The sequence below is a fragment of the Meles meles genome, chromosome 19 (genome assembly GCF_922984935.1).
Source record: "Meles meles chromosome 19, mMelMel3.1 paternal haplotype, whole genome shotgun sequence".
In the NCBI taxonomy this organism is placed as follows: domain Eukaryota; kingdom Metazoa; phylum Chordata; class Mammalia; order Carnivora; family Mustelidae; genus Meles; species Meles meles.
Window position 1 is genome coordinate 3,920,071 of NC_060084.1, and position 119,055 is coordinate 4,039,125.

General features: G+C 53.1%; 3 protein-coding genes across 10 annotated transcripts; 2 read left to right on the forward strand and 1 right to left on the reverse strand.

The window, feature by feature from the left end:
• Window positions 1–10,637: 10,637 nt before the first annotated feature.
• On the reverse strand, window positions 10,638–38,252 carry KLHL36 (kelch like family member 36). Of its 8 annotated transcripts, none has more exons than XR_006816221.1 (5): window positions 22,550–23,081; window positions 19,686–20,759; window positions 17,969–18,126; window positions 15,415–16,047; window positions 10,638–14,680 (listed from the first exon to the last, which is right to left on the reverse strand). XR_006816221.1 is itself a non-coding variant. In XM_045987894.1 (5 exons), exons 2-5 carry the CDS (start codon window positions 25,993–25,995, stop codon window positions 15,492–15,494), a joined length of 1,851 nt encoding a protein of 616 aa, XP_045843850.1. In that variant the 5' UTR covers window positions 25,996–26,011; window positions 38,235–38,252; the 3' UTR covers window positions 15,320–15,491. The 8 variants fall into 8 exon arrangements, 7 of the variants coding, with proteins under 7 accessions (XP_045843850.1, XP_045843854.1, XP_045843851.1 ...); XM_045987894.1 differs by lacking the exons at window positions 10,638–14,680; window positions 22,550–23,081 and adding exons at window positions 25,933–26,011; window positions 38,235–38,252 and having other exon boundaries at window positions 15,320–16,047; XM_045987898.1 differs by lacking the exons at window positions 10,638–14,680; window positions 22,550–23,081 and adding exons at window positions 25,933–26,011; window positions 30,440–30,457 and having other exon boundaries at window positions 15,320–16,047.
• LOC123931113 (translation initiation factor IF-2-like) lies at window positions 28,905–30,331 on the forward strand. Its single transcript, XM_045987900.1, has 2 exons — window positions 28,905–29,425; window positions 29,565–30,331. The coding sequence occupies exons 1-2, from the start codon at window positions 29,017–29,019 to the stop codon at window positions 29,642–29,644; spliced, it is 489 nt and encodes a 162-aa protein (XP_045843856.1). The 5' UTR covers window positions 28,905–29,016; the 3' UTR covers window positions 29,645–30,331.
• Window positions 38,253–57,318: 19,066 nt separating the features above from the next.
• On the forward strand, window positions 57,319–95,783 carry COTL1 (coactosin like F-actin binding protein 1). Its single transcript, XM_045988622.1, has 4 exons — window positions 57,319–57,577; window positions 57,835–57,917; window positions 80,029–80,186; window positions 94,500–95,783. Exons 1-4 carry the CDS (start codon window positions 57,501–57,503, stop codon window positions 94,608–94,610), a joined length of 429 nt encoding a protein of 142 aa, XP_045844578.1. The 5' UTR covers window positions 57,319–57,500; the 3' UTR covers window positions 94,611–95,783.
• The last annotated feature ends 23,272 nt before the right edge of the window (window positions 95,784–119,055 follow it).

Consider the following 119,055-nt stretch of genomic DNA (forward strand, 5'->3'; position numbering starts at 1 on the left):
CTCGGTGAGTCGAGCCACAGACTCTTGCTTTCTACTCAGGTCATGATCTCAGGGTCGTGTGATCGAGCCCCCAGAAGGTCTCTGAGCTCAACGCGGAGTCTGCTTGAGACTCCCTGCCCCGTTCACGCTTCTACTGTCTCTCTCAAATAAATTAATTAATTAAATCTTAAACAAAACAAAGCAGGCACCTGGTGCCTCAGTCAGTCAAGATCCCAACATCTGATTTTGGCTCAGGTCATGGTCTCGGGGTGCTGGGATGGAGCCCCGCCTCAGGCTCTGGGCTCAGTGGGGGGGTCTGCTGCTCTTCTTCTCCCTCTGCCCCTCCCCCACTCACAGGCACGTGCCCTCGCCTGCCCTCTCTCTCCCTCCAAATAAAATGAATAAAATCTTTTTTTAAAAACTCCTGAGAGGGTCCTGGGATCGAGCCCCGCGTCGGGCTCTCTGCTCCTCAGGGAGCCTGCTTCCTCCTCTCTCTCTGCCTGCCTCTCTGCCTGGTTGTGATTTCTCTCTGTTAAATAAATAAAATTAAAAAAAAAAAACTCCTGAGAAAAATAATAAAAAATAATGGCAATGATGATGATGGTAAATAAGCATAACCCCCTGAGTTTTTGCCTTTTGTTTTTACTTAAATTTTTAAAACACTGACGTCAGACCCAATCCTAGACCAGTCAGCTGAAGGCAAAATCTCCGGATGTGGGCCTGGGCACAGGTATTTTCTGAACCTCCCCCTGCCCCATGCCCCACACTGTGCTAACAGGCAGCCTGGACAGAGAACCCCCACCGGAGCCCTCTGGCCTTGCCCCGGTGTGTACAGGCTGGCTGGCCACTAGAGGCAACAAGAACTCTCACAGCTCCATAGCTCCGCAATGCCCTTTCCTCTGTCTAAAAAGCCCTTTCTGGGGCGCCTGGGTGGTTCAGTGGGTTAAGCCTCTGCCTTCAGCTCAGGTCATGATCCCAGGGTCCTGGACTCGAGCCTCACCTCAGGCTCCCTACTCAGCAGGGAGCCTGCTTCCCCTCTCGCTCTGCCTGCCTCTCTGCCTACTTGTGATCTCTCTCTCTCTCTGTCAAATTAAAAAAAAAATCTTAAAAAAAGTCATTAAAAAAATAAATAAATAAAAATAAAACACCCCTCCCTAACGCTCCAGGCTAGCAAACTCCTGCTGATTCATGGTGTACGTCCCAACCCAGCATTCCTGGAAACCACACAAGCTTTGGATTCAGATATTCGTGGGTCACGGTCCTGCCACTGATTTGCCGTGTGAACTTGGGTGAAGTACTTTGCGTTTCCAAACCTCAGTGTCCTCACCTGTGAAATGGAGCTAACACCAGAAGGGGTTGTATAGAGCTGTTTGGGCCAGGCATCTGGCACACTGCTGGGTCCTTTGCATGAACTCACTCAACACGAGAGAGTAGGAGTGGCGGGGAGGAGTGCTTGTGGTTGTAGTAGACACGGTAGTAAAACGAGTAATAGTGTGTAGTGGCCAAAGAGAGGTACTGGTCTGTCCTGCACCTTATTCCCTTTCTGGAATAGTCTGGCTCCTTCCAGCAGGTGGCTTTCCCAGCTAAGCAGAGGTTGTTTCTCAACAGGTGGGCTCAGTGCTTGGTGCATGGAGGTCCCAGGTCCAACTGGTCCATCAAAGCCATCCCGGGAGATACCAGAGCCACCAAGAGAAATGAGCACCATCACAGGGCCACACGCTCAATGCCAAGGCTTCTAGTGTGCTCATGTGAGGTGTCTGCTTCTGATGAAGCCAAGCGGATGTCAGCAGAGGTAAAAGATGGGGAGAGAAAGACAGACAGAAGAGAGAGAGAGAAGGAGAGCAGGAGAGGAGAGGAGGGAGGATGGGGGAGAGACAGAGGGCAGGAGACAAAGACAGAGGCAGAGAGAGGCTTGACAATGTTACTTCTACCCCCGGGGACCCCCAGCCTGAATCTCAACTGAGACCCTCCCACACCCCATCTTTAAACTTCTGCTACTTTGGACTGGGACCCTGTCTCTTGCCACCAAATGAGGGCCATAAATACATGGTTATCACTGAGGTGCAAGCATCATTTTCGGCAAGTTAAAGCTGCGACCTCATGGAAATACATGGCGAGCCACGTCAGGGTCTCACTTAGCTCAGGAGCGAGGAAAGCAGCAGAATGGGAAGAGGGTTCAGGGGAGGACACGGGAGACTGAAGTTGATAAGGTCAATGAAAGGAAGAAAATTGTTGAGGCCGATCCAGAACAGTTAACGCCCCATGAGGCAATAAAATACATTTCGGGCTACATTTTCTTCCAGACGTAACTCATTCTCATCTCTACGGGACAAAAATCATCAGTAACTTACCAGTACTCTACTAGTTAACATCTCACCCATAGAGTCTAGGCCTAATAGTAAGTAGTAAGTCAAACACCAAGACCTTTCCCCAGAGCAGTAAACTTCCATGGCCTACAGGGGCCGAATAACCACCACTTTATGTAAATAAAGTTTTATTAGAACATGGTCATGCCCATGTGTTTACATGCTGTCTGCGCTTGATTTCCTGCGGGAACAGCAGAACTGAGGACCTGCGGCAGAGGCCGTCTGGCCCACCAAGTCCAAAATCATTACTATCAGGTCTTCTCCAGGAAAGTTTCCTAACCCTTGGCGTAGAGCTGTGGTTCTCAAAGTGTGGTCCCTGAACTATGAGCAAGAGCGACGGGGCATTGTCAGAAATGTGAATACTCGAGCTCCCTCTGGATTCAGGTCCCCCAATCAAAAAGTCCAAAGGCAGGCTCTCCAGGGTCCTAATGCCTCAGAGAGTCAGGTGAGTTCTGAGCAGACATGAGGACGTTGCTTGAGTAGTCGGATGAGACATCTGAAGGTCATTCAGTGTTCCAAGTTCAGAATGATTTTTCCCTTTTTTTTTCAAGATTTATTTAATTATTTTAGAGAGAGCGGGAACATGAGCAGTGAAAGGGGCAGAGGGAGAGGGAGAGATAATCTAAGCAGACTCTGTGCTCAGCACGGAGCCCGAGGTAGGGCTTGATCCCCAGACCCTGAGATCATGACTGAGCTGAAACCAGGAATCAGACCCTTAACCAACTGCACCACCCATGCGCCCCTAGAATAATTTTTCTTTAAGTGGCATATGGGAAAAAATGATGGGAGGTAAGAATGGGGAGCTAGGCAGACGGCAGATTGTGCCAAGGCAGGAAGTTAAACTATTATCCTGCATGGAAGGCTTTTGGCATAGGGATGGTGATCAGATTTTCATTTCAGGAAAATATTTCAGGCATCAGCCTGTAAACCAGGGCGGGTAGGGTGGGAAGGTGGTGAGGCTAGAGGGGCACAAAACGATGGGAGGACTTGTAGCTAGTTAAGAGCCTGTAACCAAATCCCAGGCTGGAGACACTTTGTGAACTCCTGGATACAGCCATACCTGAAGCTAGAGAAAATTCATAGACTTCCCAATTAGGCCTGAATAAGGTGCTGGAGAGAAGCTGGGTAACAGGGGACAGAATTGCAAGATCCCGAGGTGATGGAATCCAACAACTGATGTGCGAAGTGAGAGACAGTCCATGTTATCCTAACGGCATATTTTTGATCTGTTGGACTGGGAAGATGGGGCAGCCTGGTGGAGGAGGTGTTTAACTGCATGTAGAACCTCTGGTTGCTTTCAAAATAATGGGAGAGAGAAACATAAGCCAAGGGAATGAGTGTTCCTCTTGAGGCAGTGTGCCTGTCTTGTTGTACCCTTCATTCCCACGAACACCCTAGCAGAAGTTAAGAACATCCTTCTGGTGGCAACAACTTGGTGGCCGAGAGTGCGTCTCTTCTGAGTTCAATGCTCCTAGGCTTAAACTCTAGCTCTGCCCCAGCCCAAGAAGCAGTTTCATCTGACTCGGCCCTGCTTCTTCACCTGCACTCTGGTGATAACAAGATGAAACTCCAGCACAGTGGAATACATATTGAGACATTGATGCAAACTGCTCTGCGAGGTGTCTGTTACGTGTTAAGAGTCTTGTCAGAGGTGGGTGTTACGATGATCATTCTGCGAATGCCAAACAAACACTTTTTGACTAACTGGCTTGTGACATGGATTGTTTCTTTACAATTTAAGATGCTTTTTTTTTTAAATGGAAGTTTAAAAAATAATAAAAACATCATTACCATTTAGTAGGTAATTGCTATGCTGTGCTTGCTCCAGGATTAAATAAAATTGACTTGCATATAAGATAATATGGCTCCTGTTAGCACTACTGATGTGTTAGTTATACAATAATTTTGACTTGAACTTCACGGGTAGATTCTGGTGATGGTGGCCTCCCAGGAGAGGCAGGGGGTGGGCTACCACCTGCCATTGTTGATGCTGTGACATTAGATTAATAGGAAGAAGAATCAGAGGCAGGAGACTGAGGATCCATCCCACTTCTAAAAATCCAGGGTTGGTTTTTTTTTAAGATTTTATTTATTTATTAGACATAGAGAGAGAGAGAGAGAGAGAGCACAAGTAGAGAGAACAGCAGACCAAGGGAGAGGGAGAAGCAGGCTCCCTGTGGAGCTGGAAGCCTGATATGGGACTCGATTCCAGGGCCCCAGGATTAAGACCTGAGCCAAAGGCAGACGCTTAATGACTGAGCCCCCCCCCCCCGGGTGCCCTAAAAATCCAGTTCATTCTGATTCTTTCCAACCATAAAGGCAATTCAAGCTCAAGTGTTAAACAGGGTAAAACCAAGTAAAAAGAAGAAAAATCTCATTTCTCGTCAAAAACAAATGCTGTTAGCTTTTGCCATACAAGCTTCAGATCTTTTTAAAAATATATACTTTTTAACATAACAGTGAGGATTTACGGAGCACGGGGTGGCTCAGTCGTTAGGCGTCTGCCTTCAGGTCATGATCCTGGCATACTGGGGTCGAGCCCTGCATCGGGCTCCCTGCTCGGCGGGAAGCCTGCTTCTCCCTCTCCCACTCCCTGTGCTTGTGTTCCCTCTCTCGTGGTCTCTCTTTTCCTGTCAAATAAATAAATAAAATCTTTAAAAAAAAAAACCAAAAATAATAGTGAGAATTTTACTGAGTTCAATGAGGCATAAAAAACATCTAAGACAATGCCTGGCACTTAGCTCCCGCTCGGGAAATAAGTGTTAACATTCTTATTATTGGTTATCTGATTTTGTATCCTGGCTGTTTCCATGTAACTATTTTTCCATCTTATTAAAAAGGGGGAAAAAAACCTCATAAACATTATTTTAAGTGATTGTACAATATTCTATCCTGCGCACATTTCCTGTATTTAAATTGCATTAATCCTTCATTCTTATGAATGTTAATAAGCATCTCCATGCTTAAGGTGGTCTCCGTCTCAAGTTAGCATGTTGTATTAATCAGGGTTTTCCAGAGAAAAAGAGCCAATAGGGTGTGCATATACAGAGACAGAAATTTCTTTTCTTTTTTCTTTTTCTTCTCTTCCACACCCGGAGATAAGACATTTATTTTAAGGAATCGGTTCATGTGATAATTGAGGCTGGAAGTCCAGAATCTGCAGGATGGCCTGGCAGGCTGGGGACCCTGAGGAGGGGCTCATGTTGTAGTTCCAGCCTAAAGGCAGTCTGCTGGAGAATTCCCTCACGCTCTAGAGAGTTTCACCTTTGTTCTAGTAAAGCCTTCACCTGATTGGATGAGGCCCATCACAACGATAGAGGGCAACCTACTTTACTTCACTGTCCGCCAGTTTAAGTGTTATTCATCTCGCCAAAAAACACTGGCAGAGAAACACCCAGAATAATGTTTGACCAAATACCTAGACACTGCAGCTCAGCCAAGTTTACACATAAAAATTAACCAGCGCAGATGCATTAACTAAATCAAGATTCTAGACCTCCAAAATGGAAAGCCAGATCTTGAAACAGAGTAACCACATCAAACCGCTGCCCTCCCTGGGGGAACAGATCTTACAAAGTCTTCTACAAATATCTCCTTTGATATTACTGTGACATCTTTCCATGTGGGGGACGAAACCAGCCCTCGCTCTTTGACTGCCAGGGTTGATGGGACACAGAAATCTTTCAGCTTTCCATTTCCCAAAGGCTAATGTGCTGAGGCGGTGTCTGCTGTTACTAGCAGAGCACAAAGGGGGAGGGGGCCAGGGGCAAACAAGGTTTGGAAAAGCCTGCTTTAAGCTAAGTTAGATGGGTATCTGATGAGCCTTTTGGAGGCTGCGATATACAAACGTGTACCCTGGTGTGAGTCTCCAAGAGGTGGTATTGTCTCCAGGATTTCCCAAGCCTTTCCGGACCAGAACTATTTAGTTTTTTTTAACTTTCAAAACCAGTGCATGACTCTGGTCACCTACATAGATCCGATCTTCTCAAGGAGGGTCAGCAAAATTGGGCTGTGCCAACAGAGCTCCTTTAGGTGGCTGCTTAGGGGACAAGGGTTCTGCCGGTCACACCAAGGGACACGAGTCGCCTCCAGCCATCTCCTCTCACGGCCCCAGAAGATCTGAGATGAGGTACCTTGTCCAGGGGGTATGGATGGAGCCAAAGCCGAAATCTGCCTTCCTGATGACTCACAGCCCATGCTCTGTGGACATCACAGGGAGGAGATCTAGTCCCGTTCCATAAACGGGAGGTACCGAGCGAAGCCTTGCTCCAGGCTCCCACGTTAGGAACCCTGGATGGGGATCTGGGTCTCTTGAACCTCAGCCTGGAACAGAAAAAAAAGGCCTAGAGCTTAGAAGTTTGGAGCTGCCTGTATTTTTAGTGCCTTTCGATGACTGAAGGAGTAGGACCGCAGCCCCTGGGGAGGATGAGTCACTCCTGTGGCGTGCCTGGTCAAATGACCCGTGGAGCCAGAGGAGGCTGGACATCAGTCAAAGGGCTGGGCCACACGGCAGCTTCCTGCCCACGTCAGCAGGCAGCCCACAGGCGTGGTTGATGTTCTCCGCCATGCAGCAGCAGGTGCGCGGCCCGGCCAAAGTTTGCCCCAAGACCTTTTCCAGTCTTTGAAGCTGGAAGCCGCAGCTACCCCTAGACCCGGTTGTGCTTGACCGGAGAGAAGCCCCGTGGTTCAGGTTTTGGCCAGTGACATTGATTTGGCAGAGACTCACAGCCCGGAAGGACCTGCGGCTGGAGAAGGGAAACAGACACCTCCAGAGGGCAGTGGTCCACAATCGAGCCCGCGGGCTCCCTTTGACTGATGTCCAGCCTCCTCTGGCTCCACGGGTCATTTGACCAGGCACCTGGAGCTATCTGGGACACCAAGCTCCGAACTCAGAGAATGGCTTGAATTATTGCTTAATCCTTTCCCCAGCTCTATCGAGATAGAATTCCCATCAGCAGAGTTGGCCCCACTGAAGCCTACAGTACAAGGATTTTTTCATGGGCGCAGATATGTGCACCCAGAACCACCAATGATTTTAGGATGTTTTCATCACCGCGAGGAGGAAGCTGGTACCCGTCAGCTACTGCTTCCTATCCCCGTCATCCCTCCAGCCTTGAGCAACCCCAGTCTACCTCCTGGCTCTCTAAATTTGTCCGTTCTGGCCCTTGCATTGTAGCCTGGATCACAGCTTCATTCCTGTTCACGGCTGAGTAATATTTCATTGTATGCTTACAGCATACACTTTCGCTTCTCCATTCATCCAGCGCGGGGCTCTAGTTTCTGCAGTCAACTGTACACACAGAGGATACTTTATTGTATGTTCATTTTAATTTTTTTAATTTTTTAGAAGATTTATTTATTTAACAGAGAGAGACATCGAGGGAGGGAGCACAAGCAGGGGGAGTGGGAGAGGGAGAAGCAGGCTTCCTGCTGAGCAGGGAGCTGAAGGCAGGGCTGGATCCCAGGACCCTGGGATCATGACCTCAGCTGAAGGCAGGCATTTAATGACTGGGCCTCCCAAGCACCCCTGTAGGTTAAATTTTAGGAAAAGGACAGAGGCACCTTCCACTTCCTGTCTCGGAACAGGGTTGGCCTGAGCTGCCAGGTAAGAGCTCAGCCGTCTCTGAGACCCCAGGTGGGAAAGGTCAGGTGCACGATGCACAGGGCCAGCAGGGGCCAGCCTCCCCTCCAGAGTGGTGTGAAGTGAGGCCGTGCCCCCCCCACCCCAAGAGGCCCTGGCTAAGCCACCATGGGGAGCAGTAGGACCTCCTAGGTGGGCCCCGGCCACTCCCTGACCCACGGAGCTCTGAGTTACAAGGAAGATGTCATCAGGTCTGTGTCATTTGTTGTCTATTTCAGGGCATTAGGGACAGGGTAGCTGTGGCCCCTCCCCAGGGGGCAGGGTCTCTCAGGGACCGCTCTGGCCATCAGTGTCCAAGTGCAGACAGCCGGCTCCCTCCTCCTACCCTTCCCCCTGCCCCATCCCTGCTCACCACCACAGGCCCAGTCTTTGCTTTGAAAGCAGGGCAGGTTGCATCCCTCTTCTGTCTAAGCCTTCTGTGATTTGTCCCAGCTCCCTCTCAGTGCCTTTGTTTCCCTCACCTGCCATGCACACTCCCAAAGTGCGGCTTTAAAAATGAGAAGATCTAGGGCGACTAGGTGGCTCAGTCTGTTAAGCATCTGCTTTTGGCTCAGGTGGTGGTCCCAAGGTCCTGGGATCAAGCCCCGTATTGGGCTCCCTGCTCAGTGAGAAGCCTGCTTCTCCCGCTCCTTCTGCTGCTGCTCCCCCGCTTGTGTTCTGTGTCAAATAAATAAACTCATAAGAGAAAAAAAATAAACGGCTTTGTTGAGATAGAATTCACATCTCATGAGACTGACCCCTTTAAAGAGTAGAGTTCAATGGGTTTTAGTGCATTCGGATCAGTGTGTCCCTACCTGACCAGCGTTTGTGGGTCCTTGTCTCTCCACTGGGCACCGTGTCCCCAGCCCCCCGCAGTGGTATCTGGCGGGCACAGTGCAGGAGCCTCGTGCCTTGAAGCTGAGCTGTTCAGGCGCTCGGAGAAGGTGATCTCAAGGATGAGAACAGGTCCTTGAGATGATGGCCCAGCCTTGGGTGACGTATGGTGAGGACCTTGTCCGTGTGGGGCTCCAAAGAGATGGGCCTGCGCCCCCACTCTGCCTGCCGCCCAGCCCCAGAAAGACTGCCTTTCTCCCCCCCCACTGCCACCTCTGAGGCCGGGGACAGCTAAGGCCCTCTCTGGTGAGCCCCTGAGGTCACAAGTATGCATTCTGGGGGATCTTGGGACACAAAGCCTCCCACGGAGACCGAATGGTGGTCATTCTCGGCAGCTGGAAGAGTTGCAAGAGGCCAGGCTGGCCGACCGGGGTTAGAGCCCAGCTCCAGCCGTGGCACGTGCCGGCTCCCCCCGCCACGGTGCTTCTGCCTGCACCCGAGGTCTCTCGGACACGGAGGAGCCGGCTCCCACTCTCCTTCCCGGGGTCGACGTGCACGAACACCTCTGCCACGGCAACTCACTGCCACTGTTCCAGCAACGGGTGTCCCCTCTGCTTCGCACCCCCAGACCTGGGCGGGGTGGCCTCGACTGAGCAGCAGAGATGCTCCCTGGCGCCGCAGGCTGTTGCTCCCCACCCCGGGGCCGCGGGCTCTGGGAGCATCCGGCTGCCATGGGACAGAAGTGGGGGAAGGTCACCAAGTGGGGAAACTAGAGAGCAAAGGGGCGGGAGGGGGAGGGGGGCCTGACCGAGGGGGGCTGGAGGAGCCCCGACTTGCAGTGAGCCTCCAGGAGCCCCACCCGACCCCGCCCACACGGGAGCCCAGGGCAGAGCTGTCCCGCGCAGCCCAGTCACCCCTCAGATGGGTCCTCCAGGTAAATGCTTATTACCGTTCCCAGCCACGGCCTGGGAGTGGTTTCCTTGTCGGCTGTAGAGAAAGCTCCTGCCCATCTGCCTTTCCCCCTTCCTGTCTCACACCAGCTTCTGGGGACCACCTCCCCGTGTAACTCAGCGGCCGTGCCGGCAGTTCTGGCTTCCAGAGAACCCAAGACAAGACCGGCACAGAGCAGCTGGGTCCGGAAGGTCATTCAACTTAGGGTTTCGGTTACGTGACCCAAGCCTTGGAGTGCTCACCCGGAAACTGGGAAGAGCGCCAATTCTTATCCAAGATTCTAGAATCCCACTGAATTAGCTTCTGGTGGCCAGGGTCCTGTTTGGGGCAGCTCACTGGCTCAGAGGCAAATTCTGGCCCAGGCCCAGGGGCAAGGGGCGTGCCAGGGACCTCCCTCCGTCCTCCCAATGCTGAGTTACTAAAGGTATAGGGAAAAGGTGTCCCAACTCTGACTGGGCTTGTCCGCTGGGGCGGGGTGGAGGGGGGGGGGCGTGAAACCCCTGGGGCGAAAGCGAGGCCACATTTTCTTCTTGGGCCCCAGCAGACGTGGAGCCAACTCTGTTCTTACAGAAATGTTACGCTATTTTTCCGATAAAGATAATAAACTGCTTGTCATAAGCTAGGTTTCCCTTGGTTTCTGTTTTTCTTCTCTAATCAAATTACCCCAACTGACACAAATTTAAGCAAATAGCTTCATTTCAGGTCACAGGACTTCGTCCTGCAATCAAGGATTTGAATGAAATTCCTGGCAAAATATAGTAATTAGAAGCACAATGAAAGCAGCCTCGAAATGTCCCAGCCTCCCACAGCACTAAAAGGCAGTCTGGTTAATTTCCAAATTATATTTGGGCTTAACATGCAAAGGGTTCTTTTTCGTCCGGGCAGAAAAAACAGGCCTGAAGATCATCACAATAACCACACAAGACTAGGAATGTAATTATAAAATAAACCATACCCTAGCAGGCAAATCATTTTAATGTGTTTTGAGAACTGAATATTCTGTACGGAATTAAAAACAAAGGGAAAAAAAAAACCAACGTGCAGAACATTAATTAAAAAGAGATAAGACACAGAAAACCTTCGCGCGTCATAAAATTATAAATACAAAGGCAACATTAAAACACACGCACACACAAGTACAGAGTTTGGTGACATTAGTAGCCGGAACATACCCAACAAATTGCTTAATTGTCAAATATCTTACTAATTTTGAAAGGGGGGGGCGGCAGGGGCTGGTGGTCATGACTGACTTCAGTTGACCCCAAAGGATTCGAGTCTTCCTTCCATCGCAAGCAAACGTAAGAAGGCGGCATCAAGTCCCTATGAGAAGCGGAGCTCCTTTTCTCAAAGAGAACGGACATGAAGGTTGTTGATGCCCTCTGCCCCGTTCCACCACATTAGTACACTCGTTTACCTCTTAACTAAGGCAACGGAATTTTTTGAGACTCCAACACACCCCCAGAAGCCATAAATTCTATTCCTGTTCAAACAGAGCGGAATTCACTTCCAAGCTGAGGGCAGTCGTTCCGTCAAGTGCAGGATGGTTCGCTGTTACAGAGTTGGCGTTGAAAATGTCTTTAATAGGGGTGGACAGGAACCGATGGGGACCCGGGCAAGCCCGGGGTTGAGCGATGACCCGTATGAGAAAGGTGACACGGGGGTCAGTCCTCAGGGATGGTTTCACCTCTGTGCACACCGCTCGGGAGAAACAAAGAGGACCTTAGGGGAATGAGAGTGCCCTCTTGGCAAACTGGTGCCCTCTTGCTCGCTTGGGGGCCTGAGGCGGTCACGGTCATAGGCCGGGCGGGGCCTGGCAGGGGAGACACGTGACCTTACAAAATTCAAGAGTTGTAGGGATCGCAGCCACAGAGGAGAGGAAGATCCAAGACAAAGCCGCTGGAGGTGGGCGAGGCCCGGGCACGGACCCCAGGGCACCTGTTGTCTAGTGCAAGCTCAGGGGGCTGGGGGCGAGGCGGGGGTAACAGGAAGTGGAAAACCCCGGCAACAACCTACAAAACGGTTATTAGCAAATGGTATCAAAAAGTATCAAAACATTCCAAAAAACTTTAAAAACTGCCAGGCTTGGCAGACGCGTAGGGCAGGATCTCCAAGGGCTGGTGGAGCCGGCCTACACTCCAGGGGTTTCCTCTGGAGGCCAGCACACGGCCCCCTCCCCTCCCCCTCTGAAGATGCCAAGGCTGGAACTGCCCGAGCCTCCGGGAAGCGGAAGGCCCTCGAGCTTCTCCTCCGGCGGGTGCTGGGCTAAGCCACGCGCGAGGCAGCAGGGTAAAGGGCGGCTGGTCAGTCTACCGGGGTGGGGGTGGAGGCCTTCCGTTTCCCACATTGCTGCCAAGCGCCGGAAGGTCCCCTGGCTGAGGGGCCAGCTCCGCTGAACCGCAGCTCAACTCTCCCGAGCTCACAGAGTGGGACCCTGGAGCTCAGGGGAGGACCCCACTCCCTTTGGCATTTGGGTCTCCACCCAAAACTGAACACCCCTAGGGCTGGCCTCTGGGCTTTCTACTAAGTCACCGGGAGGCCCCCTTATCGTGATTGTATTTCAGAACACACTCGCACACCCAGGGGTTCTGCTCACATCAAGATCTGCAAGTCCTACCCTGCAAAATGTGACCACTTAACGACTAAAACGTTAAAAATCCCGAAGATCCAGAGCCGGAAGTGCACGCAAGTCACTAAGACAACTTCTGTCTATTGAAGCCGTAGGGAGACCACGGGCAGGAGCCAGGAACTCTCCTGCCCTCTTTTCCCCTCCCTTCTAATATGACATCTTCGTCTTGGGCAAACAGGGTTCCAGGCCTGGGTAAAGACCAAACTCAAAACAAACAGCTGGCGTGAAGTGGAAACTTCAGTTCTTTAAAAGTGAGAAAACCCCCCAAAAACCTGTAGGAAAGTCCACTATGCTTAACTTGAAAGCTTGAAAGAAACGATTCCGGCCTTCTCCAAAGTCCTCAAAGGCAGCAGACGGTGCGGCTGCGTTTCAAGATGACCGCCGGCGAGAGCCCGACCTCTGTCACCGGGCTTGGAAACCGTGTCACTGATTCTGCTGCTCGAACGGCCACCTGCTGGGCTGCGGCCCCGAGCTGACTGCCCGTCTGGGCCACGCAGCATCGTCCCCCACTCTCTGCTGGACAGCACCGCAGGGCGGCTGCCCCCTTAACAACACAGGACAACCAGCGACCTGTCACGGCTCCCACCACCGAGCAGGTCAGTGTCTGTGCAGCTGCTGCCTCCGGGTCGTGACGCTCCTTTCCACGGCCACCGACAGGCTCGACAACATTCCTCAGCACAGGGAAACCAGCACCGATCATGAGAAGCCAGTCCACGGGAAGAAGCTTCTCAACCTTAACAATACCGGGTTCTAAACCATGCAAATGACAAACTGCCTGCAGGGTGGCAAGAGTGACAGACGAAGGAGGAGATGCGAGACATGGTACGGGGTCCGCAAGGCACAAGAGAACCTGAATAGTGACCAGCACTGCACCCTTGTCCGGGGACACGTCATGGTAGCCAGAAATAAAAGAGCTGGCCTTTGCTAAAAATGGATGGCTCTCCTCTTCCCAAGGTCAAAGCCATCCTGCTCCCCCAAAGCACACACAGAATCTACATGCTCTTCCCCACCTGACCCTGGACGCTGGTTAAACCACCACCTCTTTGTTCATGACTGAGAACAGACCACGGGTTCCATGCCTTCTGTAGGGTCCTCTACTAGCAACATTTTTCCTGGAATAGGAAGGGGGTAAGCTATCCAAAGTTGGCGGAAGTTCTGCAAAACATGTTTGTGGAGGGCTGGACAAGGCAGGAAACAAAAAAGGCTTTCCGGCTCAATGAAGTTTGGCAATGCTGGATTGATGGCAGGTTAACAGCTAACGCGGGACTTCTCAGAGCCTTTTTTTTTTTTTTTTAAAGATTTTATTTATTTATTTGACAGAGATCACAAGTAGGCAGAGAAGCAGGCAGAGAGAGAGGGGGAAGCAGGCTCCCCGCTGAGCAGAGAGCCCGATGCAGGGCTCGATCCCAGGACCCTGAGATCATGACCTGAGCCGAAGGCAGAGGCTTTAACCCACTGAGCCACCCAGGCGCCCCTCTCAGAGCCTTTAATACACTGAAGTATTGTGGCGCTCCAAGAAGAGTGTACAGTTTGTTTTTGGTTTGGTTGTTTGCATGCCTTGCAGAACCTCTCAACAGTTTGTAAGCCTCTAGGGACTTCCACGTGCACAGAACTAGCTAAGTCAGCAGACCGCTCACCCCACTAACAACAGAGGGGACGGGTTTAGGTACTGAAGCTTTCAGTGCCCAAGCCCCTCAAAATCGCAGTAATCCTTCAAGGGGAAGGAAAGCAAGTACAGTAAAGAGATCATTTTTTAAAAAAGTAACTATGTTAATGGAGATTCAGAGTCTAATACCAAGGTCAGCAATAAATCTCGAGGTGTTCTCATCTCGGCAGTGAGATCTTTGCCAAGGCATGGATCGTGAACGCCTCCTTCAGCAAGCCCACTTCTCTTCCCCCATGCTTGTGCCCACAGAAGCTGGGGCGGGAGTCCCCAGCTCTCCTCCAAGAGCACACCCTGGTAGTGAGACCTGCAGGAGTCAGCGCGGGGCGGTCACACGTCCCAGGAGGGGCTCAACGCACATTAACAGCTTATATGGACCGAAGGAGCCAAGCCCTGGGGGGCAGTGATTGTGACCCACCGCGCGATGAATGAGGGAACAGCCAAGACTCGTTACAGAATTTGCCCAGCAGCCAAAACGACCTAGCAGTGGACGGCTGAGTTTTGGGGGTGGGGGGGTACCTGACGTCCTCCTTCAGGGTGAAAGGTGTGCTCGGCTCACTCACGGAGGGGCTGTCGAGGGCTTCTTGGAGCCAAGCCAGAGAAAACAACAGCAAATTCTAGGATGGCCACTTTTTTCTTTCCTGAGAAATGAACAGATTTGGGGGGCTCAGTAATGTGACTTAAGAAGTGGGTTCTGGGGGAAAAAAAGCACAAATTACAGAAAAATGTTTGTAAGAGTTTCATGCTCTTTTTTTTTTAGTTTCTTAATTACCTAGACCCTTTTAGAATTCAGGAAGATTACCCATCAGGGGGACGGGACTACTCAGAAACAAGTCACCAGCTCTGGAAATCCTGGCAGGAACACCTCCCCCGTGAGAAGTCCCAGGTCCTGCCCTGTCGAGGTTTCTGAGTCCCCCACTCATTAACAAGAACGCACTTGACGTTGCCCGTGACCCGGTTATAGTTTCTGGGCACCCCCTTGTGCCCCTACTGCTGGTAGTTTTAGGACGGATAATCCCGAGGCAGGGCCCAGGAATCCGTCTAACAGTTCAGCCAAGCTGAGGGAGGCGTGCACTGGGGGCTCCGAACTGGCCCCACCACGGCCCCCAGCGTCAGAGACCAAGATTTCGCGGCACCCCTGCCGCAGGTACCCTCGGGGGGACGGGGAGGGGCCTCTCAGGGAGACTGCGCGTGAGGGACGTGAGGGAAGAAGCCTACACAGAGATGAGGGGCTGTTTCATGCCTGGGCCCAGGGTTAAGCAGTCAAGCAAGATAATATGTAAAATTATATAGAATATTTAATCGGTTACTGTGATACCATAGAAATACCAGGAATCATAAAAGTAAAAAAAAAAAAAAAAAAAGCTGCTAGTACATCATGGTTCCAAGACACTACGAAGTCACTGCTGGTCTGGACGCTCCGGCGGGGCTGGTGCGGGGTGAGGGGGCCGGTCACTGGCCCCGGTCCTGGTACCTCTTGCCCTTCCCCTTCTTCTTCTTGTCCTCCAGCCGCGGCTTGAGGGCGCACACGCAGGCCGACACGCCGGCGATGGCCTTGGGCAGGTCGGGGCCCTTGCTCCACTTGTCCGCCTCGCGGTCGTACACCTGCACGGTCTTGGAGAAGGCGGTGCTCTCCCAGCTGTAGCCGCCCAGGATGTAGATGCGGCCCTCCCACACCGCCACGCCCGACTCGCTGTTGGCCTGCAGCAGGGGCGCCACGCGGGTCCACTGGTTGCACTGCGGGCTGTAGGCCTCGACGCCCAGCACGTCGAAGCGCTCCATGGACTCCACGCTGTCGTCGCTGCCGCCGATGGAGTAGACGGTGTCGCCCAGGCTACACATGCTGTGCCAGCCGCGCGCCGTGGTCATGGGCCGCCGCTCCTCCCACACGTCCGTCCGGTGGTCGTAACACAGCAGGTTCTTGCGGTACGGGCCGATCTGGTAGTCGTGGCCCCCGGAGATGTACACGAAGTCCTTGTAGATGGTGCCCGCGTGGCCGTAGGTGAACCTGCAGAGGGACGGGGGGGCGGGGGGGGGGCGGGCGGAGACAAGAGGGGGCTCAGCGCTGGGCCCGGGCTGGGCCTCCCGGCGCCGGGCCTGCGCTCTTCTCCTCTGCAAAAGTGGGACGACCCTCTCTCTGGGGAAGAGGGGGGCGGTGGGGGCCTGAGGGGACCACGCGGGGAGCAGGCAGCCCCTGCCCGCCTCACAGATGCTGACTGTCACTGGGCAAGGTGGGGCCAAGCCGGGCGGGGAAACAGGCGTGGGGCTCGGCACCCGGGTGGCTGGGGTTCTGCCTCACGCTCCGCTTCCCCCAGGCAGGAGCAGGGAGAATCACGAGGCTGCTCCTTCCCGAAAACCACGAGGCTGTGCGATCGAGGCACACGCAGGCCCCTGATCAAACGGGAACCAAAGTACGATTCAACTCTGACATTCCGGAAACAACTGCAGGGACAGCGAAAAAAACCGAGGGGCTCGCGGTCAGGGTGGGACAGACGGGCGGAGCACAAGATATTCTCTGTGTGACACGTGTCCCCACGCTTCTGTCCCGAGCCACGGAACGTACAACACAGACCGGACCGTGAGCCCTCACTCGGGGCAGCCCCCCCCAGGTAACGTGGCCCCTCGGGGCTGTGTCAAACGCAGCTCGCTACTTCAGGACGTCACCCGCGGGGGGTGCGCTCCGAGGGGAGGGTCCATGGGAACAATCTGTGCCTTCTGCTCAATTTTCAATTTTCTCGAAAAAATGCAGTTCACGTAAAAACCAAAAAGTAGAGAACAAAACCTAAGTGCAAACACAGGTGACAGAGAAGGGGAGGAGACTGAGGAGAGCGGCTGCGGGGAGGCAGGGGCTGCGGGAGGGGAGCGGCTGGGAGGGCAGCCCCGGGCAGCTCTCGGGACGGGCTGTGGGTTCACGGAGGTCCCGTTACACGCACACACCAACGAGCACGGCATCGCGGGCTACATTTCCTCCAACCTCGTACAGCTCAGGCCCGTTTAGAAAGAAAAACATCGAGTGCTTGTGGCGTTTAGGTACGTAAGTCCCGCCAGCCGGCGCGGAGAAAGGGACGGCAGCAGATGCTCCTAACCACTACTGTGAAGCCTCACTTCTCCATCTGTGAAATCGGGTGATAACAAACAGTACCTAACCTAGGGAGGCCAGAAGTCTTGGTCTGCCTACAACACAGTCGGTATTTGCACCCTTAACCTTCCCCGCTCACTGCCATCTTGGTTTGGATGACGAACTACGCGGGCGCTCGCGTGCCCTTCTAGCTCCCGGGGACCCGTGCAAGGCGGCTGCCCGAGCCCCACGGCAAGGCTGTTCACGGAGCAAGCCTGCAGGCTCAGTGACAAGGAGCGGCTAAGGTCAGCGGCAGGCACCCTCCGCTGGATCCGTGATGAGGACTAGCGCTGCTCCGTGCAGACCTCGGCGCGGGCGATGGAGAAGGAGCCCCAAGCCCCAGGGCACTCCCCGATGGTGGGTGCCATGTGTTGGGGGGTTTCTCGCCCTGACAGCCCTGTGGGGCAGGTGTGAACACGCCCGCTGCACAGATGAAGCAGGAGAGACCCGGGTGAGGACACTGACTCCTGTCACACATCTGTCACCTCCCGGAACCCAAGCCCACACTCGGGGATGTTCCTCGGGAAAGCCCTCGCTATCTGAACTCGATACCCTCTCCCTGAGACTCCGGAAACTAACAGACTCGGACACGGAGGGAGAGTCGTCTGATCGGCAGAGCTGACCCCCGCACCCGAATGGTCAGAAACCAGAGCCCTGACCGGTCGCCGACACGCCCTCTGTCCCCAAGGTCTGCTCGCAGTTATTTACAAGCCTGGAGATTTTTTTCTGGAATCAGAGATCAAAGCATCTAGAAAACGAGGTGGACCAAGTCATCCCCATTTGAGGAGAATGCCACAGAGTCCCCCATCACCTGGGCAAGCCGGCCACGTAGGACCAGGAGTCGGTCTTGGGGCTGTAAGTCTCCACTGAAGAAAGAGCTCCATTCTCGTTCCGGCCACCGACGGCCACCAGCATGTCTTCGATGGAGGCCAGGTAGAAATCCACACGGCGCTGGTTCATGGAGGCCACCTGCGGAGGGGGACACCTGTACCTTCCCTTGCCCAGACCCGGATGACATCAACAGTGAGCACTGAGTTCCCAAACATGTTCTATGGAACACACAGCCCAGGAGGATCAAGTAGTGGCCAAGTGTATTTGGGAGAAGCAGTTGAACTTGGAGAACGGGGGGGCTCTTGAGAGGGACTTCTCAGTGCTCCCAGGACCCCGTAGGCACCGCAAGTCCTCAAGGAGGGTATGGAGAACACAGTTCCCCTAACTCGTCTGGCCACATGGCTGACCTCGTGGACTTGAGTTCCACAGAACACCCAGTTTCATCTTTCCTTTTACTCTTCCCCATATCACACACTTTTCAAATTAATGCTGAGTGCTGCATGTTAACAGCAATCAATGGGAAACTAAAAAGCAGAAGACCCGATTTTTTTTTTTAAATAACGCAGGCACAACACAGAAATGAACACAGTCCCGGAGGAGATCATGCCTTCAGGCCGTCCCCGCTACAAAGCTTCTAAGCAAGGGCTCCAGAGCTGGGAGCCACTTTCTAGCTTGGGACGGGGTGGATTTCAGATTTTTTTTTTTTTTTTTGAGAATAAAACAGAAAGGTCATCGGAGTCCATTCTGAGTTTTGTGCCCAGAAAAAAAAAAACAAAAACAAAAACAAAAAAAACACAACCCACCAAGTTAAATAAAAACACTGAGGTGTGAGTAGAAAGACAGACCGACTTTCCAGCTGTTTGGGAGAGTGTTTGGGAGAGAAGGGTCCATCTCCCCTGTGCCAGGCGCTTGCCAACCGCCCTAAGCACCAGCCAGCCTCGGACCTGAGAAGGACAATGCCCCCCCACCCCGTCTCCAGAGGCAGAAGCAGAAATCCACAAGCCAAGGACCAGTCTGAAATCCATAGCTCTGAATTAGCAAGCCGGGGGGTGAACTCAGGTCTGCGGCCAACGCCCACACGTGCCAGATGTGTCACACCTGCCGACAGGAGTGAACCTTGGTGGCCGCCCTCAGGGCACTCCAAACCCTTCCCAGGAGAGCTCCAGGGAGACTCTGAGACAGGGGAATGGGGTCTGAACTCTGGGTCAAACCTCAGACCGGCACTGCCTGGCACGGCGGCCGCTAGCCTCGTGTGGCCGTTTCCACTCGGACACAAATCAGTTAAAAGGAAATAAACAGAGAACTCGGTGTTTCAGTCCCACTGGCCGCATTCTGAGCGCTTGATCGCCACGTGTGGCTGGGCGCTAGGTTATCGGCTGGCATGGCTGGGAGCGTTTCTGCAGCCCCAGAACATTCTACCAAGCAAGCTCCGCTCCAGACGGCGACCGAGCCTGCAGACGGCGGCCAGCCGGCGCTCATGTGCCCCGTGCGGGGTGCAGGCGTGGGGGAGCACGGGAATCACGGGTGCTTGTCCCTTGATCGTCAGGCCCTGTTCCCAAGCAGGACAGTGGCCCAGGGCGGGGGGGGGGGGGGGGGGGGAGGGGGGGGGGGGAGAGGGGGCGGGGGCGGGCAGTCAAGGCTAGGTTAAGCGACCGAAAGTCGTCAAGAGTAAAGAAGTAATCCGGCTTTAATCTCACCTTGATCCACTGTTTACAGCGGGGGTCATACCTATAAAGAAGATTGGACGCCGCGTCCCCTCCATTGTCCCGGGAGAAGCTGCCGCCGGCGATGAAGATGAACCCCCCCAGCACGGCGACGCAGTGGTGGCTCCGCCGGGCCGGCAGGGGCGTCTCCTTGACCCACTGCTCGCTGGCGGCGTCCAGGTAGCAGGTGTCGTCGCTGAGCTCCAGACAGCGCTCGGACACCTCGCCGCCCACGAACAGCAGCCGCTCCTGGTTGGTGCGCAGCGCGGTGCGCTTGGTCTGCAGCACCGGCTGGGCCGCCAGGCTGTTGTGGTAGCGCACCGCCTCCTCCACGAAGCCCTCGCAGTTGGCCTCCCGCGGCAGCAGCGAGCACACGGCCGGCTTGACGCGGTGCAGCAGGTCGTTCTTGGGGATGAGCGGGAAGTGGATGTTCTCCAGCACCTGGAAGGCGTGGGCCTCGCGCTCCGGCTGCTGCGTGAGCCACTGCAGGGCGGCCTGCAGAAGGTCGTGCTCGCACTCGCGCTGCACCTCGCTGCTGCCCAGGTAGACGCACAGCTTCTGCATGGACACGTTCTGCAGGAAGTCGGGCGTGAAGGACAGCGTGCCGAAGCGGCGCAGGATGAAGCCGTCGATGAAGGCGTCCAGCCGCTTGAGGCTGTAGATGGAGGCCAGCTCCTGCAGGTACAGGTAGTTGTCCTCGCTCACCTCCTGCTCCAGGTACTCGCAGCAGAAGTCCACCGCCGTCCAGATCTGCAGCAGGTGCGCCGTCTCCAGGATGTAGTCGATGTTGCCGCCGTCCAGCGCCAGCTCCCCGCCGTACAGGAAGTCCACCACGGCCTTGAGCCCGATGTACGAGGCGCCGACGAGCTCCACCTCCTTCTGGAAGGCCTCGCGCATGCCGATGGTGAACATGGAGTTGAAGTAGTCACTGCACACGGCCAGCAGGTTGCGGTGGGCCGGCACGCGCTGCTCGTCCGCCACCAGGACAATGTCGCAGAAGAGCCCGCGGAGACGCTGCTCGTTGAGCCGCTGCAGCACCGTGCTCGGGTGCTCGGCCCAGCGGTACACCTGTGGTGGAGGGCACGGCTCAGGGGTCGGCTCACCGCAGAGGGGCGGGGGGAGCACGCCAACCCCTCCACCGCCGCGCCCCTGCTCTCCGCCGCGGGGTCCCGGGGTCCATGGTGCCCCACGACCAGCCCTTACGTACAGCACAGTGAAAGAGAACGGGGAACGGCAGGTCAGAGAGCCTGCAGGGAATAAGGGTGTTTCTGTGTGTGTGTGAGAAATGCAGCTTTCCTTCTTTCTTTTCAAACTCAAGAACTCAAGTCCTAAAGGGGCGGCTCGCTAGCTCAGTTGGAGGAGCAGGAGACTCTTGATCTCAGGGTTGAGGGTTCAAGTCCCATGTTGGGTGTAGAGAGAACTTAAAAATAAAACCTTTAAAAAAAATGTGGTGTATCAAGGCGCCTGAGCGGCTCAGTGGGTTAAAGCCTCTGCCTTCGGCTCAGGTCATGATCCCAGGGTCCTGGGATGGAGCCCCGCATCGGGCTCTCTGCTCGGCAGGGAGCCTGCTTCCTCCTCTCTCTCTGCCTGCCTCTCTGCCTGCTTGTGATCTCCATCTGTCAAATAAATAAATAAAATCTTTTTTTTTTAAATGTGGTATATCAAGTGCAGTTCCTAAAAATTGACTAGCATTCCCTTCCTTCCTACTTTCCTTCATTATAGATACAATTCTGAAAAACTTACTTTCTCTGGTCTCTTATCCTTCCTCTCTTCTTTCTAAATAGAATTCCTGGAACGTTTCTTTCTTCTCTCCCTGCCCCCTTTCTTTCTTACTGTGGGTCCTGAACAAACAGGTGTCAAACCTGCTGTCCTTTAAGGAGGACATGTAATGGAACAGCACCGGGTGTTACGTAAGACTGATAAATCACAGACCTGTGCCTCTGCAACCGAGGCATGTTAATTTAAAAAAGGAAGAAGAAAAAGAAGAAAAAAACCCTGCTGTCCTATCAGAAAGGTGAAGTGGCTCAGGGCAGCCAAGTCTACACTCGGACAGAATCTGGGTTTGAATCCCAGTTCTGCTACTCACTAGCTTGTGGTCTCGGGAAACCACAGTAGCTTCTCAGTTCCCGCTTCCCAGTGTCACGAGTGAGATGAGGGCACTTCGCAGTCAGGAATGGGGAGCTCAGGAGACACACTGTGGCACAGAGCTGCTTCCAGGACAGCTGGAGCGCCCACCAAGGCCTCACACCCAGACGAAGACTGCTCTGTCTGTCTTTATTAAAAAGTGCTCAGCACCCAGCCATGCTTCAGGGACAACCCCCCCGCCCCCCAACCTGCCTCCGCTTCTACTGATGGTCCAGGGATGTGGCGGGTCCCAGAGACTCTGCAGTGCTTCCAGAATAAGGAGCTCTGGGACTCCTCCTTTCAGAAACATGGCCTCACTAGTGGTCACTGAGATTAAAAGAGAGAAATCGTGAAATATCCAGGAGCATGTTCTTCTCCCAGGGCAGGCCTTAGATGTGTCCCACGCTGTGCCCTTGCTCATTCAAGGGTCATGATGGCCCTTCAAGGGAAGGACTGTTATCATGCCCATTTCCCAGATGAGGAAAACTGAGGCTCAAAGAGACTAGGAAACTTGCCCAAAGCCCCAGAGTGACTGAGTGGGACGGCTGGGACTTAAAGCTAGGTCTGCTTCAAAAGCTCAACCTTTTCATCGTCACACAGCGGCAGAATTAACAAAATAATTAATATGAACAATTAAATGGATTAATTCTAGCAATTCCGGTTAGGAGACATGGTCCTGCCATGTGCTCTGGAGGAGGCAAAGACCCGTCAGACCGAGACAGCAGCTCCCCCACCCTTGGAAGACCAGCGAGGCTCCGGGAATTCAGGATCTGCCAGCTGCTTGCTTTGTAGACCTTGGAACGACCACGAAATTCTGCACAGGGAGACCGAGGCCGTCCAAACACATCCGCGAGGTCACTGGCCTGTTTGAGGGTGCTTGAGGCAAGGGCTGGCTGGGCTCGAAGCCTGCAAGGGGAAGTGGGTGCGGGCAAGGGAAGACGGGCTGAGGGCTCCCCGAGGTCCTGCAGGTCCCCTATCAAGCCATGCCCTATCGCATGGGTCTCATCTCCTTCCGCCTCCCGCCTCCCACGCATCTGTGACTGCAGTACTTTCCTTCCCTCCGGTCCCGTCTGGTCCGGCCACTTCCCACACCAACCATTCCATCCAGACCACAGGCGTGGGCCACGTTCTCACACTCCACTGAGGACACCAGACCCATATTGCCCAAAGCTTCTTTCCCTTCCAAGCGCCGAGAGCCAGGCTCTGCGGCTGTTACATTACAGGACGGTTTCTCCGAGGTCCCACACACGGTCTCTCGGTCTATTCTGGTCACTGGCAGACAGAGTGCACCAGGCTGGGCTGGTTTGGGCTTCTTCTTCTTTTTTTTTTTTTAAAGATTTATTTATTTATTTGACAGACAGAGATCACAAGTAGGCAGAGAGGCAGGCAAAGAGAGAGAGAGAGAGGGAGAAGCAGGCTCCCTGCCAAGCAGAGAGCCCAATGTGGGGCTCGAGCCCAGGACCCTGGGATCATGACCTGAGCCAAAGGCAGAGGTTTTAACCCACTGAGCCATCCAGGCGCCCCTGGTTTGGGCTTCTAACGAAGCAGAAAGGGCCTGGGCTCCACCACATCCTGGCTTGGGGGCCCCTCTCGGGCGTGCACTCGAGGAAGGAAGGATAAAGGTACCGTGGCAGCGCAGGCTAACTCGTGACGGCAAAGGCTCCAAATCCCGAGAAGTGAGGAGCATCGAGTGGGCGGGCTGCCCAGGCTCTGAGCTGGTGGGGATGCGGCACCACCACACTTAAATGGGTGTACACAGGACCCCCATCTGCAGTGTAAAAAGAGAAACAGCCCCCCGAGGGGCGGGGGGTGGGGACAGCCCCAGATGACAGCTGCCGAGGGGACCATCTGCTCCCGGGAGCAGGGAGAAGGGCAGCCCCTCTTTCTAAAACTGGGTCTCCATGCTAAGTAGGCGCGCTCCGCTCTTCACCTGGGTCTCAACTACAACCCCCATTTCTGGTCATATTCATGCAGCTGCAGAGATGAAAACATGGGGACAGACAAACGTGACTTCCCTATTTTGAAGGGACATTAGTAACAGTCTCGCGGCGTTTTCTGTAATTTGGAAGGCCCGACCCCTACATTCGTGGATGGTATTTAATCCTGTTCATTCGTTTATTTCCTATTTTAGTGCCGTCATCAGAGGCGGGTGAAGGAACACAGCCCCTCAGCAGCAAACCCAGCCAGAATGCTAGGAAGGGGTATTTCACATTAAAAAAAAAAAAAAAAAAAATCACCATTAAAATGGATGAAGACATTTCAGAGCAGATAAATGAACAGTGGCTGTCACAGAAGGGAAGATGTTAGCGCCCTGGGAAGGAACCACCTCCCAGTACACCACAGCAACGCTCGGAAGCAGACTAACCAGTGAAAGGAGCCAGGTACACGGGCGTACTGACCCCCTGGGTCCCATTTACATTAAGTTCAAGGGCAGACAAAACTCCAGTCCTGGAAGCTGGAGACTGGGACAGGTGCTGGCTACACAGATGTGTTTAACGTCTGAAAAACTGAAGATACACTTACCATTGAGCTCTTTCTCTAATACAAAAAGTTAGAAGCTTAAATACCATCTAACCAAGGGATAGGTTCAGACAGAAACAGACTCAGGATGTGGCTTTAAGAGACAAAGACTTCTAGCCCTATCACACTGAGAAAGCTACCCTGTCTCGGTGGCCAGGGACCAAAACAAAGCCTCTTTGAAACGGCCTTGAGACCGCTCTGGGTTTTCACAGCGGATAAAGCCAGGCTTGGCAAGTGCCTTCCCGGGAACTCGCACGGAAACAGGAGCCCACTTCTCTGAAGAACCAACTTCTCCTGAAAATTACACTCCGGTTTCCTATCATGCACAGCTGCACAAACTCTGCCCCTTTCCCCCCCTTCAAGTCTAAAGGCTGCTCACAACGCCTTTTGTAAAGGGCTGTTCCTTAATCTTTTTTCCAATCTTGTAAGATTATTTTTCCTAACAGTTCCTGTGAAATTTAAAGACCACATATATTTTGCATATCTGTGCATGAACCGTATGCGTAGCTGTGCTCTAATCACACACACAAAAAAGAGTAGGGTTCTTTCTGCACCTCCAAGGACCAATTTTGGCCCCTTGGGAGCAATAGCGGCTGCACTGAAAATGCATGATCTGGGGACACCTGGGGGGCTCAGCTGGTTAAGCATCTGCCTTCAGCTCAGGTCATGATCCCAGGGTTCTGGAATCGAGCCCCGCATGGGGCTCCCCGCTCAGTGGGGGAGGCTGTTTCTCCCTCTGCCCTGCTTGTGTACACTCTCTCACTGTCAAATAAATAAATAAAATCTCTTAAAAAAAAAAAAAAAAGGAAAATGCATGATCTAAGGTAACCATAGCATTTATTAATCTCCAAGAGAGCCACTTTTAAAGAAAACAGGGTGTTGTTAATATTTATAGAGGGACAGGTGTCAACAGAGACTGCCTTGCAAACCGATCCCCCAATCCTCATGTCTAGTAGTGTGGGGGACAGGGGCTGCTCCGAGCCGTCCGAAGAGTCTACTGATGGTATAGATTCCCAGGTCCTACTCTCGGATTTTAATTTAGCCAGTTAGGGATGGAGTGGGACACATGCATTTCTAATTACATACCTTTCCCCTCACTGTCTCCCGGGGTGATCCTGATGTGGCCAGTGCGACACAGCTTGGTAGCCTGGCCCTGGGGAACCCACCCTCACTTGCCCCTAGGGTCCCAGCAAGTCACGACTGGGGGGAAGATTCTGGGCCCTTAACAGCCGGGTAGGCAACGTGTTGCCCCCACCATGAGGTGGGTGACTGGCTTGTCAATGGATGTGTCCTTGGGAGTTTTCTGAGCCCCACGTGGGGACAAACATCCCGCGGCTTTTCTTCCGTCCCATCCACGTCTTCAGGTTGACGCGAAGAACTAATGGGTCAAGGTGTTGCTCTAATGTCCCCCCTACCCCTCTGAGTTTCGGGTATGTTTTCCATTCCGTGTCCCGCTACCTCCCGATTCATCGTTAAGGAGATCACCACCACCCCAAGAAGGAACAGAAAATCAGTCTGTACATTAGGCACGAACTCATCAGAAAAACACCCTACTGCTAAGGCGACCTGCGCACGCGGCCAGCACGCACTCACAGACCTTGGAGGACTCGCTGATCTTGTAGGGCCGTGACACTCGCGTCTGCCGGCTTCCCTCCATCATAAAAGAGACCGCAGCCCTGGAACGAGAACAGGATCTCTGAGCGGCGGAGACCGGACCCTAAGCCATTCATTCATCACAGCTCTGCTGGCGGACCTCAGTGACAGCCAGGGTGCGGCCACAGGAGGAAAGAGGGAGAGGAGACGGTATACTATCAAGAGCTCTCCGACACGGAGTTGGAAAAAATCAGGTTAGAACGAGAATCAGGTGGAACATCTACCCCTGTTCATTTATAAACTAAAACCTGACGTCGCGTCTTTTAGGCCTTGTCCCACGAAGACCTGCTGGATCTTGGGGAAGCCTTCTTCTTGGAAGCCTTGGGCTTATCCAAATTATAATGAAGACAGTCACCATTTCAAAGCCTGGACTGCGACCCAGGAACACGGCTAAGGGATGCATGCGTGTGATCTCATTTGAGCCCAACTACTCGGCCGGGCTAAGGTCACATCCCCGTTCACAGGTGAGGACACTGGGCTCCAGGTCTCAAAGCGGGTCAACAGCAGGGAATCCAACGTAAGCCCGTCCAGCTTCAAAGTGGGCAGACGTGCGCCCTTCACCCACAAGCTCTGCTCACTGTGGCCCAGGGTTCGGGAGTCTCTTTTAAAATATCACAAGGAAGGCCAGGCTGTGACACAGTGACGACAGCAACAAAAGAAATACAGTCACATTCTAGACACAGGAGTTTTCCTACAAGTGCGCTTCACTGATTAAATGCCCCCCAAACCCTCAGGAGGCCAGAACTATTATCCTGTTTATGGAGGAGAAAGCTGATATCGATATGGTCACTTGCCCAACGTCACACAGTCAGGAAGGAGCAGCGGGGTGGGACTACAATGCAGGGAAGCGTCCTTGTTCTCAACCCCAAGCTACACTGCCTGTCCATTAAAAAAAAAAAAAAGTGGGGTGCGTGGGTGGCTCAGCGGGTTAAAGCCTCTGCCTTTAGCTCAGGTCATGGTCCCAGGGTCCTGGGATTGGCATCCGGCCCTCTGCTCGGCGGGGAGCCTGCTTCCCCCTCTCTCTCTGCCTCCTGTGATTTCTCTGTCACATAAATAAATAAAATCTTTTTTTAAATAAATGATTTTATTTATTTATTTCACAGGCAGAGAACACAAGTAAGCAGCGAGGCAGGCAGAGAGGGGAGGGAAGCAGGCCCCCTGCAGAGCAGAGAGCCCAATGCGGGGGCTCGATCCCAGGACTCTGGGATCATGACCCGAGCCGAAGACAGAGGTGTTTTTTTTTTTTTCTTCTTTTTTTTTTTATTTGACAGAGAGAAATCACGAGAGAGGCAGGCAGAGAGAGAGAGGAAGGGAAGCAGGCTCTCCGCTGAGCAGAGAGCCCGATGTGGGACTCGATCCCAGGACCCTGAGATCATGACCTGAGCTGAAGGCAGCGGCTTAACCCACTGAGCCACCCAGGAGCCCCAATAAATAAAATCTTAAAAAAAAAAAAAAATGCCTACAGGCAGTACGTCCTGCCTAGAACGTCCAGTATAAAACTGAACGGTTATATTCACCTCTCTAGATCTCATAATCATCTCTATGGGGTGGGCTGGAGTATCAGGCAACATGGAGTTTCTTCCCGCTTCCAAACGCCAACTAATTCACTACTAATAGCACACAGCCAGGCTTTGGGGGACCTGGGCGGGGGGGGGGGGGGGGGGGGGGGGGGGGGCAAGAGCACAGAGGAAGGACTATGCCAGCTACATGGGCACAAGTTACAGACTGGGTTTAAGGAGGAATTTTTTCCCCTTGTCCTCTGAGTTACCAAGAGTCCGTTTTTTACCTACTGAACAAACAGCCCAGGCTAATAAAGAACAATGTCACAAGAAGCAAGCACTGTGTCAAGATAATGGGGGTCACACCGAGGTGGGGAGGGGGGCTCCAGCGTTCCCACGGGAGTAACCTGGGGCACAGTGCATCCTGTCCAGCTCCCTGGGGAAAGGAAAGGGCAACTAGATTTTTCTTGACAAACTTGCAACTTTGTGACAAAGGCCAGCTGTAGCACCCCGGTCCCTTCTGACCTAACGGCCTGGGGGCAGCCAGGGGGTTCGGGAGGGAAGGGCAGGAAGCCAATATTCCCGCGGTGCCTGCTGCCTGTTCCACCTTCACTCTGAGCCAGGTGCGCGATCACCGCTGACGCCCGCGCTCGGGAGCTAGAGAGGCCCGCCCAAGGTCACACCCCAGAAAGCAGCAGGTCCCTCTCTCCCCACCAGCCCTGCAGCCAGCCAGGGCTCAGGTTCCCTCTCTGCGATGAAAGCTTTCGTGTCTAGGCCAAGATTTCTTGAGAGAGTTTGCCCTGGTGGAGGCTCCCTTTTGTCTCGGGGCAAGCGGTTTGGGGCAACGCGCGCAGGAGCGCTGGGTTCCGCCGCCTCCCGTGCTTCCTGGAGGCAGACGAAGGCGTCCAGGCCATCCACAGGGGCAGGGGCGATCGCGGGTTCCGCGCTGAAAGGTCTCCGAGTAAACACGGGAACAGAGACGACACCCGGACGGAGGGTCCCCGGGGAGCCTGCTCGGCGAGCGGCTCCCCGGCTTCCAGCCTGACCCTGCCGACGCGGCGATCGGGAAACGACTCGGACGCCGCAGCAACTCACCAGCCCGGGTCTCGCGGCGCCCGCGCCCCCGGCCGAACTGCCCGCGCAACGGCCGCCGGGCGGGCTCGAGCCGGCGGCGGAGGGAGGCGGAGTCGGATCGCGGCCCGGCCGGCGCCCGCGGCGGGGCGCGGGGACACTCACCTGGGCCGCGCGGGCCGGGCCGCGCAGGCCGCACCTGTCTCACTGCGGTTCCCCCTCCCGCCGCGCCCCCCGGCACCCAGGGTCGCCCGGAGGGAGAGGGGGCGGCGCGGCCCGGGCTCCCCGCTCGCTAGGGTGGGCGCCCCCGGCCCGGCCCCGGACCCCGACGCGCGCGGAGGCCCACCTGGAGGGCGCGCTACGGCAGCGGCGCGGGGACCCGTGGCGGCGGCGGGACCGGGCGGGCGCGGCGGCGGGGCCGGGGCGCGGGAGTCCCGGGGCCGGCCGGCTGCGCAGCCATGGCTCCGCCAGGAAGTGCGAGGCCGAGGGCGGAGACGGCGCGCGCGGCCAATGGCGGCGGCCGCGAGGAGGTGGGCTCAGGCGGCGGCGAGGCGGGGCCTGCGCCCAGGAAGGGGGGGCGGCGCGCGGGGCCCGGGCTGGGGGCGGTGCGTGGGGGCTGGCGGGAGGGGGTCAGCGCGCGGGGTCCGTGGTGGGGGCGCCCGCCGTCGGCCGCAGGCCCTCGTCTCCGCCCTCGCTCCCGCTCGCACCTGGGAACGCCCGCTGGGGTCCGCCACGGTCCCCGGCGCAGCCCCGAGGGTCATCCTCGGGGTCATCGCGGCGGCCTCTTGGCTCCCGCACTTGCTCCCAGGCTGAGCTCGTCAGTGCGCTGCGCTCACCCCAAGCTGAGGCCCCCGCTGGCCCCTCGAGGTAAGGACACCTTCCCTCCCCACCCCCCAACTCCTGCTCTGGTCACTCCCAGCTTTGCCCTTCACGCAGCTCTCAGCACCGTGGACTATCACAAGCCATTTTCTGATTCACTTGGCGTATTTTCTCTCTTCCCCACCAGAAACCTTCCAGGAAAGAGTTTACTGTCGCTCTTATTCCTGGCCGGGCCCCCAGAGCCGGCACACAGTAGGTGCTCAGTAACCAGTACATGCCTGCGGGACCCGTGAGTTTAAGCATCAATCACCCAGCCATCGTCTGCACAGCATGGATGAATCTGGAAAGCATTAGGCTCCGTGAAAGAAGTCAGACACAAACGGGACCCAGATTGTCGGATTTGAGTTATATGAAGTGTCCGGAACAGGCAAGTCCATGGAGACAAAGTAGGCAGGTGGTTGCGTGGGTCTGAGGAGGTGGGGGGGGGGGTGGGGGGGGGGGGTGGGGGGTGACGCTTAAAGTATAAGGGATTTCTTCTTGGGTGATGCAAATGTCCTGAAATATGCTATTGGTGGTTGCACAACTCGAATGTACCAACCCCCATTGAACCGTACAATTTAAAAGGGCAAACTTATGGTATGTGAATTCTATTCAATAAAGCTGTTACAAAAACAAAAAACAAACAAAATGCCCTCTCTCTCCTTGTTTTTCTACTCCCTGCCTTCCCTGGAAAGGATTCAGGGCTGCAAAGGTGGGCCAAGACAGAAAAGAAAACCAGGGACGGGGATTTAGCATGTCCAGGCAAATACTCAAGGCTTGTCTTTGTCCTTTCTGTGCTACACACAACACTCAACTCAGGCCCCTTCCATCGCCTAATTCCCAGCAAGGAACCATGTGGTCCCTGAGCGGCCTGGGCCTGGACTCAGGGACTCTCACAGAGCACCTGTCCCCAAAGGCTGCCTGCCCTGGGGTGTGGGGTGGGGTGGTGGTGGCTCTCTGTCACCTCTGGTGCAAAATAAGGCCTGCACTGGGGTGGGTAAGCTCGCCTGGGTAAGCTCTCACCTTGTTCAGAGTGACGTCACGTCGAGTCTGTTTCCTCGCCTGCCTGTGAAGGGCGTCCGCTGAGAGCAGAGCCAGCTAGGCCTTCCCTCCTTCGTCGAGCCCACTGCCCATTCACGCCCTGCTTCCTTCTGAAAAGCATTACATTTATGGGACTTTAAAAAATTTCACTTTTGATCATTGGGATTTGTATTAAATATCCTTAATTTGTGGAGAAACGAAAGTATAGAAAGTATCTTTTTAATTCAAAGGGAATTAGGGTAAAAGGAACCCCGGAACCACCCAGAGGGTCCTCTGAACGCTAGTCCCACTCTTCTTTCTCCTCTTTTCCCTTTTCTGTGGGGACAAGCACACGGTCACCCTCCAATACTTTACTCGGGCATCATCTTTACGATAAAGTCTTGCTCGCTCATCTTTGACCCTCCCTTGACCCATCTCCGCTGCAAAACAGCCAATCCCACGTCTCATTTTGTGTCTGTATCTCGACCCATGAGTCTCTGCTCTTACTTGAACGCATTCATTCATTCATTCATTCATTCATTCAGCAGACTTTTAGGGAACTTCTGTTACGTGCCAGGCACTGTGGTATGTGCCAGGGATAGAAAGAAGACATATTCAGGAATTTTAGGGAGGGAGGCAAACACGTAAATGAGCAATTATCTATCATATCATGGTCAGTCTCTTGTTGGGGTTATATTCGGGGGCTGTGGGTGGCAAGTACGCTTTGTAATAGCTTTGGTTAGAGAGTCCCTCTCGCTATATGTACGTATTATATACCAAGTAGATAGAAGCAGAGATATAACACAAGTAGTTACAATATCCGTATGTTTCTCCACGTAGTTACGATATCCGTATGTTTCTCCGCATGGGTATGGATATATATCTGTCTGAGAGCTTTAGCTGCAGTCTTTCATCGTGAGACCCTATCATTTGGCATTAGCATCTGTCCACCAGCTGTTGGATCCTTTATAAATGAGAAGGATACACAATAACGATCGGACGTCTGGAATAAGGGCCGGAGACGAGCTCCAGAATCCATCCTGAACTTGGCCTGAAGAGCATGCAGAGGAGGCTAACCTGACTTCATCCTTAGCACTTAGCACACCACCTTTTCACGTCTTTTTTCTTTAATATTTTCCTTCCCGTTATAAAAGAAGTGCATGCTTAACTTGGGAAAGACAGAAACGTCCAAAAGGAAAAAATAAACCACTCACTTCTGCACCATCCAAAATAATCATCGTTGATATTGTGGCGTTTTCAGATTTTTCTCTTACGTCATTTCTTTATGAAAATAACCCCGCTACATACAGCTTACTATGTGCTGGGCATGGCTGTAGGCTCCCTGCCCTTATAAGAGGTAGGATTACTTTCCCTGTTTATGGATGGGGGAGCTGTGGCCCAGAGACGTGAAATCGCTTGCCCAAGGTCACAGAGCTTGTAGGGAGCTGAGCTGGGGTTTGAACCCAGGCAGTCGGGCCCCACAGTCTGCAGGTCGAGACTCACCTTGCCCTCCGCACCATCGTGCCTCTGGGCCACGGTAAAGGTGAGGTGTACTCCTTGCACGGAAGTTGGAAACACAGACACCCACGAAAGGGAAGAAAAGCGCCCACCCAAGGAGCACAGCTGTCAGTACTTAGGTGTAAATCAGCCCAGTATGTTCCCCAGGCATATACTCCCCACGCAGCTATGCAAATGAGGTCACATGGTACAGGCCCTTTGCTAACTGCCTTTTTTCCTCTTTTGCAAATATCATGAGTTTTTCTCATGCCAGTAAGTTCTCTCCTGCGATACGCTTCCGACAGTGGCATCCGAGCCCTCCACCTTGATCGTGTGCGGGACCCTCCCTCACCGTGGCTGCTTTCACTATTAGAACACGGGTGAACATTCTTACACGCCCATGTGCACGTCTCTAATGGTAACACGGAGTTGCTGGGCCAGAGAAGTACATACTGATAAGACTCTAATTCAACCAGCAAAGCTGTCCTAGTGGCCACCCCCTGACACGTCTGAGATTCGGACACGGGATGGAACCGCGGCCAGCTCCCTTGTTTGCAGAGTCCAGGGCAAAATGAAAATGCGGGGCCGTTGATCAGAAGGCAGGTAAAAGCTACTCCCTTTCTTTACTGTTTCTCTTGATCTGTCCTGGTGCTTTTTATTGGCTGTTTTGTGCCCTGTGCCTTGCGGTGGGGGGAGTGTACTCGAGGGGGACATACAGACCCCCACAGCACCTGCGGCCATGTAATTTTGGGGGGCAGGGCCCAGAGGCTTGGCTCTAAGTCTTTCCGCACCTGTGCCCAGGTCCCCACTGCGTGACAGGGACGGGAACCTCCGAACCAAGCCCACCAGCACACGCTCCATTGTCCCACTCGGCCTCGCTTCCACAACCCAAACCCCCAAAGTAGAATTATTAAGAATTTCAAGACAACCATCTCAGAGTGTTAAACCCCAAGTGCGGGGCCTGAGTGTGGAGCTGTGACACGGCTGGCCAGATGGGGCAGGTGAGACGGTCACCAAAGAGGGACAGGCGAGGCTCATGTCACTTCTCTTCTCCATACTTCAAAACCACGTCACAGCAGAGGGTCCCCTGGCAAAGAACAGGTCATCTGGATCCACAGAAGGTAGAAAAAAAAGGGCAGGGGAAAGGCACAGGCAAGTGAGGCCCAGGTAAATGGCAGGTAACGCACAGGCCCTGTGCCCCACGCCCTCGGTGGCCTGCATCGTCCTCGGGGTAGCCTTCGGGGTCCGTGCTCCTGTTCTCCCCACTTTACAGACGAGGAAGCAGAGGCCCTGAAGGACTGCGTAGCACATCTAGTACCATGCAGATGGCAAGTGCAGGAAGCAGGACAAGGCCCCCTGCCATCGTGGGCCTGCGCCCAGGGTTAACCAGAGCGTTAGAAGTTTCGTTGAAAGGGCGCCAGCTGCTTTCTTTTCGGCCTCCTGAGTTGGCGCTGACCTTCTGGTTGCCAGGAGGTCACCACCCGTAAGAAGGGGAGGCAGGGAAAGGCGTCAGTGAGCTGCCAGCCAGGCTCCCCAAGAGCAGCTGGGCTTGGCAGGGGCGGATGGAGAGAAGGCTCAGCTCAGCCAGCCCCGCACCCCTGCAGGGAGTTTGCAGGCTCCCCAGCCTCCTGGAGGAGGAGGGAGGGCAGAGGAGGTGGGCCTGTTCTCTCCACAGTCTGTTCTTCTCACCACGGGTTTGTCCTCGGCCCAGCTTCCCTCCCCAAGGCTGAGTAATCTAGAAAAATCGCAGCCCGGCATCAAGGCGCAGGCCCGGGGGCCAACCAGGATCCCGAAGTCAAGCGGAATTCTTGGCCGGCTTGCTCTTGTAAGTCTGTAGCTGTTCAGACCTGAGGACAAGAAGCAACAGATGCTTCTGGAGGATCAGGCCAGCAAATGGTAGAGCCGCTGCAGGAGCCCGGCCCCAGCCTCTGGGTCCTCAAACCCTCATCTCAGATTAAAGAAAAAAATGCCTCCCTCCAAGGGGCACTTCCTCCTTCCCTCTCATCTCCAACGCTTTTCTCTGCCGGCTCTCCCCGGGTCTGAGCCCCGGCCAGGCTCCTGCTCCCCAACTGCGAACAGGACTGGCTACTTAGCTTCAGCGTGCCTCAGTTTCCCCATCTCCAAACGGGGTCGCACTTTCTCCCCACACTCTGAGAAGAGTTAAATGTCATCGTGCACGACCAGCGCTTCCCGTGGGGCCCACCATCTACTTCTGCCTGCAATCTGAGCTTTTGCTGAGGCTGACCCTCCCTCTGGGGAGCTGTTCTTGGCCAAAGCCCCTGCTTCCTGTCAAAATAGAAATTGTCGGGAAGTGGACACATCCTATTCGTCATGGACACCTTAGTAGTGTTCATCAGCTTTGGGCACTTTCTCCAGATCCTGCTGTGACTAGAGGGAAGGAAACATATTATCCCCTGGACAGAGGTACGGGCAAGGCGGCAGGGGAAGCAGGTGCCACAGATAAGATGTCCAGGAAGCTCCCTGCAGTCACGGTTTCACCCGGAGCCGACTCTGTCTTGGCTCTTGTCGCTTACCACAGAGGTCCCTAACTCATCCAGCACTGCCCGCAGCCCGACTCCTCCGTGGCATGCCAGATGCTCCATGTGCTTCCCCTTCTGCCATCGGTTAACATGAAATGCTCGGGATTTTGCTATCCTGGTTTGGGTCCAAGGCCAGCGGGTAGCCCCGACGGCACTGCATCCTCCTTTGGAATCGTCACGCTTCCCCGGTGCAAAATTAGACAACACAGACAAAAGCCTCCTCAGAATTGTGGCAGCCGGAAAAGCACGAACGCAGCTGCTGGGAGGTCTGCTCGCTGGTCCCACCCCTGCCCTCCCTGGTGGAACCATCACTGGAAACGTCCCAGTGCATTCACGCGCATCTGCGGAGCTCCTGGACCACGCTCTGAGTCCCGCATAGGGGATCCATCTAGGGGAGGCAAGCCAGCCCTCGGGCTCTAGAACTGCGTTATGCGCAGACGGTCACCAACAGCCCCACGTGGCCATTTCAGTTACAATTAGCTAAGATCACATAAAATTAAAAATTCAGTTTCTGGGCGCCTGGGTGGCTCAGTGGATTAGGCCACTGCCTTCGGCTCAGGTCATGATCTCAGGGTCCTGGGATCGAGCCCCGCATCGGGCTCTCTGCTCCGCGGGGAGCCTGCTTCCTCCTCTCTCTCTGCCTGCTTCTCTGTCTACTTGTGATCTCTGTCTGTCAAATAAATAAAATCTTTAAAAAAAAATTCAGTTTCTTAGTTGCTGGAGCCACGTTTCAAGTGTGCCACATAGCCACACGCTAGTGGCTGTTGAAATGGACGGGGGAGGTTACGGGATATTTCCATCATCTCAGAAAGTTCCACAACAGAGGCCGTCCTACCTGCCGACTTACTAGCTTACCAGCACTTGCTAGCTGTGTGACTTTGGGCGAGTTACTGGCTGCTCTGGGCCTTTGCCTCCTCAGCTGTAAAATGAGTTAATCCACTCAACAGCAAATGCTTAATTGAGTGCCTGCTGGGTACTCTCCCAGTGGCTGGGGATACAGCACTAAACAACACAGATAAATAAAATCACCGCCCTCATGGAACTGACCTTTTTTTTTTTAAGATTTTATTTATTTTTTTGTCGGAGAGAAAGAAAAAGAGAAAGCAATTTTAGGGGAGCGGCAGGCAGAGGAAGAAGCAGGCTTCCCACGGAGCGGGGAGCCCGAAACAGGACTTGGTCCCAGAACCCTGAGATCATGACTTGAGCCTAAGGCAGACACTTCCCCAACTGAGCCACCCAGGCGCCCCTGACCTTTTTTTTTGAGAAAGAGAGAGAGAGAAAGAGAGAGTGGAGGAGGGGCAGAGGGAGAGAGAATCTCAAGCAGGCTCCATGCCCAGCAGCAGAGTCTGGTACAGAAGTGGGGCTCAATCTCATGACCCCAAGATCATGCAGAAACCCAGAGCTGGATGCACAACGGACCGAGCCTCCCAGGTGTCCCATGGAACTGATCTTCTAAAGGAGCGGCAAAAACAGCACTTATCTCCCAGAGCTGGTTTGCAGATCAAGTGAAAAGCACTTTACATCATTTCTGGCACATTCTAAGTGCTTAATAGATGGTAGCTGCTATTATTGCAAGTAATCTGCCCAGCTCCCTTCTCCCACAGCCCTGCTAACTGGGACGATGAACACAGAGCATGCAGGCCTCCATGTCTCATCCTATACCGGTGGCAGACATCGCTAATCGATCACAGCACACTTTCCACTGGAACAGAGCATCTGGTAGCACTCTCAGACACATTCTCTCAGAACCCACATCGCCCTGTTCACAATCACCTCTGCACTCTTCTACGAGCTGTCTGGCCTCCTACAGTCCTGGATGTGGGGACCCCTTAGGTCCTGCAGAAGCTCAGACTCCAGGCCCAGGCCTGCCCCTACTTGGGAGAAGGAGCAAGTGGCTGGTCATTACCTTGTCAGCTGAGCAGCTGGCCTTGCTCTGACCTCCTGCCAGCAACGGGCTTCGTGCCTTGCTGCCTCCTGGAGTGGGGTGTGGCCTTGTTCACACAGGGCTACTGGGGTCTTGAATCCTGTTCCTCTTTTTTAATTCGGGAAAAGTGGATTATTTCTAGTGGGGCAGAGCAGTCCAGGCCAAAAAGGTCTGAGTGAAGCCCAGCCTGGATCTCAAGTGGGAGAGACAGACACGTGAACACGCAGTTGCAATATGGATAAGATAAGGGGAGGGCGGATGTGGCCCCGTATTGTGGGTACCCAGGGGAGGGAGGAACGCTCTGTCCCTGGGAGTCTGCCTCACTGGGTGGGGGCGGAGGCGGGGGATGGGGGGAAGCCCATCATGGACGCAGCCTCCAGCCCGACCCCCTGAGCAACCTGTCCTGGTCGCTCTGTCCTCCACTGCACAGACTGACCCAGATGGCCCTGCGTGACATGGCAGGGCTGTCCTCTCTCCGGATCTTACTTTGGTTTGGTCTTGCTGATCCGTTCAATCATTCATTCAGCACAGCGTGTAGTAATAACACCTGGTGTAAACCTCGGAGTTCAAGTCTTGTATCTACAATTTACCTGCTGTGTGACCTTGCGTGAATTACCAAGACTCTCTGTGCCTTGCTTTTCTCCTCTGCAAAATGGGGTTTCCAACAGAGCCTACCAAGGAGGGTCTGGGTCTCAGGGAGGATTTAACGAGTTATTGCATGCGGAGGGCTTAGCACGGTGCCTGGGGCGCCGGAGTCAGTACGCAATTCGGGCTCACTGCTATTCAGTCACATGCACGTCTCAGGGTCCCCAGAATTTCCTTTTTTACTCTGTTGGCATGGTACATTTCAGGAACTCATTTCTTTTTTTTCGAATACTAAACTTCCCTGGCACACCGCATAAAGCTTACCTGCTCATGACACACAGCGATTGGGGGCTGACATCTGGGCTATTTGCAAGGATAAGCGGGGGACCTGTAGGCAGGTGCAGAAGGAAGGGGAAGGGGAACCCACGCAGAGGAAACAGCGGGTGTACAAAGGCTGGGGAATGAGGCAGCGGGTGAGTCCAGGAAGAACTCCACCTGGCTGGAACAATGGGCCCCTGCAAGGAAATGGGGTGTCCGCGAACACAGAAACCCGTCAGCACCGAGCTGGGTGTCTGGCAATGGGTGATTGAGGTAGCTTTATTTTAAATTCTACAAGTGCAGCATAAACGTTGAGAAGGAAAAGCTCATGTATCATATATACACATACATATATGTGTGTGTGTATGTTTGTGTGTGTGTAATTTTGTTTGGGTCGCACTCTGTATTTATTTGTTGTCTGTGTCAACTTTTAGCAGCTTTGAGGCTCCCTTTTCCTCCAAGCTGCAATCCCCAAGTAGAAGAAGCTGCCCTCCGCCGCCCCCACCCATCCTGCCCCTTGTGAATATCTGAGGCTCCTCCCCTTCACCTGAGTCCAGGTCCCAAGATCTGCCTGTTAGACGCCTGACCTAAGATGCCGCAGAGGACAAGTCAATGAGGGAGCAGGGCTGTAGGTGACAACTGTTGTTTTGTCCCTCTTGTAAATGGATAGCCCCGCCCCTATGCACCCTTCCCCCCTTAGTCTGGGTTTCCCAAGAGGCTGAGATTCAAGTTCAAGCAGCTAATTTGGAAAGTGCAGAAATACTGATTGGGTGGAGGAAGCAAGACAGCAGAGGGAAGGGGTCCCGACGGCACAAACAAAGTCAGCCACTTCCGAGGGTGGCTGGAGCTTTACACAGCGGGACTCTCGGAAGTCGTGGCGAACACACCCTGGAGAGCTTTCCTGCCCAAGGGGTGGGGCAGACACAGTACTTACACAACATTCCTGGCGTGTATTGGCTGACAGCTGCTCACAGGACTCATCAGCCCACACTTCCAGCCTGCTGGGCAGGAGCACAGAACATCCTCTCTCCATCTAAGGCAGAGCCCTCAGACCCAGGGCTGCAGATACTGAGGCCTGAGCAACACGATTGGAACACCACTAGCATTGGCTGCACCTTCCTTTAAGGAAACGGTTCCTGCCCACAATCCTTTCCAGGAGCTTCTGTTGAAGTTGCCAGTCTGAGAAGCCCACCCCCAAGCGTGGGCATATAATCCATATTTAGCCAATCAGAGTGCCGGTTCCTTGGCTCCCGTGATTGGCTGAAAGAGTGGGCGTGTCATCCAAGCAGAGCCAATCAGAATTGTTCCCTGGTATTTTTATACAGTTGCCAGGAGCGAGAAGTCCTCTCGCTTCTTTGTTGCTAACCGGGGGAGGATGTAAGCTCAAAGTTCTTTGCAGGAGTTGGTTACACTGTGCCAGTACATTCCTCTTCTTTTCTCTTCTCCAAGCTATTGGCTTAAAGTCAGTGTGATTTCTGGTTCTCTCACTTGCAACAATTGAGTTCTAACTAGTATGGAGTCCATTCTTATTTTAATCCCTCAGACTCACGAGTGGCAGCATTTCGGGAATAAAGGCATATTTGTTGACGGGGAATCTTGGATTAAGAGTCTGTGTACTCAAGGCCAGGCCGTTCCCATGTGGTTGGTTCCCGGAAGGCTGAGCTCAACTGGAAAGCTTCATATTTTTCTCTTCCAAGTTATGTAATACATGTGATTACAGGAAGTAAGAATGCAGGAGGGGGTGTGGGACAGGGAATCCGAGGGATGTACCCTCAAGTTCACCAACGCAGGGGTGACTGCCATGGTTGATCCCATGGAAACCCTGAGGAGCCCTGTAATGAGTCTAAGAACTGTCCACCCAGGAAACAATAGGGGGACACATTTGTGTGTGGGTTCCTGCACCCCCACTAGTCAAGGACAGCCCAGGGGCATTAACCCCATCACCAGGTTCTGGGTGGAGCCTGTGCAAGTCCCCTAAGGACTCTGCGGTGGAATTCCACACACCAGGGTGTCCGAGAAGTCTGGGGGGTGAAGGCAAAATGTAGGTGGCCTTGGCTGGGTGTCCCCATCCTTTTGCTTTTGACAAAGGCACTAAAGCCTGTGCAGAACAGCCAGAGACATGAGTGAGAGACAGGGGAGAGGATGGGAAGGGTGTGTACCTTTTCAAGTGACCATTTCTCATCTAGCAGATTGAGGGGCACAGTCGCCCCTTGCTTCTTGGGATTTTCTTGAACGTGGGTGAGAGCTGTGGAGTCACGTCTGTCTGCCAAACCTCTTCTCTGCCTTCTTGACCTTCACTCTGGTGCAAAGTCCTTTTTCTGGTCACCTCCTGGGCGTCTAGAGATTTGGCTGGCCTGCTCTGTGTGTCGATTCCCTGTCCCCTGCACACTCCCTCTGACCCCCGTGGTGGGCTGACACCCATCTGTCCTCCTGCCATGTCCTTTTCCCACCCCGCCACTTCCTCTTGCATTCATCTCAGAGATTTCTCAACATCGTAAGGGGAAAACAAGAATTCTGACCCATCAACTATGCCACCCATGGGCAAGGAGGGGGCGCTGGTTACGCCCCATTTGCTCACCCCCTTCCTCCATTCTCTAGGCTCTCCTGATCCCAGAAGTTCGGCATTGGCGGACATCACCTGGGCTCCCTCCCCTAGGACTTCTTGCTGGCTGCAGCCAGTGGGAAGCATGAGGGGACAGGTTGGGTCATTTCTTCCCCCTACACGCTCTGTGCTCTGAGCTGAGGGTCTGTCGGTGGCTGCTCCCTTACAGGACTACAGCTCCTGACAGGTCATCCTATTAAAAAGAAATCATTCTGTCAGGATTATTTTAAGACTATGGCAATAGGAGGGGCACCTGGGTGGCTCAGTCCATTCGGCATCTGACTTGATTTCAGCTCAGGCTGTGATCTCAGGGTCTTGAGCTTGAACCCCGTGTCAGACTCCAGGCTGGCCATGAGAGTCTGCTTAGGATTTTCTCTCTCTGTCCCTCTGCCCCTCCCCTACAGATCTCTCTCTCTCTCTCTAAAAATCAATCAATCAATAAGTAAATAATTATTTTTTAAAAAGCACAATTTTACCCAATGTTTAAAAAAAGGGGGTTTGGCAATAAGAGAGAAACTCTGAGCTGACCTCCGAATACAGTAGAGACAGCGGAGGGTTTACAGCTGGATGGGGCAATGGGTGGAAACCTGCCCAGAGGAGCCATCCAGGTGGAAGCTTCTTGCTGAAGATGTCAAGGTGGGGGATGGGGAATTTGATCAGACACCAAGGGTCAGGGAATTCTCCCGAAATGGACTTAGCAGGATTCTTTGCTAAAACCGGGCTTGGCAGGCCAAAGATAAGATGGAAACTGAGGCCAAGGAAGAGCCTGGCTAATGTCCGGTCAAGGAGGAGCCTTTGCAATGGCCACGCTCCAGCGCCCCAGGCCCTGGGAACACGCCTTCCTGCCCTCGCCTCTCCAGGTTCAGCGGAGGGGGTGACATTCCCTTCTCGTTATCTCCGGGTGCCTCAGTAGCCCTTGCTGGTTCTAACTTGGTTCCCCCTTAATGAAATTCTCTTTAGGATTCCATCTGATGGGGTGCCTGGGTGGCTCAGTGGGTTAAAGCCTCTGCCTTTGGCTCAGGTCATGATCTCAGGGTCCTGGGATCAAGCCCCGCATCGGGCTCTCTGCTCGGCGGTGAGCCTGCTTCCTCCTCTCTCCCTCTCTGCCTGCCTCTCTGCCTACTTGTGATCTCTGTCTGTCAAATACATAAATAAATAAATCTTTATTGAAAAAAAAAGGATTCCATCTGATGTGCCTTCTGCTTGCTGTCAGCAGTCTGGGTCCCTACCCTGGGAGAATATGCCTTTCTGTCCCTTTCTCTGTCATTTTCCAAAGTGGCTTTTAGAGTCGTCTGCTTTCTGCCTCCTACTGTCAGTGTGGAGGGTCTGAACTTCAGGTCGAAGGGGAAGATGGATCCCAGCCCACAGTCTTGCATAGCAGGATGAACGCGAGGACCTGTTTGGAGGCCTGGCACCTTTTCTGGCCGCACGTGTGACAGAAGACGAACGGCTGAGTCCCACCCTCCCCACCAATAGCAAGGACACGGTAATACCGACCGCTGATCAGCTCGTGCTAAGCACTGTGTCTAGTATTATCAGATCAGAGAAGGAACATTCATTGAATGACCAAACAGAATGAGCTAATGCATAAGTCACCCTTAACGGGGCGCTGTGGCTGAGTCGTTAAGCATCTGCCTTCGGTTCAGATCATGATCCCGGGGTCCTGGGATTGAGTCCCGCATTAGGATCCCTGCTCCATGGGAACCTGCTTCTCTCTCTCCCACTTCCCCTACCTGTGTTGCCCCTGTTGCTGTGTCTCTCTCTCTGTCAAATAAATAAATAAAATCTTAGGGGAAAAAAAAGTCACCCTTAACTTCGAATGTCTAACCAAATTTAAATTTTTCTTTTAAGGATTTTATTTATTTGACAGAGAGAGAGATCACAAGTAGGCAGAGAGGCAGGCGGGGGCGGGGGGGGAAGCAGTCTCCCCGCTGAGCAGAGAGCCCGACGCAGGGCTCGATCCCCGGACCCTGAGATCATGACCTGAGCCGAAGGCAGAGGCTTTAACCCACTGAGCCACCCAGGCGCCCCCCAAATTTCAATTTTTAAACATGTATCTTTTAAGATACTCTCCGAGCCAGCTTCCACGTCCTTGACTCAGGAGGTTAGCATTTACATCCTGTCTTATGTGTGGAACACGTGAGCACCCTCCACCCCGCCCCTGTGCCCTCCTTCCCCTACCAACTGGCCTAGACACTTTTCCAGGGACTTCTGGGTTTTTGCCCAGGCTTGGTCCTGGTGGTGGTGTTTATTACTGTCATTAATGGATTCAATTAAGTGTTACATACGCTGTGGAATATGAGGGTAACAAGAAGGGACGAACATGGTCTTCATGAAGTCTGGGAAGGCTCAGAGTCCGAGGCCCGGTGATATGGAATTTAGCTGTTGAACCCGGGAAGGCGAGGTGGGAAGGACTGTGAGCCCCGGGGGAAAGGGGATGATTCTCCATCACGTTGCTCAGAAAACATCCTTAGTTTCTCCAGCTGCACCAAAGAACAGGAAATGGGGAACTGTCACGGATGTGTAGTAATGTGGTCTGTAGGGGAGAACAGGGAGACGACAGTCCTGGGCCACCAGCCCGTGACCGAGGAAAGAATACATCTCAGGTCGTGAGGAACCCACATGGAAGGGATGCATTTCAGGGGACTCCCCGAGACAGCTGACTTGTTGGCCTCGCAATTAGGTGATTGACTGGAGTCTCTCATTTCCAGGGTAAGAAAGTCTCCTTGTCTTTCTGAAATTCCCCGCTCATCTTCCCTTTTTCCTGTTTCCCTTTCTCTTTTCTCTGCTATTTTGTCTGCCTTTTCTTCTGTTTATTAACAGAGTTCCAAAAAGGGAACTGTTTTTTTAAAAAATGTATATAATTGTAATTCTATTTAATATGTAATTTCTGATGTATTGCACTTCTCGAATTAAATGGGATATTCACTGTTAATTAACTTACGCAGTATTTCTCCGCTCGCTGTGAGCTGCTGTTCCAGGCGGCTTCCCGCTGAAGGGATGCTCACTTTAATGGCACGCAGCAGACAATTGTGGCTTTTTATTTGCATATTGTCCACATTAGTTTCTTCCTCCCTGTGAGCCTCCTCAGTGTAATGGTTTCCCTTCTCCAGCCTGAAATTAATGGTTCAGAAAACAATCTTAGCTGAACCTGAAAGTATTCAAAGTTCCAGGGAAAATGACGGCTTGAAAAACTTCTGCGGTAGATTTGTTTTCTTGTTTGTTTTTCATAAAACCAAAAACCGAGAGTTTCATATATTGCATTAGCTTAAAGTCACGTGACTCTAAACATGTTCCTGCCTCCGAGGGACTGATATCCTGAGTCCGGGGAGAGAAGACAGAAAGTGTAGAAATGTAATTGATATGTTGTATTACTGAAACCTCCGTGGCAAAAGCAGAAACCAGTCCAGATGGCAAAAATCACCAGTTGCAGAATGAACACTCGTGATTCTTTTGCTGTGATGGGGAGCTCATTGCCTCACAGAGGAGCCCTTTCCATCACATCAGAAAGAACTTCTTTATACTGACTTCAACTCTGTCTTCCTGTAACTGACTTTGATTTGCTTTCAGGAGGTTCATAAAAGAAGACAATCATCTGGCAAGTTCAGGAGTAGTTCTCACACCCTTCATGAGCCTGCTCTCCGGTAGGATAGAGCACGCTGATGGCTCCTCATGCACTGTCCTGAGCACCAAGCACTAAGCACTGCCCTGTCAGCCAGTGAGATCCCACCTCACACCAGTCAGAATGGCTAAAATTAAGGAGTCAGGAAACGACAGATGCTGGCGAGGATGCGGAGAAAGGGAAACCCTCCTACACTGTGGGTGGGAATGCAAGCTGGTGCATCCACTCTGGAAAACAGCTTGGAGTTTCCTCAAGAAGTTGAAAATAGAGCTACCCTATGACCCAGCAATCTCTCTACTGGGTATCTACCTAAATATACATATGTAGTGATCCGAAGGGGCACGTGCACCCGAATGTTTATAGCAGCAATGTCCACAATAGCCAGACTATGGAAAAAACCTAGATGTCCATCAACAGGTGAATGGATAAAGAAGATGTGGTATGTATATATACACAATGGAATACTATGCAGCCATCAAAAGAAACGAAATCTTGCCATTTGCGACAACGTGGATGGAACTAGAGGGTATTATGCTGAGCGAAGTAAGTCAATCAGAGAAAGACAATTATCATATGATCTCCCTGATATGAGGAATTTGAGAGGCAGGGGTGGGGGTCGTAGGGAGTAGGGAGGGAATAAATGAAACAAGATGGGATCGGGAGGGAGACAAAGCATAGGAGACTCTTAATCTCACAAAACAAACTGAGGGTTGCTGGGGGGTGTGGGGGTAGGGAGAGGGTGGCTGGGTTATGGACACTGGGGAGGGGATGTGTTATGGTGAGTGCTGTGAATTGTGTAAGCCTGACGATTCACAGACCTGTACCCCTGGGGCTATTAATACATTCTATGCTTTAAAAAAAAAGAAGGATTGCAAACAGATGTGGGGGATGACACTTAAAACACCAGCTTCTGTAAATCTCCTTACATGATTTTCTACATGTGACGTTCAGGCAGTTCCTCTGCGGGAGGCACCCGTTTTGCAAGAGGAAACTGAGGCTGGGGAGCGCTATGGCAGAGCCCAGACTGTCCAACTGCAGCTGTACAGACCCTTGACCATGAGAGCACAGTCCTACTCACAGGCAGCTAAGACCCCAGGTCATGTGGACTTTCCAGCATTTTCCCGCTGGATTCCTGGGCCCTGAGTGGAGTTCTCTCCGAGCGACTCCCAGTTCCTGAAAAAGACCATTCAAGTGTTCCGTTTTGCACTCGTCACTGGCTCAGCAACTTTATTTTTCGAACGTTCCTGGGAACCTCTTCTCAGAGATTTGACAATGGGTGAGCTCAGCACACGACTCTATAAATACCATTTTCTATAAATATTCATTCCATGAAGGCACCTGCTTTGGAATGACAACCACCTTGCTGAGAACAGCAAGTTTTGGGGTTATGTTTTATTCCCATCTCTAATTACAGCTGAGGTGAGATTTTCTTTCTTTCTTCCCTTTTGTGTTTGTAGCCCCAAGGAAAGTGCAGAAACCAGGACAACGCTGACCTTACCAAGTCAGTAAGGTTTTCGCAGTGAAAGAAAGAAAACCCGTGCCAAAGTGATGGTCTTAAAAAGCCAGCACAGCCTTTCTGATGGTCTCAAGGCGTGTGTTGCTGATCTACCCCGGGTCAATGCCAAGGTCTCCAAACTGCTTCCTGGTGGGCAGGCTCAGACCCTGAGGTCAGACTGCCTGCATCCAATGAGCATCTCTGCCATGTTCTAGCTGGGTAACCTTGCGGGGGTGGGGTGGGGAATTCAGTTCCCTTGTCCCTATTGGGAGGTTAGTGGTAGTGTCACTCTGGCTGAATGAGAATCAGCTGAGAAAATAGTTGTAAAACACTTAGCACAACCAAGAGGAAGACATCCCTTTTGCTGATATGCATGATACAGTTACTATATCACCTATGTGCTGTGTAACCGCTGGTACTAATACTATGTGGTACTACATTCATATATGGTATAACGCCCCCCCCCCCAATCAGGCACGGTGGGGGGATCCCAAAGAGGCAGTACTATGAAATAGCTAGGGAGCTCACACACCCTAGTTTCTATCCACTGCCAATGTCCAATAACAGATTTAAAAACTTATGTGTGAGCAGCACCTGGGTCGCTCAGTCTGTTGAGTGTCCGACTCTTGATTTTGGTTCAGATCATGATCTCAGGGTCATGAGATCAACCCCTGTGTCTAATCATGTGTGGAGGCCCATGTTGAGCCCCCTGTCAAGCCCAGGGTCAGGCTCTGTGCTGAGCACGGAGCCTGCTTGGGATTTTCTCTCTCCTTCTCCCTCTGCCTCTTTCCTCACCTGGGCTTGCTTTCTCTCTCTCTCTCTCAAAAAATACAATAAAGATAAAAATAAAAAAAATAAATTGGGTTACTTGTCTTTTTTTTTTTTTTGGCTGTAAGAGTTCTTTATATATCCTAGAAAAGGATTCCAGATCCTTTTCAGATATGTGATTTGCAAGTACTTTCTCCCACTCTGTGCATTGTCTTTTCACTTTCTTGCTGGTGCCTCTGAATGATAATTTATTTTTATTTGGCAAGTCCAATGTATCTAATTTTTTTCTTTTGTTGCTTCTGCTTTTTGCAACATAGCTAAGAAATAATTGCTAATCTAAGGTCATGTTTCCTTCTAAGAGCAATTCTTAGAAAATCTATTTGGGTGGCTCAGATGGTTAAGAATCTGCCTTCGGTTCAGGTCATGATCTCAGGGTCCTGGGATCAAGCCCCATATCAGGCTTCTTGCTCAGTGGGGAACCTGCTTCTTCCTCTCCTTCTTCCTCTCTCCTCACTCATGGTCACTCTCTCTCAACTGAATAAATAAAATCTTTTTAAAAAGATCCATTTTGAGGCAATTTTTGTATATGGTGTGAGGTAAGGGTCTGGCTTCATTCTGCATTTCCTATTCAGTCGTTCCAGCACCAGTTGTGAAAAGGGCCATTCTTTCTCTGTGGAATGATGTTGGCACTATCATTGAAAATCAATTGAAGAGGGGCTCCTGGGTGGCTCAGTTGGTTAAGTGACAGACTCCTGATTTCAGCTCAGATCATGATCTCGGGGTCCTGGGATTGAGCCCTACATCTGTGCTCAACAAGGAGTCTGCTTGAGGATTCTCTTCCTCTCCCTCTGCCCCTCCCACTTGCTCTCTCTGTCCCTCTCAAATAAATAAATAAATCTTTCTTTAAAACTTATCTTTATTAATATACAATGTATTATTTGTCCCAGGGGTCAGTCTGTGAACCATCAGGCCCACACATTTTACAGCACTCACCATAGCACATACCCTCCCCAATGTCCATACCCTAACCACCTATCACTACCCTCCTACCTCCCAGAAACCCTCAGTTTGTTTTGTGAGATTTAGAGTCTCTTATACTTTGTCTCCTACCTGATCCCATCTTGTTTCATTTATTCCCTTCCTACCCCCCACACCCTCCCCACCCTGTCTCTCAAATTCCTCATATCAGGGAGATCATATGATAATTGTCTTTCTCTGATTGACTTATTTTGCTCAGCATAATACCCTCTAGTTCCAACCATGTCGTCGCAAATGGCAAGATTTCGTTTCTTTTGATGGCTGCACAGTATTCCATCGTGTATATATACCACATCTTCTTTATCCATTCATCTGTTGATGGACATCTAGGTTCTTTCCATAGTCTGGCTATTGTGGACATTGCTGCTATAAACATTTGGGTGCACGTGCCCCTTTGGATCCCTACATTTGTATCTTTAGGTAGATACCCAGTAGAGAGATTGCTGATGTGTCATAAGGGAGCTCTATTTTCAACTTTTTGAAGAACCTCCTTGCTGTTTTCCAGAGTGGCTGCACCAGCTTGCATTCCCACAAAGAGTGTAAGAGTGTTTCCCTTTCTCCACATCCTTGCCAACATCTTCATTCCTGACTTGCTAATTTTAGCCATTCTGACTGGTGTGAGGTGATATCTCACTGTGGTTTTGATTTGTATTTCCCTGACGCCAAGTGATGTGGAGCAATTTTTCATGTGTCTGTTGGCCATCTGGATGTCTTCTTTGCAGAAATGTCTGTTCATGTCTTCTGCCCATTTCTTGATTGGATTATTTGTTCTTTGGGAGTTGAGTTTGACAAGTTTTGTGGTTTTTTTTTTTTATGGATTTTGGATACTAGTCCTTTATTTGATATGTCATTTTGCAAAAATCTTCTCCCATTCTGTCAGTTGTCTTTTGGTTTTGTTGACTGTTTCTTTTGCTGTGCAAAAGATTTTGATCTTGATGACTTCCCAATAGTTTATTTTTGCCCTTGCTTCTCTTGTCTTTGGTGATGTTTCTAAGAAGAGGTTGCTGCCTGTGTTCTCCTCAAGGATTTTGATGGATTCCTGTCTCACATTGGGGTCTTTCATCCATTTGAATCTATTTTTGTGTGTGGTGAAAGGAAACGGTCCAGTTTCATTTTTCTGCATGTGGCTGTCCAATTTTCCCAACACCATTTGTTGAAGAGACTGTCTTTTTTCCACTGGACATTCTTTCCTGCTTTGTCAAAGATTAGTTGACCATAGGGTTGAGGGTCTATTTCTGGGTTCTCTATTCTGCTCCATTGATCTATGTGTCTGTTTTTGTGCCAGTACCATGTTGTCTTGATGATGACAGCTTCGTAATAGAGCTTGAAGTCCGGAATTGTGATGCCACCAACTTTGGCTTTCTTTTTCAACATTCCTCTGGCTATTTGGGGTCTTTTCTGGTTCCATATAAATTTTAGGATTATTTGTTTCATTTCTTTGGAAAAAAAATGGATGGTATTTTATAGGGATTGCATTAAATGTGTAGATTGGTGTAGGTAGCATGGACATTTTCACAATATTTGTTCTTCCAATCCATGAGCATAGAATGTGTTTCCATTTCATTGTGTCTTCCTCAATTTCTTTCATGAGTACTTTATAGTTTTCTGAGTGTAGGTTCTTTGCCTCTTTGATTAGGTTTATTCCTAGGTATCTTATGGTTTTGGGTGCAATTGTAAATGGGATTGACTCCTTAATTTCTCATTCTTCTGTCTTGTTGTTGGTGTATAGAAATTCAACGGATTTCTGAGCATTGATTTTATATCCTGACACTTTATGAATTCTGGTATGAGTTCTAGCAGTTTGGAGTGGAGTCTTTGGGTTTTCCACATAAAATATCTTATCATCTGCAAAGAGTGAGAGTTTGACTTCTTCTTTGCCAACTTGGATGCCTTTTATTTCTTTTTGTTGTCTGATTGCTGAGGCTAGGACTTGTAGTACTATGTTGAATAGCAGTGGTGGTAGTTGACATCCCTGCCATGTTCCTGACCTTAGGGGTGAAGCTCTAAGTTTTTCCCCATTGAGAATGATACTCACTGTGGGTTTTTCATAGATAGCTTTGATGGTATTGAGGTGTGTTCCCTCTATCCTACACTTTGAAGAGTTTTGATCAAGAAAGGATGTTGTACTTTGTCAAATGCTTTTTCAGATCTATTGAGAGTATCATACATTTCTTGTTCTTTCTTTTATTAATGTATTGTATCACATTGATTGATTTACAGATGATGAACCATTCTTGGAGCCCAGGAATAAATCCCACTTTGTTGTGGTGAATAATCCTTTTAATGCACTTTTGGATCCTATTGGCTAGTGTTTTGGTGAGCATTTTTGCATCCGTGTTCATCAAGGATTTGGTCCATAATTCTCCTTCTTGATGGGGTCTTTGTCTGGTTTTGGGATCAAGGTAATGCTGGCCTCATGAAATGAGTTTGGAAGTTTTCCTTCCATTTCTGTTTTTTTTTTTGGAACAGTTTCAGGAGCATAGGAATTAGTTCTTCTTTAAATATTTGGTAGAATTCCCCTGGGAAGCCATCTGGCCCTGGGCTCTTGTTGGGAGCTTTTTTTTTTTTTTTTTTTAAAGATTTTATTTATTTATTTGACAGATAGAGATCACAAGTAGGGAGAGAGGCAGGCAGAGAGAGAGAGAGAGAGGAGGAAGCAGGCTCCCTGCCAAGCAGAGAGCCCGACGCGGGGCTCGATCCCAGGACCCTGGGATCATGACCTGAGCTGAAGGCAGAGGCTTTAACCCACTGAGCCACCCAGGCGCCCCATGTTGGGAGCTTTTTGATCTCTTTACTTGTTATGGGTCTTTTCAGGTTTTCTATTTCTTTCTCCTTCAGCATTGGTACTTTATATGTACCAAACGGAATGCATCTATTTCTTCCAGATTGTCAAATTTGCTAGCATATAGTTGCTCATAATATGTTCTTATAATTGTTTGTATTTCTTTGGTGTTGGTTATAGTCTCTCCTCTTTCATTCATGATTTTATTAATTTGGGTCCTTTCTCTTTTCTTTTTTATAAGTCTAGCCAGGGGGTTATCAATCTTATTAATTCTTTCAAAGAACCAGCTCCTAGTTTCATTGATTTGCTCTACTGTTCTTTGAATTTATTGCCATTGTATTGCCTGTAAGGTGACTGTTACTGTATATTGTTTCTGTTGCTTTCTGGTCTACTACTTTTAGGCTCTCTCTTTGCTTAGAGGACCCCTTTTGGTATTTCCTGTAAGGCTGGTTTGGTGTTTGCAAATTCTTTTAATTTTTGTTTGTCCTGGAAGTTGTTTCTCTCTCCTTCTATTTTCAATGATAGCCTAGCTGGATATAGTATTCTTGGCTGAATATTTTTCTCATTTAGTGCTCTGAATATATCATGCCAGTCCTTTCTGGCCTCCCAGGTCTCTGTGGATAAGTCTGCTGTCAATCTAATATTTCTACCATTGTATGTTACAGACCTCTTTTCTCGAGCTGCTTATAGGATTTTCTCTTTGTCACTAAGACTTGTAAGTTTTACTATTAGCTGACGGGGTGTGGACCTATTTTTATTGATTTTGAGGGAGGCTCTCTGTGCCTCCTGGATTTTGATGCTTGTTCCGTTTGCCATATTAGGGAAATTCTCTATTGTATTTTGCTCCAATATACCTTCTGGCCCTCTCTCTCTTTCTTCTTCTTGTGAGATCCCAATTATTCTAATATTGTTTTATCTCATGGTATCACTTATCTCTCAAATTCTCCCCTGATGGTCCAGTAGTGGTTTGTCTCTCTCTCTCTCTTTTTTTTTTTAAGATTTTATTTATTTCTTTGACAGAGAGATCACAAGTAGACAGAGAGGCAGGCAGAGAGAGAGGGAAGCAGGCTTGCTGCTAAGCAGAGAGCCCGATGCGGGACTCGATCCCAGGACCCTGAGATCATGACCCGAGCCAAAGGCAGTGGCTTAACCCACTGAGCCACCCAGGCGCCCGGTTTGTCTCTCTTTAGCTCAGCTTCTTTTTTCTCCATCATTTGGTTTTCTATGTTACTATTTCTCTCTTCTGCCTCATTTATCCTAGCAGTAAGAGCCTCCATTTTTTATTGCACCTCATTAATAACTTTTTAAAATTTCAACTTGGTTAGATTTTAGTTCTTTTATTTCTCCAGAAAGAGATTTTATTTCTCCAGAAAGGGATTTTCTAATACCTTCCATGACTTTTTCAAGCCCAGCTAGTGCCTTGATAATCATCATTCTGAAGTCTAGTTCTGATATATTACCAATGTCCGTATCGATTAGGTCCCTAGCCATTGGTACTGCCTCTTGTTTTTTTGTGTGTTGAGTTTTTCTGCCTTGTCATTTTATCCAGATAAGAATACATGAATGAGAGAATAAAATACTAAAAGGGTGGCAAAGACCCCAGAGAAATATACATTAACCAAATCAGAGGAGACCCAAAACCAGGGAGAGAAGAAAGGCAGGGGTGTGTGTATATATATACATACACATACTGGTGAATAGAACAGAGCCACACACTTGATTTTGGGTGTATTCTGGTCTCTTAGAAGAAACTACCTCCCAAAAAGAAAGAAAACTTATATATATACACAAAAATAAGGGTAAATGGGATGAAGGGATGGAATATGACTGTAAAGATGAAAATTTTAAAAGATTCTAAAAAAGGAGTTGATAAGTTGGTTGGAAAAGGAAAAAAAAAGAGGAGAAAATGTGATAAGGCTAGAGCTAGATTTAGGGTATATTTTGATCTATTAGAAGAAATTATATCCCAAAATTACAAAGAAAAAAAACCCTGTATGTATACAAAAAATAAGGTTAAATACAATGAAGGAATAAAATATGACTATAACAATGAAGACTTAAAAAGGTTTTTTTTTTAAAAAGGTAAGATAAAATAATTTAAAAATGTTAGAAGAGGAAAAGTTAAAAAAATAGAATAAGAAAAAAATAAAATTAAAAAAATTTAACTTTGCAAGACTAGAGGATCATGGGGGAAAAGCCATGAATTCTATAGTTCGCTTTCCCCTGACTCTGAAGTTCTGCCATTCTCATTAATGGGTGAACTTGGTCTTGGCTAGACGTTCTTGCTCATCTTCTGGGGGATGGGCCTGTTGCCATGATTCTCAAACTTCTTTGCCCCAGGTGGGATTGCGCCGCCCTTGCCAGGGGTCAGGCTGAGTCATCTGCAGGCTTCGCTCTCGGAGGTTTTGGTCCCCGAGCGCTTTTGGCCAAGGAGCCGAGAGCTCGGGGCCCCACTCCTCAGTGCACCCGTGGAGAAAAGCCGTGAGTCCCTCCCATCTCCCTGGTCTCCGGCCGCGCTCCGAGCTCCCCGGCCTGTGACGGAGCATCTCTGTCTTTGGTGCGGCCCCGTTTGGAGTCTCCAAACCCAGCAGATTCCTGACTCCAGAGGAGGAAGGTGAGTCTCCCCGGATCTGCCACTTGTGGGGTCCCTGCTGGACAAGCAGTGGCCTGACTGTGCCCTGGATCACGGTTTAAAGTGACCCCGAGCTGAGAGCCCCGTCCTCGGCTCCGTCTCTGCTGCGGCATACCCCGCTCTGATACCTGTGAGCTCTGCCACACTCAGACACCTCTGGTCCTTCTGTGACCCCCATGGGACCTAAGACCACACTGTCCCCGCGACGGCTCCACCCCCGCTTAGCCTCCGGAGCGACGTCCCTCCATGGAACAGACTGGTAGAAGTTCGGATTTTGTGCTCCGCTGCTTGCCAGGAGCCGGTCCCTCCCCCCGCGGTCGATCTTCCCGTCTCTGGACTCTGGACTCACTTCTCCGCACGTCCTACCTTCCCAAAAGTGGCCGATTTGCTGTTCCTAGAGCTGCTGCTCTTCTTCTCTTTGATCTCCTGGTGGGTTTGTAGGTGTTCAGAGCGGTTTGATGACTTCCCAGCTGAACTCCTGCGATCTAACACTATTTCAGTCTTCTACTCCTCCGCCATCTTGTATCCTCTCCAATAAATCTTTTTTTTTTAAAATATTTTCTTTATTTATTTGACAGAGAGAGACAGCAAGCGCAAGAACACAAGCAGGGAGAGTGGGAGAGGGAGAAGCCGGCTTCCCACCAATCAGGGAGCCGGATGTGGGGCTCAATCCCAGGATCCCAGGATCATGACCTGAGCCTAAGGCAGATGCTTGATGACTGAGCCATCCAGGCTCCCCTAAATAAATAAATAATTAAAAAAAAAAGATTTCATTTATTTAACACAGAGAGATCATAAGCAGGCAGAGAGGCAGGCAGAGGTGGGTACGGCAAGCAGGCTCCCCACTGAGCAGAGAGCCCGATGCGGGGCTTGATCCCAGGACCCCGAGACCACGACCCGAGCCAAAGGCAGAGGTCTAACCCACTGAGCCACCCAGGCACCCCAATAAATAAATAAATCTTAAAAAAAAAAGAAAAAGAGAAGCAGTTGGCCATAAATATAAGAGTTTATTACTGGATTCTTAATGGTATTCCTTTCATCTGTATGTTTATCCTTTTGCAAGTATCCTCTTCTTTGGTCTTTCCCTCTTCTTCAACCTCCATCCATCCACTCAGCGACAGTGAACTCTGCATCTGTCTGGGATTGGTGCTGTGTCTGGACATGGGCCTACAACAGTAAGAGGACAGATACTCTCTTTGGCCTCAAAGACCCAACATTCTTCTGGGGGCGGCTGCACAATAGACAAGTAAAGAGATTACGGAAAAAGATGATTTCAGACAGTGACTAGTCCCGCAGAAACCAAAAGGAGGTTATGTGATAGAGAGTGAACAGTGGACATTGCAGAGGGGCTCTTTAAATTGGGGTGCAGGGGAAAGCCTCTCTGAGGGTATCACTGGAGTTCTGGGTCGGAGGTCAGCTCTGCAGTGCTTGGGGTCGGCTGTGCCGGTCACAGGGGCAGCGTTTGCGTGAAGTGGAAACTGATGCACAAGGAAGGGCTAAACAGAAACGCTGAGAAAGACAGAGGGGTAAACCCTGATCATGACATGCCTGAAGCCCGCTTAGTTCTGGGCTTTTCTGTTTCTGAGCCATTACTTGCCCTCCCCTGTGGAAGCCTATCTGAATAGAATTTTCTATTGTTGACAAGCAATAGTGTTCACACTGAAGGAACGGCTTGTTCCTCTACTAGACTGTAAGTCCTGTGAGGGCCACAGGAGTATTTGTCTAACGTGAATTTGCACACGGGGAGCTCTTGCATGTTAACATCTCTCTTTCCAAAGTTTAAGAATCAAGAGCTTTCATAAAGAGATCCAGATGCTTTTCTTTTCTTTTTTAAAGATTTATTTATTTATTTGAGAGAGGGCACCAGCAAGCAAGAGGCAGAGGGAGAGAAGGTGTCTCAAGCAGACCCCACACTGACCACGGAACCCGACTTGGGGATCCATCCCACAACCCTGAGATCACGACCTGAGCCGAAACCAAGAGTCGGACACTCAGCGGACTGCACCACCCAGACATCCCTGTTTTGCTTTTCTTAGAGGACTGGAGGGCTTAGCGCTGCCAAGCTAAGATTCCTGCATTGCAAGGAGGGCAGAGCTGAGGACCAGTTCTGAAGATGGAACTGGCAGCCAGGGGAGGGCGGAATAGAGAACACCACCTTCCCCAGAAAAATGTTCCTTGCAGATGGCGTCTTAGCTCATTTACATTACGAGCTTGCCCCCTGCAGGCAAGTGAGTTAGTGATCCCCTTGGACACCTAACGGGCCCGGTTCCAGGAATGAGTGGGTGAATGGATGGATGAGTGAATGAACAAATTCATAACACTCCCTTAGTTCCTGACACAGTGCATTACACAAAGCCTCAAATAGCTTTATCTGCTTTCTAAAGACCCATGAATTAGGTTGCTTTTCATGTTGTGCAGATTTCGACTTAAACCACTATGGACAGGCATTTAGTTCCGGTGTGAAGTTTCTTTTTCTGCCTTTACTGTGCAAGCGGACCTCTGGGCGCTCAGAATCCCCCCTTCCCCTGAAGCCCGGCCCTTTACACATTCCGTCCAGCAGGGGGCGACCACAACAACGAACAGAAGGAGAACAACCCCTAAAGGCTCAGCCCAGGCAAGGCGCCCCTTGGGGATGCTAATCCGGATGGGAGCCACCTTTCTGAGGGAGTGGGGGCGGGGGGGCTTTACTTAATCTATTCTGAATAGATAATTCCTTCCCATGGTTCAGGAATAGAACGGAATAAATCTCCTTTCTATCCCCTTCCCCTTGCGCCTGATTTGCAACCTCACCCCCACGACAGGTGCGACAGTGACTTTTCTCTTGTGTGCACTTTCAAGGTTTCTATGCATGCATGAACAAATAGAAATGTCCACTTACACGCCCAGCTTGACCCCAAAGCTAGCAACACCAAAGGGTGTGCTGAACGTATCGCTCTGTACCTCGCTTTGCGTGCTCATGGTGGATCTGGTAGAATGCTCCACATCAGTCCACAGAGAAGGTCCCCCTCCCCCACTCCAACCTCCCCTCCCCCATCACAGCTGCCTCGTGTCCTCATCTATTTGTCCTGTCCCCCCACCCCCGCCCCGCCCCACCATTGATGGGCCCTCAGGTTGCTCCCAACCGCCTGCTACTGGGAACAAAGGTCCGTGAATAACCTTGAAAAGAATTACACACATGTGACCGTGAGCCGAGCCATGGCTGCAGCCCCCGCTGTGCAGGAGAATCACCCAGGGGCCTTGAAATATCCCAGCCCCCAGGCGGAACCTCAGATGGATTACATCAAAATCTCTGAGTGTGGGGCCAGGGCACCCCTGGAACTCCTGAAAGCAACCAGGCCTGGGGACCACTCACCTCCAAAGGAGCTTGGTGGCTCAAGAGCCCAGAGATTCGCAAATTTGCGCTGCTTAATCTTTTGTTTTTAGACTTCACGTGAGACACTCTGGGTCTTTTGTTTTCCTTGAAGAAGACTTCTTAGATATTTGAGTGTATCCACCTTTTGTTCTAGCTTCCGGACTTGGTGGAAGGACCTTTCCCACCCAGACTGTGAAGACAGCTCCCATGCTTTTCTTCTGCATTTTCTGCAATTGTCTTCTTCACATTTAAATCTTTGATGCTTCTGGATTTATCCCGATTATTGATGCGAGGTAGGATTCCATCCTTGTTTTCTTTCCAATGGCCAATTATATCCTTACCTTTATCAAGGAGTTAAGTTAGGAAGTGCTTTGGGCTACTTCAAACCCTATTTGTTTTGTCTTTTTATTTATAGCAACACTGGGTCCTATTCTCAAAACGTGGTCCTGGCCACCCACCCATTTCCCCGCCCACTGACTGACTGGTTCTTCTTGTTTGCCCCTGAGGATTTAATTATTAATTGGACATCCTCCCTGACTATTTTGGATTTCTATTTAGGACTTCTCTTAATTACTTAGTAACCAACAATGACCTTTCATTGAATGTCTAATATATTTGTTTATATGTTTATATGTATATTTCAGTTGAACCATAGACAAACCCATGATGTTAGTATTATTTTATCCAATTTGAGGAACGTCGTCTCAGGGTTTTTGAGGCTTGCACAATGGCCCAGAGTTAGAGACCAGCAGTACCGGGTGCGATTCAGAAGCCTGGTTTCCGGGTCGGGACTTTTTACCTGCCTCCACACTGTAACTGGTCTTTGTGGAATGGGAAGATGAGGAATGAATGAGTGAGTCAGTGAGGGAGGGAGGAAGACAGAATGAGTCAGCTCTGGCACTCAGAGGAACCCAAAGGGGGAGATAAGACGTGAATGCAAATAACCAGAATACAAAGTAAACAGTGATCCCACCAGCGTTTTGGAAGCAATCCACTTTCTGTCCCCTCCTATTTGAAATGCTTAATGCTTTCCAGTGCCTCCCCACCTAGAAACCGGAGAGCCAGATACTGGGGTGGGGGCCGTGTCGTCTGGCTTGCAGCGTTAAGTCACCCACTTGGAGGCCCCCTCTGGAGGCCTGGAGCTCTGCAGCCCCGAAGCCTGGGTGGTGGGGGCAGGGAGGAGGAGGAGGAAGGCAGAAGGAAGGAGGGGGGAAGGGAGTGGCGGAGGAACAGAGCTTGAGGAGGACCGAACGGGGAGGAAGGAGGAGGGGTTGGTGTTGGGGATAGTGCGGAGGAAGAAAAGGAAGAGAGAAGAGGAAGAAAGGAAGAGAGGGGAGGTGAAAGGAGGAGAAGGGGTTAGGGAAGTGGGAGGAGCAAGGAGGGGGAGGGGAAGAGAGGCCTAGGGAAGGAATAAAGAAGGGGAGACACAAGGAAGGGGAGGGGGCAGGGGGAGAGCGAGTAAGGAGGGGTGAGGAAAAGGAAAAAGAGGAGTTGGGGAGGAGGAAATGGGGAGAGTAAGAGCAGAGAGTGGGAGACCGAGAAGGGGGTTGGGAGAAAAGAGGGGGCGGGAGGAGCGGAAAGCCCCTCCTCCAGCCCCAGTCGTGGAGTTGCGCAACACTCCCGGACTGGGATTGGTCGTAGGCGAGTCAAGACGCCCCGCCCCCGAGGTCAGACAGCCAATGGCCAGAGGGGGGCGTGGTGGAGCCGCCTGGGTCCCGGCGCGCGCTCCGTGCGCCCTCCGAGCCGCCGCCGCCGCGCTTGCAGCTCGCCGCTCGCTCCCCACGTCGCTGTCGCTGTCGCTGTCGCCGCGCCGCCCTCCGCGTATCCCCGCCGCGCTCCAATCCCTGCGGCCGGCCCGGGGCGCGCTCGGTCGCTCGGGGCAGAGTGTCCCCGCTGCGGGCCTGCGGCGATGGCCACCAAGATCGACAAGGAGGCTTGCCGGGCGGCGTACAACCTGGTGCGCGACGACGGCTCGGCCGTCATCTGGTGAGGAACTTTCCATTGCTCTCCCGGCCGCGCTCCCCGAGCTCGCCGGGGGCCTGGGGCACGGAGCCGGCTTCCGCACGGGACGGACTCAGGGTCATCCCGAGCGGTGTCCCGCAGCCTTAACGCAGGAGCGTGGAAAGCCAGCGCTGGCTTGTCCCCGGCCAGAGCATCTCTTAGATGGTCCTGCGGGAAGCTCGGCACCGTGCAGCTACTGCCGTCGCTGACCTGTGTGTGTTTTTTCTTCTCCCAATCCAAAGGGTGACTTTTAAGTATGACGGCCCCACCATCGTCCCCGGCGAGCAGGGAGCGGAGTACCAGGACTTCATCCGGGAGTGCACAGGTAGGGAAACGCGCCTTCGGGGGCAATTCCTGATCTTTCGGGCGGTTGTCAACGCGGGAGGGGGAGGAGCTGCAGAGGCCAAACTGGGAGGAGCCTGGCCACCCCGGGTGCCTCGGGCGCTGGAGGAACCCGATTTGAGGTTTTTAAAAGCCTCTTGAAGCGTGCACCTCTCTGGACCTCCAGAGCGGCAGAGCTGGCCGCCTGCTCGCTCGTTGCTCCCCGCAGTACCGTCTCCAGAAGACACAGCTCCTTTGCCCCCTGCGGGTCACTGGTTTTTTAAAAGGGTCAACTCTCTGTGATTCCAACCTCGCGTTCAGCTTTCCCCACCATCCCCTGTCTTCAGCCAGTGAGTCAAAATAAAAACACAACCCTGGAGCGTATGGCAGGAGAAAGAAACTGTCAGCTGTCCCCTCCCTTCTCCCAAGCTCATTGTGAGCGTCCTGGGTACACATGCGTGTTTCTTATTGGTAGAATACAGAGCCACAAACGAAAAGGCAAAGCGAATCTGTGGTGTGACAAGTAGAATGGTGGTCTCATTTTGAAGTAGATAGCCACTGACTGGGAGGGGCACCCGGGAGGCTCAGGGGCGCTGGAGACGGCTCAGATTTCCATTTGGAAGGTGGGTACACATGTAAGAAGTCACCAAGCAAAATGCTTACGATTTGTAAACTTCTTTCATTTCCCTGGGGTGTGTTAAGCCTTTGAAAGAAAGGAACACATGGTGTATGGAATCACAGACCTTTCAGTAGCAGCCAAATGCTCGGCCTCCTTGGTAATGGGACCCGTTGGAGCCGAGAGTCGAGAATGAACTCTCTCCAGGTCTCTGGTCCCTAGTGTTGAAGCAGATGTGCAGAGAAAGGCAGTGTAGCTTGGAGGTTAGGCAGGAGCCCTGAGCTGGCAAGTTTGGATTTGAATCGCCGAGTGGCCACTTCCTAGCTGTGTGGTTTGGGGTAAGTTACTTAACCTCTCAGGGTCTTGGTTTCCTTACCTGTAATCTTGGAAGGCTGTTCTGAGGATTGGTGAGTCCGTGCGTGGAAAATGCTCCAGGACAGTGCTTATAGAAAACTACACGGTCATTTGTGAAACAAAGAAAAAGTTCAAAATTGTGCCACGGAACACGTGGCGGCTCCTTTCTGTGACTGTTTCCTTAACCAAGGGATAGTTTGCCTTTAGTCTAATTGGAAGAATATTTATGAAGTGTCGGCCCCTGGGCTGGGGGGTACAAAGGTTTTGTTTTGTTTTTTAATGTTCTCCCAATTAAAATGTCTTTCTGTGAGCTGCCTCTAAAATGTCACTCCTTGCTTTTGTAAAGGGTCGGTTTAAAATATCAGATGTGCAAGGGAGGGCAACAACTCACTTTCAGTAATGCATGGAGGGCCTCTCATGAAGAGCCCATGGGTCAGGATTTGAACTCAGGCCCCTGACTTGGTAGCCCTTTCTCCCTACCACTTCTACTCTTCCTCCCGGGTGGTGAATGCTTTTGCAAGTCGAGTAAGTGCCCACTCTTGGCTTTCCCCCAGTTTGGTGCGCATCTAAGAGATTCAGCAGTATTTTTTGCCTTGTTGGATCAGAGGCTTTGTCTCCCAGGCCAGCTTCCCCTCTTCACTGAACTCAAGAACAGAAAACTAGCAGTTTCTTTCCTCCTGCTCACCATCCATCACCCCGAACCCCCGACCTCCCCCATCAGACTGGGTTTTGCTCCTGAGGCTATTGTTCTCCCCACCCAGTCGGAGAAGGTGACCCAAGGATGAAAGAGCACAGATTCTGAACAGATGCTCCAGGCCATTGGGCGAAGCTGGAAGGGCTTGGTGCCTTCAGAGAACACTTCCTTCCTCCCTTGGGCTTTGCAGGGGGTGGGGGGTGGGGTGTTACGCTGACCCTTCCCCCAGCCAGCAGGGAAGCAGGGATGGGAGTGCCTGGCAGAGGGGGTGGGGGGAGGGGGGACACTAAAAATGCTTTCCCTGCTGCTTGTTGATCTTATGAATGGGCTGTGGGATCTGAAGGCTCCGTCTGCTTTGGCTGGAAATCTGCCTGCCTTCCCCAGCCATCTGTTGGACAAATGTATAGGCGAGTTATGGCTGCTGTGTCTGCTCTGGTTCCTCTTGGAGACACGTGTTCCTTCCCCCAACCGTGTCCTCATAACCCAGTGACAGAGGACTCAGAGCTCCGACTATTAACTTTACATCTGCGGGTCGCTGCGCCTGATGTGCCTTGTCTCCAAGCCTGAGATCCGTCCCTTTCCACAGATGAGAACAGCAAGACCCGGGGAAGTTAAGTGACTTGCCTGCGATCACATGGGATGTGGTAGAGCCGGGACTCGAACCCAGGCAGGCTGGCTGGAAGGCCTGTAGTCTTGGCCTCATCTCTAAGGAAGTGGGTTAAGATTTTTTTTTTTTTAAGTTTTACGTATTGAGTAATCTCTATACCCCATGTGGGCTCAAACTCACGACCCTGAGATCAAGAGTTGCTCGCACTTCCGGCCGAACCAGCCAGGCATCCCGGAAGTGGTTCATGTTCTCACCTCCCAGCCTGGAGGCTTCTTCGAGTTCGTAGGTTCTGGTCAGGCCCCACGAAACTGTTTGCAGGTTGCAGGAGACATGCTTGCTCACTTACGTGAGGCAGGGAGGGCTCTTTGAGGCCCTAATTCCCAGGCAGGTGCCCTGACAAGCCCAAGGGACTCATGCTATGAGGACAGGCTCCCCTTCTGGCCCAGCCTTCCTGTTTCCAATCATCCAACAAGGTGGTCGGAGGGCTTGGAAGCCAGAACCAGCACCTGGTCTCTCCCTCCATCGGCGATGGGGGTGGGGGGGAGAGGGGGGACAGTTTCCTTCTGGGCTTTCTCCCCTCCCTGACAGCCCCTCTTCTGGCATTCTCTCTGACGCACCCTTCTTTCCCACGCCTGTGCTCTGCCTGTCCAGCTTCTCCCTCTCGTCTCTCCTTGTCCACTGCAGCTGTTTTCTGGACGGTCTCTCGTCCTGTTTCTGCTAGCAGAATTTGGAGCTCCCTGTGCTGTATCCTGGCTCTTCTGGCGCTGGATGCACGTGGCCCCCTCGTTGGGCACTCATCGCTCCACCAGTGACTCCGCACCCCCCGTCCAGCACCGCAGTCCCCTGAGACCTTGCAGGTGCAGAGGGAGAAATCTCACGCAGATTAGCTTAGGCAAAATGTCAGTCTGTAGCCTCCGTGGTTAGGAAGGCCCCGGGGGATTACTGGCTGCAGGTGAGGGTGCCCAAACTCAAAACCCCTCTCTGCTCCCTCCCCTAGCTTTGCCTTTCTCCTTTCTTACTGTTCTTGGGGACAGGAGGCCGTCATCTCCCTGAGTGGTGATACGGATGGCCACAAGCCAGGCTGGCTTCCAGGCCTTAGGCAGAGCCATTCCTGTGGGGAGAGGGAGACCCTTGGCCAATGACTCTGGTGAAAGTTTCCAGATTGACACACACTCCTTGCCCTGGCTGGATTCTTGTGCCTGTCCTGGACCAGTCAGGGGGACTCTGGCTGGTTAGGCCTGAGTCAATGCCCACCCCTGGAGCTGGGGAGGGGGCAGCCCCACCCCAACCAGGAAGCTGAGTTGGGAGGGTGGCTTCTTTTTTTTTTTTTTTTATTCTATTTATTTATTTGACAGAGATCACAAGTAGGCAGAGAGGCAGGCAGAGAGAGAGGGGGAAGCAGGCTCCCTGCCGAGCAGAGAGCCTGATGCCGGGCTCGATCCTAGGACCCTGAGATCATGACCTGAGCCGAAGGCAGAGGCTTAACCCACTGAGCCACCCAGGTGCCCCGGGGAGGGTGGCTTCTTAAGGGAAGACTGGCAGTGTGTATGTTGGGAGGCAGGCTGTTTCCAGAAGAAAGGCAAACCAAACACAGGTCCATTGCCCCTTTATCGCAACAATCTCTTAGCCCTTGATTTTTTTTGTCTTATATCCATTTTAGTCCCATTGCTAGAGTAATTCTTCCTAAAGCCCATCTCTGACCAAGTCACTCTGCTGCTCCTTAACCTTTTGTGGCTCCCTTTTGGCCATAGAATTTGGCACTGGCTGTCTGCTTGCCGCTCCGGTCAGTTTGTCCCCACCCGCATCTCCTGACCACACCCTTCTTTGTGCACCTGCAGGTTGATGATACCTTCTGACCTTTGAGGTTGGAGGTTCCCTCCAGGCAGAATTCCTTTTCCCCATCTCTGCCCCCCGGCCAGCCCAGAGTGATGTCTTCTTTATTTCAACAACCCAGAGTTAGAAAAACTCTTGAGTCACATCCCAGCTGTGTCTCTTGCTTGCTGTGTGACCTTGGGCAAGGACCTCCCTTTCTCTGGGCCTCAGTTTCCTAGTCAGCAAAACGGGGATCCTGCCAGTGCCTACTTCTGACAGTGACTGGGAGTGTTAGCTGAAATAACACATTCCAAACAAGAGCATGGGCCCCTGATGCACCGGGCTGTGCTTACTGTTACTTTTTACTGTTTGTGCTCTCCTAGCTCTTCGGATGGCATTGTGCTTTCTGCGCACGCCCCGGCTCGGTGCTCAGTAGGCACACAGCTCCTGATTAGCCCCAGTAGGTGCTCAACCCCAGGCTGGCAAGCAGTAGGCGTTCAGCCCCACGTGGATGTGTGTTAGACCTTTGGCCTCGGTCTGCATGCAGAAGGTGCTCGGTACATAAGCATCTACTGCCCGGTGGTTAAAGGCGTAGACTGCGTTGAATGGCCTGGGTTCCAGGTCAGTTATGTGACCTGGGGCAGGGGCTCATCCTTTGCTATAACGTGGCCATTAGGAGGATCAAGGAAGCAATTCCACAACAGCAAGGATGTCCTAGTGGTCCTAAAGTGTTAGTTACAGTGATTGTCACCTTGTTGGTGGAATTTAATTGATGTGGAAGCAGAGTGTGTGGTCTGAGAGCACCAGAAAGGTGGGAGAGGGTAAAGAAACCAGGGGGAGGGAGTGGGTACAGGACTGCCTCAGGGGGCCAGTGGCACCCCTGAATTACAGCAGAAAGGGCTCACGGATCTTGTATATGTGACCAGTAATGGCTCACACGGTCTCTGAAATCATGTTTCGTTTTGGCACCTTACAAATAATACATGTTTCTAGTAGAATAGTGAAAAAGCAAGACTAAGTGAAAAGAAAAGAATAAAAACTAGATATAGTTCAGAGTTTTACCACTCAGAAACTGGCTCATTAATTCATTTGCTCTGTTTTTCATTCATCCTCCCTCCTTCCCTCCTTCCCTCTTTCCCTCCCTCCTCTCATGTATATGAGTGGCTTCTTTGCAGGGTACTTTTCTAAGCACTGAGGGTAAATAGAGAAACAGAGAAAGTCCCTGTCCTCGGGGAGCTGATGTTTTATTGTCATTGCCAGGCCTTTCCAATGGCTACATAATATTCTCTCATATAAATGTCACATTGTTTAGTGAATGCTTTGTTGATAGACCCCAGAATTCTCCGTCGCAAGCAGTTTTATTTTGAAACGAATCCAAGCACCTGGGAATGGATCCAGTTTCGTGTTGGTGTATATTTGAGAGTCACTGGCTTCCGAGCACCCGTGCTGGAGCCAGGCTGTCTTGCCTTGATCCGGAGCCCTGATGTGCGGTGTGACCTTGGGCAAGTCTCCCAGTCTCCCAGATTTTGTTTCCTCCTCCAAAGGATGGGGATAATGATGGCATGTCCCGCACAGCGTTGTTGTGGGGATAAGTAGACATGGTATGCCGAAAGCTCGTGGGGCAGCTCCCGGCTCAGAGTCATGGCTCAGAACCGTGGTTATTGTCAACGCAGCGCCTTCTTGAGAGGTGTCGCACATCAGTGAATAGGTTGAAATAAACGTGGAGTGTGGACCGGTTACCACAAATGGGCATTCGTGGAGGGCCGTGTCGGCATGAAGCTTGATGGCGACAGATGCCCCGTGATGCTGGCTAGAGGATGCTCTGGGAGCAGAGGATATTCCCATGATGCTTTGCCGAGCCTGGGGTCCTCCGCTCAAATCATCACTCACAGAGAAGAGTGGGGTTTGATATTTTTGTCCGTCCAGCATCTCATCCTTGGGGTGGGGGTGGGGGGCGTGGGGGGGCTTTTCCTATTTTATTACGATCCTGCTCAGCCGAAGTAGCTCCAAAGAAGCCAAGTTGACTCTGCACTGCCTGGCAGGGAAGGCACATGACCCAGTCCTGGCCAATCAGAGTAAGCCCTGCCTTCCGTTGACTGATTGGTTCAGGGTTGGGCCCATGTGACTCGTCAAGCCAATCAGCTCCATCCCTGAGTTCCCGCGAGAGCCCTTTCCCCCCAGGATTCAGACCTGCGGCAGAAGGAGGGCCTGGGATTCGCGAGACCCACATACGGTGCGGAGCGAGGACCCGTGTGAGGACTCCGGAGCGGAGCCAGGGGTGGGGCCCGGATGGCGTGGCCTGGACTCCTGGGGCCAGCTATGCCTGGAGCTCTCTCCGGGGGACGTTTGCTGTTGAAACGTGTTTTCTCAGGCCGGTGGGGGAGGCTCTTCGTGTCGCTCTGAAAGGGCCGCAGCCTGTGGACCCGCGAGGCAGGTGACCGGGACCGGCTGAGGGAGGGAGGCAAGGAAGCCGGGCAAGGAATGCCAAAGCTCTCCCGGGAGGACCGGCTCGGGAGCCCGGGCGGACCTCCCCTGCAGACCCCTCCTCTGCGTTGGAGGGGCCGCGGCCCGACCGTGTCCCACGCGCACCCCACCCCATGGGGCCGAGGAAGACCAGGCGGCAGACACGTCAGAGATGGGTTTGGAAGAAGAAGAGCTAGAATGAGCCGTGGGTGCAGGTAGCGGGACCCTGCTCGGGGCTGGCAGGAGAGGTTGCCCGACCGCGTGGCGTAGACGTGGAAGAAAAGGCTTGGAAAAGGGCCATCGTTGACCACGCACTCTCCTCCTCTCTCGCAGCCTCCTTCTCTGGTCTGTTGGACGCCCTGGAAGAGAAGCAGAGTGCGTTAGTGTAGGCCTGGGCAGGGCCCCTGTGGGGTGAGGTCGGCCCTACCAGGGACCGAGAGGGGTGACAGGATGGTATGGAAAATGGAGGTGTGTTTACTGTTCACGAAAGTATGATCTGCGGCCTGGGTGGCTCCTGATTTCAGCTCAGGTGGTGATCTCAGGGTCCTGGGATTGAGTCCCTGCTCAGCAGGAGTCATGCTGGAGGAGTCCCTCTCCCTCTGCCCCTCACACTCCTCTTGTGCCCATGAGGTCTCTCTCCTTCAAATAAATAAATACATCGTTAAAGGAAAAAAAAGAAAATCAGATTTATTCTAACACTTGTTCAAGAATAATAAGGCAGACTTCATTGAGAGGCACCGTGCGACCCGCGTAGGGACCAATACAGTGGAGGTTTGCGATAGGGGAGAGAGACCAGTCTCAATTCTACACTTGATCTTAGCCAAAAGGCCAAGAGGCGATAGAGACCAGTCTCAATTCTGAATACACAGGAAGAAAAGGACATTTATTATCAAGGAACCAGGGAGCAAGGTGAAGGTCAATGGGTAGGGAATTACCAAGAGGAAAGGTCAGGGCTGAGGCGGGATCTGGCTGAACGGACCTAACAGGATCCTTGCTGCAGGCGGTCCTGGCGATCAGATATCACCAGGCGGGTGATGAAGGATAAGGAACCTGATTAGATATAAGGGATGGTCAGACTTGGAGCATGGGGGATCCGGTTGAACTGACTTAGCGGGATTCTTGCTGAAATCGGGTAACACACAGACGAATGCAGAAGCCCAAAAGTTGAGACCTAGTTGAAAAAGAGCTCAGAAGACCAGGTTCGAATTTGGTCAAGGACAGGCTCTTGGCTGTTGCCAAAGGAACAGGGGTGGGATGCAAATGGAGAAGTCCACTTGTCCACGGCTTCCGCATGTGTGACGGTACAACACGCGTGTAATCGGTGCTCAAGTTCTCCTGCTGTTCTGCCCTTGGATGTTTTTTCACCCTAGCGGTCCCCACACGTACAGATTTCGGAAATCTGAGAGAAGAGGTCAGGAGAGATGTTGTCTTGTAGGGTCAAAGGGAATGTGAGGTCAAAAGGAAGTTTGAAATCCATGACTGTGGTTTGAACTTTGTAAAGTACTATCAGTCTGTGCATTCAACATACTCTGAGTGAGTACCTCCTTTATTCCAAGGACAATGCTGGGTTATGATTTTTAAGTAGCACCTTAAGGCTACTGAGCCATCACCTTCATAATTTTCTGCAGTGTACAAAGTCTCCTTGCCTTCTTTTTCCACACGTCTGTCGCTGGGAGGTCTCAAGCCACATTGCATTGCTTCTTTGTGTCATCAGATGCATGAGCTTTGTGATGGTACATTTGGATTTGCCTCCTGGGTGATGTTGGTGCTTGCTTTTGAGTTGGTGGCCTTCCCCTTCCTTGGGGAAGGCTGCTACATGTGCGTTTTCCTGGTCAGTAAGGTGTCCTTTGTTCAGGAAGAGTGTTCACCTCACTGAATTGAGTTTTTGCTCCTTGCAAATCCATGGGAGTTAAGGCAAACTTGTTGGAAGTATGGCTTGGGGACTGAATCCAGGTGTTCCCTGCACCCCCTCATCTCCCCTCATTTCTTCATTATATTCTGATGCCCCCCCACACCTAGAGCATGGAACCCCCTCCCACAGGTCTTTGATAATCTGATTACCAAAATTAGTGGCCATTTCTTTGTCTTTATTGCACTTTATGTCTGTCTAGCATTTGCCAGTGAGCACAACTTACTGAAAACACCCTCTCCCCTCCCTCTGGTTCCCCTGCAAACTCACATACTTCTCCTTTTACGCCCCTTGTCTCTCTTGTTCTCACTTCCTGCTGCTGCTTCTCTTTTCCCTTCCTGCCCCAGAAATGTGGGTATTTCCCACAGCTCCGCCCTTGATCATGGCTTTTCCTTCTCCAGGAAATGTGTCGAGTGCCTACAGTGTGCCCAGCCCCTTGCTGAGTGCGGAGTGAGCCTACGGCCCAGGCCAGGGGCAGCTTTCTAAACCTCACATTAGGTAACATCAACTCCTCTCCCTTTGGAACCTTTGGTGAGTTTTGCACATGAGGTCCAAATGCTTAGAGATGACACGGAGTGCCCCTTATGAGCCCTCCAGTGCACGTCCCTGGCACCCAGGGTTTTGACCTTGTGGGCGCTCAGAGGCCCAGTAGACACTTTGCATGTATCAGCACATCTAACGTTACTTATCTATGACGGATGTGTATGAAAGGAGTAAGGAGGAGTTATCCCGTTTTACTGATGAAGAATCTGACCATTTCCTTGGAGAGTCCAAAGTTGCTTGCTCAAGATGGCATAGTAAATGGACAAACTGGACTTTGACCCCAGATCTGTGTCTAGCCCCCCCAACTTTGTTCCTGCACTGTGCTGATCCGCTTTGCCTTCCTGGAGGCCTTCTATACATCCATCAGGGCCCGGGGCGAGTGTCCCCTCCATTCAGATGCCCTCCTTGCCTTTGCAATGCTCACCACATTCAGCTTCATGGCGAGGCCCTGGGGAGAGGGGCCATGGCTATGGTGGTGGCCTCCTTGGTGGTGAACACCCACCCATCATGGTTAGCCTGCCTCAGTCTCTTTTTCCCCAAGGGTGTGTCGCTCCCTGATGTGGGCCCGTTATGGGCTACCGCGCTTAGCACTTTCTCAAGTCACGTCTGTCGTCTGACTCTCCTGCTGAAGTCTGAGCTCCTCGGCTGCAGTCCTGGTCTGTCTTGTTCTCGGCTGGACCTTCAGCACCTGGAACAGCACCTGACATTCTCCCCAGATGCTGGTTGAATGTAGATGAATGAATGGCCATCCCCTGCAAGGTTTGAGAGCTGAGCTTGCCCCTGGAAGGGGTTGCCTCTGCCAGTGCTGGCCTCTGGCCAGGGTTTCCTGCCTCAGGGCTCCCACAGGGCTGCATTTCCCACCCACCTAATTTTATGTGTTTAGCTTTTCAAATTCAGCTCCATGGCCTGAGCAGAGGCAGGTCCCCAGAAGCCCATGTCTGACCTGATGACAGGGCCATTCCCTCAGCATTTCATACATCACTTCACCAGTGCATTTTTAAAAAAGATTTTATTTTATTTTTTTTACAGACAGAGATCACAAGTAGGCAGAGAGCAGGCAGAGAGAGAAAGGGAGGCAGAGAGAGGGCGGAAGGAAGCAGGCTCCCCGCTGAGCAGAGAGCCTGATACAGGGCTCAATCCCAGGACCCTGGGATCATGGCCTAAGCTGAAGGCAGAGGCTTTAACCTACTGAGCCACCCAGGTGCCCCATCATCTGTACATTTTGAAATCAACTTGCTCTCCATCCTGATTTGCTTCTGGACTTCATTTATGGTCACCTGTCTCATTTTTCCTGTGCCTTCTGTAACAAATTCCCATAAACGTAGCAGCTTGCAATGATGTTATTTTATCATCTCACAGTTCTGTGGGTCAGAAGTCCAAAATCTGCCTCACAGGGCTAAAGTCAAGGTGTCGGCGGGGCTGTGTTCTTTCTGGAGGCTCCAAGGGGAGAATCTGTTTCCTCGCCTATTCCAGCTTCTGGAGACACCCGTGGCCCTTGGCTCACGGCCCCTCCTCCAACTTCAAGGCCACTGAGAGTGGGTCGAGTCCTTCTCCTGATGCTCTCTCTGGATCTCATTCGCCTGCCTTGCTCTTCCCCATGTGAGGACGCTTCTGATTATGGCAGGCCCACCTGGATCACCCAGGGTGATCTCCCCACATCCAGATCCTTAACAATCTCATCAGCAAAGGCCTTAGGTCCTATCAGCTCACACCATCACGGGTTCTTGAGATAAGGATGTAGACATCTTTGGGGGCCACTGTTTTGCCAGCCACCGTGATCTAATGATTTCATGTAATCAACACTCTGGCCCAATTTGGTAGGCCCCATTGTAATTCCCATCCCGCAGATGGGAAAATGGAGGTCAGAGATGTGCAGACGCTGGCCCAAGGTTGCACAGAGGCCCAGCTCTTCTCCTCTCCTAGTGTCTGCCTCCCTGACCACCACTCCAGACACTGGGCCACTTCTCTCCACCTGCAACTGAAAAATTTTTTTTAAACAAGGAGGGAAGGGGCGCCTGGGCAGCTCAGTCAGCTAAGCGTCCAACTCTTGATTTCAGCTCAGGTCATGATCTCTGGGTCCTGGGATGGAGCCCGGCACTGGGCTCCCAGATCAGCAGGGAGTTGGCTTCTCCCTTTCCCTCTGCCCCACCCCCTTCTAAAATAAATACATGAATCTTAAAAAACAAAAAACAAAAAACAAGGAGGGAAGACCACAGGCAAGCTCTTTTCTTCCCGCACCCCAGCCTTATCGAGAAATAACTGATGCGTCACTCTCAGGGTGAGGCATACAGCGGGAAGGTTTGATTTACTCGCACTGTGACAAGATCGCCACTGATGTTTCCCGCACATCTGTCATCTGGTATGGATACCATGATGAAAAAGAAAAGAAATTTTTCCTTGTGATGAGAACTCTTAGGATCCACGCTCACAATAGCTTTCCACGAGCTCTTTTCTCGAACGCTAACGGACAGACCTAAGGCCCGCATCTCTGGCCGGAGGCCCATTATGGGAATACGCAGCTCGGAGGCCATTTTTCTGCCTTCCTTGAAGTGACCAACCCGGGGTGGCCTCTGATAAGCATCTCGTGATTCCGGTGCCCGGGGTAGAATTCTGACTTTAGGACTTTTGTATGACCCCATGTGTTCAAAGTTTCCAGAACAAGTAAGTCCATAGAGCTAGAAAGCAGATGAGTGGTTGCTGGGGTGTGGACAGGGGAGAAGAGTGACCGCTAGTGGGTATGAGGTTTCCTTTGGGGATGATGAAATGTTTTGGGATTGGACCTGGTGATCATACTGAAAACCAGTGAACCACTTCAAAGGTGGTGTGCCTTTGTATGGTATGTAATTGATCTCTCAGTCTTTTTTAAAAAAATATTTTAAGAAAAAAAATTTTTTTTTGAAGATTTTATTTATTTATTTGACAGAGAGAGATCACAAGTAGGCAGAGAGGTAGGATTTTATTTATTAATTTGACAGAGACACAGTGAGAGAGACAACACAGCAGAGGGAGTGGGAGAGAGAAACAGGCTCCCGCGGGGCAGGGAGCCCAGTGCGGGGCAGGGAGTCCGATGTGGGGCTCCATCCCGGGACCCTGGGATCATGCCTGAGCTGAAGGCAGAGGCTCAACGACTGAACCACTCAGGCACCCCAATCTCTCAGTCTTTACAACGTGTAGGAGAAAGGGGGGGGTGAGCAGGAGGACAGAAATTCAGCAGGGCTGCCGGGAAGCCTGTAGGGAGGGTGGGGTTCAGGGCTGGCAGGGCCCAGAGCAGGCCCTGTGGGTCGCGGTGACAGCTCTGGGTTTTACTTGAGCATTTTATTCCTATGCCTTCTGTTCTAGAACTTTCTAGCATTTCGCCTTTGTCCTTTTTGTGGTGAATCCCCCGGTCAGCACGTTTTGCTCTGCCATTGTTTCCTCTGTTTCAGAGCCGTCCATCCCCATGGCGACCCTCCATCCCCACGGGCCCCTCAGATGCATCAGCGCCCTGGGCCCTCCACCTGCCGTGAGCATCTGACCTCCTGGGTTTCCAAACTCCTTGCCATTTCCATTCGCTCCGTGATAGTTGACCTTTTGTCTCACGGTCTAGCATTTTTTGCCACCAGTTCTGTGCCGGGCCCCGTTCCGAGGGCTTTAGCTATCAGCTCTGATGAGGGTTGATATCCAGAGACCCAGTGCCCAGGGCTGGGCACTCCTCTCCTCTGATCCAGCGCCTGGCACGGGGCTGGTGCCGGCGATCTGTTTGTCTCATTGCCTGAAACCCTGGCATTGGAAATGAGCACATAAAGAAAAATAAAAAGGCGGAGATTCTGTCTTATATATTCTCATGAGCTAACAAATAAGTGAATGGCTAAAAGTAAAACACGCCAGCTGTAAGCGTGCTGGCAGACTTGAAAGCCGGGCTGTTAACAGCCACAGGGATAAAACCTACTCGTGAGCTCTGTCCCCATCACTTAGGGGCTCCGAGGCAGAGGTTGGGAAGCCACGCCCCAATCCAGAGAACCGGGGATCCAGGGGAGGCCGCTGGGACCACGGTTACTCCTCGGGAGGAGGTGGAGCCGGGGCGCCCGCCTGGGTCTCCTGGCTCCCCCAGGATGCTGAGGTTTGGAGTGTGCTTTGTTGCCCTGGGGACAGTGTCCTTGGGGACATGAACACAAAAGGTAGCTAGGACCCCACATTATGTATCTCTCAATAATTCTAGCAACATCATGTCAGTCTGCTTTTCCCACGTGCTTTTATTTAAAGGGCACATTTGTCTAGACCAGCCATTCAACTGCTCTCTGTCTGCCCACATCTGATCATTTCTGCCTGTCTGTTCACTCCTGCTCCCTGGGGGGCGGAAGCCACACTTTTAAAATCCAGGAAGGGGATTGGTTTTATTTTTCTAAGATGGCATCTCCAGTGAACTGAATGCAGCTGACAAGGGGGACTGGAAAGCTTTCCAGCAGCCATAGCAGAGGGGACCAGGGCTCTTCGTGTGTTCAGGGATCTGTACCGAGCACGTGCAGTGTGACTGGCATTGTCCTGGGTATTTGATAGAGTAGGGGACAAGACTTCTGCCCTCCTGCAGTGTAGGGATGAGCCAACTGTAGGACCCTCAGAGCCATTCTGAGCCTTTAAATGTTTATTTTATACGCAGTAGTAATAAGTCAGTTATGTGCTACTCTAGCCCATGACACATCAGAGACAGAGAGAATGGCTGGCAAAGAAAGGCATCTGGACTTGCCCCCAGAGGCTGTTGCTCTCACCTGTGGAGCTCTGTCAGAATCTCTCCCCTGAGTTGTTACCATGAGCCCTTTTGTCCTTATCTTGTTAGCTGGGCAAACTCTAGGTTGTCCTTCAAGACCCAGATCACATGTCACCTCCTCTGTGAAGCCTGCCTTGATTACCACTGCCCAGGCCGAATGAGTTTCCTTCTTTCTTTGATGTTCCCATTCGCCCTGTGACACCTTGTTGCTAGGGCACTGACGACATTGTGTAATTACACTTTGTTTTTGTCTGCCAGGCTAGACGGGGTATCTTTGGAGGGTAGGGACTGTGTCTTATTCAGCAAAGTCCCCCGTGTCACAGTCAGTAAGTGTTTGTCAGATAACAGACGGCCGTGGAGGACGCAGCAACACGAGTGCAGAGCCGAGCACTACAGGGGAGTTTTGCGCTGGGACAGTCACACGCTTCCGCATCCCCAGAGTGTCCTGCTGCAGCTGTGGGAGACACCGGCTCCTCCTTGGGGGAACTGGTTATGGCCTCTGTTCTCTAAGCCAGAAGGTAGAGTTGGGTGTTGCACGCCGACTTCCATTTAAGGAAGTAAAAGTAACCATCGAAAAAAGGAAAAAAAATCTTGGTGTCTTGTCACTGGGGGAGAGCCTTCCGCTACCCGGGTAATCTGGGTATCCAGATCAGTCCAGTCCCGGAGGGCCCTAGCCAAGTAATCATCTTGCTTTTCCTCTGGCTATCTTGTACTCCATTTTCTCGTGTTCTCCATCAAAGTAGGAAGCTGGGTCATTCGCGTTTAATGAAAATGCAGCGAGTAAGGAATCACTGGAGAAGTCTCACGCTTCGGGGAACGAGGTCACCGACATCCACCTGCACGCGCGATGTGGCCTCAAGTGTGGGGACCGTGTGCGCATGCGCGGTCTCGAGCTCGGCAGCCAGAGCTCCATTCATGCTCTCCCAGCAACCAGTACAGCGGGGTTGTATTCCTAGGATAATGGGCTTGCTTTATTTATTTATTTTTTTCTTCTTGTGCTTTGTGTTTTCGAAACATTTTTTGAGTGGGACCAGAGGTTTTCATCGCCCTCATCGAGGTCGTTGTTGTTTTGCCCATGAGGGCAAACAATAAAAATCACCTCGAAAAAGAGAGTGGGTAATTAATATGGGGCTTTTCAGGAATGATAGGTCTCTTCTCTTCAAGGGAGGAACTGGCTGCTGTCAGCCCTCAGGCCTCAGTCCCTTCCCCGGGGCACCCAACAAGCCCTCTGTTCTCGGAGTCCCAGGGAGAATGTTTTTTTCCAGTCCCAGGTGCTGGTTTGTGACTGCCTGGGCTCCGGCACTGAGCCGCCAGCTGGAAGGGAGGGCTGTTCACTGTCCACTCATCCCCTCGCCCTGGGCAGCAGGATGCACGACTTCTTTCCCATTTCCTCTCGTCCTTGCTCCAGAGAGCTCGGAGCTTGCTTGGTGGAAGCTGACAGCTCAGCTTTTTTGGTGTGTGGGTTGGTTTCTTCCTTACCAAACCTTGTTTGCATAACTTCTCAGGGAGTCTATATAAGGTAAGGTCAGCTTTAGAGCAAGCTGCAATCCTGTCTTGCTCTGGGGCAATTTCCTCCCTCTGTCTCCTTCCCCTTTCTTTTGTCTTTCTCTGAAGTTCACTATTGGGCGGAAATTATGACATGAGGTGCCTCTCTGTCTCTCTGTTGCCCAGCAGGTGTGCAGTGGTGCCTACTGTGTGCCTGGTGCTGTGGGATGTCACAGCGACGGGACAGATAGGAAAGTAGCTCCGTAGATCCACAGGACGTGCACAGAGTGACTACTCAGGTGGTTAGACCCTGATTTTTGCTTATTTACACTGATGTGCTGATTCTTCTTTACTTTGTGTTCTGTGTGAAATGGGAAAAAAAAGTGTTCAGAGCATTTGTAAACAAATGTAATTGTAAACAATTGTAAACAAAACCCTCTGGGTTTTGTCCCTTTCCATCCAGGGCTGGCTTCAAGGAGAGGCAGAGGGGAAGAGTAGGGTCCCATTTGGGAGAAGATGGGGGTCCTCAGTCAGTGCGGCCTTGCATGGGGTCCACCCAGGTGAGAATGCTGGGTGGCGTGGTCAGAATCTGCCTCTCGGTGATTACCCGAGTGGAGGGGAACTTCAGGTTGGGGTGGGAGGGGCGGGGGAGTCCTTGAGAGCTAGGTGGGCAGTTTTTGGAAGAATACGGGGCTGCTTGTTCTGGTGGCTGCAGTGGTCCCAGCGAAGTCTGACTCCTCCTACTTTTCTTCCTCTGTTCCCATGCCCTGTGTGGTCGTCTCCCTCTTCATGTCTCCTTCCACACCCACCTTGTCCGAAGCGCTTAGCATCACCCCCCCAGTCCTCCTTCCGTCCCATCTCTCTCTTCTGAATCCCTCCTGCTAGTTTGGCCCCAGACAGAGCTCAGGAGGAGATGGCGAGGAGGAAAGATTGCCAACGGGAGAGAAAGGAGAGCAACGCAGGGTGGAGAAGGGGGTGAAGGCAGGGAGGCGTTGTGGAGGAGAGAATGAAAAGTAACCACAGTGACTTTCTGGGCACCTACTTGGTGCCAGGCCATGCCAGTGAACTTGGCAATGAGGGCCTCATGTTGTGTATTAACTTGCTCAGTAAATGAAGGCAAGGACCTTGCAGGGAGAAACAGGACACGGAACCAAGCAGGCCCTGCCTGGCGTCTCTCCGTCTTGAGCTGGCGGGGCCGTAGGGCCACGGGAGCTCTTTCACACCACGAGGCCTCCCAGACCTCCTAGAAGGTCAAGTTCTTTTGAGAGTGAGGTTTATTCATGCTGTGTGAATGACTAAGGCGCTGGCTGGGTGGGAAGGGGCGGGTGTCCACAGCCTGAACTCGGGGACAAGGCCTGATGTGCAATCAGCCCGGGTTCTGAGCCCGCAGTGCTGTCCAGAGGACAGCTGGTGACGGCACAGACAGTCCTCAAGGATGGCGCTCCGGCCTCGGTTTGCTGCGGGCTGATGTCTCCTCCAAGACGGGGCTCTGTGTGATCTCATGGTGCATTTGTGATTCCTTGTCAGTGATGTCTCATGTCTTTTTCTTTTTTTTTTTTTAAAGATTTTATTTATTTATCTGACAGAGATTCCAAGTAGGCAGAGAGGCAGGTGGGGGTGGGTGGGGGGGAGCAGGCTCCCCGCCAGCAGAGAGCCTGATGCGGGACTTGATCCGAGGACCCTGAGATCATGACCTGAGCTGAAGGCAGACGCTTTAACCCACTGAGTCACCCAGGCGCCCCCATGATGTCTCATGTCTAATGGACGATCCAGAGGTGACAGAAAGGACCCGTGCTACCCTGTGCCATGGCTCTGTTCCTAAAGAGAGCGCTTCTCTTCCTTGGGCTGTGGGATTTGAGTGAGGGAAAGTCTTGGGGGGACCGTCCTGATGGTCTTTGGTGATGAGATACTCAGGAGTCCCGCCTAGATGCCTCTAAGTCTGTAAATTCTGATGTGGAGAAGCCAGGCCATACAGGAAGCTCCTTTTCACGATCACTTCCTCAAACTAAAAGAAGTGTGGGTGGGAAGAAAGGCAGTGGGCTGAACTCAGGGGCTTCAGCTTCTCTGCCCTTGAGAACTTCCATTTCACCCCTCCCCTGCCAGGGCTGGTGTGGGTTCTCCTCCCTTCCCCGCTTTTTCTAGATCAGTGCTTCTCAGGCTTTGGAGGCACCAGAATCCCCCAGGGACGCATGCTCCCAGAGCTGGTGAACCAGCAAGGCTGGGCTGGACCCCCAGCAGCCACGGTCCCATGGTTTCCTGGGGGCTGCTGACGCTGCTGGTTCCGGGGGGCCCTGCTCTGGGAACGGTGCTCCAACGGGCAGGGAAAGTGGGTTCTGACTGCTGACTGCATCAGCATTCTGAGCCTCCGTTTTTTTTTAGCTGGGAAATGGGCCTGGGAGCAGTGTCGACCATACGGAGATGGTCTTGGGGTAAAGAAATGTGCCAACACGTGTATGCGCTTAGAACGGTGCCCGGCATGTTGTCAGCGCTCAGTAAACGGCTTCTGTTATCCTCAGGACACTCGTTTGTCTAATCTGCCCCCCCAGTGCTTAGCACTGTGCTTGGCACCTAGTAGGTCCTTGAGCAGTACTCGCAGAGCAGTGCTCACGAACAGTGGCTGATGCCCGTGTGCCTGGGAACGCCCCTGCTTTTAAATGCAGAGAAGCGAGCCTAAGTGTGGTGGGTGCAGAAAGCCCAAGGAGAGGGAGAAGCAGGGAGGCCACGGTTGGGGCTGGCGGGGCTCTGAGGCACTGAGGACCCAGGAGCCATGCCCGGCACAGATCCCGTTTCCAGTGATCCTTACCGCTGCCTCCGGACTGTGCAGATAGGGACGCGGAGGTTTAGAGCTCTGCGTGCATCTGGTCCAGGTCACAGAGCTGGCGTGAAGGTGGGGCTGCTTCTAATGGATTCCAGAACTTGGCGTGTCAGCCCGGGCGCTGGGGAGCAGAAGGCAGAGGGGGACTAGCTGAGGCAGCAGCTGGTGTAGACGGCTGTGCAGAGGCCTGGCCCGGCTCCCCCGACCCAGTTACCAGGAGCTGCAGCCGCAGCTCCCGAGCCTCGGGCTGGGAAGATGTGCTGTGGGTCCTCTGGGGACCGAGCAGCAGCATGAGGGGGACAGGCGTCCCCAGTCCCCATGCCCTCCTGGCCAGCTGCCGTCATAGTGCACACACACGCGTTCTCCCCGTATACGATGCGGCTTCACTCTGCCTTTCTGGTGGTACACCCACGTTTTCCTGTGTGTGAGCGGGGTGCCCGCAGGAGAAGAGGGAGGGGAGGGCTGTTCTCCACTCAGACGCTGCAGGCGTGTGTTTTGTCAGCCCCGTTTGTCCAGAAGCAGGAAGGTGGCCCAGCTCAGGACTAAGAACTGAAACTTCCCCCTGCACCAGCCAGCTGGAGGTCAGAGCAGGCGCGAGCCTCCTTCGGGGTGAGTGGGGGAGAGAGGCTTCAGGGCGCATGGGCAGCTCCGACAATGTCGCTCCGACAAACCTGCTTTCCCTTGCAGACTCAGCTGACTTTTCAGCGTCTGGGGCCATACACATTTGTAAGCATAACGTGACTCTTGGATTTTCAGAACCGTCAGCAATCATGTTGGCCACAGCATTGTCAGATAAGCGCCCAGCAGCCACCCAGGAAAACCCGTCCCTCCTGTCAGTAGAATGTAAATGACATTGGGGAAGGTCCGCTGCCGCCAAGTTCCCTGTGCCCTTGGTTGGGGGTGTGGGGGCGGCGGGACTCACTTCTTGTGCATCTGTCTCATGCCTGGTCCTGGGCAGGTACGTGGGATACACGGTTTGCAACATCCCCACGTGGAGGCTTTGGCCCGTGATGGGGCGCTGGGGATCCAGCTGCCGTCACAGGCACCCAAGCCTCCAGGCTTCCAGCGTGGGGATGGGAGACAGAGTGGTTCCCATGGAAACAGGCTGCCTTGGCATGAGCAAGTCGGGAGGCTCCCAACGTGCGGCCCTGCCTCCCTCTCTGATCAAGGCAGCAATTTCATTAAACGCCCTGCCACGGTGTCTGGGTTTCCTCCACCACGGCCGTGCAGCTGCTCAGAGGAGAGTGCTGGCTTCCCGCGTGCAGCTCCGGAACCGGGGGAAGGGGGGGCTTCCCCCCAAGCCGGCTGCACAAGCCACGCGTGGCTGCGTACGTTCAGTTCCCCCATCCTGCCACCCCGTTTCCTGTGCTCACTGCCCACCTGGCAGCTCCGTCCCGTGGCCGCAGCCTCACGGAGGCGTTCCCACTGTGGCCGGGCGGGTTGGGTGCACAGTGTTCCTATTTAATCCTTGTGACCTACTGATGAGGGAGGTGCAGGATCACGCCAACCCGGAAACCTCCCAGACGTGCCTCAGCAGGTGAACGGATGAGCAGAAGGGGGCATACCCATACCCGAGAGTATTATCAGCCGTAAAGAGGGGGGGGACCAATGATGCCAACGTGCTGAGTGAAAGAAGGCCACGATCGTGGGTGTCTATCTACACGAGATGTCCTGAGTAGGCAGATCCAGAGGCAAAAGGCAGATTCGTGTTGCTTCGGGCTGGGCGGAGGGGCAGGGGAAGGACTATCATGGGTAGCGGTTGGGTTGCAAAGCATCGTGAGTGTACTCGATGCCGCGGAATTGTACCCTGTAAAGTAGTTACAAGGGCGAACCTTCTGTTCTGTGACTTTAACCTTTTACTGTGACTTCTTTTTTAAGAAAAGGAAAGGAAGGACCAAAAAAGATCACCCCATTTTACAGATGAGGCAGCTGAGGTTCAGTGCTTGGGGATTAAGTCCGAGTCCTTGAGGATAAGAGCTGGAGCCCTCACCCTGTTTGGGAGTCCCCGGACTTCTGCTTCCTTCCCTCCCGTGGCCAGTCTGCCACCAAGCCCTATTGATTTGGCCTGTGAAACGTCCCTGCGACTGTCCTTCTCTGTCCCCACTGACCCCCATGGTCCAGTCCCACAGTGGGTATCTGCCAGACTCCTGTGGCCGGGCAGACACACCCAGGCCACCCAGGCTTACCATCACGAGTCACCTTGGGCCCATCCCATGACTTCTGAGCTCACCCGTCACACAATGAAGTGCATGTTGATGAAGACGACAGTGGCGTCCCCTCCCCTGTGGCCCGCCTCACAGCATCATTATAAAGCCCACCCGAGACAATGACACATCAGTGTGTTGTATACACTGTGACCGGTGGTTGTGACCTGTTCCCCTTTAAGACATCAGTGCCGTGGAGCTGCCTGGCCTGGACCGCAGGGTCCAAATCAGGAGCCTGGGGCTGGCCAAGAGCTGTGTTCCTTGGCTCCCTCGGGTGCCCATGAGATGGCACGGGTCATAGGCCAGAATGTGCTCAGGCTCTGCTGTTCCCAGCCAGGCAGCGACCTTAACCAGCTCTAGACGGTCTCCTTTACACTCAGAGGGCGTGGGGCCTTGGGTCTTGCTGTAAACCTATACGCTGTGTGGGGTGCAGCAGGGAGGCACCTGGGAAGTCTAAGGAGGAAAATGCCTTGATTTAAAAAAAAAGAAAATACACAGAGAATCCCCCATGTGGTCCTTGGACCCACAGATCAGCGTCACCCAGGACCCTATCCAAGATCTGTGAGCTCTGAATGTGCATTTTGGGGAGATCCCCAAGTGATTCAGAGACACACACAGATGCTTGCACAGCACAGCTCTCCACTCTCTTTGGGGCCTTGAGAAATCCTAAAGGCAGTAGCTAGAAGCCCTTTGAGAACAGAAGAGCTGAGCCGAGCAGTTAGCCAGAGGTGAACAGCCCAAGCTGGTACTGGGCAGCCGTCCCCTGTTAGGGACAATGATGAGCTCTGTCCAATAATGCCAATTAAAATATGGACTATTTCGGAACCAAGCTGAGCACAAAATGTTGGTGGAAAATGCAGAGGGTCTTGATTTGATGGGAACACAAACTGCCCAGAAGTTCATTCTCAGCGGGGGGCAGTTCCCCCTCCGAGAGGATGCGGGGCAATGTCTGGCCACATTTTTGGTTGTAACTGGGATGGGGGGCTGATACTGGTCTCCAGTGGGCGGAGGGCCAGGGATGCCGTTCAGGAACCGTGCCTTGAACGGACTGGTCCTGACCACTAAGAGTGGTCCAGCCCCAAGAATCAGGAGTGCTGAGGCAGAGAAACCCTAGCCCATCCTGTGGGAAACGCACACTCTTCAGGGTCACTCTAAAATCTCAAGACTGTCGCCAATATTTTTATAATGTGTATCTGGCGGGCCGTCGGAAGGGACAATAATGGAAAAAAGCGTGGTAGTGGAACAAAGCTGGATGGATGTGGACCGGTGGGACAACCCCCCCCCCCCAAGGCCTTTTAATAGCAACAGATCTGTAACACGTAACCAGCAGGACACACCCAACGGAACCATACTCAGCATTCTTCATTGCGCTAATCATCCAGCCACGAGCTAGACATGCCCAGTGGTCCTAGAGACGTATCCCACGCCAAGATCGGGGCCACCCTGTCCCCCCACCATTCACCCCCCCATCTCGGTTCCCATTCTGAGTAGTGCCTCAGGGGATAAGAAGACCCGAGGACGGTCTTGATAAATCAGACCCAGAATCTGAGCCTTCCTTGACCACGTGAGGGATTGGGGGTGGGGAGCTCAGGGTTGATGGCCAGTGAGGCCTGTGTTCCCACAACACCATGGCCTTGAAATGCCCACGTGGCCTTGGGAATGTCACATGCCCCTCTGTGCCCAGCTGTGAAATGGGCCTCGGAGCCTGTGGCGCCGTCACTGGATTGCACGAGGGGACGTTGGCCAAGGTCAGTGTTGGGCTCCTGCCGTGCTGCTCTGGGAGCATTCTGGCTCATGGCTCCTCCTTGGGAGCAAAGCCTGGGAATGTTCTCACTGAGCACGGTGCCCTGTTTTTGCTGTTGACGACAGATGACGTCCGGTTGTTTGCCTTCGTGCGCTTCACCACGGGGGACGCCATGAGCAAGAGGTCCAAGTTTGCCCTCATCACGTGGATCGGCGAGAACGTCAGCGGGCTGCAGCGAGCCAAAACCGGCACGGACAAGACCCTGGTGAAGGAGGTCGTGCAGGTTAGTGGTCTTGGGTCCTTTCTGGGTCTGGGCGGGTCCCGTCCCACAGAGATCACCATCCCCAGGGACGGGGTGGGCTGGGCTGAGCTCCCAGGATGGAAAGCAAGCCACGCCACATGTCTGGATCCCCAGAGCCACTAAGTACATGTTCCCAGGGCTGTTGGTGGGGTGCGGGCGGGCGGCAGTAGCTGGGTTGGTGATTTGCACATAATGGAAATGTGGCCGCTGAGGGCCTACCTCTGGGATAGGGGAGGTGATTCGTGAAGAAGGGGGCTGGAAGGATGACCAGTGTGGGGGCCACTGCCTGCTTGGATCATGGGTGACGGTGGCTGACTTCCGTGTTGGCCGTGAGGACACAACGGGAGACGTCGTGCATGTCCTCTAACCGGGGTCTGGCACACGATGGGTGCTAGTAAAAACACCTGTACTCCCCAGCCCAGCCCTTGCTAGGTTAGTAGGAAGAGGGGGTTTGCCCCTGAGTTTCCTAAGTTTTACGTAGAGGGCTCTCTTGCCAGGTGTTTCTCTGGTCTGGACGTAACCAAAATTGATACCATCAGAAACATCCGATATGGTTCATGTGGGGCGAGGGCTTGGGGTCCCACTGAAAAGAGAAAGTCTGATTTCCAGAAAGATAAACCAGGGTAGAAGGGAGGTGAGGAAGAGTTCTCTCCTTCCAAAGGGTTCTCCCTTTTGCAAAAGGGTTTCTCAAAGCCCACGATCAGAACGTGGTATGGGCTTGCTTTCTGAGCGGACAGAGATATTCTTCAGTTGACTGGTGATGGTTGCACAGGTCTGAGACTATGTGAAAAGCCATTGAATTGTAAGAACCAAAAACAGAACAAACACACGCATAGGCCGTATGGTTCGTGGTATCGTGGATTGGATCCTGGAACAGAAAAACCGGTGAAATCAGAACCAGATCTGGAGTTTAGTTAATGGTAACATTTCTGGGTCGGCTTCCCCGTTGTGCCAGCTTAACGCAGGAACATACGATGTTAGCCAACATGCACATGGAGTGTGGGGTGTGTGGGAACTCCCCTGCGTCCCTCCTGCCGCTTTTCCATAGGTCTAAAATTATCCCACAAATAAAACTTGGGCTTAAAAAATCATGTTAGGAAAGAAAAAAGAATCCCATCCTTGCATTATCGTGGCATGTCTTTTCCATTCTTCCTGCAGCTCTGCGGGCGAGCTCCCCCAACCCCTGCGCATCTCAGCCCGAAAATCACACTCTAGGTGGGCATCACCCCCCGCCCCCACTGACGTAATTTCATAAATGATGCAGCTGCAGTCTTTGTCATGAGCTTTTTTCTGGCGGCTGAGTGTGCGGTTCGGTGTACCGGTGCACAGTAATGTTCTCAGTGTCCCCTGTTGTTGGCCTTCGGGGCTGCTTCCAGTTTTTATTGTTATAAGTCATGTTCCAACCAACATTTTAATACACACAGCTCCTTTGTCTCTCCCACTGAATTATTTCGTTAGGATCCGTTTTCAGGAGGTGGGGTTCCCAGAGTCCCCAGGTACGAAAATCATTTTTAAAAGGGTCTGAGTTATCCGCTGGTCTTCTCTGAGCGGGTTAGCACCAGTGCTGGGAGACAGTAAGTGTTTACTTCATAAATGTCATGGAGTTCCCATCCTCCCCAGCATCACTGGCTAACACCCCCTACTCAGCCCCACAGGCTGTTTTTCCCCAGGTCCCTTTGGGGTTTAATGGTTACCCAGCTTTCAGGGCTCTCCTTTGTGGGAGCAGAAAGAAATACCACAGTGCCTGTTTCGGGGCCAAAGGTCTCATGCTGAATGTTACCTTCCACGTGCATTCCTCTTCCCGCTGCCAACCTGGACCTGTGCCTTCGTGGCCAGCAGGGAAGGGAGGGCAAGTGGGGAGACAGCGCTCACCAGTGGGACAGTCTTTTGAATCTTGCAGGTCTCCTTTTGTCTTTCTGTTTAAAAAATTATGATAAAATGCAGTGACATAAAATTGCTCATTTTCCCCAATTTCAAGTGTATGACTCAGTGGTGTTAAAGCACAGTCAGTGTTGGGCAACCACCATCCCTATCTAGTTCCAGAACGTTTCCGTTCACCTCCAAAGGAAACCCCATCCCCACGAGCAGGCTGCAGAGTTCCTTTTAGGTCTAGAACTCGGCTCAGTTTGGTTGAGTGAGCCGGGGGCCGAGACTGATCTCTGGAAATAGAATTCTTCGGTGTGAAGTTTCACTTGGGACTGTTGGTTATAATCCATTTGTCTGAGTGCTCAAAGACCTTGAAGCAAAAAAGGGGAATTGTGTGGCTTTCTAAACTGGGAAGCACACGGTTTCCGGACTTTAGGTGTGGCTGGATCCAGGGTTCCAGCAGTAGCTTCCTCTCATCTCTCTTTTCTCTGGGTCTGGCTTCAGTGGCCTCTGTACAGCAGCAGCGGTCCAGGCTATGGTGGTTCTTCTGGGTCTTGATCCTGGAGAAGAGGGAGACCTTGGTGTCAGTCATTCCCTTAAAAGGACCCTCACTGGCTCAACTTAGGTCACATGCACATCCCATGAGCAGGAAGGCGGGGCTTCATGATTGGCAGCTCAGGCATGTTCCCAGGTGTGAAAGGGATGCTGGTAGATGGAAAGGGAAAGTTACCCATGTCCACTGGGATGGGGGAGCTTGGATGCCCTCTCGAACTGCAGGTGCAGTGAGACATTTTTGACCTTGACCTTTTGCCTTTGTCGCTTCTGCATTTAAAAGGGTTTATTATTGGGACGCCTGGGTGGCTCAGTTGGTTGGGTGGCTGCCTTCGGCTCAGGTCATGATCCCAGCATCCTGGGATCGAGTCCTACATCAGGCTCCTTGCTCCACAGGGAGCCTGCTTCTCCCTCTGCCACTCTGTCTGTTCTCTCTCTCTCTCTCTCTCTCTCTCTCTGACAAATAAATAAATAAAATCTTAAAAAAAAAAAAGGGTTTATTATTGGGGCAGCTGGGTGGCTCAGTAGGTTAAGCCTCTGCCTTCAGCTCAGGTCATGATTTCAGGGTCCTGGGATCGGGCCCCGAATCGGGCTCCCTGCTCTGCAGGGAGACTTCTTACCTGTCTCTCTCTGCATGCCTCTCTGCCTACTTGTGCTCTCTGTCTGTCAAATAAATAAAATCTTTTTAATAAATAAATAAATAAAAGGTTTTATTATCCGAAGCTATCACAATACCTCATATGTATGCTACTGTTGCAAATGTACCCATTTGTTACAAAGGGTCAATTACGCAGGCACACTGGTGTCTTTCCACAGTCATTAAAATCGTGCTGAGCCTGGTGCACCTGCCAGTTTCCCGTCTGTTTCTTAGGGACTCAGAACAGATGTTCTCTAAGGGACCTTCCAGATGGGCCATTCTGGATTCTGTGGACTGTGGACCGTGGCACTTCTCCGCCTGCCTCTTGCCATGATTTCCATGTGAAGAAGAAGTGGGTTAACTGTCAGATTGCCAAAACCCCCGGGTTTTCTTGTAATGAAGCAGTAGACCCACATCCTGGTACCTTGCATGAAATGTAGTCGATAGAAATGGACGTGAGAGACACTAGAATCCGGAAAGGCCAGTCTTCATGCCCCCCCCGCCCCAGCCCCGGCCTGGCCATGCTCAAGTCGCTGTCCCTTCCTGGGCTGTAGTTTCCTTATCTATGAAATGAAGAGTGGAGTGGGCTGACTTGCTATATCATGTTCCGTTTTGACACACTCGGAAACGTTTTCATTTCAGAAATGTGGTGCTTTGTCTAGGGCGACGTGCGACGTTCCTTTAAAGGAGCCTCGGCTTACTTTGTCGGGGGAGGGCTGTTGCAGTGCTGTGGCCGGGAGGGCAGCTCTTTGAGCCAGCGGGTGTGGGTCTACCTTCCGGCCGCAGCACTTGCTGGCCACCTTGGGTATGTTGCTTACCCTCTCTGGGCCTCAGTCCTCCGAAGTCCAAAGCGGGGGTAACGCAGTGTCTGCCTCTCCCAGTGGAGCAAATAGAGGGAGGTGCTTGGAACCACATTGGGTAAGGACCAGGACGGGGCAGCTACTATTATTCCCAGCTTCCCCTTTTTCTTTTCTTTTCTTTTCTAAGTTTTATTTATCTGGCAGAGAGCGAGAACACAAGCAGGACGTGGAGCAGAGGAGGAGGGAGAAACAGACTCCCCGCTGAGCAGGGAGCCCAATGCGGGGCTCGATCCCAAGACCTGATCCCAGGACCCTGAGATCACGACCTGAATCGAAGGCAGAGGCTTAACCATCTGAGCCACCCAAGAGCCCCCTGGGTTCCCCTTTCGACAAGACCTTGAGGCCTAGCTCTCCATCTTCATTGTGCATTATTTCCTTAGGAGATAATAAGTCTGTGGTCGAGCCACGTGGCCTCATTGGCCTGCACATGGCTTGGACTGGAGTCCCCATGGTCAGCACCACCAGAGGTCTCGGCCTTGCTCACCCTTGTCGCTGCCGATGTCAGTGGGTTCATCCCTCCCCCGGGCCTGCTGCACAGGTGCATTAGCAGATGGGGAAACTGAGGCCTGGATCACTGCTAGGACTTGCCCCAAAGCCCGGGCAAGCAGATCCAGCCTGGAGCCCAGAGGAGTTCAAATTCAGAAGCTTTGACCGTGGGTCTCTAGGCTGTGCTCTGTGCCAGGCTGAGAAACTGAGATGGGTCCATGGCCAGGGGAAAGCAAGACAATCAAGATGGGCTTCCGGGCAAGGCGGGCTGGACAGTGGTGACACCCGGACCAGGGTCCGTTGTGGAGGGGGAAGGGGCTCGGCCGGATGGACAGCATGCCTGGCTGCCCCACCCCGCCTGTCGCCTGCCGCACAGAAGGGCCCGGCTGGTGCTGGGGACAGAACACCCGGGCCATTGTTCTGGCGCCTATGTGGGATTACGGGGACAATGCAGGCCCCACTGCTAGGGGCCTGCTGTCCGGACTGGCCCAGGCTGTCTTGATTTAGACCAGACTCCGTCCGCGATGCAATATGCTGGCCTTGCAGATTGGCTTTATTCATGTGGTCCTGCTATTTATTTTTTAACCCTGTGAAGGCTCACGGTGTGGGGAGACCAGAGGGTCCGTCTCTGCTTTCAGCCTTTGGAAAGGAGAGCAGCCGTGTTGCCCCCAACAAGCAGCGGGGACAGGAAGGACGGACGTTTCAGCGACAGTGTGGAACTAATGGCTTAATGGGAATTCTCACGGCTTCTAAACCCCAGGACTGGGGTCAGCGTCAATGCTAGACCTCCTCTCACCCCACAGGGCTGAGATCAGACATAGCTAACACTCCAGCCAGAGGCCACGTCTGTGTACCACTGTGCTAATAATGCACACAACAGTAGTTTTATTGTGCCCCTGCCATGTGCTTGGCACTTTGAAGGACATTTCCCTATTAAAATCATTAATTTTTTGCAATAAGGCCGGTTCTATCCCTATCCCCATTTTATAGATGAGGGGCCTGGGTCCCAGGGAAGCCAAGTCACTTGCTCAGGCTCCCAGTGCTTGTGGGAAATAAACCTCTTAGATTTATTTTTTTATTTTTTAAAAGATTTTATTTATTTATTTGACAGACAAAGATCACAGGTAGGCAGAGAGGCAGGAGGAAGCAGGCTCCCTGACAAGCAGAGAGCCCGATGCGGGGCTCAATCCCAGGACCCTGAGATCATGACCTGAGCCGAAGGCAGAGGCCTTAACCCACTGAGCCACCCAGGTGCCCCTCTTAGATTTATTTTTAAACTTACTCCGTTTTCTTGATGGAAGGGCCTTTAACTGGAAATGGAATATCATTGCTCAGCACTTGATCTAAAAAAAAAAAAAATGCTGCTGTGTCCAGTGGAAAAGATCACAGGCTTGAGGGGGCGTGAGGCCCAAGTTGACCTGGCCCCTTCAGCCTTTTGCTTCCGGACTGCAGGCAAGTAGCTTTATCTTTCCAATCTGTGAAATGAAAAGGAGAGTGTAAATTCCCATGGCGCTGTTGGAAGCATTAAAGAAATACAAGGGGTGGAGAAAGGGTTTCTCTATTTGGGTGACGGGTGAACTTCTATTCATCCTTCAAAACCTTCCTTCTTGGTGAAGGTTTTTCCATTCTCCTACCAGCCCCCTTCAGAATCAGCCGCTCCTTCTTCTGTGTTTCTTCTATGATCCCATGAATGATAGATTGCCATGAATTATAAGTAAATGGCCCTAGAAGATAATCTCGAGGGCAGGTACCATGGCTGCTTACAGAGCACCCTTGCCTAGAGGAGTACGAAAACAGGAGCAACGAATCTGTTCACATAGGCCTCAGACTGTCTTACTTTTTGCATATTCCTAGGACAGAAGAAGATCATTCCCAAATGTTCAACAACCGGTCTTGGGATTGTGTTAAATTTTAGAAACCGGTTACACGCAGGGAGGGATTTGGGAGTGGACTGGAATTTCTGCTTCTGTTCCTGTAGCAAGCAGAGGTGCGAGCCGCCTGGATCGGCCAGGGGACCTCGCACTTGTCCGTGTCATGAGATTCATGGGGCCGCTGCCCTCCCTTCAGAGTGCTCGCTGCTGCCCAGCACTCTGGGGACGCAATACTCTGGGGACTGGCTGTGGCTGCTTCGAGGCTCTCCAGAGGGTGTGAGCTGTTTGTTTTCACCAGGAATGTGGGCGTTTCTTCAAGCTCGTTCTCTGAACCAGAAAGGGCCTTCTGTGCTCATGCATTTCACCTAGGCCTGGGCTCAGGCAAGGGGGCTTTTTGTGGCTTGTGTCCTGTGTTTAAGACACAAAGGACCTCAAAGCCCCAGGCAGCCTGCGAAGGGCTGTGTGGGTATCGGGGTGAGGTGGGTGCTGTCATTACACCCACTACTCAGATGTGAAGGCTGAGGCTTGGAGGCATGTGTCCTTGAGCCAAGGCAGAAGCGGCTGGTGGAGGATCAGAGGCCACTTTCCTTGTGGGGAGCCATGGGACCCAGTCTGTGCTCCTGCTCCCAGGAAGTTACAGTTCGTAGGGGAGAGAGGAGGATGGCCTGGAGCAGAAATGGCAGCCACTCGCACAAGCCAAGAGCACTACCCAGCGGGCTGGGGCCTGGGTACCCCCTTGCTAGTCCCCAGAAGGGTCGCAGCCCACGGCCAGCCGGTGGTGGCATGGCCCCGCCTGGTCATCCACCAGCAGCTGGCCTCCTGACACAGTCACCGGCGTATGGTTTGGTTTCTCTGCCACAGGGACCTAGCTAGAGTGCCGGCAGGTCTGCTCCGAAGGAGCCCCGAGCACTGAGTCCAGTCCCCTCCTCTTCATGGGGGACACGCGTGTACCCCACGATCTTGCTGGGCTGGAGCTGCCTCTGCTCTTTGCAGCTTGTGTCCTTCGACTTTGTCCTGTTTCTCGTCCCTTCCGTGGGCCACTCCTCACTTCTGTACTTCTCTTGCAAGTATCTGTCCCTGGGTACACTGCCTTGGAGAGTCCCTTCTGGAACCAGCCCCAGGTCGCCTGTTTTCGCCCCCAGGGTGCTGTGGTTTTTTAAAAAATGGTTCAGACGAAATGAAGAAATGAAATGATGACGAGCCACAGTCCCCCACCTCTCATAGCGAATTCATGAATGTGCTTTTGGTTTTCATAATTTTAATGTCTGAATACTGTTCTGTTCAGGGAGTGTGGTAGGTGGGTGTGCCCGCTCTGGGTAATGACCTGGCACAGGCTTCACGGTGGGGGCCACGCCCAGCCCACCACTCAGCAGGCGAGACCTCTTGCCGGCCACTTCACTTCCCTAAACTTGAGCTCCCTCCTCTGAAAATTTGGAATGATAATATCTAACTCATAGGATTGTAAAAGTTAAATAAAATGTGGCATCAAATTCCTGCTGCATATGAAGTGTTCGATGCAGATACTATCTACTTACTCAGGTTTTGTTGAAATGGGAAGACAATCTGGTGTTTGCTGACAATGAACATCTGTGAGTGTATATTATACTAATCCGTTGAATTATTTCCTGGGAAAAATTCCCCAAAGTGGGTGTGGCCAAGAAGAAAGGCTAGCACAGTTCTGACCAGGCGGAAATGGAGAACGTAAGCCTGGGTTTAGTTGTGCCTGTCGATCAGTAGCAGGGGTTGTGGGTTAAGAAGGCTTCTGATGCTGAGTCTGGACTCGTGAGAAAAGTGCCATGATTGAGGATGATGTCTGTTGTGGGTGCGGGAGGACCAAAGCATGTTTCCCACGTTCCTGCCATTTCTGATCTAGATGTGGCTATAGTCAGACATCAGCATATGGGAGTCAGGGCTTCTGACTGGCCCAGATGCAACCAGAATTCCCAGTGCCCCCATGAAATGTGACCGAATGCCTCTCCCTTGTCCTCTGTTTTCTCCCTAGTGAAGTAGGGTCGTGTCATTCGTGAACTGCACGGGTGACGCAGGGGCCTTTGTTCCCGAATCTGCCAAACGCAAGACCGTGCCATTTTGCTGTTTGTTTTTTCCCCTTTTCTAGGATGACTCATGCCTGTTACAAGAACCTGTTCTTTTTGAGTAAATTATACCTTGCTGGAAGGATTTTAAAAACCTGGGCCTTTGAAGTGCCTTAGAATGGTCGTAGGAGGGCAAGTGTGGGGGGCCCAGGAGGGCTTGGCAGCTGAACGCCCGGCGGGTTTGATTCTGTGCATTTTCATCTGGTACTTACTTGTTCCTTGGAGGTTTCCTTTCTCCTAGCACGATGCAGGCAGGGGGGCACTGACTGCTTTCCTTCAGCACACTGAGGTCTTTGGCTTATTAATCTTCACCCACTTGGGGAAAAGATACATTGTTGAGGCCAGCATGTGTCTCGTCCACTCCCTGCCCCAGCTCACACGCGGGGGAGGAGAGATTCTGTTCCCCGCATTTCTGTGCAGGGGTTGGGGATGGACCCGAAGCTAGCACACACCATCCTGTTGAAAGCCAGTCTCCGATCCCACAGTTGACTTTCCTGTGCCAGTTTCCCCCACTGCCCCTCAGATTCTGGCTTCCAATGTAGGATTTGGTCCCATGTTGTCTGGAGGCTTAGACTCGAAGCCATGGATGACTGGTGGGAAAGTACCAGGACCACCTGTTGTCTTGCCCTCTTCTTTCACGGAGCAAGAGACCAGGGCCCAGAACCATTGACTGCTTCCCATGGGACGTTTCTAGAGGCCCATCTGGTTCTCTTCCTCTGCTCTCAGACTCTCAAAGAGAGCCCTCAGCACCAGACTTTTGTGTTCTCAGGACCTAGGAGGATGTCTGGGATACAACAGGTGTTTCGCAAGCATGTGTTTGTTGGAAGAATGAATGGCGTTAGCTCTCCTTCTCTTTGGATACAGTGAAGGTCACCTTTCTTCCCTCACCCGAGTTTGTAGAAGTGTGCATTGCTGACATCAGGAATTTACCTGTCCAAAACTCCACATCAGTTTGTCTTCCCAGACCTTTCTCTACACTCACATTCTCTGCATAGGTTAGTCGTAGTGTTCTGGGGAGCAGACCCGACACTTCTACCCCAGTGGCTGGAGGTGCCCAGCTTTTTGGTTGCAGCTGGGTTTGCCGTCTTCTCTCTGCAAGAGCGAGGAAGTGTCCGTGTCTCTGCTTTGGTTATTCTGAGGAATTGCCTGGACTTTCCTTCATTAAAATAAATGGTGGGGATGAAGAAACCATTGTGGGTGAGAGAAGAGGAACCAGCCACTCCCTGTACCTTCGCTCTTGAGCATTTCAGGAAACTTTCCATCTCAGATTCCCCTGATAGCCTTGGGAACAAAGAGGAACCCAGGATCACTTAAAATATCACCTCGTCATTCTTGGGAACCCTCATCGAGTGTTCAAGCCTTACGCACACTCATCAGGTCCTCCCGACAGCCTCAGGATGTAGGTCTTGTTGTCCTCATTTGCACACAGGGAGGCTGAGTGGGGGGGAGTGGAGTATGGGGGTTGTGGAGTGTGTTGGAGGGAAGGGTGGTAAGTCCCAAGGGGTGGTGGAGTGTGTTGGAGGGAAGGGTGGTAAGTCCCAGGGAGGTGGGGGGAGCCAACTGCTGGAGGTGCAAGGGGACAACCGTTCCTGTTTGTATTTGGACCAAACCCCAAGCCCACGCCCAGCACATTTCAGGACTAAAGCTGGCGTTTAAACCCAGGCCTCTGGGAGCCATTTAAAAGGGAGATGGTTTAGGGACTCCTGAGTGACTCAGTCAGTTCAGTGCCCAACTCTTGATCTTAGCTCAGATATTGATCCCAGGGTTGTGAGTTCAAGCCCCACACTGGGCTCCACACTGGGTGTGGAGCCTACTTAAAAAAAAAAAAAAATGTGAGATGGTTTAAAACCAAAGGTAGGCAAATATTTAAGTACTTTCTAAACCGGCCTTGCAGATAGATGCTGGACTATGTACAGAGCCTGGTTCTAACCTGTCCTTGTCTAGAGTCGCCTTCCTGGGAACAGAGCATCAGAAGCTTCCACCAGAAGCAATGTCTGTAACACCTTTGAAATACGAACATACGTGTACTTGAGAAACGAACGTCACAGGGACAAATGTGTCCTGAACTGGGTTATTGCATGTCTCGAGGCCATCCTGGAGTCAGGTTTAGATGGGTGGGTCTCAAAAACAAGAGGGAGGGACTCTTTCTGGAAGCTATGAGCCAGGGACAGAGTGTTCCTAGATATAACAGAGAAGATCTTTCTGGAACCACAGGTGACTGTGCCTCCAGACAGGCCTCTCTTGCTTTGAAGGATTTGACATGTGGCTTTGGTGGCCTTGAGGTATGACTGGCTGTGGTGGGAGGTACGGGCAGTCTGGAGCAGAGGTAGGGAGAGGACAGGACAGACCAGGCTAGAACCTGCCCCCCGACCCCTGCCCCGGGGCCCCTGCCATGAGGCCACTGTGTGCCCCAGGAGGAATTGCTTCCCCTCTCTGCTTTTTAATCAAATGAGGGGGTGAATATCCGAGTTTAAGGTTTTTTGTTTTTTTTTTTTTAATTCTGGATCAAGACAGTGAACGTTTCCCGGCCTCCAAAAACTCCCCCTCCTCCACGCCTATCAGCTGAGCTATTTTATGATTCGTGATTCTCCTTGACGGAACACGTTATTCTTTCAGACTCTTTCCTGTTCATTCTAGACCCGCCCCGTCACCAGCCACACGTGGCTCCTGAGCGCTTGGGTCTGGCCTGCATGCCTTGCTTTGTGCCATGTGTATAAAATGTGTGCGGGGTTTCGAAAAGTTCCTGCGCAGTAAAGAACATGGAAGATCCCATTAATGATTTAGTCTATTGGCTCCATGTTAAAATGGCAGTATTCTGGATCTGTAAAGTTTAGATAAGAATTCTATGAAAATTGGTGTCACCTGGTTCTTTTTTCCCTTTTTTTCTAGAAAATGAAACATTCCCTGTGTTAGCACTGCTTCAGAGTCAGGACTCCTGCGGCTGTCGGCGTCCCCTGTGTCTGCCCTGTAGGCGTTTGGTGACACGGGGAGGGGCGCTAGGGACAGTGGCTGAGGGTAAAGGTGTGAGCAAAGGCGACAGTGGGTGTGCTTTGCTCAGATGTGCTTTCTGTGGTCCTCTGCTATGAGCTAGCCTTATGTAGGCTCCTTCCCGTCCAGTGTGTTGTTCCCAGATTGAGGGTCTAGCTGCCTACAGAGCTAGTTTTGCTGTTTCTGCCTCTTTTTGAAAGGTCACAGTGAAGCTCACTGCCTGGGGGCACTGGCGTCCACTGTGCCAAGTGGAAGGCCCATTCTGAGGACTGCTGGAAGGAACCACGGTGGGGAAGGGAGGGGCTGTTGTGACTTGGGTTTTAGGCTGACTCAGACCTTCTGGGGAATTTCTGTCCACACCCTGAGGGGAAGTGTCAGTGCACCTTTGAAGCCTCTGGGGGTGCTGAGCATCCTGTGGGGGGGTGGGCTGTGAGGCTTGGTGGGGCCTCCTCCACATGGCTCCACCCCCCCCCACTCCTTTGGCTCCCTGGAAGGCAGATGCTTCTCCCATCGGGGGAGCAGGTGAGGTTGCCTCTTTGTGGTTTTTTTTGTTTTTGTTTTTTGCTATAATCCTTTTTTGCCTCATCTTCTGGTTTTTAAATCATGTCTGTGGTATCTAGTATAGAGTTTGGGGGGGCTGTTTTTTGGTAGTCTGAGACATGGCTATTTTGCGGGGTAATTTTGCTCATTTACGTTTATTGTTATGTTACATTTTTACTAGACTCCCTTATTCCGGATTGCTCCTTATTTTGTCTGTGATTTGTTTTCCCGTATGCTTCTGAATTTAAGTTGGACTCTGCATAGCTCCATGTACAGTGTCCCTGTAGATTTCTTAGTGCCTTATCAAACCTCTTGTTAATCTCAATCTCCTAATGGCTAACAGACGTGAACAGGAGTGCTCCTATTTCTTTAGTCGCCATATATAGATATCACACAGCAGGGGAACTTTGCACTTCCTGCTAGAGGCATCTTGAGCTGTTGGCTTCCTCCTCCTCTTCTCTCTGCCCACCCCCCCATTCCGCCCCCACTCCCTGGCACTGGGGCTCAGGTTGAGAAACATGTCAGTTCTCGGTTCCCCTTCCTGGCCCATACGTCCAGCTTGTGTTCAGTCACTGTGCTGAAGACAGACACCGATGCTTAGCCACACAGGGTGGTAGGATGGGAATAGAGAGGGTCAGAAGGTTGTTTAGTCATTCTGGGCTAGTTACACAATCTCTTCAAGCCCAACCCTGTGGGTCTTATCTTAAAAAGAAAGAAAGAAAGAAAGCTAATATACTGAGGGAGGATTAAGTGAGAAGATGTGTGAGGCTGCACCTGGCACGTATAGGTTGCTTGATAAATATTAACCTTCCCCTCCCCCTCTCTGTTAGTATCTTAATGGCTTGGCATGGCAGACAGTTTGTCTTTATACTGTGAAACTTGACCTTGAGTGTTCTCTTGGTTTACTCATTCTTCTTGGAGGCTTGGTGACTTTTTTGGGGGTAGTTTTTTTTTTTTTTAATTGAAGTGACATTCAGAGAACATAAAATTAGCCATTTAAAATTCTGTGATTCACTGGCATTTAGTACATTCACAGTGTTGTACAGCCACCATCCCTCTCTAGTTCCCAAACATTTCATCCCCCCAGAAGAAACCCCATCCCCATTAGCACTCACTGCCCCCCATTTCCCCTCAAACCACAAATCTGCTTCCTGTCTCCATGGATCTGCCTTTTCTGGACGTTTCCTATAAATGGAATCATACAGTATGCTTGGTCTTTCATGTCTGGCTCAATGGTTTTGATCATCCAGGATATCTGTGTCAGCACCTCACTCCTTTTTTACGGCTGAGTAATACTCCACCACCCAGACAGCCTGTAGCGCTTTTCTGTCCACAGACATCTGGGTGGTTTCCACATTTTGGCTGTTAGAAATAATGCCGCTGCGAATATTCGTGGACAAGTGTCTGTGGGGATGTATGCTTTCTTTCCCCTTGTGTACTTCTCTAGGGGTCGAGTTCCTGAATCATATTAAAGGGTTTTAAGAATTAAGTTTGCTGGGGTGCCTGGGTGGCTCAGATGGTTGAGTGTCTGCCTTTGGCTCGGGTCACGATTCTGGGGTCCTGGGATCGAGCCCCACATCGGGCTCCCTGCTCGGCAGGAAGTCTGCTTCTCCCCCTCTCTCTCCCTACTGTCCCCCCTGCTTGTGCTCTCTCTCTCTCTCGTCAAATAAATAAATAAATAAAATCTTTTTAAAAAATAAAATAAAAAAAGAATTAAGTTTGCCAGTGTGTGACCGTGCCTGGTACCCATAGGCACTTAAGGACCGGTGGTCATTGTTTATGCTGTTTCCTCGTGGATTTTTTGGGGATGATTTTCTGACCTTCTGATTTGTTGCTCATATTTTGGCAAATTTCTTTGTATTCTCCTCTTTCACCGTCCTGAAATTTTCCGTATTTGCTGAAGTCTTGGGGATCCGGGATTCTTTGGGCTCGGTGTTTTTGGATGAGCCACGACACCTGCCGCTCGCCTTCATGCCACAGAGATTTATTGAGTATGTCACGTGGGCCGGGCTCACGGGATTTATGGTTGAAGTCTCTGCACTCCAAGGGTGGACCGTGGCTGTTCCTGTTCAGCTCATCAGTGGCTGATGTGACTGCAGCCAGCCATGGTGCGAGTGTTCACACCATGGAAATGGGCACAAGTTACCGCTCAGGACCTGTCCCTACCTGCCCCCCCCACCACCCGACCCCCATACTGTCTCTCTATGCTGTATCCCGGCTTCACCCATTTCCTGATCTCCAGTCACGACTTTTTCCTCTTGCCAAACCAGGCTGCCACCAAATTTTTATTTTGATCATTTCTTAGTATTCTAGGCGCCAGGACCTTGTGGTGTGTTTTCTGAGCTACACTTTCATCCTGTCCCTTCTTCACGGGAACTCTGTGTTTTATTTTGTTCTTGCAGAATTTTGCTAAAGAGTTTGTGATCAGCGACCGGAAGGAGCTGGAGGAAGATTTCATTAAGAGCGAGCTCAAGAAGGCGGGGGGCGCCAACTACGACGCGCAGACGGAGTAACCCCCGCCCTCGCCCCGCCCCTTGCCATGTCACCCGCCTGCTCCCCGGGGGAGGGGACTGCGGCCTCAGCCACCAGCCCGCCAGCCCACCAGGGACAGGAGACGCCGTGAGAGGACACGCGCCCCCCTGTCTGCAGCCCACCTCCCCTTCCCCACTCCCCTCCTGAGTGCCCCCCCCACGCCTTATCTCCTGAAGCTCCTGGAACATCTTTCTTTCATCTCCCTTCCTTTTCCCGCTTTTGCTTGTTCTAAGGAAAAATCATTTAGATGCCGAGGCCACATACCTCAGCAGAGAGGAAGTGTCTCCTGCGGTGAACCCTTTTCCTGGCCTCTGCCGCCACCAGCCTGCATCGCCGGGGGGCCAGGCCGACGTCTGGTGTCCCTTTGCACCCACCTGCTTGGGGGAGGAGGCCACCGTCCCGTCGGGGGGTCGCCTTGACCCGCACACACGTCTGTTCCATGTATCAGGCTCAGGCCACCCCCCCCCCACCCCTGAGCGTGCTCCAGGGTCCCTCACCTGCCCCCCCATTCAGGGTTGCCTAAGCTGGGCATCCGTCCGACAGGGACGGTGCTCGGCAGTGAGACGCTCAGGCCCGACTTTGACCGAACAGAAGCGAGAAAATTTGCCTTAACAGTTGCCCGGCCACGGCGTGGGCCTGCAGTCTGCAGCGGCTCCTTCCTACCCTGAGGGGTGAAGTCTCATCGCGGCACAGAGCGGGGGCGCAGGTCCAAGTCCGGCAGGGACGAGGTGTCCTTCCTGGTGCCCTGCAGGGGCTCCCCCAGCGACGAGGACGCCTGGGAGGGAGGCCGGGGTGTGCGGCGGGAGTTCCAGGTAGAACTGGGGGCCGATGCCTCACTTTCGGGGAGGCCCTCTGTGCTCGGGAGGTGGGCAGCTGCCACCGAGCCGCCGGTGGAGCAGGTCCCTGCCCTCATGGCACCAGGAGGTCTGCGGCGTTCATCCTGGGTTGGCAGCGCACGTTCAAAAGGGTTTTTTTTGTCCAAAGGAAGATGAGATTGGCTTGGTCCTTTGTGAGCACGGTTCATGTTGTTCTTTTTCTTCTTTTCCTTGTTTCACTTGGGGGTAGGAAATCCGTGCCGTACTGGGGTCGGGAAGAGCATCTGTCCTCAAACAGTTGACAGAAATAAATGTGTTTTTTTTTTGTTTTTCAAAAAACAGGCTTGTCTGGTTTGTCTGGGAAAGTGGCTTTTTTGTCGGGACAGAGGGAGGCTGTTGTGTTCCGATCTAACAGGCGTTGGTAGAACCACTGGGGGCGAGTTCCATCCATATTCAGTCGCTTATTTCATTTTTAGCAACAGCCTGAAGAAACGGGGGCCATTTGTGTCCCTGTTTTATGGAAACTGAGGCTCAGGGAGACGGAGGGTGTGCATCACCTGAGGCCGCCTGGCTAGCAAGTGCAGAGCTGGGATTCGAACCCAGGTCTCCCTGTCCTCTGCCGGGGATGGGGCAGAATCCAAAATCAGTGGGAAGGAGCCCTCCAGCCCGCCCCCAGCCATGACTGGGTGCTAATGACTGCCCCCTCTGCTTGTAGCTGTGTGGCTTTAGGCAAGTTAGTTAACCTCTCTGGGCCTCGGGTTCCCCGTCTGCAGATTTAGCCGAAATGTTGATGGCTGGGATGGGTCTCAAGGCAGAAGGGGCAGCCGCGATCAGGAAGGTGTCCCGTAGGGGCTCAGCTCTCCTTATGTCAGGCCCACCACTGGGTCTTGTTAGCTCTGCATGCCCCAGATTTTTCTGACACTTGGAACAGAGGGAGCCAAACTAGGTCTCCCGCTTTGCGGCTCGTGGGTGTTAGTTAGCTCTGGTCAGAGAACTCGGGACAATTACAGATAAGGATAAGCCCCTTCTGGAAGTGAAGCCGGGCTCTAGGAGGGAAAATTCTGAAGATCCTGGGCTTGGTCGGAGGCATCAAGCAGGGCTTCCCTGAGGTGACAGCACCTGGGGACCGACGGAGAGGAGTAGTGACGTGGGCAATGGGAGTGAGGTTGGGGGGGCAAGGGGACTGCAGACAGAGGCTCCATGGGGATGTTTGCTCCCGGCAAGAGCAAAGAGGATGAAGCTGGTTTATGGGTCAAGGAGCTTGGTTTGAATGTAAAGCGGCAGCTCAGGCCTTTGTGGGGATTTCAGAGGCTCCTGCTGACATTGAGAGGTCTCTGAGGGCAGAGAGAGGCCCTGCCTGTCCACGTCTCCATCCCTCCATCCCTGTAACAAGCACCCAGTAGGTATCAGGCACCATCGCCTAGAACTCCCTCCCCCAGCTCCTGTCCCCGCCCAAAGCCTGGGCCGGCCCTGAGCCCCAACCACTGATGGAGGAGTTGGGGATGGAGCTCTGGGGACCCAAGTCTCTGCTTACATGTGCTCAGAATGACTCCACCTAGTCGTTCAGCAGCAGCTCCGCATTACCCAAAATCGAATGGCGGACGACAACCACCATCTTATTTTGCCCTTGATTTTGGGATACGGGAGTTTAGGAAGGGCCCAATGAGGTGGTTGTCACTGGCAGGGGTCTCACTTGGTTGAGGTCAGATCCACAGGCTGGACGTCCTGCTGGCCGGCAGCAGACACAGGGGTTTGTGCAGGCGCTCAGTGGGGTGTTGATCTGAGCGCCCAGCGTGGCCTCCCCCTCTGGCCCGGCGGGGTCGGGGTTGTGGACCTCCTCCCCCAGAGCGAGCGTCCCCGAGGACCAGAGGGAGGCTGCCTGGCCTTTGAGCCTCAGAAGTCACACGGTAGCATTTCCACGGGTCCCTACTGGGGAAGCGGTCATGAGCTCCCCAAGTTCAAGGGCAGGGGACACAGACCTCCCTTTTCAGTGGGAGGAGTGCCAAAGCTTGTGTGACCCTGTTTGTGGCCAGGCACGCTGCCAGGGCTGGGGCACCCTCCTGCTCAGGGGCAGAGGTGACCCGAGGTAGGACAAGCCAACCGTTGCCCTGGTGTCTCTGTGCCCTCCGGGGAGCTCGCTGCTCCCAGCTCATTGACCCTTGGGGGAGGCATCTGTTTCTCTGCCTTACCCCGTGCTCCTCATGGGTGTTGACTCCCCAGGGGGCTTGGCAGTGTGGAAAGCGCTCCTCTTGCTCTCGAAGCCAGGACCGTGACCATGGTCTTTACTGTCTCAGCCGGACTGCTATGCACAATACCACGGACCCGAGGCTTGTAGAATGCACAGATTGATTTCTTCCAGCCTGGAGGCTGTAGGTCCAAGGTCAGGTCACCAACGTGGTCAGATGAGGGCCCTCCCCTGGTTCTCGAGGTGTCCTCACCGGGAAGGGGTGAAGGAGCTCCATGGGGTCTCCTTTATAAGCTCCCATTCCTGAGAGCTCTACCCTCGTGACCCCGTCACCCCCCCAAAGGTCCCACCTCTTAACGCCATCATGCTGGGTGTTGGGGTTCCACCATGTGCCTCTGGGGGACACACACATTCAGACCACGCTGTGCCCTCACACATTTCTCGGACGACAAGTGAGTTGGACCACGCCAACAACTCAGCACGACGACTTTATCTACGTGTTATGACGGCTACTCTCTAAGTGGTTCCAGGAGACCATCCTTGCTCTGGGGAAGGGCTGGGCCACGAGCAGCTTCCAGCCTGACGACAAGGCAGTGACAGGGAATCTAGACCCTTCTATCCCTGCTGGTCGGTGCCGCAGCCCAGGGTCCCACCATGCTAGCTCTGAGTTTGGTGGAAGAGAACACAAACGCCTCCTGTGGTGTGTTTTGCTAGAGCAAGCGGCCATGTGGATGGGGTTTGGGAGGGGGGACTCCCGTCACACCTGTGCTCGCTCAGGACTTGGAGGGAGTCATCTCCACGACAGCCCGTGGGCCCGCCTGACACCCGCTGTGGTTCTCAGCGCTCACGAGCCTCCCAGCCCCGAGCAGTCCGGGCGCCGCCAAGACTCCCTTTATGTTTGAGTCTAAGTTCTTAAGTCATGAAACTAAGAGAAAGACATTTTTAGGACTTTTTTCTTCCCAAAATTGTGCTTTAATTTCAGGCTTTTCCTTGCCCATCAGAAACGCTCACCCCAAATTTAGAAGAGAAGTCCCCTCCTTGACTACTGCTGCGTATCAGCCCTTTGCTAAAGCCCCCTAAGAGTGCCTCCTTGCCCTGGGCTCAAGTCTCAGCTTCCCGGGAACAAGGGGCCAGGAGGCCTTGTCGGTCTCTCTGACCAGGACTCTGTGCACTTCCCTCCCTGGACCCCTGACCTGGTCGTCCTTCCTTCACTCCCTCCCTCTGGATAGTGACCGGTCTCTGCTCTGATCTGCTTCTTCTAGAAGGTTCCCCCGACCCCGCTCTCTGTCTTGGGCTGAATGGCGGTCCCCAGAGATACATCCGTGCTTGGGCATGAGGTCTTCGAGATGTACTAATGTTAAAGATCTTCAGCCAAGACCATCCAGGATCTAGGACGGGCCCTGAACCAACGGCAGGTGGTCCTTGTAAGAGAAAGCAGAGGGAGGCTTGAGACAGGGACTCGGCGGAGGAGGCCAGGTGAAGACGGAGGCCGGGGCTGGAGGAGGGACGCCTGAAGCCACAGCAGCTGCGGGAGAGGCCGGCGGTGTCCTCCCCCAGAGCCACGAGCGTCTGGAGCTCGGGCCACGCCTTGATTTCAGACCTCCGTCTGAAAAGTCTGATTTCAGACTTTTGTGTTGCCTTAAGCCCCTCTGGCACCCCTGCCGTCTGTGGTCAGTTGTAGGAACCCAGGGTACTTCCTCACATAATTGGTTCTCCCCCTTCCCCAGTAACTGTGACCAGGGCGGGGACAGTGTCCCCTGTGCCTCTCACATGGTAGGCGCTCAGCCAGCAATCAATGTTCAGGGCCCTGGAGCCGGTGGGGCCCCGCCCTGCTGTCCAAGCCTACGGAGAACCCCGAGCTGCTCTGGGTCAGATGTTCCGTGCGGAGTTAGGCAAAGAGGCGGGGCAGGAGGCAAGTCCCGGCTTCCTCACCTGGGAACTGGCTCCCGCCTCTGGCTCTGTTCCCCGTCCACCCCGGAGGGCGAGGACATAGCTTATGTGTCTGTCTACCTAGCTGGGGCCCCTGACCAGCTCCCCACCTCCAGGGACTTCCACTCACTCCCCTACAGCTAGTCCCTTTTAATTGTCCCTAGAGGGGCCTTAAGATACCGCTAGGGAGGCTGCTGCTGCCCAGGCTGGAGTGTGTCTGTCCCAGGGCTGGGGCAGGTGTGGGACCTTGGCTCACTCTGGTTGGGGCAGGAGGGGCTGGTGGAGAAGATATTGTCAAGGCCCAGAGCGATGGCAGTCCTTCTGTGGAGACCTGCAGGCTGTGAGCCTGGGGAGGGGGCTGGCTGGGACCTGGAACGAGGAGCCCCATCCGCAGTCTGGGGGTGCCGCCCCGCCGCTGGGGGAACGGAGAGCTGACTCTGCCATGCGTTATTTTGTCAATTCAAGAGAGCTAGGGCAGACCTCGACGCGTTCTCGGGCTGGCTGATCCCAGCAGTTCCCGAGTCTGATGTCACAGCCGAGGCTACGCCGAACCATGGTAGTGTATGTGGGCAACACCTAACGGGATTCTGCCTGTAAATCCCGAAGCATCGAGGTATGGGGGTAAAATGTGCGAAGTCATCTGTGGAGCTACGTTTTCAAACAAAATAAGGGAATATATGCGTACGGGGACATGTGTACGGGGACAGGAACCAGGAGAGCTGGGAGGAGGGGTGTTGAGTCCCGGGGCCGGGGGGAGGAGGGAGGTGGTATCGGAGTGAGACTCTACGTGTGTGTCTTTGGTATCCTTTACTTTTTAAAAGAGCTGAACAGAAGACCGTGAAAGGTAGGCATCTGTGTTACGGGAGGGTAGGGGTACGTTATGTTATTTTTTTCTACTTTCCTGTCTGTTGGGAATACGGACGTTGCGACAGATCTGAAAAGAGACAATTCACAGAGCATGCCCAGCAAGGCGGGCGGGACAGTCGGACCACTCACCTGGAGCAGGTGACTTCAGCTGACGTAGGACTGATGGCACAGTCGGGGGAAGCAAAGGGACGAAGCCAGAAGCCCGTTGGCCGAGGAGCTCAGCAGGCGGATTGCTGCCCAGGGTCATGAGTTTGGAGTTTGAAGATCTAAACACCGACTGAGAGGAGGCTGGTCGCTGTTGGACCCACGCTGTTGGTCTGAAAGATCAAGAGGAAGAACGTCGCCAGAGGCTCCCAGGACCCTCTGCCAGGCTGACTCCCCCAAATCTGGGGGTGCTTCCTGCTTCAGGTTCTGCCCTGTGTCCCGTCCAGAAGGCAGGGGTGTGTCTCTGCGGCTGCCGAGCTCTGCTGGCTCCCAGCCCGGTGCCTGGCACACAGTCGGAGCCCAGGGACTCCTCAGCCAATGGGTGTCACCTAAAAGGGCTTGTATCTCAGAGGGTGTCCCCAGACAGCCCACGGCAAAATCACGTGGCACATTTGCTAAAATGCAGGTAAAATTCCCACACCCCACTCACCCACCCAGTGGCCCACGACTTGGCGGACTGTCTCAGAATATGTATTTCCAGCAAACGTAGCAAGCGGTTCTTCGCTGCTCTCATGAGAAAATCTTCGCTGCGGTGGAGCCTGATGACGGCTTTTCCCCGTGGTTCATCACGTGCAGGGTCTGAGCCGGCGTTAGCAACACCTGGAGTGTGGGGACGGCGAGAAACCGGGTGCCTGGGCGGCGTGGTCGCAGACCGGGGCGGGGCTGGGGGGCTGGGAGTCCGTGTCCAGACCTCAGGGCAATACACATGCATATTTGGAGGAGTGCGAATTTTTTAAAATAGTTTTTAAAAAATTTTACTTATTTGAGAGAGAGAGCATGAGAGAGGAGCACAAGCAGGGGGAGGGGGAGAGGGAGAGAGAGAAGCAGACACCCCGCTGAGCGGGGACCCCCCCCCCCCCCCCGACGCAGGACTTGATCCCAGGATCCCGGGATCGTGACCTGAGCCAAAGGCAGACACTTCACCGTCTGAGCCCCCCAGGCGCCCTGGGGACCGCTATTTTTGCCCATAGCCCTACTCTCCTCCCTTTGTCTCCAAGAGAAACTCAGCATTTCCGAAGAATTTTTGAAATAAGCTGAGAAATTTCCATTTAGTATTACTTGTCATCGTTAATATATTTAGAGAATGGAGACTCGGAATACAAAGACCGGAATGATCTGCTCTGCCACCGGCCCGAGGCAGCTGTTTTCACATTTAGGGGTACAGCCTTTCAGACTTTAACCGAGAATACATTTTATTTTCAAAAACTGAGACTATACTCTGTTGATTTTTATTTAAGATTTTATTTATTTATTTGACAGAGACAGACAGCGAGAGAGGGAACGCAAGCAGGGGGAGCTGGAGAGGGAGAAGCAGGCTTCCCGCAGAGCAGGGAGCCCAATGTGGGGCTTGACCCTGGGATCATGACCTGAGCCAAAGGCAGATACTTAAAGACAAGCCCCCCCAGGGGGCCCCCTTTGATGTTTCCGTAACCTGCTCTTTCCACCTACTAATACACGGTGAGTGTTTTTTCACATCTGCAAAAACTACCAGAGTCAGGGTGTTTGTCTTCTGCTGGATGGTTGTACAATCCTTAGTCCAGTCCCATGTCTATGGCTGGATATTTAGAGTTGGAATTGGCAAGCTGGCGAACCACGAGCCAGACTTGGCCCTCTGTCACACAGTGGGACTGCATAGTTTGCCAATGCATAACGGCAGAGAGCACTGTTCCCTTGAATTTACACGAGACGGGTGACCCCAGAGCAGTGCACGACCTGCACAACTGTTCTCAGAAGCCCCACCCCAAATTTTGAATAGGCATCCATGTTTTGAAATGGAAAGATTTCACATCAAAGCCCAGCTCTCGACTGCTCTTGACAAATCCAAAAAAGATCTAGCACACTGGGGTCACGTGGTCAGCCCACGTTGCAGGGCTGAGGGGGGCTGGAACCAAGATGAATGCCCATTCAGATGGGGGGAAGCGTGCTTTCCAAGGCCCTGCAGCCCCCCATGCTTGGTTAATCTCCTGCTACCCTTTCACAAAAACTCCTTGATGTTAACAGTCTGATTCGTATAAGCGTCTGTGTTTGCCACCCCAGGATGCCACTTGTAAATATTTGTTCAATGAATGAAGGAATCCCTCTTCAGAGCCACAACAGGCGGGAAACAGAAGATGCTTCCTCTCTATTGTTCAAATAGCCCAGATAGGGAGTTGCTATGGCAACCCTGGGACCACATTGCAGGTTGCTTCACCAGTGATCACAGAGTATCCTCCGAGAAGCAGCACCCCCGCCCACCTCTCCAACCTCGTGGGTAGTCACTTTCAGCTCCGTGAAGTTTCCGAGGCTCCGGGCACTAATCACTGAAACAGGCTTGCTTTCAGAACAGAATGTTAGCTCTGAAAGGGAGCCACAGGGATCATTTAGATCTGTGTAGATTCTGGCCCTTCCCCAACAAAGGATTCCTTTTATTGTGTATGGCCCCCTATGTCCCATATTTTGGAGCAATTATCTGCCAAACAAACTGCATTTAGGAAGCACGGATTTGTTTTGTCATTTCAAAAGGCAATCGCAGATGAACTGTGGGAGCTCCGAGGTCACGTCATCAGTTGAATGTCAGGTGGTTAAATAAATGGTCTAATCCCGGCGCTGCCATTCAGCTGCTGTGTGACCTCGGACAAGTTACAGAACCCTTCTGGGCCTCTGATTCATCACCTTTTATGAGACTGATGCGCTACCTACTGCACTAACGAGGCACCTGATTCATCACCTTTTATATATATATATATTTTTTTTTAAAGATTTTATTTATTTATCCAACAGAGAGAGATCACAAGCAGGCAGAGAGGCAGGCAGAGAGAGAGGAGGAAGCAGGCTCCCTGCTGAGCAGAGAGCCCGATGCGGGACTCGATCCCAGGACCCTGAGATCATGACCTGAGCCGAAGGCAGCGGCTTAACCCACTGAGCCACCCAGGCGCCCCTGATTCATCACCTTTTAAATCATAACACAATCCCTGTCCTGTACGTTTGCTGGCAAGTGTCTGATAAACGGTGATGCAGGAAACACTCAGCAGAGAACTTGGCTAATCATGGCAGCCGCTGGACCCCGAACGGCCAATACAACTTGGATAACAGACGAGAATCAGGGTATGAGCTCAGCAGGGGTTCATCTGGGCAGCCACACCGAGGCTAAAGCAGAGTGAGTTCCCCAAACTCTCTTGCCATAGGGTTCTGGTATGCCGTCTAGATGCGCTCGAGTGAGATTTGGAAGGTTCGGGGGGACATGGGAACGGGGGTCTCTGTGGCCTGTTTCCTCTTGGCCAGCAAGGTCTTCGGGATGCGGGTGTCCTGTCTCTAGCTCTGTGGGCGTCTCCAGGCAAGTGCGGGGCCACAGTGGGGGCTCTTGGCCCTAGGATGCCACTCTGAGGGTTGTCCTTGACTCCATGGTCTCTTTCTCTTTTTTAAAAAAAATTATTTATTTGTCAGAGAAACACAGTGAGAGAGGGAACACAAGCAGAGGGAATGGGACAGGGAGAAACGGGCTTTCCACCAAGCAGGGAGCCCAATGCAGGGCTCGAACCCAGGACCCCAGGCCGAAGGCAGCCGCTCAACGACTGAGCCACCCAGATGCCCCGACTCGATGGTCTGTTGCATAGCTTTCTGATGCTCAGTCCTCTGGAGTGTGGCAGTCCTGTGACATCTGGAGGTCCCAACTGCGGCTGCCGCCTCTGTAAGCGTCTAATGCCTTGTCCTAACTTTCTGCCAGAAATACTTAGAATCTTTTCTACTTTCGGCACTGAGCCTGACTCACACCGCCTCCCTGGGTCCCGACCCATCCCTGCTGGCTTCCCAGGGTGTGTGCCTGCCCTGACCTGCCATGGCGGCTTGGTCTTGACTCTCAGCCTGACTCTGATCTCCAGGGGCTGCTCACCTCCAGTGTACACAACCCTCCAGCCCACTGCCCACCTGCTCAGAGGCGTTCGGTTCCTGCTCCTCAAGAACACTGCACGGGGGGATTTGTTCCCGGTTCTCACCGCATCGATTCTAGAATCTCTCACTTAGCAATAAGTAAGTTCAAGAGTCACTAAGGGATATTTCAAAGCTAAAAAGAACAAGACTGACTTGAAAAGGGTACCCAGGGTCATCAAAGGGCCTGTGGGGGTGAACCAGTTATCCTTTATGTGTCTTAAAAATGTGCAAATTTGGGGCACCTTGTGGCTCAGTGGGTTAAGCTTCTGCCTTCGGTTCGAGTCATGTTCTCAGGGTCCTGGAATTGAGCCCCAAATTGGGCTCTCTGCTTGGCAGGGAGCCTGCTTCCCCCTCTCTCTCTGCCTGCCTGTCTACTTGTGATCTCTCTCTCTCTTTGTCAAATAAATAAAATCTTTTTTAAAAATGTGCAAATTAAACTAGTGACTATGTCATGAGCTTTGTCTTATTAATGCTTTAATCTTTCTGAACTACAAACGTAACAGCAACCTCGTGTAATGAATTCTAGTAGTTTAGAAGTATATACAATAAGAAGGAAAAGTCTGGAAGGATACAGACCAAACTATAAATGGTGGGCACCTCAACACCTGTGTTCTTCTGGACTTTGTGCACATACACACACACAGAGGCGTGCCTAGATGTCATTTTCTTGATAAAAGAAATTATGTGTAGGTGAAATTGGGCACAGCTGGGAAATGTTATTTTTATGCATATTTGTGCCTAGTTTTGCAATGTGCTTTTTTCACTCAATGCGTCAAGGGGAGGGTTCACCAACAGTTTGCATAGATAGAGCTCATTTTATTTAAATTCTCCTTCGTGATCGAGATCGTGGAGGAAGCTTGGTTGACTGCGGTGGTCCCTGTCGATGGATGGGGTGGCAGGCAGAATTCTCTGACAACTGCCTGTGACACGGGCGTATCCCTGCCCTGGAGGACAGAGGAAGGAACAATAGGAAGGGGTCTCCCTCCCCGGGGCTGGGATCTGTGACCCAGGACTTGCTGATGTCAAGAAAAGGATATTTGCCTCCCCGGTGGGGACATTTTAAGTGTGAGAGGGTTTGGTGTGAGGGAGATTCGCCACCGCTGGGAGCCTGGCGGCCGAGAGAGGCTCCTGGCCGATGGGCAGCAAGAGGACGCAGCTCTCAGTTATAAAGTCACGGGGAAGCTCACCCCCGAGGAAGCCCTGTGCGTGTCCGCACGCCGCCCCCTTCTCCCCACGCCCCCACCAGCCCCGGAGAGGATGGCTCTTTTTTTTTTTTTTTTTTTAAATTTTGGTAAAATACACAGAACATAAAATCTACCCTTTGAACCATTTTAAAGCGAACAGCGCCGTGGCATTACACTCATTCGCAGCGTGGTGCAACGACCAGCACCGTCTAGTTCCAGAACTTTCCATCACCCCAAAAGAACCTCTCCTACCCATTAAGTAGCCTCTGTCTACCCCCCACTGCCACTCCCCTCCCGGCCGGACAACCCAGGACAGCCGACCCCGCTTTCCGTGTCTCATGAACCTTTTTACTTTGTGCAGGTCGAGATGCGAGCGGGGCTACGGCGCACAGGGAAGCCAGCTCGTGCTCTCTCCTCCTCAAGCTCCGGCTGTGTGAGAGGCTCCGCAGCCGGCAGCTGAGCGCCGGCCTGACCTCTGACCCCTCCCCGCCTTCCCTGATGTGCGGTCTGTCAGCCTCGCTGGGAGAGTGGCCCTCCAGGGGCCTCTCTGGGCGGGGGGGCAGGGGGGAGGCTGAGTGCCCAGGGGAATGGCGCGGAGACGCGGGGCCTGTGCCCAGGGAAGGAGTCGCACCCTGCTTCCGAGGGCGGCTCTCGGCCCACGCGGTGGTGGCTGGGTGTTCTCAGACCTTTGGATGTGCCGAGGAGGCCCCAGGTTTGGCTATTTAAGGAAAAGGCACTGGCGTCTTTTCAGAAAGCCCGTTCTAGCAGTTCTGGACAGCATGGACGGGCGGGGGCGTGGGGAGGCGGGGGTGGCGGGGAGCAGGGAGCCATTTTGCCCCAAAGGCTGGCTCCTTTGCCAAGGGAACAAGTGGTACGGGAACAGCAGGTTCCACGATGAGGGAGTCTCAGAAGCCCCAGACAGACACCCCCAGCTCGGTCGGTCTCCAGGCCCAGCGTGCTCCTGCCAGGCTCTTTAGAGATTCTAGAACATTCTCTTCGGCTGCCTGTGTGGCTGGCTGTTTCCATAGCACTGCCCAGCATCGAAGGAAAAGCAAGCCTGTGTGTGTCGCTTCCCCCCCCCCCCCCCCGCCCCGAGCATCTCCAGGCCCCCTTTGGGCCCCCGCACCCCCAGCCCTGCGTGACAGGGAGATGCCCCCGAGGGGATGGTTTGCCGGATTTATGTTCACCGGGAGCAGATGCTGTGGGAGGGCTCTGACCTCCCCAGCCTGGTGCATTGTGCTGATTTGGCCTTGGGGGCTGGGGCTGTTCCTGGATGAAAGAGCGAGAGAGAAAAACCCCACCCGCCCGGCCAGGCCTTTGGGAGCAGGCTGGGGGCACGCCAGCTGTCCTGGAGAAGGGAGGGGCCGGCCCAATGCCAGGGAAGCGCTGGAGAGTTCTTGGGGGGTGGGGCGCCCTCCCTAGGGCTGCCTGGATGTGGAGGGAAATGCTGGCTTTAACAAGCCCACAGGGGCCTTAAAACCTGGCTGGGGCTTGGACGTTTTTCTAAAAGGCTCTTCTTGACAACGGCCCTCGGGCCAGAAGGTCTGTAGTCTCGTTAGCTTCGGCTCTCAGGCTTCATTTCTGTGTGGGAAAGCCCCTGCTCGGGGCCTCCCATGCAGCCCGGCTGTGAAAGCCTCCACGCTGACGGGGAAACTGGAGGGCAGTGTGGGGAAGGGGAGCGAGAACCCTTCCCACTGCAGGAGTGGCCGCGATGTTCGTGACAAGCACAGCCCACGGTCATCTGTGAGGGCGGTGGGACTGGGAAATACGGAGGCTCAGAAGCTATTTGCCTGGAACCCCAGAGCCAAGTAGCGAAGCCGGGACTTGAACCCAAGTCTGTCGGCAAAGGCCCCTCATCGGAGAGGCCCGCCTGACTCCCGTTCTGAGGTTGTATCCTGGGTCCTTCTCTAGGCCCTGGGCCCGGTTCACATTTCCTAGCCCACGTCCCCATCTGAGACCACGGGTTTGCCTGCCCCCCCCCGCCCCTGTCTGTCTCCCTGCTCCCCGCCCCCCACCCCGGTTTGCCTCCCTGTCCCACTGCTGGCTTCCCTTCTCTGTTCCCAGCGCTGGGGAGGACACCTGGGCCATGGTGGGTGCCCGGTAAACGGGGGCTACTGGCTTTGTCCTAAAATACTGGCCGTGTGACAAGGACTGGGAGGGAATGTGGGGAGATACTGGAACCTTGGGTTGACGACGCCTGTGACATAAACACTGGGGGACACTGAGATGGTTGTACACGGACTCTCCAGTGGTCCCTGGGACATCGCCAGTTAGGCATCCTGCAGGAGAAGAATCTCCCGTAAAGTGGGAGGGAGGGTGGGGGGGTGCCAGGGGAGTGGGTGATGGGTGAGGAGGAAGAAGGTACAGATGCTGCGTAGGATAAATGACCCCCCCTCGGGGCTCCTGGTGTTGAGGCTCTGCTCTTGGGGACCCCTGGCGATGAAGACCCGGTCCTGGGGCCCCTGGTGGTGACCCAATCCTGGGGACCCCTGGCAGTGAGGACCTGGTCCTGGGGACCCCTGGCAGTGAGGGCCTGATCTTGGGGACCCTTGGAGGTGAGAACCCAGTCCTGTCCTGGGGACCCTTGGCAGTGAGAGGACCCGATCTTGGGGACCCCTGGTGGTGATGATCCACACTCCACATCTCCAAATGCTCTGGGAACCCCTGGGAACCCACTGTGGAGACAGGACAAAATAGCTATTTAATTATTCATGATACACCGTTTCCATGGAAAAAGGAACAGTTCACTCCAGAGGCCATTTTCACGGTGCCCTGGGGGTTCCACTCTGAAACTCTGGGCTCCTGTTTCAGGGTTTCTTACTTCCACCCTGGGATGATCCAAGGGCCCCTTCCCTTTGGGTCCCCGCTGGCCCAGTGAGGAGGGCCCTGGGACTCCATCTGCTGGCTGAGGGCCACACACAGGGGACAGCCAGCCTGCCTGCCCAGGTCACATTGTGTGGCCCTAAGGTTGTCCAGTCCCTTCTCTGGCGCTCAGTGTCCCCTTGGGATGAGATCACTCTTCCGAAATGTGACGGCAGGAGACTGGCGACTTGGGGCGGTGACGTCAGGTCGCATAGAGGAACAGTTGCTACATTAATTGCTACCTAATCACTGGAATGTATTAAAGCTCACCCTTTCCTCAGCCCTCCTGACACCTGCGGCGCGTCACAAGGCAGAGGGCTGGGCCCACCCCCAGCAGTTCTGACCCAGCGGGTCTGGGCAGGGCACAAGGATCTGCATTGCCAACAAGACCTCGGGTGCTGCTGGTCTGGGACTGGGCAGTGGGGGGGGGGGTTGTCCTTGAGTCTGGGTGCAGAGATGCCAGTAACATCGGCAAGAACCACACACAAGCCTGTGTCCGCGAGTGCTTCCCTGGGCCGGGACATGGTGTGAGCTTTCCTGCATGGCTCCCCCCCGCCCTCAGCCTCCCAAGCACTCTGTGGGAGAAGTAGTCTCATTGCACAAATGAGGGGCCCGAGGCTCAGAGGGGCAGTGACGGACTGTGGCAGGTGACACGGACGTTCTAGGGTCCAGGTCTGACTCCAGTACCCGGCTCGGGGCCCCCTGGGGGCCACCTCTCGGGCAGCAGGAAGATTTCACATATGCCGGGAAACCCGCTGCTTCACAAATTTGCTCAAAAAGCCTTTCCTGGGGGCGCCTGGGTGGCTCAGTGGGTTAAAGCCTCTGCCTTCGGCTCAGGTCATGATCCTAGAGTCCTGGGATCGAGCCCCACATCAGGCTCTCTGCTCCGCGGGGAGCCTGCTTCCTCCTTTCTCTCTGCCTGCCTCTCTACTTGTGATTTCTCTCTGTCAAATAAATAAAATAAAATAAAATAAAATAAAAAAAGGCTTTCCCGAGTGCCCCTCTTCATGCTGGGGATTGCATGGTTGGCTCAATTTGGTTCCCAAACGAACAGAAGCCAAGGCAAGGATTCCGGTGTGAGGAGCTTATATGGGAAGTGACCCAAGATACATGAGCAGGAGAGACGAGGTGAGACAGCAGGGGGGAAGGGGCTGCGACAGCAGGGGTTGTGACCACCCTAGGCAGCGCTAGGCAGCAGGGACTCAGTCCCAAAGGGGACCCTGAAGACCACACTGTGTGTCTTTCCCCCCTAAGGTCAAGGCGGCTGCTGCCGGTCCTCTGCTCCCTCCGACCAGCTCAGGGCTGCTCTCAGGAGGATCAGGCCCCCACACTCCTTTCCCTTGCTGGTGGGCAAAGTGGTCTTGTCCACCAGGCAAGAGAAATGCACATGTCAGGGTGGAGAGCAGGTGCAAGGGGGTCGGGCTAGAGTGGCAAAAGAATGGGGGGTGGTGTATGATCAACATAGTATTTTTTTTAAAGATTTTATTTATTTATTTGACAGAGAGAGATCACAAGCAGGCAGAGAGGCAGGCAGAGAGAGAGAGGAGAAAGTAGGCTTCCTGCCAAGCAGAGAGCCCGATGCGGGACTCAATTCCAGGACCGTGGGGCCATGACCTGAGCCGAAGGCAGAGGCTTAACCCACTGAGCCACCCAGGCGCCCCTGACCAACATACTGTTAACATATCATTAACAAGGGGTCCGCCAAACTCTAATTCCAGGGCCAGACAGGGAGTGTGTATGAGCCAATGGTCTGCGTGGGGACAAGGGTCACTAACTGCCTAGGTTTGGCGTTCGAGCTGTCTGGTTTGAAAACTGAAAGACACACGTCCCAGGCACTTCAGAATGGTGGGTCCCTCCTGTGTAGACTGTAGTACCAGGCAGAGCTGGTGCTCCCTCCAAAGTGACAGGCACCCCCCAGCTCAGCGAACTTCACCGGGTTAGGGGTGAGCCTCCATTTTGCCAGATCATCCAATATTTCAGGAAGACTCAGAAACCTGGGTTCTAGGTGAAATGTACCGATTTAAATGGGATTGAATCCATATTTCAAAAGCTCTCAGTGGGTCCAAGCCTCTGTGTCCAGGGAGTGACGGAGACAGCTTTCCTGGTAAAGGGTGAGACGACAGGGCTCTGGTGAGCAAGAGGCCCGGAGGTGGGTCAGGATGGAGGCAAAGCTGTTTGTCCTTTGCCCGTTTGCTTTCTGGGCTGCTGCGCTGCACGGGAGGGATCCAGGCCCATCTGTGGGTCGCCAGGAGGGAGCCCTGGGGCAAGGACCGCCCTGTCTGGGTCTACAAAGCCCCCAGGGAAGGGAGCCGACCATACGTGAGTCCAGCTCCTCCTTTCACGACAAGGCCCAGAGACGGGAGACTCTTGTCCCAGGCCACACAGCCAACGATGAGCGCCCACGGTTCACCCCTCCCTCGCTTCCCAACGCAAACCCAAGAACAAGTGGCGTCCTCCTCCCAGCCACTCCTGCCAGACTATCGATGACAGCGTGATTCCTTTTCGGTGGCAAGAGCGTCAGACAGGAGAGTAACAAGATGTTCGGCAGGTGGGGAAGGCTGGCGAGCGTGCCGCTCTGGCGACTCGGGGAGATGCGCCGGCTCCGAGCGGCTGGTTCTTGTGTTGTTAGAGCCGGCTGCTCGACGCTGGCTTTAGAAGGCGGGAGAGGTAGCCCTCCCCGGTGTTCGGCAGAAGCCAGGTCTCCGAGGCTGCGCCCGCACACGGCTACTTGGAATTCCAGAAGGCTGCGGTCTCTGCCCCGAGACGTTAGCTCCGAATCGCTTCAAACGCGAGCCACCTGCCCCAGGCCCAGCGGCGAGGTGCGGCGCGCTGCGCATGCGCCGTCGTGCAGTCGCCCGGGCTCGCCGGAGGGGAGACGGCGCGTGGTGGGCTTGCACGGACCACCGGCAGCGGGGCCCGGGGGAGGGAGTGAGAGCCGGACGAGGGCCCTCAGAGACCCTGGCACACCCGTCCTCCGCCTTCCATCACTGCCAGTCTACCGACTCCCCACCCGGGACGCAGGTGCTTGCCCTCGGCTCCTAACCTCGTGTGCCCCCAGGCCCGGCCACAGCATGGAGGAGGCGCGTGCGAAGGGGAAGCGTCTGATTGGCCCAGATTGAATCAGGTGACCGCCCTTGGTCCAATCAGCTACAGCCAGGGCCGGCCTCTCGCCAGGTGCACGTTGGTCACGTGGCACATCGGTCACATGACCAGGCTCGGAGCTGGGTGCCTGGGGCTCGGTCGCAGCAGATAGGCCGGGTGGGCTCGGGGACGGAGCTCCCCGCCCGGCTGTCTGTCGTCTGGCGATTCAGAAGATGCCCGAGGACGAAAGGCTGCGGCAGAGTTAAGGTGAGCACCGGGAGACGAGCAGATTTCGTTCCCTGTAACCGCATGTATAGGAACGTGCGACGTAGCAGACCCTGGGCCCTTGTCCGAATTCTGTTCGCTGGAGGACTCGCCAACCCCTCGCGAGGACCCCGGCTACAGCCTGAGGTTACGCGGAGGGTACCTCGGGTGGCTGCCTCTGTCCCTTAGCCACCGAGCTGCCCACCCGTGTCCTCAGGGATCCCCTCCTGCTCTGACCGAGGGGAACAGAGTTCCCCAGGGAGGGTTGAAGACGAAGCAGCTTGCCGGGTCCAGGCCAACGACACTCCGCTGAAAGACTAGCTGAGAACCGCCAGGCCCGGGCCAGCCCCACGGGCACCCCCTGGTATTGACTGCACGGCGGGCACCATGCTTTGTGCTCTACCTGACTTTCTTCTGCGATCTCCATGACGGTCCTCCTCCAGGAGCCCTCCTGTCACCCACCGCGCAGATAAGGAAATGGAGGCTCGGCCAGATAAAGCGGCTTGAGCCCTCTTCCCATCTGTGTAGCTTGCTGTCTCTCCTGCGTGCCCAGGACATGTGGGCGCCACTCCATTATGGCTCACTGTCCATCTCTGGAGGGCAAGGACTGCACCCAGACACAGTCTCCTGTCCTGCCCTTCCCCGACCTGGACCCTCAGATCGCAGGTGTCTAGCCGTCTGTGAGGGCTCCTCCTCCCACCCAGGAAAACCTGCCGTCAGCTCCTTTTCCACACTGAGGGGCCAAGGACCGAGAGTGGCAAAGGAGTGCCCCTCCAGGGGAAGAGCGATGGCTGTAGGGATGGAAACTTCTGTGGTGGGATTGCAGGCATCAGGTGCGGGGGAGAACGCTTGAAGACCCGCCTGCCTTGCTCCCGGAAGCTGCCCCTGGGGGAAACCGGTTGTAGAGGGAGATGAATCCCAGATTTTCCATTTCTGTGTTGCTTCGATTCAGCAGCCCAGCGGACACCGGCCTGCATGAATGCCCCCAGGTCTCCTGGATCTTGGGAAGGGTACCCCGTGGTGCTCTCAGCCGCGGTCACCTGTCACCTTTGGACTCACCTGGAGGTCAGTACTTCTTTCCCAGGGGGTCCCAGTTGCTTTAAAAATGCGAGAAAAAATCGAGAGCCGCAGAACTTGAATCAGTGCCCCATCCCTGATGATCAACGGAATTAGCACCCAGAGGGGAAGGGCCAGCTGGACACCTCCCACCCCCGTCACTGTGGTCATAGACTTCAGCATCAGCTTGAAGGTGACATTTCCTCCCTCCAGCCCAAATGACATTAATCTGCATGGGATGATGGCCTGAGGGCCCTGCAATTGAGTTCCAGCCACTGCTCTGCCCCCCACTGGGCTGTGTGGCCTCCGGCTGACCACTTCCTCTCTGGGAGGGAGCTTGGGCTTCCGCTCCTCCTCCTCCTCGGAAGTGACAGCCTGCAGACCCAGGTGCCCCAGGGAGGTGGTGGTCGGGCTAAGTGAGCCCCAGGGTGGAGGTTGGGGGCCGGCGGGGAGCACAGCCAGCCTCTCCTCACCACTGGAAATGAATGAGAGCTTGGGTTTCTAGAACATCGCCCTTTACAAAAGAAACCACCACTTTGGATTTTTTTTTTTAATGTTAAGATTTTTATCATACTTGCTTTTGTCATTTTGAGGTTTTTAAAGTAGAACATCCATGCCCAAAAAAGGTACTCAAATGCACCTTCTCCCCACCCCCTGCCATCACTGTCCCCATGGCCACCCCCATCCCCGCCCCGCTCCCTGCCAGGTCCTGATCTCTAGCACCCGCGGTGGCTTTGGCTGTTACGCTGACACCTTGCACATGGGGTGTTCTCTTGTGTCTGGTTTCTTGCCCCCAACCCCCATCCCCACATTCCATCTGAAACTCATATAGGTTTTGGGCGTAAGCTGTGAATCACTCACTGTCCCTAACGTACTGCAGTTGACGCTGTGAACATAACACATAGGTTCAGTCTCAGTACCGCGCTGAGTGTCGGGGGGTCCCGCGGGCTGGGGGGCTGGAATGGAGAGAGTGTCCTGACGACTCTAGCCCACACCTTTAGAGGGACACGCATGCACATTTCTACTGAATCTTTCCCAGCAGGAGGGACTCCTGGGTCAGAGCAAGGCAAGTATTCCAAGAAAGATGGATTTTATCTGAAATCTCCCTATTTTCCAGTGACAGAAAGCAATGAATATCTGTTTATTTTTCTTTTTTTTAAGATTTTATTTATTTGACAGAAAGAGACAGCGAGAGAGGGTACACAGACAGGAAGGAGGGAGAGGGAGAAGCCGGCTTCCCGCCAAGCAGGGAGCCTGATGTGGGGCTCGATCCCAGGATCCCGGGATCATGACCTGAGCTGAAGGAGACGCTTAACGACTGAGCTCCCCAGGCGCCCCTGAACATCTGTTTAAACAAGGACTCAGTTGGGGTGCCTGGCTGGCTTAGTCAGTAGAGTATAGGACCCTTGATCTTGGGGCTGTGAGTTCGAGCCCCATGTTGGGTATGGAGATGACTTAAAAGTAAACTCTTAAGGGGCACCTGGGTGGCCCAGTCGGTTAAGCATCTGACTGTGATTTCTGCTCAGCTCCTGATCTCAGGGTCCTGAGCTCCAGCCCTGTACTGGGCTCCGCACCCAGTGGGGGGTCTGCTCGAGCTTCTCTCCCCACTGCTTCCGCGACTGCAGCGCACCACGTGTGGGCTGGGTTGGACGTGGCCTCCCTTCTCCCTCATAGCTTGCAGTCAGCCTCACGTGGGCTCTATCATCTTAAATGTGCGCACCTTTGTCATTGTGAAAGTATCACGGTATCACAGAACACAGAGGAAACGGAGAACGGAAAAACGCAAGGCGGGGAGTTCAGCGTCTGAGAATGAGCCCTGAGCGGGGTAGCCTTGTGTATTCTGTGTCGGCGCCCCCCCACCCCCTGTGTGTGCACGCACTTCTTACAGCTGGTGATACCGCTGTCCGTAAATCACATGGCCTGCCTTTTTGACTTAATCCTGAGCCTTTGCCCGATACTACACGGTCTTCCTACCCAGCTATGGTTGGTCTTAGCTTCAGTCAATATTTTTCAGCGGGGAGGTGTTTGTCCAGTAATAAAAAGGCACAGAGGAAATTGGTGTCATTGATTTTTGTTTTTAAAATTTTATTTATTTGAGAGAGAGGACGAGGGCAAGGGGGAGGGGCAGAGGCAGAGGGAGAAGCAGACCCCTCGCTGAGCAGGGAGCCCAGTTCGGGGCTTGATCCCAGGACCCTGAGATCAGGACCTGAGCCGAAGGCGGCTGCCTAACCAACTGAGCTACCCGGGTGCCCCAGAAGTTGGTTTTAAGGGCATGAAGTCTGCGGCCACGTCGCTTGGATTCAGAATCCAGCTGTGCTGATTGCCCATGACGTGACCTCTCCAGGCCTCTGACAGCTTCGTCTGGAAAATGGGGATAACACGTCCCCTGCCTCCAGGGTCGCGCGAGGTTCGTGCTCACAGAACGTGTGCATATGTGCCTCCCCGGAACTCAAGGTCACACAGGACCTGGGGACTGTTTTGGAAACCATTTCGCGGTGACCCCCCAGTTTCTCTGCGTCATGTTTGGGGCACAGTTCGTGGCTCTCCCAGGGATCGGGGTGTCTTGCAAGGAGAAGCCGGGACTCCCTTTTTAAGGTTGTTTGTGCAGCCAAAGGTCTTGTGGGTTAGACATAGTGTCGTCCTCCGATCCAAAAGCGACGTGGGTTTCTGCCCCCTGTGACACAGAGTCTCACTCTGGGGCCAGACGTCAGGCAGGCCTCCTGCCCAGCAGAAGAGGTTTGGGTTTCCTGAGCTCAGGGTTCCTCAGTGGGGAGGAGCACGCTGGGTGGCTTCTCATCGCCCCTCAGGGGTCTGAGCCAAAGGGGACGGAGGCAGAGTGGAAGCTCGCGTTGCTGTGGGGCTGTGAGTCGTGACCCCCTCTTCTGACTCAGAGGGCTCATGTCTTCTGCCCGCGGCCTGGGAACGGGTCGGCTAGCGCAAGGGCTGGCACGCAGGGTAGTCTCTGCTTGTCCACGGTCCCTGGGCCGCTCCGTGGTCCTCCCCAGCATTACTCCAGGGACTGTACGACATTCCCTCATTTTGCTTTTCTGTCCCTCTTAGGACCAGTCTGCCACTGTCAGAAGTACAGGTTAGTTCTGCTTTCCCCTATTTGCGCACTGCTGCAGGGAGCTGTCTCAGAGCTGAACTTTGCTCTCACGCGACTCCTTCCATGCCGTAAGTCAGAGAGAAGTCGAAGGACAGGACCCCTGCTACTGGCCCATCGTGCCTCTTGATCCCATCATAGAGTGAGGCCTAACGGATCGGAGCTGCTGGGGTACTGCCCACCCCGTTCGCCAGGAGCCCCTAGAATTGTGTCAGCCTTCCCATCTTCCCGATTCCCCCTGGGGACACACTGAGCTCTACAGGGAAGTCATCCCTCTGACTGTCACCAGACCCTGAGCTCTTCGAGGGCAGAGACGTCCTGATCCTTGTGTCCCTAGGACCTGGCACATAGTAGGTGCTCATCCCACGTTGGCTGACCCTCTCTGGGGCCATAAATAAAACTGAGAGGATGCCGAGACACCATCCCTCTCGGTACTGAGCCCTCTGGCTCTCTCTGACCATTACTGCACGCTAAGAGGCATTCTGAGTGTCTCGAAATCACATCTCATGTAAGGAGCCAAACAGGAAGACAAAGGAAAGCTAAGACCTGGGGTGCTGCCCAGAGCCAGCTCCTTGACCTCCTAAATCATCCCCATGGTGGGCAACTGGGAAAGGCTGTTAGAGCCTTTCACTTCTACTTTCTGTTGAGATAGGATATAGCCAGAGCAGCGCACATACGTGTACTGAACACAGCTGGATTGTCGCTCTGAGATCGACGTGACCAGCCGCCCGGCCCCTCCTCGTGCCCCCTGAGCCCCCCCGCAATGCTAAGCATCATCCTGATTCTAACCACGTGGATTCATTGTCCTGCTTCCGTATGCACACACACGTGCATGCACACACTCCACACACGCACGCACACACACCTGGTGTGCTCGTTCGTGTCTGATTCCTCCGAGTCGGTGTGACGTTCGTGGGACCCAGCTCTGCTGCTGTGTGCACTGGTCACCCTTTGTTCTGGGTGGTTTTCTGTCCTGTGGACAGACCACTTTCTTTCCTTCTCACCATTCTACCTTTGATGGGTATTGGGGTCATCTTCAGGGTGAGTTGTGCTGCTAAGAACCTTCTAGTACAAGTTCTTACACGTGTACCCATCCCGCTGGGTGCGTCCCGAGGAGTGGAATGGCTCGCGCGCATCTGAGTTCAGCTGTAGGAGAGACTCCCAAAGGGTCAGGCACTGTTTATCCAATGAACGGCTTTCTGGAATCGAAGAGTCAGGGGGACGGACGGGTAAATGAAGGCATGGCCTCGGTCAGGGCTGGCGTCATGGGTATTTGGGTCCCCTGCTCGAGGGCGGCCTGCGCTTGGGATTTGATTCTCTGTGGCAGCTCTCTTGAAAGTCTTGATAATTCCATCTCTTCGTTTGTGTTTTGTAAGTGAAGCGCGGTGAGGACAGCGGGGCACGCGTGGGGGGCTTGGTGGCCTCCAGCACGCGCCGTCCCCTGGCTGTCCCCAGTAACCACGGCTGCTTTCCACTGACTCATCCGTGGGCGTCCTTTGCCCAGGGACGTGTCATTAAATAATAAATTAAAAACACCATGACAGGCGGGGGATGGGGGGCTGCAGGAGAAAGGAGAAAGGTTTTTCCTGCCTTTGAACGAGGAGGCACAGTCTTCCTTTGCCCTGGCGGCCGCTGGCCAGAGTTCATCCCACACTCACCACGGCCCCGGCCCTCTGCCAAGCCCTCCGCACACGTGACCGTGACCACATTGAGCCGCTCGGCACCCCTGCGAGCTCAGCCTGTCATCATCCGCCTTCCGCAGACAGGGAGACAGAGGCCGGGAGCTGGGAAGTCATCCCCCCCCCAGGGGGGAGCTAGCCGGGAAGCGGGCCCTGGGCAGATTGGAAAGCCTGTGCTTATTATCCCTCTGGGGTACCCGGCCTTCCTGCAGGTCAGGGTCCTCTCAGCAGGGCGATCCTCTAGGGGAAGCAGAGAGGAGCCCGTGAAGAAGGCCCTCCCCGCCCCCAGCCTGGACGGCAGCCAGGGTGGCATCAGCAGAAGGCCTGGCTGCGTTAAGGCTGGGGGCTGGGAGTCCCCCGGGGCTGGAGAGGGGCTGTGGGAAGGACGGCAGTCTTGGGGTTGGGTGGGGGGTCTTCTGCGGGACGCAGCCCGAGAATGGGCAGTGGCCATTTCAGAGCCCGGAAAGCTTTGTGAAATGACGGTGAGGTCACGACTCCTGATGGAGAAGAGGTCGGGCTGGAGGCGCCTGGCTGGACACTGGGCCTTTGTTCCCGCAAGGACTGCTGGAGCACTTTGCTGTAATCATCACTGACAGGAAGGAAGCGAACAAGATTTATCTCTGAGAGGCTTAGCGACTTCCTTCGGAGAGGCCCCTGGCTGTCCCGCCCAGAGCTCTGAATGCCCCCCGGAGAGTGCTTTGCAGTGAGACCGGCGGGAGGGCCAGGGGTCTGTAGCTTGCTGAGTCTCTTAGGAAGTGCATATCCGTGCGTGTGCGTGCGTGCGTGCGTGTGTGCGTGTGTGTGTACATACGCGAGTGCCCATGTGTGCGTGCGTGTGCAGCTTCTTTCCAAAAAGCCATTTTCACAGACACCTGTGTTGTTCACCATCCCGGCCTGCTAATGAAGTTTTATTTGTTCATTTGGTTGGTTGGTTTTTAAACAAGAGAAGGAAAATGACAAGACACCGTAGGGTTTTCCCTAAATCAGTAGCCAGTAGCTCCGCTGGAAAAGGACTGAAGGTCCGGTTGAGGACCTCCCTCCCAGAAGGGAGGCCCTGGGGGCGGGTGTGAGGAGAGGGAGTGGGCAGGAAATGGTTAAGCCCCTGCAGCCAGGGGGCTCTGGAATGTGTCTCACTGCAAGTTTCAAGGCAGGCTTGTTCTTTGCCAACTGCTGACTCTGGTTTCTGCTTCCACGCGGAAGCTGGGTGGTGTCGCGGGACACTGACCCCTCAGCCAGATCTGGTTACACCGGGACTGGGCGCCTGACCCAAGCCGGGTGGGTCAGCGTCTCC

Excerpts from the sequence above, each read along its gene's own strand:
- KLHL36 (XM_045987893.1), bottom strand. The coding sequence starts at position 22,849 with ATGCGTGGGAGGCGGGAGGCGGAAGGAGATGAGACCCATGCGATAGGG. Across the intron at positions 18,127-19,685 it reads GCTGTAAACAGTGGATCAAG|GTGGCCTCCATGAACCAGCG; the intron begins GTGAGATTAAAG and ends CCCCCTCCGCAG. Across the intron at positions 16,048-17,968 it reads TACGTGGCCGGCTTGCCCAG|GTTCACCTACGGCCACGCGG; the intron begins GTGATGGGGGAC and ends GTCCCTCTGCAG.
- COTL1 (XM_045988622.1), top strand. The coding sequence starts at position 57,501 with ATGGCCACCAAGATCGACAAGGAGGCTTGCCGGGCGGCGTACAACCTG. Across the intron at positions 57,918-80,028 it reads CTTCATCCGGGAGTGCACAG|ATGACGTCCGGTTGTTTGCC; the intron begins GTAGGGAAACGC and ends TGTTGACGACAG. Across the intron at positions 80,187-94,499 it reads TGGTGAAGGAGGTCGTGCAG|AATTTTGCTAAAGAGTTTGT; the intron begins GTTAGTGGTCTT and ends TTGTTCTTGCAG.
- LOC123931113 (XM_045987900.1), top strand. The coding sequence starts at position 29,017 with ATGGCTCCGCCAGGAAGTGCGAGGCCGAGGGCGGAGACGGCGCGCGCG. Across the intron at positions 29,426-29,564 it reads GCCCCCGCTGGCCCCTCGAG|AAACCTTCCAGGAAAGAGTT; the intron begins GTAAGGACACCT and ends CTTCCCCACCAG.